Consider the following 121,896-nt stretch of genomic DNA (forward strand, 5'->3'; position numbering starts at 1 on the left):
AAGTTGAAGAGCTGATCAGCACTATCAATAATCAAGGAAGTGGAAATTAAGATAATAATGTAATAATTACTAGAAAATACTTTTAATAGATTGTATCTGGTTTGGCACTGGCAGAGACAAATGACCACTTATATGTTGTTGATAGAGAAAGGCACTGTGGCAAGATGTATCAAACTCAAAAGTGAGAATGATGGTGAACCATTTATTCTTTTTCTAGGAACATATGTTAGAAACAGGTACTTGTGTACACAGACAGATGAAAGAAAATTCACCAGAGTACAGTTTATTAATAGCAAAAATATGAACAAATTGCTCAGTCATGAGGGAATTATAAATAAAATTATATCATATTGCTACTATCGAAAACTCTGAGGTAATTAAAAAGAACAAGATAAATCATATGAAAAGAACTCCAAGACATATTTTAAATGAAGGGGAAAAAAATCAAGTGTTAATATATAGATAAGGAAATTGCATTGTTACGTCGCAGAAGGAAATAGAATTTGCTGCTGTGAGCTTAAAAGTAGGCTTGCCTGTTTTAATTCTATATACTTCTGGGTTTCAGAATAACTTACAAAGTGTTTCTGTATTACTCATGTAACTAAAAAGTAATACAAATATAAAATTCTTCATGGGTCCTATATTTCTCTCAAGGAGTTATGGGACTCAAGTATACATCAAAAATTGTGTGAATTTTTATACCTATTTTGTATTTATGTTTTAAAAAGTTTTAATTAAAAATTCTCCAAAAATATAATAAACCCCTCTATATAGGTAAGAACAGCACATTTGGAATCAAAAAATTTTGCACTTACTTTTTATATAAACTTCTATAAAAATACCTTAAAATCTGAACTTCAGGTTTCCCTATGCAAAATCCTATCTTTCCTGTTTGACTTCTCAGCTCCATAATCGTATCTACCTAACTCAACTTTTGGAGCTACTGCAAAATACAAAGGAATTCTATAAAATTCACTTTGCAAACAACACAGCATTTTGTATACTGATTGGGCAGGTGTACATACTTAGTTAAGCTAAGACCACTGGGGAAAAATATATAACAACCAACATTTTTTTGTTGTTGCTTTTAATGTAACTCACTATGCAGCTATACTAGAGTTCATAAACAAAACTCAAGATTCAGCTACTTATACTTAATCTTTCACCTCTAAAAATATTATCATCAAAAAATAGTTATAAACTGAAAATAAAGCCATCAGAATTATTTCAGAAGTCAATACTGAAGTTTCATTGCATGCCTATAATTGAAAAAGGTTTTGTAAGACTAAAAGAAGACCATTCAAATGTTTTTACTCTCAAAACACACAAGGTTGATTAGTAGCTTGTTGTAATTATTGTACGAATGTTCAGAGACAGGGTAATTAGAAGAAATAGAAACTGTATTTCTGTGTCATTTTAGAAAAATTCAATTAAAATCATTCCCAATACTGAACAAATGTTTAAATTTAAAACTGCTTAGGTTAAAAAAAATTTATGTCAAATAATTAAGATAGAGGACAGACAGAGATATGATAGATACATACATGCAACCAAAGAAATGCACTATAAAGATGGATGCTCATAATTACATTAAATTAAACCAAAAAAACCCAAATTTGTTTCTCCAACATTTACCCAGATTTTTTTTTACAGAAAATAACTTCACTAATAAGCAACTTAGTGGCTTGAAAGTTAACATGCACAAATACTTCTGATGGTAGAACATGAAATGTTTACTTTAGAAAGTGACAGTTAGCTCATGAAAGAGAAAGAGAAAAGGAAGACACAGTAAGAAAATGATTTAGATTGAAGGTTATAGCAGCTGTGCAAATAAAGAAAATGGTGCAATCAACAGTTCACATCCTCCTGATGGATCATTGAAAAAGCTCTATGTAAATAATTTTGACGTTCAAGCTCCTGTAGAAAATAATACAGTAAAAAAATGCAAGCAAGAAGCTATAAAGTATGAAGAATCTTGCAGTCACTTTTCCTCCAGCAGACACAGGCCACTGATCAGCTGATTTATGTATTGAAAAAAATAACTCTCAGGATTAATGATTTTTTTTAAATGACAAAGAACTACGACCTTTGGTGGAAAACTTAGTAAAGGTGGTATAGACAATATGTTCTGTTGGATCATGGGTAGTACGCAAATGACAACATGATGGCTCAGACTTTAGCCTGGATGCTAACTCAAGTCTCCAAATGGAGAAATTTCTCTCACCTCAAGATTTTTTAATAAAATAAAGTAACAAAAGTTAATGGCCTGCCAGATGTTCACCACAGGGAGTTTGCTTCACGGAAATTGAAGAAGGAACTTAATTTTGAATTTATGGGAACATTGCCCCGTTTTTCCTTGTTTGTCCCACATTGCTTTTCAGCTTTGTTGACCAATGCCAGAAGCGCCACAATGGGACTCTTTCAGAGCTATTCATCTGCATTAGAACAAGATGTGTTTGTCTTTCCCTTTAGTTTTTTTTTCCTTGCCAAGGTACAGCTAGAAGTAGTAATAACATTATCCTGAAACTGACAATTGCTCTGACAATTTGTGATCAGCTCAACAGAAAGTGAATCAAATGAATCAATCAAAGTATCTTAAAGCACAGTCAGTTACTCAAGCTATAGCATTCTGTGACACAAGGCACTTTATTTTTCAGCTTTTAGATTTAGAGCATTGTATGTGTATTGTTCACTTCTCAAGCATTTTTGAAAAGGAAATGAAATTGAAACGTTGTACTTGGGTGGTCTCCAAGAGTATGTAAAGATAATATTGGAGGAATCAACCTAAGTAGTCTTAGGTTGGGGCCCTATGTGTGGTTGCCATTGGAGAGAGTTGAAGTAAGAACAAGGAGGGGAAGGAAAGGAGGGGAGTTGAGAATGAAGGAATAAAAGTAATCGGCTATTCCTTCAATTATAGAACCATATTTATTAATTATTTAATGTGTGTTTTTGACATCTATCTATATGTAGAATTCTGCACAAAAGCTAGATTCAGTCTCTACTCTTTTCTTCAGCGGCTCCCAATCTTTGAAGTACAAATAGATGCCTTAAGAACTTGTTAGAATTGTGGACTCCCTGACCCCACCTATAGAGAACTTACATTTTAGAAGGTACTTAAGAAGTCGGAAGACTTCTTAAGATGGTGCATGAACTAATACTTGCAAAATGCTCCTTTAGAGTCTTATGAGAAAAATAATAAAATCTATAATTTTACCTAAAAAACCACTATGGGTGGCTCTTTTACCTGATATCAACAAAAAATAAACTAAATTTTTAAACTGAATATTATAATAAGTATATTATGACTAGCTCAAAGAGAAAATAGAAAATAAATACTTGTTGAATGTACAAGTGAAAGCATAAATGTGCAAACAGATTTACCCAACATGTGTTCTCTGGATACTCAAATTTTCTAACCTGGAATAAGAACCCGACTTAAAACTGATTATCCTTTGGGGCCCTGGGATGGTTCAGTCAGTTGAACGCCGGCTGTTGGTTTCAGCTGACAGTCCAGAGCCTGCTTGGGATTAGCTCTCATTCCCTCTCTCTCTGCGTCTTCTTCACTCACACTCTCTCTCTCTCTCTTTCTCTCTCAAAATGAATAAATAAACTTAAAAAAAACTAATTAGCCTTCCTCACAATGTACAATTTAAATCCAGTTGTTGTGTTACCTTAAAGCACAGTAAGCAAAAGAAATGCATCAGTGGATGGTATATACAAAGTGGCTTATGTGTCTCCATTGGAAGATATTAGTTTAATGCATTCACCCTTGTTCACTGGTGGTGAAAGCAACAAAATGCTCAGTATCCATCACTGAAATAATACAAAGAGAATGGAAAATATATAATTTACCTAATTTTTACTTCTTAAGGGCAGTTTTTCCCAAACTTCAATCATTTGTAGAATATCTTCATAATTCTGCCATATCCTTGTAAGACGTGTCAATGTATCATGAAAAGGAACATAGGGGTACCTGGGGGGCTCAGTCAGTTAAGCATCTGACTTAGGCTCAATTCAATATCTCATGGTTTGTGAGTTCAAGCCCCACATCAGGCTCTGCATTGACAGCTCAGAGCATGGAGCCTGCTTTGGATTCTATGTCTCCCTCTCTCTCTGCCCCTCCCTGGCTTGAGTTCTCTCTCTCTCTCTCTCTCTCTCTCTCTCTCTCTCTCTCTCTCTCTCTCTCCTTCTCTCTCTCTCTCCCAAAAATAAAATAAACATTAAAAAAAAGAAACAGAATGGAGATATTTGCTATAGATGCTACCTATTTTATTTCACACTTATTCCAGTTATCTCATGAAATCTCTGGTTTATCTTGCTACCTGTTATTTCCCTACCCCAAATTTAAATTTAAAATCTCAGGTATTAAAGTTAAAAAGTGTTTGGTTTACCTAAAATTAGCTTATGTTTTGGTAGTGGTTGATTCACTGCATTTTGAGATTCCATGCTCAGACAGTCCCAATCTAAGAAGTACGCAGTTCCTCAAATAATCTCACACTCACCTATGAATGAAGGACTAAATCTTTCCACGTACAGGAAATTCTCAAAATGTTTAAAATACTTAAACTTTAAAGAGCCAAGTATTTACTATCTCTTCCCAATGGTCTCTGACAAGGAGAATATGTTAAGTGGTGACATTAAATGACTTTGTTTCCAACAGGCCCTTCTTCTCCCCTACCCCGAAACACTTCCAAAATTAAGCCTGTGTTGAAGGAGAAAAACCCAGGCAATCCCTAGCACCACTCTCTATGTTATAGAGGGGAAAAAATTGAAAAGATATGATTCAATTTACCAAGGTAACTCAGACTACAATGAGATGGCCATTATTCCTAAATTATCAACATAATCATCTCCATCTATATGTTTGCCTAAGGAGAACTGTCCTTAGCGTGATGGGTCATATTTTCTAATTTGGTTAAGTCTACTTTGTATGTAATTTATTTTATTGTGTTAACTTTTACATAAGTTATTTTTATTTTATGCCTGATTTGGGGGCTTAGAAGAAAATAGATCATTGCTAAAGTGCCATTAACTATAAAAGAAGGTTATGTATGTTGCTATTTTTTATCACAGGGGAGAAATTCAAGGGTCAGAAAGAAAGGATTGCCCTCAACCTTCAAAACTTTCTGAAATTTATCTTTATACTGAAAATATACTTGCATCTATAGGCATTTGAGCATTTGAGAAAAGTTTAAAACAGCAGCATTTTTGCTCCAAATTCATTTATATTTAATTTCAAAATAATAAATTAGGTTCATTGAGAAAACTAAATAATATATTATCAGCACTTTGCCCATACGGTGGATTAGGAAATGAATGCCTAACTGACCATGATCTCTTTGAAACTTTTGCTATTTTTTATATTCACTCACAATGGAAATTTAATCTCATAAGTGATCTACCCCTTCTACTTGTCTTTCCAGAGGTAACAACTGTTCTGCTTTGTCCACAGTATACCATGAAATAGAGGGATAAAAATTACACATTACTTGTGTGATTAAAACTCAATATAAATAACTTTATCAAGTTAACAACGTATTTGGTTTTCAGCCAAGATGGAAATACACTAATAAAGTTTGTGATGAAGAGTATTTTAACTTTAGGTTTAGAATGATTTTACATTAACCTCTCTACTTAATGTATACTAACATCCATATCCACTCCCAGAACAAGTAGTCCAGAAGGCCACAGTTTCCTTGGAGGAACAAAAGCAAAAAAATTATTAAATCAAAAATATAATGTAGAGATGCATGGCGTAATGAAAGAAAGGGCACAAAGTAGACATGGCAGTGAAGAGAAAAATAACTGTCCAACATATGAGATGCCCTAGGAAGGTCACTATATTGAATACATATCTTTTCTTATGATTACCATATAATGCTAATAGCAAGTATAAATTCATACAAGCAACCATATGACAGGCTATACTAAGTATTTTACACACAATATTTTAGTTCATCTTTGTAAATGCACAATATAGTAATACTCTCATATTGTAAAAGCTAACATTTACAGAAATTAAGTAAATACCAGAGCCTCCCAGCTAGTTAGTAATGCAATCAGAACTTAAACTAGATTTGTCTGATTGTAACACTTGGAACTCTTGGCCACTAAGCTCACATCACTTTGTGAGCAAGTCCTCCAGAAACTGTGAGCAGAGTATAAAGCTGACTGTTCCAAACCTTATATCCCTTTGAAATTTTGAGCTTTATCACTTAAATTCCTGTGAATGCTGCCTGTACACAAAAACAACAATAGTAAATGTTTATGTTAATGCTAAAGCTTTGGAACCCGTCCCAAAAAATTAGAGTAATGTTTTCATACTTTCCATAGAGATAATGACATGTATCCTCTGGTTTTATGTACCACTATGATACCGCTGCAGTTTGAGACTGTCAGCTAAATGATGTATGAAAATTACAAAAATACATATTATTAAAGAAAATAAAAATTTAAAGACAAGAAACTTTAAAAAGAGGAAAACTTAGGTGAAATATATTTGAAATCATGAATGAAGTTAGTAAAGTGCCTTACCAATTATGGCATTACCAATCATGTTTTTGTTTTTCTTTTCTTTTTTTTATTTTTATTTTTGGGACAGAGAGAGAGACAGAGCATGAAAGGGGGAGGGGCAGAGAGAGAGGGAGACACAGAATCGGAAACAGGCTCCAGGCTCCGAGCCATCAGCCCAGAGCCTGACGCGGGGCTCGAACTGACGGACCGCGAGATCGTGACCTGGCTGAAGTCGGACGCTTAACCAACTGCGCCACCCAGGCGCCCCAATTTCTATAGAATAGTAATACATGAATAAAATTTTTAAATGGTACGCATGCATTTCCACACAGATTAGTCCCAATCCCCTTAAGCAAAAAAGTCTACTGGAATTATTACTCCCCCAGTTTTCTGAACCACTTCAATGAGTCTAGGGGATGCTGCAGGTATAAGGAATCTATTTAACCCCATCCTTTTAATATGTGGATAGAAGAGTAGAAATACATGTCTTTCAGGATCTTGGTAATTTTTGAACATGTGAAGCAGTTACACAAGCACCTGGCTGAAACTTGCTAAAAATGCAAAGGAGAACGTAAGCATGAGATACATCAACTTTCAAGTCAGTAAAGGGTGGTTTGAAAACTTTACAATGTAATGCACATTGCATAATATAAAAATTCTAAGAGAATCTGCCCTAGCACATTACACCACTTTAGCGGTAATTCTTGAACAACCAACAGCGATCTCAGAGAAAAGTCACCTATGTGTGTATATGTGTGTTTACATGTGTATGTGTGTTTGCTTAACTAGTGTTCTGGTTTTGGTGAGATAGATGTTTTTTTTGTTAATTTATTTTGAGAGAGAGAGGGAGAGAGAAAGTATGAGCAGGGGAGGAGCAGAGAGAGCAGGAGAGGGAAAGAGAATCTCAAGCAAGCTCTGCACTGTCAGCATGGAGCCTGAGGCGGAGGTCAAACCCACAAACTGAGTCGAAACCAAGAGTCGGACACCTAACCAACTGAGCCACCCAGGCGCCCCAATAGATGAATTTAAAACAGATTTCTAACTCAATGATCTAGTTTATTTTGGAAGTTGATTTTTTCCAGAATTTTTATTAAAGTTTAATTTTTAAAACCACATTAAATGAAATTTTTCTGTATTCTCTTGGTCTAGTCAACTATAGTTTTGCCACACGCTATGCTTCTTAGTAGTGTAATAACTATGGTTGGCAATGGATCACTGTACAAAAAATAAATGGCAGGATGACACAGCATGCTTAGTAGATGTGGAACACAGATTTGGACCCAAGATTTTTAGGATGTAATCAATTATATGATTCACAGCATCCAGGAGATAATAATAAACCACGGACAGTCAGGACATTCTTTCCCTTCCATACTTGATTTCTCATCCAGTCTCAAAGTGTCTGGAGTCATCACTGACATCTCCCTACTTCAGGTCACATATTTAATAATCAAGTCCTGTAGCTCCACTGTCATGGATCTCTCAGATCAATTTCTTCCTTTCTACTCTCATTGCCACCACCATATTTCAGACCTGCATTACCACAATCTGTTCTGTCACAATACAGGCTTCACGCTAATCAATCCTGAAAATGCCATCAGGTTAATCTTCATAAAACGTAATTCTGGACATGTCACTCACCTGTTCAGATAGTCACAACAGCTCCCCGATGCCTAGAGAGTAAAATCCATACTTCTTAGCTCAGAATTCAAAGGGCCTCCTGTATTAAGATTATTCGTGGATGTTTAGTTCCTTCTTAGGTGATAGGACCATTTTTTACTTTTGCGCGTATAAAGTAACAGGCACAGAAATTTACACATAGAAGCCTGTATTCATGCTTATAGGGTCTATCATGGCTCATATATCTACCTTTCTTAACTCCAACATTTCATTATCATAGGATTAAGTTTTCTTATTTTTTAATTTCCTCTGGACTATAATATTCATTACATCAGAAAGTTTCCAACCATAGCTTTTCAGAATTAAGTATCAGAGACAGTTTCTCAAAAGTAGCTATCACTATTTACTCTATATCGCTCATATGAGACATAGAAGAAAAGATATTCCTTTACTTACCTGTAGACCATAAAGCCTGTGGGATCAGAGATTGACTCTAATCTTGAGTCTTCTTCAATCCATCTTTACTTCTTTCTCCAGTTTCTCAGGAATCTTGTATAAATCTGACAAATGTGTTTGCTAATTTCTGAATGCCCTGTCACAGAACAATTAGGTAAAAGAAAAAAAAAGGGTCAAATGATGTTTTTAAAGGCCATGTTTGAACTAACTGTGTTCTTTTGCTCTGAGTTAGACTATAGGGCTGCATTAACAGTCCACTTATTCAGGAGTTGTTTATCAATGCTGCCTCTCTCTGCACAGAAAATGATTACAGGTGAATCTCCACATGGGTAATTTAGATGGGAGCTCACTTATCAGACCACTTCTGTTCAATTCAGAACTAAAAATACTTTTGGGGCTCCATAAATGTTAAATAGCACAAAGAATAGTAATAACTAACCTCTTGTTAGTACATATGTTCCTGAGTACACATTCTTAATTTTTTTTCCAATTATCATTCAAGAACATTTCAGTTCCCTTTATTCAAGACTGTTATTCAGGCTCTTCTGGAAATGTTTTATTCAGGTTGCACATCTCTCCTCCACAATTTTGATTTAGAATTCAGCTCTCTGATAATGAGCTGGAATTGGGGTCTGAAGGAGAAAAACACCATTTTCTTAAATAATGCTACAGGCATACGTTGTCTTAATCTGGAAAAAAAATGAAACCCTGAAATATTTTTCTGAACTGTTAAAATGCTTGAGTTTTGAAAACAGAGAAGAAAAGCAAATTACAATACAATTCAACTATGTTTTTTAAATATCCATGATCACATCTGCAACATTACAGCATAATGATATGAGTAACATCAAAAACTGGCCTGAGAGCATTTTAGTGGTGTTCTCCAGGCAAACGTGCAATCTGACTAGACATGCATTGTGGGTATAAGTAAAAAACAGAAAATACCTTCTTTTGTGGTGGTGACAGTTGCTGTTATTGTTGTTGCTGTTGATAATAAAGAAAAAGGCCTGCTCTCAGTAGGACAGCTGTGATCAACCCTTTCCCTGGGCTGTAGTATATTCTCTGGTTCATACCTGAGGACAGTTGGGGCAACCTCTTAAGCACTGTAATGAGATCTGAGCAAAGATGCTTTCACAATGAATCAGCCCTGTTTATCCCGAGCTCAGAGAATTGGGGCAACTCATCGTGAGACCTCCCTGTGTTTCACTGTAGAACAGGCTGTTTTGCTTTGACTCTTTCATAAACCCAAGTCTAACACATATCTACTTGGCCATTCTTGAAATAAAAACAGCTAGTCCTGGAGCATCTGATTACTGTAAGTTCAGAGAGATTTGAGGTTCCAGCTGAGGCAACAGGGAGCTCACAGCTGAATGACTGCTGGCTAATGGAGAAGTCAAAGGACACGGTGGGCACAGGAGCAAAGTCAAACGAGTGTCTCGGTGGGGAAATGTACCAACCCTACAATGACTTGCCCAGGAAATAAGGATACATCTGGAGCCACCTTCCTTTTAAATGACCACCATGACAAGAGCTGTTAAGTATTAAACAGGTGTGTGCTGTTCGTGATTGCATTTGGATCTCCCAACTTAGTGGTGTCAGTAGAACTAATGACTGAGACAGATAAAGTGGCATACTTCCTGCATGGATTAAGATTCTGTGTGAAAGCCAAAATAAAGTGCTGCACACCTGCCACATTTGAGGAAACATAGTCATAATTCCTAAGATGCTTATCTAAACTTTCTGGTCTTAAATTCTCAAATGGATCAGCTCAAAAAGATTTCAGATATTTGGAAGTTAGAGAAAATCACAAAAACTCTTCAGGCATATATCAGTTCCAAATCTCTCATGCAGGAGAGCTTCAAAATTACATTTGCTCTTACTCCTGCATTTGTGATCTGATAAGAGCACTGACATATATTAATTGCTGCAAAATGAAACAAAACAATGACCAAGAATGAATAAAGCATTGGTTTAAAAATATCCCTCATTCCAATGCTCAGTACTTGAATTTGTTACATTTGAGAATATATACATAAACTGTTATGTGGCTGGTGAAATAAAAACTTGCCAAATATTTTGAAATTTCCCTTTAGAATGTTAAGCTACCTTGTAAACATGATCTTTTCCACTTTTTCCTTCTATAAGCATATGACTGTATATCAGCTTTTTCTGACATCTTCTCAGTAATTCAAAAAAATCATCTATTCAAGATGTTTTGCTAGGCATTATACAGTATAAAATTATAAAAAAGACATTAGTCCATATCATCTAAAAATGTATTTTATGAATGAAAATTACATGTTTTGAAAACACAAATATAATATAAAAAGTGCTAAATGGCATAAGAGAGATACAAAATGATTGGAGGAGTGAAAAAATATTTAAATTAAAATTTCTATTTTGTTGGATGCCTGGGTGGCTCAGTCGGTTAAGTGTCCAACTTTGGCTCAGGTCATAATTTCACCATTCGTGGGTGCGAGCCCCCCGTGGGGCTCTGTGCTGACAGCTCAGAGCCTGGAGCCTGCTTCGAATTCTGTCTCCCTCTATCTCTTCCCCTCCCTCACTTACACTCTGTCTCTGTCTCTCTCTCTATGTCTCTCAAAAATAAAAAAAAAGTATATATATATACATATATATATATATATATATATATTTTAAAAATAAAAGATTTTATTAAGATACATCTTGGAGAAATAAAAGAATTTCAACAGAAATAAAAGTTAATTGCTTTTCAGAAAAAAGAGAATATTTTAAGCCACATTAAAATGGACATAATAGAATGAAGTCACCTTTGTGGATGGGTTAGGGGCTCAGATTGCCTGGAACAAAGGGTACATAAAGAGAAAGTAGTTGATTAAAATGCAAAGGACAATGGGAGTAAGATCACAGAAACCTTTAGCCATATTAATGAGTATGAAATGTGTTTCCATAAGCTGTGGAGAATTATTAACATGAACTTTTGACTAATTCATTTAATTATTTTATTTGGCAAGTAATACATAACAATGTGACATTAGAAAAAATAAATAATATTACATGATATCTCACCACGATTAACCTTTTAGTGTACACTGTTTTCAAATATTTGCAAACATGAGACCATACTAAGCATCATGTTAAGTTACCTGCTTTTTAAATTATATATGTATATATATTTAATGCATAATGAAAGTCTTTGCAGAACACATTTCTTTTCATGTCTTTCTTTTAAATAACTGCATAAAAGTGTATTTATTGAATGTATCCTAATTTATATAACCATTGCTATATTTTTATACATTTACATTGCTTTTTATAATCATTACAAACAAGTATAACAAAAATAAATATTTATTGAGTACCTACCATGTGCCAAACAATATTCCAGATAAGTTTCATAAAACGGAATAAAATAGGGGCGCCTGGGTGGCTTAGTCAGTTAAGCGTCTGACTTGGGCTCAGGTCATGATCTCACAGCTCTTGAGTTCAAGCCCCACGTTGGGCTCTGTGCTGACAGCTCGAAGCCTGGAGCCTGCTTCAGATTCTGTGTCTCCCTCTTTCTCTGCCCCTTCCCCACTTCTTCTCTGTCTCTCTCTCTCTTTCTCTCTGTCTCTCTCTCTCTCAAAAATAAACACCTAAAAGAACAAAAAACAGAATAAAATAGACTAACGTGCTCCCATGTAACATAACATTTTGTATTTACAATAACATCTCTGTACATGCATCTTTAGCATTAATTCACTTATATTTTTATAAATTTTTTAATGTTTATTTATTTTTGAGAGAGAGAGACAAAGTGCGAGTGGGGGAAGGGCAGAGAGAGAGAGGGAGACAGAATCTGAAGCAGGTTCCAGGCTCTGAGCTACCAACACAGAGCCTGATGTGGGGCTTGAACTTGTCAACTGCGAGATCATGACCTAAGCTGAAGTCGGACACTCAATTGACTGAGCCGCCCAGGCACCCCAATTCACTTGTATTTTTATAATAATAAATGCTGGATGCAAACTTTCAATGCCAATAGAATTGAATATTTTTAAGAATATCTATATTCTTAAATACAAGCCACAAGCTTGTATTTGAGTATATTTCTGCCTATACCACTGATAAAGTACAGTATTACCAAGATTTTTGTTCTTTGTCCAAAAGGATGCAAATTAAATATCATTTTTATAAGGTATCTTCTTATGTTGCTAGTGATTTTCAATATTTTCAGTTTTGCTGTTACTGGTTATTCTTCTGCATGTATGAAGTGTTTATTTAGCCCTTTAACATAAAAATTTTCATTTTTTTCATTTTTGTCCTCTTTGTGACATTTCATTATAAATTAAGAACTTTGCTAAGTATATATTTATAATATTTATTAATTATATATTTTTCAAATATTTCCTCAAATATATATATGTGACATATGAGAGAAAACTAAATATTTTTTTTTTAACTTTTTGTGATAAATTTTACTAGAGAGATTTATGATGACTTTGGCTTTTGGTGTTATGTTTTTAAATGACTTACTAATGTCAATACTTATACAATTTATCTATATTTTGCTCTAGCTCTGTAAAACACTTCTTACACATAAGTCATCAATGAATTTATGCTGTGTGATACAGGAGTCAAATTTGCTTTCCTGAGAGGTGAGCCTCCTATCTCCATACCATTGATCAACTAATCCATCATCTACCTCAATGATTTTTCACAAATAGTAAGTTCTCTATAAACGCATTCTTTCTCTAAGATATAGGGTGTAAAAACTTTAAAAATAGCTCATTAAGACCATTTTCCCCTTATACATTCCCAATACTTCAGTAAATCCTGTCTAGGATTAAAGCAGTAGCTACCAATTCCTTACTGATGTAAGAGAATTTTGAAGTTTCTGAAGCCACCTACTAATCTGTCCATAAAAGCTGATGATTCTAGGGGAGGCTGGATGGCTCAGGTCATGATGTCACGGTTTGTGGGTTCAAGCCCTGCATCGGGCTCTGTGCCAACAGCTCAGAGCCTGGAGCCTGCTTTGGATGCTGTCTCCCTCTCTCTCTGTCCCTCCCCCATTCACACTCTGTCTCCGTCTATCAAAAATGAATAAACGTTAAAAAAAAATTTTTTTTAAAGGCTGATGATTCCAAAAGCCATTATGTGGTCTTTTTTTATTTCTAAACATCTTCCTTTCTAATATCCATAAGTTATTTCATTTTCTAGTATGAATACATGGCCCAAATATTTTAATGAACTCTAACTAGAAAAAAGACACTGTAGCTGCTTATCAGTAAGATTTCTGGCTGTAGTTTAAAATTCATACTATCTGGGTAAACACTAGAACCTAACAAGCACCTCCATTTAGCCCTTAAGAAGAGGGGTCTAGTACAGCTAAGTCATGTTCTTGAAGGAGCCATTAACAATAGTACCCTCAGATCTCACATTAATGGAAAGTAAAAGAATTCCCAAATGAGGAATGAAACTATTAAAACCAGACTCCGGGAAAATGGAGGCACATTAATTGGTTAGCCATTTTCTTTTTTTGTAACATCCAAATGATAAGGTCTTCTTTTTCCCCTCCCCTCCCAAAAGTTTATGTATAAAGACTTTCAAGTTGTATTTAAAATGTAGCTGATATAGATAGGGGTGTCTGGGTGACTCAGTTAGTTGAGCATCCAACTTCAGCTTAGATCATGATTTCACAGTTCATGAGTTCAAGCCCCACATCCAGCTTGCTGCTGTCAGAGCCCCTGCTTGGTATCCTCTGTCCTGTATCTCTGTCTCTCTCTCTTTCTCTCTCTCTCAAAAATAAATAAAATAGGGGCGCCTGGGTGGCTCAGTCGGTTAAGCGGCCAACTTCGGCTCGGGTCATGATCTCGCGGTCCGTGAGTTCGAGCCCCACGTCGGGCTCTGTGCTGACGGCTCGGAGCCTGGAGCCTGTTTCAGATTCTGTGTCTCCTTCTCTCTGACCCTCCCCCGTTCATGCTCTGTCTCAAAAATAAATAAACGTTAAAAAAAAAAATTAAAAAAATAAATAAATAAAATAAAAATAAATAAAATGTAGCTGACTTAGGAAAAGCTCAAATGTCTGTGCTTAAAAGACTGAATCTAGTTCAGAAGCTAAATTGCTGCAAAGGAACATATCAGAGTTACCTGGGAACTTTCCAAACTAAATACACCCCATACACATGCACCTCGTATAATGAAGAACTTCCTATGCCTCCCATTTGCCATTAAAACCACTACAAAGTAAGCCATTGCTTCTTTTTTTTTTTTTAATATGAAATTTATTGTCAAATTGGTTTCCATACAACACCCAGTGCTCATCCCAACAGGTGCCCTCCTCAATACCCATCACCCACCCTCCCCTCCCCCCTCAACCCCCCATCAACCCTCAATTTATTCTCAGTTTTTAAGTTTTTTATGGTTTGGCTCCCTCCCTAACTTTTTTTTTTCCTTCCCCTCCCCCATGGTCTCCTGTTAAGTTTCTCAGGATCCACATAGGAGTGAAAACATATGGTATCTGTCTTTCTCTGCTTGATTTATTTATTTATTTATTTATTTATTTATTTTTTAATATATGAAATTTACTGTCAAATTGGTTTCCATACAACACCCAGTGCTCATCCCAAAAGGTGCCCTCCTCAATACCCATCACCCACCCTGCCCTCCCTCCCACCCCCCATCAACCCTCAGTTTGTTCTCAGTTTTTAACAGTCTCTTATGCTTTGGCTCTCTCCCACTCTAACCTCTTTTTTTTTTTTTTTCCCTTCCCCTCCCCCATGGGTTTCTGTTACGTTTCTCAGGATCCACATAAGAGTGAAACCATATGGTATCTGTCTTTCTCTGTATGGAGTAAGCCATTGCTTCTAATGGAAGTGGATCAAATTTCTGGGGTGTGCTGAGAATCATTTCCATATTAACTAAGAGACTAGGAAACACCTTTCCATTAACTAAGAGTGTATCATGCAATCATTCAATAAATATTTTTTTGAGCAACTACTGCCTGCTTAATACCTAGCAGGAATAAAATAGTGTGAAAAAAAATAGGCATATGATTAAATAAAACAGCAAGGTCAACATGGAAAGACCTATGATTGGTGTAAAACAGAGTATTATGGGACTATGCAGAAAGAATACCAATCCATTCTTGGCCAATCAGGGAAAGATGTCCAGTGGAATTGGTATCTATGTTAAAACCTAAATGATGAAATAGGTCAGGCAAAAAGCAGAAGAAAGTCTCTGAAGATGCAACAGACTACATTAATGTCCAGAAGTGAGAGATTACATCATGTTTGAAGACATAAAAAGATATCCAGAATGACCAGAGTGTAGAATTCAAGTCGAAGAAAGGGAGAGGAGATTGAGAGAGGTACAGAGAGAAATGAGGCTAGAGAAGCAATAGGGCGATCATGAAGCACCCACTAAGCCATGTAAATGTGTTTGAATTCTACCAAAAGAGCTCAGAAGAACAATGTGAATATTTTAAGCAGAAGAGCAGCCTAATCTTTTCCTTTGGGAAGAAAACACTGACTGCAAAGTGCAAAACATCTAAGAGGAGGGCAAGTCTAAGTCATGGAAACAAGTTAATATGCAAAGGTGTTTTCTGTTCACTTCTGAATAAAAGTTCAAATAAGTATTAAACCACCAGAACTCTCTGACTAACCATTGATTACTCTGTGAATTATCTAGTTAAAGCACAGCGTGTCTTAATTGTTATACTTAATAATGCACTGTTTATAATTTAAGTTGTTTACTATATGAGGTTTAACACTCAGAGAATTGATTAAATTGGGTAACTCCTCTCTTGGATGGAAGCAATAACCTTCAATGGAATGCTAACTACCTCTGAGAATTATGTTTAACTCAGACTTTCTTTGCCATAGGCAGAAGTAATTGATTTTAGGCTGGGTGAACTGGTTCTTAATACATATGCCCACAGGGAGAATGTCATTTTAATAAGATGCTTCTATAAGCCACATCCTACTTAAAACAGACGGTTTTCCCTTTGTCTTCATAAGCAGAAACTGAAGGAGTCCTGTTTGCCCTTAAGTTCATAGTGAACAACTGTGAAGTAATGTTAACACTGAGTCGGCAGTCTGCAAAGTCTCTCTTTGCCAACTCAGCTATCTATGTCTGGTTTGGTTTTTAGCTGAAGCTTTCCTAGGAAAATACATCTATGTGTAACATTCTTGAAAACCACTAATTAGTATACCTAAATCTGCTTGTATTGGCTCTGCCGCAGTTCTCTTGATTTCCCAATCTACTGTTTCGTCCTGCTCCCACCATGCCACAACTAAATAAACAACTGTATCTCAAGAGATCAAGGCGAAAAATGGAGAGTCTTCAAAAAATATGAAATCACTGATTCATAAAAGCGGTCAAATTTTGATGTTGATGCACAGATTTTACCTCCTGGAGTATAAGCACTAAGGGTTGTTCAGGGCTATTAACTGAGTTGTAGGGAAAACTGGTTGCATGTCTCCAATTCATGTTTACATATCATCTGTTACATTTTTTAATTTCAATAAATGTTTGCCAGCTCACATAATACATTATGTCATATATTATATACGACATTAAATTTATCTATACATACATCAATGTTCATATATTTAGACCTAAATTATCTATATAGCAATGTTAATACTATCAATCAAATTTACTGCCCATTGTTCTTACTATGTAGCATCTAGTTTACAAAATCTCACATGTAGCCTACTTTTAGGCATTTACAAAATAAAACATTTATTAAAAAAAAACAATTTCTTTAATCTTTTCAAATTATGGTTGGTATTATAGTTCTTTAACAATAATTTTCACAAACTATTAATCGCAAACTGCTGGTGGTAACCTGGCTTATTTTACATAATACACGAATGGACTTTTAAAAATATTTTATTAGTTATGCATTTATTCTAACATCAGTTGGAATAATAGAGCTAGAACACAAACACTATGGACAGTAAGGTGCTGCGCTATAAGGACTTGACTGCCAACCCCAAGGACACAACCATCCTGGACCTGGAATAGCCTGTCCTCATCATAATCTACAAGCCCACTGTCCCTATTACCTCCTGGAACACATGGAACTGCTCAGAAGCCAAGAGCTCACTGTCACCCATATCCACATCTCTCCACCATCCCCAGAGGTGTGGGTGGAGAGCCAGACCCCTAGAATCATCTCCCAGGCTTCAACCACAAGAATCACTGTGATCTCCCTACCCCAGACAGGCTTGGCCCATTTCCATCATCATCCTACTCAGATTCCAACACGTACAAGCAGCCACCCACCCACAAGCAGAGAAAATCCACGAAGGCAGCCCTCAGAGCAAGCCTTTCATTGAGGACCTCATCATCGAGTCATCCAAGCTCCTTGCAGCCCTGCCCCCAACTCCAATGCCCACCAAGACTGAACTGATTATTAGTCATGCCCTCTGTTGCTGTTCACTGTGGAGAATTAAAGAAACAGAGGCATCACAGAAAGAGGCAGAGGAAGATGATAACTCCAGAGAAGAGATGAAGGCTCCCAGGGATGAACAGAGACAGGAACTCAATAAAGTGACTTTAAAAAAAAAAATCAATGTTTATATTTAAGAAAGAGAGAGACAGATTGTGAGTGGGTGAAGGGCAGAGAGAAAGGGAGACACAGAATTCAAAGCAGGCTCCAGGCTCTGAGCTGTCAGCACAGACCCGAACACAGGGCTCGAACCCAAGAATCATGAGATCGTGACCTGAGCTGAAGTCTCATGCTTAACCGACTGAGCCACCCAGTGCCCCAGTAAGGTGACTTTCTAACTTGAGAAGATAATCTTGAAGGAAGAGATGAAAAAATCATCGCCTACATGAGGAAAACCCAGTCCCTACTCAACCAGACACCATTTGAATCCTCACTGCACCCTGGGACTTCTAAGTGTTTTCTCCCTAACACGGCAAGGCCACCGTGAGCCAACTACAGCCCACAAACTTCAGCCCATGGAGAGTGAGACTGGAAGGCCAAGCCCACAAATCTGTCACTATGAAATGCTGATAGCAATTAATAAGAGGTGAATCAAGTTTCACCCTGTAGGTGTGGATCAGATGAAGTTTGAGAGGTGTCTGTCAAGAGAGAACTTATCAAAAAGTCCTCTCTCTTTTGATTGCCCCATCATGACTCACCATGGCTGACACTCACTAGTGCTGCTTCAAGTCTTTGGAGTTGGGGTCACTGACCCCAAGGCATCATCATCCCATGGTGAGCAGGGGAGTGATCATCTCTTAGGGGATCAGGGAGGTTGGGGCAAAGGAGGATTTGGCTCCACTGCCCAAGTGAAGGGGCAGCCAAGACCTCTGCAGCCCCTAGAGTTGTGAGACATTGACTTTCATCCCCATAACAACAAGTAGGGGTATTCTTTCTCATCCCTGGTATTCAGTGCACAAGGTAAACCCAGTCTGGACTCCAGCAGACACAAAGTTGATGTTTGTGCCCTCTCTCTGCCTGCACCCCATAAGAAGATTCCCAGAAGAGACTGAGAAAAAATAAACATGGTGCTTCGTGGTCAGACCTCTCAGGTGTGTTGAGTAATGGGTGGATAGAACCCTCAGCCCTGGTAGGAGGAGGGTGAGTGTGGGAAGCAGCCAGGCAGACAAGTGCCCGAGTACTTCTCACCTCACCTTTTACAGCTTGCCCTGTGCCTGGGCCTCCTGCTTCTCTGACTCTAGCTGGAGCAGGCTCCAGCTCAGGGAGAGCTCTAGCAGGGAGGCTGTCCTGCCCTCTAGTTCACCCTTTTACCTGCCACCCCCAAGCATCAAAGCCCCTTGCTCCAGTGCTATAACTTTCTTAGAAGCCTTGACTTATCTTGGAGATGTCACTTATACAAAACCCCAGCCTCTAGGGCCTGTGCCTCTAGGCACAGTCAACTAGAACTCTACATTCTAACACCAGCCCAGGTCCTGGAAAGAACCCAGGATTTCAGAGTCCTTTGGACAGGATCAAGAGAACAGCTACAAGCACATGTCTCAGTATCTTGGCTACCACGTCCCACTCATACCCATGCATCCTCCAGCATACTCTCTAAAGAATACAGTTTGGGGGAGCACTGACCCCTGCTCTCCTCACCTAACTCTCTGCCCTACCTAAATCACACTATCATTTTTTCTTCTCCACAAATATATATGTGTATATAATTTTACATTATTCTACATATATATACATACATATTCTACACACACACACACACACACACACACACACACACACACACACAGTAAAACCTTGGTTTGCAAGCATAATTCATTCTGGAAACATGCTTGTAATCCAAAGCACTCATATATCAAAGTGAATTTCAACAACCATTGGCTCAAATGTGATCATGTGACATTCGGCATTACATGCTCCTCACATTGCAAGACATCACTCATTTATCAATTTAAAATTTATTAGAAACGTTTGCTAGTCTTGCGGAACACTGGCAGAGCAAATTACTTGCAGTCCAAGGTTTTACTGTTGTTGTTGTTGTTGTTGTTGTTGTTGTTGCTGTTGTTTTCCATAGATATAGGTATATCTGGGTCTGGGTTTTGTTCCTGCCCAGACCCTGACATCCTGTTTCACCATGTGTATGATAATGCTGGGAAGGGGGACTGTGCTTGGAATTAAAGGTTGCAGTGGGTCCCATCCCACCCCAAAAATACATATATATACTACGTGAGCATTTTATTATTGTCAAAAGTTAAGTAAAACAACACTCAGTGTATAAAAAGTGGATTTGAAATGTGTGCATGTGTGTGTGTGTGTGTGTGTGTGTGTGTGTGTGTAGACAGAGAGTGAGAGAGAGAGAGAATCCAATTACAAATGATACCCAGATAAGGAAAAATTATGAAGGTAGTTTTTTTTTCCTGCCTTCAGACTTGAACTAAAACATCAACTCTTCCTAGGTCTTGACTCTGCTGGTCTTTGGACTAGAACTACACCACCAGCTATCCCAGGTTTCTAGCTTGCTGAATCACCCTAGGACTTGCCAGTCTCTTAGGACTTGCCGGCCTCCATAATCATGTGGGCCCATTCCTCGCTTCCTTATAATAAATCATTTGATAGCTAGATAGTGATAGAGACATATAGATATAGATACAGATGAAGATATACAAACTAAATGTTGGGAAAATTTTTTATTGTACTGATGTCATTACATGCATACCCACACACACATTCTGTTTCTCTGCAGTACACTGAGTAATATACGGTATCATCAGAAGATTGAACATGTCCATCCTAACATGAGGACCAGGAGATCAGCTCATGTTTCATATGGTATCCCAGTAATGGAAACAACGTGAAAAGAACAGTTATCTCCCAGAATGACATGATGACTTTGATAACACCTGCACATATTTATAAAATGCATTCTTGAAAAAAAATTATTATTTTGGGATGGCCAAAAGTGAAGTCCATCTCATTAATTTGCAATTGTATTTTATATTTTCTCCTCACCAATGACTTACTTCCATGTGCTTCTAATCGTGGAAGTGCACTTTAATAGAGCTATAGAATATAGTGTTAAAGAGATGACACATTTACCATTGTGCAGTAACAGAAAATCAATGGCCACTAGTCATAGAGGCTTTTTCAATTTCTATCACACATGGTATGCAGCTCTTGCTTCGGTGGATAATCCAATTGTAAACAGTGACTCACTGTTAACAACTCTAGGAAATAGGATTAGCAATTTCTAATTTCAAAGTAAACCTATTTCATTTTTGTCCTGCAAATAAAAACAATGTTTTCAGAGATTAAGCTTTTCAGCTTTTAGAGCTCCCCAGAAACAAAAATGCTGGAAACGAAATTTTATTGTACTAATGCCATTAATGGAAACCAATGAGTATATGTTCCTAATAGCTTTTTAACAGTATGGTACTCCTCCTCCTCCTCCTACTACTAGATTGAATTTCAATGAGGGGAAACTTAAAACTTGAATGGAAAGAAAACTTAATTGTACCTCTGGAAACTAAAAATTTTAGACGTATCCCCTATCATTGTAATCAGGAGAAGAACTGAAAGTCCATATATGATTACAAAAATTTGTTTCCACATCAAAAGTTTCGTTGGTTTTGAAACACAGTTAAATTGGATCAATGATCTTGTAATTTCTGTGAAATATTTATGGTACCATTCTAAAGCCTATTTTTCCTACTTTATCTGTGAATTCCTTTAGTAAAACATTGCTTTTATAGAAAACTATACCTCCAGAGTTACAGACTCTTCTCAACTCTTAGTCCAAAGAACAGAAGATGTCTTTTGTCCTGCTTTTAGAACACAAAAGTGTCACTGTGTTAAGCCATTGGGTCTCTGTCCATAATACTCCTGTCTGGCTTTTTTAAAAATGCCTATGTTTGAACCCAATATACAGAGATTTCTCTAATTGGTCCAGACTAGAAACTGCTAATCTATGTTTTTTAAGCTCTCCAGATATTTATAGTATACAGCCATAGTGGGAAACATTGGCCTAGATTAAACAATGAAGGTTTACTCAGAAAGAAGCCCGAGGCTATGTAACTGGGATTTAGAACCACAATATTTATTGTTCAAGTTTGTAGCAAGAAAACTGTACTGAATCCAAAGGGCAAATAAGATCAATCAAAAGACAGAATAAAGTTAGTGGACAGGAAAGTCAATATTGCAAACTGAAGGAGTTTTGTGGAACAGTTTTTATGACTAGTGACCATTGGCAGAAAGCAGATTCAGGAGTTAACTTGAATAAGCCATTCCAGGCTGAAAAAACTAAGAATAAATATCTCCCTAGCTCCTTCTGTGGGAAACTTGACTATGTGTCCAGACAAGAAATTATATTATCTGGACATGGGAAGTTACCTTTTTTTTTTTTCCCATTGAACTCATTAATAGTCAACAAACTTGTTCACATCATTCTGATATGAGTACATAATATCTAACATGAAATTAGAGAAAGTTTGTGTCATTTATAAGTTTATGGCACAGAGCAGATAAGAATCAGAGCCCCAGGTCCATGACTGGCCAGTCCCACTCACCTTTAAAATCCCACTCACCTTAAAAATTTGTAAAGTACTGGGCGCCTGGGTGGCGCAGTCGGTTAAGCGTCCGACTTCAGCCAGGTCACGATCTCACGGTCCGTGAGTTCGAGCCCCGCGTCAGGCTCTGGGCTGATGGCTCGGAGCCTGGAGCCTGTTTCCGATTCTGTGTCTCCCTCTCTCTCTGCCCCTCCCCCGTTCATGCTCTGTCTCTCTCTGTCCCAAAAATAAATAAAAAACGTTGAAAAAAAAAAAAAATTTGTAAAGTACTTTTATGAACTCATTGGATTTGGAAGCCACTAGAATTAATTCATGTATTAATCATTTATTTTGTATTAGCTATATCTTATAGGCACCATGCAAGATGTTAGGCAGTCAGGAAAAGATATAGCCCCTGTCCTCAAAGATCTTACATTCTTATAAACTAAATAGAAAGTCATCCAACTATCAAAACTACTATAAAATTAGTGATATGCTAGCAGGTAAGAACAAGGTGTGAGAAGGGCAGCACAAAAGAATTCAATAGGTATGGTTAGGAGTGGACTGCTAAGGCCTATCAAAATGCTTTTGAGAGATTATATTTCTAGTGATTCCTGAAGCAAAGAAAGGAAGCATTAAGTGACTATAGTGCAAAGCCACAGAAAATTCAAAGATCATGCATTAAGGAATGGTCCAAAAAGGGGCTGCATGTAAAGAGTGACATAGGAAAGATAGAATAAGACATGGGTTTTTCTTAATACCCAAGACTGTTTAAATTATATCTTAAGAGTAATAAAGAACATTTGAAGATTTCACACAAGAGTGTGAACAATCAGATATTTAAGAATTAAAAGAAGCTAAATGAGAGACAGAAACATTAGTTATAAGACTATTGAAATAATACAGTTGATACTTAGCTAAACAAAGCTACGATGGCTAAGATAGAGTCTGAATATAGAGCGGACAAAGTTCATTGAAGAGGCAGTTAGAAATTGATGAGGTTTAGTGAAACAGTAGGAATGAGGAAAGCTGGAATAATATAAAATCACTCCCAACCAATTTTTAGCTTATGAAATCAAGTGAAACTGAAGTGCCATTTATTAAAGGGGATAAAATGAAACAATTGATTTAGGACAGAGAAATTATAAGTTCAGTCCTACACAGTTGAATTTGAGGTGCCACTGGGCAGTTAACGGGAGCAATCTTAGAACAGTTGGAGATATGCTATGATGCATAAGAGCAAGTTTGTGTTTGAGTCAGGTATTGTGAGTCATCAATTCGTATCTCCTTGTTATAGCCCTGGGTCTTCTCAGGAACATGATTCCAAGCTTTGCCTTCCTGATGCAGAAGAGACCACAGAACCAGTTGACGGTAATAATGAGGTGATGGAAAAGGTGGTAAAATCTGCACCTTTGTCACCCAGTATATTTTTTGAGAAGGCAGTGGGCTTCAGATGAAGCCATGGAAAACAAAGAAATAGAGAGTACAGTGAGGATACAGGTCCAAAAAGTAAGATAAGAAACAGAATTCAAAAACTAAAAAAAAAAAAAAAAAAAAAAGAGGCCAAGAGAGAAATGCAATTTAATGTGAAGAAAATGAAATAGTCAACTATACTATCAAATACTACTCAGAAATTAATTATATACGAACCATAGGGGTACCTTGGTTGCCCAGTCAGTTAAGAATTTGATTCGATTTCAGCTCAGGTCATGATCTCAAGGTTCAACAGTTCGAGCCTTGCATTGGGTTCTGCACTGACAGTGTGGAGCCTGCTTGGGATTCCTCTCTTTCTCCTTCTCTTTCTGCCACTCCCCTGCTCTCTAAATACATAAATACATAAACTTAAAAAACAGAACCATAAATTACTCAATCTTACAATTAGAGGTTTGGGGCAATATTGGCAAAAGCAGTTTCAGTAATTTCCAAGGATGGGATTCTAAACACAGTGAGTTACATGTACATGGCATGAACAGGAGGTGAGAGATAGTCTTTGAATAAACTTGACTGTTAATGGACAGAATTGTATGGTGTGATGCCTAGTAAAATATATAAGATTGAAGTGAGTTCTGGGTTTATTAACAGTTTTAGGTTGGAGAGATGGAAATTTGTTGAAAGGAGTGGCATAGAAGTCTTCCAGTTATGAGATTCAGCCATGATATTTGATTGACTGAAGTCCCTAAGGAAATGGGAATGATGGGATCCATAGCAAAGTATGAGGGATTTTTTTTTAACAGAAAGAATGACCGCTTCCTGTGAGAAGAGAAGGAAAAGGCAGAGTGGATACAGTTAGGTTGAGAAATGAGAAAAATCCTCCTAATTTAGTCTGTTTTCTCTATGAATTCTAACGCACAGTCAACTTCTGTGAGTCAAAGGATAGGAGTAGGGAATCTGAGAAGAGTTATGGGAGTCTAGAATAATAATGCATACAAGAGAGACTGATGAAAAGCTTAAAGGATTTCGAGGAAGATTTAAGTACCTGCCTGAAGCTAGAAACTATAAATCTGTTCTCTCCCTTCCTTCCATAGTTATATGATTCCCTTTAGCAGTGGCCGTTTGCCTGAACGTAGTCAGAGATAATCCAGGTTGACGACTAGGCTTCAAAGTACAGGTATTGAGAAAGACACGGAAACAAAGCTGTTGAGGTTATTGGAGAGAGGGAGATGAAAACGTGGTTCACAGTTTCAAGATTAAATGCAGAAGAAAACGAAGCTAAGATAGAGAACCAGAACATCGAAAAATCAAGGATCGAACAGTTTCTTTGAAGTTAATGTACAGGTAGAGTGAAAAAAAGGAGTTGAAATTTGGAAAAGAATAGTCAGTAAGTAGACAGTTGCAGCTTACTATCGCATAATACAGCAATTATTTTATTTTGTACCATTATCTTCCACAATCATCCCTGGCACACAATAAATGTTTGTAGAATTAAACTTATTCTGAGATTGATAGAAAAAATATTTCCTTAATTGAGAGATAAACCACATAGTACTCTACACTATAAAATACTTCTCTCACACAGGCAGAGCATAAAGGTCTTATATTCAGGCTAGTAAACCACTCAAAAGCAATACCGAGCACTAAGCTTCCAATTTCAACCTAAAATTCAGAGGATCTGATTCAAATACCATGTTTTGGCCAGTATGATTTAATTTTAAAACTAGATGAGTCATCCTGTCCATGAGGTATTTTAAGCATAGATTGCATTGCATGAAGAGACACCCTACCTAAAGCCTAAAACTGAGGAAACATAGCAAATTATACACAATCTTTGTGGTTGACTTTTTTCCCCACAGAAAAGTAGATTAGTTACCAGAATTTGACTTCACTCAGCTGAAGAAATTGATCCTAGAGATGCATATGTTGACAATCACTTGTAATAATATCACTTTTCTCATTTTCGAGGAAAAAAAGTCCTTAGAGATCACTTAATTCAAGTACTTCATTGTGCAGCATGAAGACGAAGTCCTAAAAAAGGTTAAACAATGTTTCCAAGGTCATACAGAAATTAGGCGGCTGCACTGTAACAGGACCAAACTCTTCCACGGCAGTGAAAATCACTGGAATATTTAAGAAGCTCTCTAGCTTATTTATATAAGTATGTATATCAGGGAAATTGAGTGAAACGGGCATGATTTCAATAGAAGCGATTGCTTTCCATCTACCTCTTACGAGAGCACTGTGGGCTAAAATCTTGCTCATGCATTCTCTTTTTTTTGTTGCAAATGAGCAATAGAAAGGTTCAAATAGGTGATAACCACCCCCACCACACACACACACACACACACACACACACACACACACAGAGGAACAGACAAGACTAATAGAGAGGAAGAAGATCTATGAAAACATAATTCACAAACTGAAGTTTCTCTCCCCAGGTAATTAGAAATAGGCTATATTTGCCTATCTTTTTTTTTGTAATCCCTGATGTGTTTGACTAAAATGATAATTAGCTATATTTTCCACTTTGGTTGAGACATATTGTATATCATGTATAGTGTGGTTCTGGTCTCAAGAGGGAAATGGATCATCAGGAGAGTATTTTTCAAAGTCTCCTCTCTGTAAAGATTTACTGAGTTGTCTCTAATGTACACTGACAGCTTCTGCATTAAAATTAGAGGAAAGTAGACATCGATATTGTCAAGCTAAAAAAAAAAAAAAAAAACCTCTCCCCTTTCATTTTCATTCTACTAAAATAAATCAGGTCCATATCTTTTAATATTTTATTAGAATTGTTCATTTCTGAAGGTCAAGAGCAAAATGACTTTTCAAAGTTTAAAAAAGATTTAAAAAAGGTGGCAGTTAATTGATAGTCTCCAGACACCAACAACAGTCTGGACCAGAAGCTGAAAATCTGTATTAATTTCCTTGCTCAAAGTTACTAGTGTTACTTAACAACGTAACTGAACTTTGGTGCGCCCTATATGAATTTGTTTAAAGTAGCAGAAACCCATCCTAGATAACTTAAATAAAAAGAAAGTGATTAGAAGAATATCAGGGCATTACCAAGTAGGTGGAATTGTGGACACCCAGGTTTCAAATCAGAGCAAGAACCCAGACGAGAACTACTTTTCCGGAAGGAAAAGAAAACAACAACAACAACAACAAAACTGATGGAATGAGTTCTAGCTATTTATTTTGCCTTGTTTGATTCTACTCAAGATTTATAACCCTAAAACAGAGACTCTATTTGCCTAAACTTGGGGTTCACAGGTACACCCTTGATTACACAGGAGTATTGAGATGGGGAGGACCTGCCGGCTTCAGTAAGCCAATATGGCTAACTCCCCATGCTACATACAATGGGAGAGAGAGTTTTTCAAAAGAAAATCAGGGTATTGCTAAGAAATGGAAATTCATGCTGGGCAGTCAGCATTTTAAAGAATATCCACTTCAAGCCAAAAATCTTAGTGTTGATTTTGAAGGAAATAATAATAGTAATAATAATAACAGCTACACTTAATGCAAATATTCCTGTTAACATATATTACAATGTATATGCTATACAAAGTCCCCAAAATCAAAGCAGCAGAGGGTACACTGGAAATCTGGGACACGTGCCCTTCTCAAGTGATAGTGTTTATAAAAATCTTTTGCTTACCAGCAGCAGTCTGAATTCCTGAAGTGGCCAATAATTTATTTTTCCTTTCTAGAGCCACAGATCAGGCTTCACATTTATAGGTCTGGTAAGTCACTATAAGTCTAACATGGAGGTAGCAGTTAGTCCAGCCCAAAGGAAAAGAAGGAGAATCACTTCAGAAGTGACTTAATCTATGCTTCAAACTAGCATATCCATCCTGAAAATCATTCCTGACTACATGAGCACCTGAGAGATATTTGCATTGGAGAGTTCTGATCTGACAACCGCAGACATTAACCCTTAATAACATGTAATGCTGCAGTAATTTCACCTATTTGCAATTCATAAGCACGATCTGTTTGGAGCAAAAATAAACTACCAAAAGCAGATTCAAATGGTTTCAGTTTAAGGTGATGACTAATAAAATAACGCTTAACGGTGGGCAGAACTCTAAATCCCACCTCAGTGGTTCTGACAACTTTTCTATTTCCTGAATTAATAATTAATATAAGAACCTCTTCTATAATACGAACGTTTTCTTTTATGTGTATCATGTGCTGCTCGAGAAATACATTCTTAGATGAGATAGTGAAAATCAATGAACAAGTTGGAATAATTCCAAAAATTTTGAAATAATTTCATGAACCAAAATGGTATTTTAGCACAATTTTAAAGGATGTTACATAGAGTTATAAGACATATGTCTTAGAAGGTAATCGAGAAACATTTTAGTCTAAATGCTTTATTTTGTGAAATTTCCAATGCCCTAATAGCACATGCTGCATAATTAAAATCAAAGACAAGTCACTCAATACAGAACACAGGATTGAGTATGGAAAAATATCCAACATGCTCCTGAATATAAGCAATATATGGTTCAAAAAAATGATATGAAAGCTGATACATTGTCTACCTCTGACATTTACCTTTGTGGTCAGAAAAAAAAACTGTCATAACTCATGCCTTTTTTCCAGAGTCACTAATTTTCAAATTTCTAATGGAAAATATACTACTGTGTATTGCGTCTCAAATAACTTATTGACAGTCTTCTTCTTCCTTCTTCAGTATTACCAAAGGCATTCATGGAGAGCAAACAAGCATCTCAGAACTGGAATATATCAAATAACTTCCCAAAGAAATATGGCAATACATTCTCACAAATTGGGAGTGCAGAGAGGAAGAGAGGTTTTCATAAAATATTATCTTAAAAATAGAGCAAATCTATTTATATAGAGCAAATCATATGTTTAATGTATTTTGTGAGCAAAACATGCACACACAGAGGATCAGACTTTTAGAATTAGATAAAACTGTACAGATAAATTAGACTGCTGTTTCATAATTGCAGTAAGGTTATTTTGATAGGGTGATATTAATTTTTAAGGGCATATTATTTATGCATCAACATAAGTATAATTAGAACTCCAAATGCCATATTTCCCTGATAGTTGCATTAAGAAGAAGCTAAAGGTTTGTTGTTTGGTTAGGGTTTGGTTTTGGTTCTTTTTTTTTTTTTTCAAAAGGCTATTTTAGAATGTTAACAATTTTGAGATATAGGTAAAGGTAAATGTGTATTCACTATACAACTCTCAGAATTTTTCTATGTACTAGAAGACTGTTATAATATTAGTTATTTCACGCTTCTGGGCACTTTGCATACAATTGAGCTTCTCTATCTTCTCTACCTATCTGATTCCAATCATCTTTAAGCTCAAATATCATTTTCTCAGTCAGGTGACCTGTCCACACAGAGTTAGAGACCCACCCAACTGCAAGTGCACTATATGCTGTCCCCAGAAAATGATATTTGTTGTATTCTTTAACACCTAATTTGTTGTCAACGCCATCTCTTACACTTCCAAGGGACATGCAGACATGCAATAAAATCACATGGAGAAAAATTTTAAGGTACTAATATAATTCTGCACTCAGACTTGGTGAGGAATAAGCAACCGCATTTTTTTTTTAAAGTTCTCAGTTGAGTCTAATGTTCATCTATTGTCAAGAGTAACTGCACTCGCCTGTAAACTCTTCAATGTTAAAGAGCTTTTATTACTCATTTACTTACAGCTTATTGATTCAAGTACAGCACATGGTGGGCACAGAGCCCATATCTCAACGTTTAGGGATTCATATAATATAGTAGTAAATAGCAAATCAGTAATGATGATGCAGATAGCAATATGTGGAGAAGTATAGATTGAGCTGGAAGCAAGCCTGCATAGACCTGATCTTTAAACGAAGCTTAGCTGAAAAGACAAGAAGAGTAGGAGGATCATTAGTTCTAGCAGCACAAACTGCTTCTTGTATTTAGGCATAAATCTGTAATATTAAAGAAAAAATATTTCCTGCCATGGGAATCAGAGCTCCTGGTTAAGTGGTCCCTGTAAGAGTGAAAGCATCTATGCTCCGGTCTCTGGCCACCACTCAGCCCACTGTGAATGCAGAGGACCTCCTGAAAGTGAAGAAATTCTCAGAGGACTTTGGACAGGAGAGTTAAAAATTTCTTCACTCGGTGATGGTGAAGGTGGGAGGAATTGATTGGGGTAAAAAAAATCCATGGCACCCCCCATGTCAGCAGCCAGACAGGGCCCCGGGGCTCATCTTCACATCACTCTGGCGTCCCCTCTGCTGTCTGGCCACCAGCCAGGGAGTGGGAAGGAAGGGCCTCCGGGGCCGCAGAGACAGAAGCACATTCGGCACTGGGTGGAATACTGGTTCTTCCTACTTCTTCCTACTGGTTCTCCTCCTCTTCTGGACGCTCATCAATTCCTTGTCCTGCCCCTCCATGTTTTGTTTTGTTTTTTGAACCCTTCTTTGTTCCCCTAAATTAATGCTGCTTGGATTTTTGTCTTCTTTATAAAAAAGTTAAAATCTCCCAGAAGCGTCAAGGAGTAGGAGCAGCCCACACTGTGGGCTTGGTGCAGACCGTCAGAATGGCTTGCCAGCTCCCTCTGCCCTTTCCTTCTAACCTAAGTTTTACTCCTTGTGCACACAATGGCGAATGCCCTGGGTCTGTGCACACAATGGCGAATGCCCTGGGCCGCCAGCCCAAGCCCTGCCTGTAAAGGCTGAGAGTAAAGCCAAGCCATTCCCAACCCCTACGTCAGCATCCTGGGCCCTGTGTCCTCCCTGCAGGAGGAGAGGATGGTTTTTGTGAGCACAAAGCTATGTAGATCAGAATGAGTGAGGGCAGTCAGGTAGGGTTTCACTGCTGCCTTCTCTTCCCTCTGAATGTGAGAACGAACCCAGCCACTGCCCCTGGCACCCCGCCCTGGAAATGGGCTAATAAATCCTTTTCCCCCTTGAAAAAAAAAAAAAAAAGAGTGAAAGCTTCTAACACTCCAAAAAACTGTAAACTTTCTATTAATAAAGAACTTAGTTGCATTCAGATATTTTCAGGAGGTTATGAGAATATGTTCATGCAATTTTATTACAGGTCATTTTTTTTTTCTTTCCTAAATATAATCTATTGTCAGGTTAGCTAACATACAGTGTGCACAGTGCGCTCTTGGCTTCAGGAGTAGATTCCCGTGATTCATCGTGTACATACAATACCCAGTGCTCATCCCAACAAGTGCCCTCCTCAGTGTCCATCACCCCCTCCTCCCTCCCATCAACCCTCAGTTTGTTCTCATCATCAGGGAAATATAAATCAGGTCATTTTTTTTAATGAAGTCCCATGTCTCTTTCTTCAGTAAAACCATATAATTCTGTCTTTAAAATAGTTTCCATTTTGAGTTGCCATGCTCCAAGTGAGCATTCTGAATACTATAAAGAGATGCCTTATTTCACATAATTTCACATAATTCAGATAAATATATCAGGCATGCAGGAAGCACTTGGTTTACTGAGGAATGAGTCACTATCTGCGCTAAAATATAAGTGTCCTTGTATCAAGGAAAGGCCATTCCTGATGAATGAAGCATGACTGAGGGCCTCACCATCACCGCCTCCTGCAGAACTTTTCCCTCCCTTTCAACCCCCATTATGCATACATAAAACTATTGTTTCTCTCCTAATATTCCCTTCTTTTTCTGGGTAAGTAATTGTGAGATTTTTATTAGATAATAAAATCCTAAGTGTTCTGAGTTAATTTCAATATATAATACTAATAACATTAATTCATTGGTGAAAAATTAGCACTGTAAACGCATTGATATTGTTATAATATCTCTGTATCCTCAGTTTCTCAAACAATATCTGGTGGACAACAGGCACGTGACAAACATTTGTTAAGTAAATCAATGAATTAGTGATACTACACCCACTCTTTCATACAGTACATAGAGTGAGGTAAAGCAAATGTAAGTTAGTGTTCCTGTGTTATAAAATACATTTCTTTTTACACTCAAAAACCTAGACTTAAGAAAATCCAGAGTAGCATATCTTCAGGCTCAAAAATTTACAGTCAACCACAGTGCTAAGATTTGGGACTATTAGTCGACACTCTTCCTCTCCTTGTAAAGCCTGAATTCAAGAGCTTTTGAAAATCACCCAGAGTAGATTGAAAGAGGATGCAGAGGGGTGTGAAGTTTCTATCCAGTCAGCCATAATAAAGAAAATCACAATACCATCCAGAAAGGGAAATAGTACATTTTAGCAGGTAGAAGAAAATGCATTCTCTTCTACTATTGATAGGTGTATAAAATTTGGGATCCAGTTTCCTATCATCAAAGACCCAGAAACCTGAAAATGTGTTTCCAAATTATTCATAACATAAAAAAAAACCTAGTGATGGATATCATAGAACCTCAAATCTGGTGCTTTTTAAATTTTTTGCCAGGTACAAAATCATTAGCAGAGAAATATACCGTGACTAGCATGTCATACAGAGATCTCCATGCCTTTAATGTTGCTATTAATAACTAGGGAAATTCAGAGCTTCTTACTTATTCTCTCATTGTTTGCACCTGATGTCAACTTAGTCAGAATGATTTGTTTAAAATATGTAATTCAGAAGGCATCTCAAGAAGTAATGTGGAATGTATAAACCTGGCCTGCCTAATTTCAAGTGAAATACAAGAGAGAAATGCATATTAATGTAAAATGACTATAAATCAAAAGCTATTTCATTTTCTAGGGCAGTATAAAAGCCAAACCTGTTTGAAACCATAATTCAGCTGTCATAATCTCTTAGATATACCACTGACCTTCCTTGGAAGTTTCTGTCACATAGAAGTGAATGGATCAGGAGGAGCAACATTAAATCACATGGCATTACGGAGAGCCAGGCACTTGAAAGTAATTTAGCTCACTTGAGCAAGTCCTTTAACCACAAGTCACACTTTCCTAGATAGAGATTCCTTTTGCTGTACATGCACATACACTGACATAAAACACATTCACTGTGTAGACTATACAAAGAGATTCATTGTGTATTCCATGTCTGTGCTTACGGATTTTTTTTCCATCAATATTGAACTTGGGTGCTCCTGTGTTTTCAAGAAACAGCTAAAAGATTTTGTGTTGTAACTCCTGAAGCCACTTGTCTGATTAACTTAAGGATGTAGATTTTATCTGGGTATTTTACATTTATTATTAATAAACAGCCAGTATCTAACATGATTACTTGGCTGCCTACCTCTCCAAAATGAATCATTCTATTAAAACTGTGACTTTCAACGTTAAGCCTGAGGTAGGAAACGGGTTTGAATTTAGAATCATGCTATTCACCAATGCCAAGGATTGTTGTTAGGGATTTTAAAAAAACTTTTGGGGAGGAGTGTTTAAGAAAAATCTGCCTTTGGAACTTATGGGGGCTTTTAAACTGGAAGAAAATGGATGATGTTTATTTGACTCCATGTGCAATTGTTACTAGATTTTCATTGGAGTGCTGCTGTTTTTTCCATGGACAATGATTATTTTACCATTACCTCTTCCCCCAAAGATAGAAGATTAACAAGATTATTCTTGTTAATTTAAAAGCTTTTTAACAATTTCAGAATTTCTTTTTTTTTAATGATTATATAATTTTGAGAGAGAGAAAAAGAGACAGAGCATGAATGAAGGAGGTTACAGAGAGAGATAGAGAGGGAGACACAGAATCCGAAGTAGGCTCCAGGCTCTGGGCTATCAGCACAGAGCCTGACACAGGGCTCGAACTCACAAACAATGAGATCATAACTTGAGCTGAAGTTGGATGCTGAACTGACTGAGCCACCCAGGTGCCCCCACAATTTCAGAAGTTCTTGTGATTGTGGATGAAAGAGGGTAAGGTGTGGAATACAGACAGACCTCTGCTCAGAGCTTCAAGCAACTATCTCAGAACTGTACTACAAACGGGTTGATCCATGTTTCACCCTCAAACCTTTCACTTAATGAATATCTGATGATCTCCAAGAGTTTGTTGTTTTGTTTTGTTTCATTTTTTGTCTTTTTTTGAGATAAGGAGAAAACTATTCATTTCACAGTTGAGGAATAATTGATTCCCAAAGGCTTGCTCTATCCACAAGGAAAAAAACACTTTAAGAATCATTTCTGTTATCTAATATAAAGACTAAGAATATAAAGTCCTTGGTTCCATTTAAAACTCTACTGATAAACTTTTGGGTAAATTACTCTGTACCTAAAATTTGTATTTAAAGACTTCCAAACTAGGGCATTAAAAGCTAAAAATGAATATCCTGCATATAGCAAACACTGAGCTTTAAAAAAATGTATTAAAGTATGATTTCAAATTACTTGTGTAATTAATAAATGATCAGTAAATACTTGTTTAGCTGCATTTTTGTGGATTCGGGAGGCTTTGAAATATAATGAATAGTATTTTTAAAAAATAATGCATAGTCCCTGACTTCACAAATTTTACAATTTATATGGCAAAGCCAAGTTTTCAGTGGTTTCATTCTTATTTCCAGAATCATTTATAGATTGACTGCAAACAATTTTATAACAACCTATAGCCAGCCATCCCTTATACTTGGTGAACACAAACTTAACACAAGGGGCTGGATGACTTCTAAGGAATCTCAGCATAACTTGGCATAATTTCTTGAGAAAGATGATATTAGGCAGATAGTTCCCTTTTTCACATCTCTATCCCTCAAACTCTTTTAAGCTCTTACATAGAAACTGTATTGGTTAACTAAAAGCTATAAGAAAACTATTACTCTAATTGTAATATAAAACCTGGAAATATTTCTTATCACTAAAGTCAGTCAATGTACCCCCCAACTCATGAATCTATCTTGAGTCTCCTGAGACCACTGTGGTGTACCTTATTGCCAGGAATGAAAATAACACACTAGTGATGCCTGGCCCCCATCAGTTCCTCAGCCACATTACATTTCCAGCTATGTTTATAAGCATCAACACTTTTTCATCTGAGGACTCCTTTCATATTTACTGTAAAAACAAAGCATATATACATATATATATGTATATATGTGTATAAAATCATTCCCAAAGCAACTACTACAAAGAGACACCATTAAATTCTACCTTCTGGAACTCATTCATGAAATTTGGCTCTGTATCTGACTAGTGGGTAGAATTTTGAATTCCCTATTATTACAATCGGTGGCAAAGTAGAAACTAACTCCACCTAAAAAGAGGGGGGGGGAAGCAAATATCTGTCTGATGTCTTAAACTTTTTCTCCTGAGAAAAATCATTTAGGTGTGGGTCATTTAAAAAATGTAAAAAGGAATAATTAGAAAGAAAATGGGAGGTGTTAGGAAAATACTTAGGTGAATATAACATTTTCCAAGAGCATTTTTTTTCCCAAGAGCATTTATATAAGACTGGAAGGAGTGCCAGATAAGTAGCCTTTGTTTTTGGCAACTTCTTCATTATCAATCACCAAATCTTATAAAGTCCCTATGTATCTAAGTAACCTAAGCCATGAGATAGAACATGATACATAAGATATAATAGGAAATATAAGAATTTATACATCTCAATGAAGGGATTATATTCCCTGTGAAGAAGAGACTGATAGAGTGTGGGAAAGGTGCCTTCACAGAGGAGTCTTATGGTCTTGATGAAGAAAGGAAATTTCTATCAGGTTTAACAGTAGCTGCAAAGAAGAATGCTACTTGATTGGATATTCTCTTTAACCAAAAGCTGAACCACAGGACAGACATCTCATTCACTCTCATTATTTCAAAGGCCATCTATATTTTGAGGTTCAAAGTTCTATTTTTACACCAATTCATCATCTGAGCTTCATAAAATATCTAATAAGGTCTACTAGACATCCCCAAAAGAATATCAAAAGGCGACTCACACACAGAGGCTCTAAAGACTGAACGTTATTTATTTTACTATTGACCCATTCTTACTCATTTAGGCAGTCAATCAGTCACCCAACCATTTATCCAATATTTATTCAGTAGCCACGATGTGTTTGGCATTGTTCTAGAAGTCAGGGATACAACAGAGAACAAAACTCTCACAAATACTTTCTCGCAAGGAGTTTACATGGTAGTGGCAATGTAAAAAGTCAGAAAAAATAAAATATAACACGTATTTTTAAGTTCTAAAAACAAATAGAGCAGGAAATGGGAGGGATTTGTAGATAAGGGAGCTGCCTCATAGAATGTGATCCTCCTTCTGTGTTTTATTATCTCAGAGAATCTCACTAACACACACTCAACTGCCAATCCAAAGACAAAGGTTGATTCGTGAAGTTAGTAATTATGCTATGTCCATAATAACCCTCCAATTCATTCAATTATTTTCTTCCCAGTGCTATCACATGAGGTCAACCTGACATTGTCTCTTACCAAAATAATTACAACAGATCTCTATAAGGTCTCCCTAGCTGTTGTACAGCTACAATCCATTTTTCAAATCGTAGCCAGAGAGCTATTACTAACGTATAATCTTTACAGCCGCTTGGTTTCCACATTGATAAAATCCAAAAGAGCTTTTCCCGTCTTGCCCCTTCTCCATCACCATCCCTTTCTATTTCACATTGTACTCTCAAGCCATGGATTGAATTACTGAATCCTTTGACTCCTTCATACTTTTCACTTGTTTCTACATGTGCCATTTCCTTTCTCTGGAAAGGAATATTTCTTTCTCTCCCTTCCTTGGCCTCTCCCTCCCTCTTTTATTTTCAACCAGATAGATTCAACTAACTTCTCAGTTTAGACATCACCTTTTGCAGGAAGTTACCACTGAGACCCCCCTGGAACCAATTCTTAGGACCTCCCATAGCACACTGTGCATATACATATCAGAAACCTTACAACATTATATTGAAAACCAATCACTTATGTGGCAGTATGACACTGTGATGGTAACTTGTATTTTCTTCTCCCCCTCTTCTGTTCAAATAGGGAATTGGTGCTGTAAATGTTGCCTTATGGAGAGGTGCATCAGAAAAAATAGTCCATAAATCTTTCTGCTTCCAAAGGATGGAGAGGATTTTTAGACATAGGCAAAATGACGAGGTTTACAACATGAAAGAAAGCCAATTTCCTTGCTTTTCGAAAGAATGTATGAGAACAGCAGTCTGTGGGTCCAGGAGCAATGGGAACCTGGGCTTAACTCCCAGAGCTGAGACCAGTGGGGAGAATGACTGTGTGGTGCATCAGTGCAGATGGACCCAACAGCAGTTTATAAGAAAAAATGTCCCAGCCTCCAAAGTCACATGTGAGAAGTAGATTGCCATTAGACATGAAGCAGCTGTGTGAACCAGGGTGGGTAATACAGTGATATTCTGGAGCACTGGGGACTGATTCCATACCTTTGCAGCATGTGAGAGTTCATGTTCTTGGCATAATCGAGGGGGAGAGATCTTCAAAAAAATGAAGGTAAGTATAGGAGACATGCCTAGCTCCCAGTCAATATCTATCTGCTCCTCCACCTTATTAAGAACCACCAATTTTCTTCAGAGTATCAATATACTTAATAGTAACAACAACAACAACAACAAAAAACAAACAAACTGTGATTTCCAGCCTTCCTCATAACTAAGAGTGGTAAATAAGATGTAAGCCTAAGGCCTTACAGGAACATCCTGGAAAGCGCTAGAAAATGTGCCAACTTAGTTGACATACATACTTTGCCCTTGGCTATTCCTCAAATTCATGCCTTTAAGTTAAATCATGACATTGAAGACTGCCTTTGTCACTGTATTATCCCCAACTAAGTGCATATCGCATAGTAATCATTTAGTAACTATCATTCAAAGAGCTAAGACAAAGAAAAGTGTTACTTTCTGTAGATGTAAATGATCATTACATTTGAGCTCTGGATTTCCCAAAGCACCCAAAATAAAAAGGTAGCATTTAGGTCACATGTTCCTAAAGAGCGAGGACCTACTTATTATCTATATTAGGTACATTGGGTACACAGAGCCTGATGTCATTTTTTAAATTACCTCTAAAGCATTAAAAAACAATAAGTGAAAATTTTGAAAAAGTATTCTGAATCATCTTTTATTCTAATAGCATGGGGACTTTCCCTTAGCTCTCAGTGTAATGAGCCCCTAAAATTGTCTGCCCATGCCAGTATAAACCAGGACAGGTTAGTTTATGCAAGAGTAGTAACCAGCCTTTAAGTCTCACGGTTTTATCACTGAAAAAAAAAAAAAAAAAAAAAAAAAAAAAAAAAACACCTTTTTCCTAGTTCATGCCAGGTCTACAGCCAGCCCAGGTGGTCTTCCAGAGCTGCTCTTCCTCCTAAGGTTGGCTCAGTATCCCATGCTGCTTTAATCTTTGGCACATTCATGTCAACACATGCCTCCGTGGTCACAATGGCAGGAAAACAGAGTTCTGAAAAATATCGTATCGACCATCAAATGTTCTGACAGACAGTGGCACATAGATATCGCTGCTACCACAATGCATTCTAGAACTAGTCACATAGGTCTGCTTAGTCATAGGGATGTGAAGAAAGATACTCCTCCCATGTTTCCAAAAGAGAAATGAACATTAATGATCATGCCAAATCTCCACCATACATAAGCAGTTTTTAGAAGAAACATTCTCATATCCCTAAAGACAAAGGTCCTGAAACATTTTGGATTTAAAATCTCTCTATACTTTAAAAACATATGGAGGGTGCTAAGGGGTTTTGTGGATGTTTATTTTATCTACAAGTATTTATCATATCTGAAATTAAAGCTAAGAAATTTAAAAAATATTTACTAATTTATTTTAGGAGAATAGTAACATATCCATCATACACTAACATAAATAATATTTTTAGTAAAAATAACTGGATTTCTAAATGAAATAAAAAAATAGAGGAGTGGCACTCTATTATATTTTTTGGAAATCTCTTTAGTATCTCTGCTAAATAGAAGACATCTATATTCAAAAATCTGCATTCAATCTGTTGTGATATCACACTTTATGTAGCCTCTGGAAAAATTTTATTGTGTATCCATGGGAGAATAAAACTGGTAAAGGCAAATAACACCTTAGTATTACTATGAAGATAGTTTTGACTTCACAGAACAGTGAAAGGGTCTCACAACACCGCTAGACACTTTAAGAAATGCTGTCTTAAGATGGCTAATGTCATTGCTCAATGGCATTGCAAACTATACAAAGGTAAAATGCTTGCTGCCTCTAATGTCTTCTATTTTGCTTTACTTTTGCTCTGAAAACTTTTATTGGGTCAACTCATTGTGCTCTGATTGAAAAGTATTCAGTGCCTCAATCAGGGGATAAACTTGCCTGCTGGTTTTCCCAGAAACGATCTGTGAAGGATGTCTCCATTATCTTAAATAATAGTACTGTTTTCTTCTTCTGGTGTGCCTTTTCAACTTTCTCAGTGAATCCATCTGTCATTTTCTGATCAGCAGCTGAATAGGCACATTTGCTTTCACGTCCTCTTAAATCCACTTTCTCTATCCGTCAGGACCCTAAATCTTATAGTATGAGGGTCGTTATCCTTAGCACACTCTTTCCTTCTACCTGTGGAGCTTATTATCTTACTCTTTCTTGAAGAGCCCTTTGGTTGAAATCCCTTTATCAATAGGACTCATGGATTGTCTAAAATGGTACAAAGATACTCTTTTCCATTTGCCTTCTAATTAAAATATTCAAATAAACAGTCACTGAATAGCTACCACATATAAATGACTGCTAGTACATATAGAAGATTTCTGAATTTATTCAAATAAAAAAACTATAGATTCTTAATAGTGATTTAAAAGTTACCAAAACAAACAATATGTTGGAGTAGAAAATAAGACATAAAATATTAGAGGACAAAAATATAAATGTTTTGTGTCCCTTCCCCTCTTTTGAATCTCAGTTTGCATATCTGTAAAACAGGACTAAGAGAGAAGTTTCAGAGGTCTGAGAATTGTTTGTTAAGTCAGTCAGGCCTGACAGTATATACCCCCGCCTTATTCTCCCTCGGCTTGCAGAAAGCTGAAGGGTTGTGGGTGTCCTGGGGCCAATTACTTGGTGCTAGAGGGACAAAGTGGGACGCCCCCTCAGATACAGGTTTCTGACCCAGGACTTCAGTGTCACCTCTCCTTTCCATCAACCCCCATAGAACATTCTTGGAACCCCTGGGACAGTGCTGGGAGGGCACACACAGAAACCCACCAAGAGTGGGGATCCTGGCTCAGGTATAGGGAGGGTATCGGGAGATGGCATTCTTCTATCCGGAGTGAAACTCAAGAGGCTAGAGATGCAGGGCCACCCCCTTTCACACTCTCTGCTGGTGGTTGTTCTCTGCCATTTTGCCCCTGCTCAGAGATCCCCTGGCCTCTTTGTCTCTGCACCCATCTTTGTCATTGTCTTTGGGGCCCAACCCCCTGATGTCATGTCTGATGTCAGCAGGGAGTCAGTAGCAGGCCTGCATCTTGGGCCACTGAGCTGCACTAAGGGAGATGTTCTTGGCGTGGAGTCTATGCTGTCTTGAAGTGAATAACACTGTAGGTCAGGATGCTACCCTGCAAATGCCCACACTGCCAGGAAGCCCTCCAAGTAGATGATGTCCTACAAGTTGAAGTGCCTCAGTGTTCAGCAACTTCCCCTCCCACAGTAGGAGCTACATATCTGGAGATCTGAACTCAAATCCCAATCTGCCACTCCTGGGCCTGTGGTCTTGCACAAGCCCCTTAACTCTCTAAGCCACAGAACATGCTATAATACTCGGCATATAGTAAGTGCTCAACACATGTTACTTCAGTTTTATTAGTATTATTATTACTATTTTTATATTTCCACTTATTAACTGTATGACCTTCATCAAATAACTGTTCTAAGCCCCATTTTCCTCAGAATGAAGATAATTGCACCTGTTCTCCCAGTAAAGATGTGAGAATTAAACAGCAAGGCAATCCATAATGGTTAGCTCCTTTTACTTCCATTCCTACTTAGCAGCCATGTGGCTTCCACATGTTACCTTGCCTTTCTGGGCCTCAGTTTCCTCATCTGCAAAATTGGGAAATAGTATCTACTTTCTTGGGGAGCCTGGTTGGCTCAGTTGGTTAAGTGTCTGACTTTGGTCCAGGTCATGATCTGCACTTTGTGGGTTTGAACCCTACATCAGGCTCTGTGCTGACATCTAAGAGCTCAGAGCCTAGAGCCTGCTTCAGATTCTATGTCTGCCTCTCTCTTTCTGCCCCTCCCCTGCTTGCATTCTGTCTGCCTCCCTAAAATAAATAAATATTTTTTAAAAATAGTATCTACTTTCCTAGAACTGTGAGCATTCAGTGAGATTATTTTTGACATATAGAACCTATCGAACATGTTACCTTATTAGTATTATTATTCCTGTTGGTATTATAAGCCCTCCTTACCAGCTGTGTGACCCTGAACAAGTTCCTTAGGCTCTCTGAGTCTCAGCTTCCTCATAGGGTAAGATGGGAAAAATCAATCCTTCTACTAGTTTTGCTGTGAAGAAGAAGCATCTACATCAGTACTTTGTTCTCACCAGCTCTGTTTCCAGGCTCCGTGATGCAGGCAAGTCCCTTCCCCTCTACTTACCTCAGTCTTCTCAACTGCCCTGTGAATCTAGCAATCTCCACCTTATCCAAAGTTGTGGGATAAGGAGGAAATACTCCCACAAGCCTGATTAGGAATGGCATGGATGATGTTGGGGCCTTGGTAACTCCTGGGGCTCACCAGGGAGGAGGAATTTGCATCTGTCTGTGTAGAGCTTCAGAAGGCTTGCACAATAATCCTGGACTGGCTGCCCCACCCAGAAATCCTGCAGCAGCAACACAAACTGCTTCATAGGGCAGGGGCAGGGGCAGAGTGGCAGCAGCTTACTCTGCAACTGTGGGGACATCAATCCCAGAGAGCAACCCACACTCAATCTCGCCTAAAAGACTCAGAACTCACTGGAAGGAAATATATGACCCAGTTCTCCTCTAAAAACCCTTCTATGGCCTACTGAGGGAACATCCAGAGCTCTTGGACCACATGGAAGGATAGGATGGGAACTGAAGCAGCTGGACTTTAAATCATGCTCCTTCATTGATCAGCTCTATGAAGGAACAGGTTTTTGTCTTGGCTTTACTATCAATTAATTATTCCTTTAGACTTAATTCACCTCAACTAAAACAAGAATATGTTACCTTTTACACTCATTGACCTCTATCATTCTATGATACAAGTGAGGGTTTGATTAAGCCACCTATGTATTAGCAAATCTCTTGATGTATGTTCTTTTTCATCATTTGTATTACATACCCTATGGAAATACTACAAATATTAATGTTTATTTCACTGTCAATTATCACCTGAAATTCAGAACAAATTCTAGACCAACATGATTACATGGGTCCCTGAGAGAAAGAGCAAAGTGACCAAGGCATCCAACAAAACAAGAACAAAAACAACAACAACAAAAGCTAATTACTTTTACTCCTTGCAAGTGGTAGAATTTGTTGGTTAGAAACTTCCTCTGGAACTTTCTGATGTAATCTGAAATCAGCCCCCATACATGGAGGATAGAGAGAGACTGATGAGGCAGATGACTCCAGATTGGTAGATGGCAGGTTTAATAGTCAAGGGAACAGACATAAGAGGCTTGTCTTGGGCAGCCTCAAAACAGGTAGATTACACTCACCAGCCAACTCTTAGAAGTTTATATAGAGGCCCTAACTGGGTTTAGTCTCATACTCAGTCAAGATAGCCTCAACACATTCCTATATCAAATCTAAATATCCTTAGAGTAGCTTCTGGGAACACAGAAAGCAAACAGAACACACATTCCAAGGACAGGGGAGGGGGTGGGGAGCCTCCAATTGCTCAGATCCAGTTCATGGGTCAACCGCCAGTTATATCTTCTTGATGACCTCCTCCAACAGAAGTAAATTGAATAGTTACATTGTTAGTAAAATGTTTAAAATATTAATAACCACATAAGATATGATTGATACCTGAGAATCTAAGGTTCTCTCATTACTCTCTCCAAATACCATGAGAGAGAGTTGCACATGACGGAGGAAAAGCTTGAATTTTGAAATGCATGAATGTTGAGTCTCTTATCTCAAATTCTGAGTTTCATCCAAACTAGTTCTATTACTGAATTATTAAAAAAATTCAGTTGAAGGGAAGGAAAAATTTTGACAATGGAAACCTTAAAATCTAAGATTCAGCTTGCATCCCTAGTTTTACTACCAAAGAGTCTAAGAGAACCCCTTTAGCATTAGAGGTAAGGAAAACAAACATGAAAGAAACTAATCAAATAATTCAGTAGATCATGGTCTTTGGAATCAGAGACACAAATTTGACTCACACTTCTGTCACTCATAAGTCAAGTTATTATATAGACAATAACTACTCATGTTATTCAACCCTGCTAAGCATCAGTATCCTCAACTGCTTGGAATTGTCCTCATCTGTATGAGTGAAACGACAAAGTGCTTGTACCTAGCATACTGTAGGAATCCAAAGTAATTGCTGGACAACATCTTTCTCTTGACCAAATTATAAGATTGATAGGGATTTGAGGTCTAAATTACATGAATAGGAAATTTAAAAATACCCAAACTTTCTGGAACATATACTTTGGCATATTCATTTTCAGGTGATTCACTGTAATCACTATAGAGCAACCTGTATCATTCAAATAAGGAGACTTTTTTTTAAGTTGATTTATTTTGAGGGTGGGGGGTGGTGGCAGAGAGAGGAGGAGAGAGAATCCCAAGATGTGCTGACAGCGCAAAGCCTGATGCTGGGCTTGATCTCCCTGTGAGATCATGACCTGAGCCAAAATCAAGAGTTAAATTCTTGGGGCACCTGGGTGGCTCAGTCGGTTAAGCATCTGACTTCGGCTAAGGTCATGATCTCGCTGTCCAGGAGTTCAAGCCCTGTATCGGGCTCTGTGCTGACAACTCAGAGCCTGGAGCCTGTTTCAGATTCTGTCTCCCTCTCTCTCTCTGCCCCTACCCTGCTCATGCTCTGTCTCTGAGAAATGAATAAACCTTTAAAAAAATTAAAAAGAGTTAGATGCTTAACTAAGCCCATCAGCTGCCCCAAATAAAGGGGCATCTAAGAAGAGAATCAAAGCCCTGACTTGCACTTTGCTTACTGAACTGGTTTGACATAAAGGAAAGGGGACCTTGAAACACTTTTTTTTTTTTTGAGAGAGAGAGAGAGAGTGTGCACGCAGAAGGCAGAGGGAGAGAGACTCCTCACCCACCACCAAGCCTGATGCAGAGCTTCATCTCATGACTCTAAGATCATGACCTGAGCCAAAATCAGGAGTAGGATACTTAACCAGTCGAGCTTCCCAGGTGCCCTGAAACACTCTTTTATTATAGTATTAATCACAAGATTTAGAAATATGATTCCTAAAGGATACAGTTAATATAAACTGAATATAATTTTTAATCAGCTTTACAAATTAAGTTCTTGAGAAAAAAAGTCATAGCTAAATGCCTGCAATATTAATACCAATAGTGGTAGTAGTAGTAGTAGTAGTAATAAGAAGAAGAAGAAGAATTTGCCTATCATGTCATTTACTATTTCAACAAAATAGTACTTTTCTATCTTAATTTCATGTTGGAGAAGCAAAGTGTACTGCTAATAACAACACAAGACTGGGTTAGGCATGCAAATTAGAATCCAGTGCCTTTTGAGTCCTTTTGAAAGGTAAAATGAATAAAGACTGACAGCTTTTATCAAAATGATTGAAAATGATTTATGAAGGATTGAAGAAAAAAAGTACAATGATCTGCTTAATACAATGGCTCATATGGTCAGAGAGGGTAAGCGTGGATAAGGCAGATGTGACCAGAACGCATGTCTTTAACTGGGTTGCCAAAATGCATAAGGTGTATTTTTACATTAGAAACAACCTCATATATGAATGGAAAATAAATCCAGAGGAATGAACTCAGTATGTAGTTCAAGAAATAAATCTAACCTTTCAAATATGTGAAAACTTGAAGAAATCTGCACATGAAGAATGATAGGAAGTTCTCAAATAAAAAATAAAATAGATTTGAATATTCCCCCATTCCTAAGTAAATGGAATAATCAATAAATCTTTACCAACCACCCGATAACAAACACACAGTTACAATAAAAATCCCCACTGTGATAATTCCCCTGAGTAAATATTTGTGTAATCAAAACTCTAACATATTTCTAAGTCTACATTTATAGATATAGAAATTATTCTGGTAATATCTCTATCCAGTATGCTATATAATTTATACGCTATTTTCAAGCTGTCACATACTTATCTCTAGGCACTTCCATATTTACATTTATGGGAGTAGAAATTGTTTTGTTAATATCTGTATCTGGTAAATATACTATGTCATTTTCCAGTCTTACATATATCCTACAAATGAGGCAATGCCCAGGAAAGCTTTACTGAACATATTACATTTTGCCCATGAAGGTGGCCCATCCCCCCCCCCCCAAAAAAAAGTCATTTGGGGCGTGGTGACAAGGTGTGATTGTGTTCGTTGTTTGACTTAAATCAAATCATTTCTGACACAGTTCAAATCCTTTAGGAACCTATCTATGGCCAATTCAAACAAATAAACACTTGAATAAGAAAAGTAGAATGAAGTCCTGCTGTCATACATTTCACTTAATAGTTGTTTTCCTGATGTATCCGAGAGGAGTATTTGAAAGGACAGTATGTATTTTCCTGTGATGTCAAAATGTCAATTCAAAATCCATCTGTTTTAGCAGAAAAATAATACTTTGTCATAAATGCGAGCTAACAGCCAGTCCTCTACCTGGAACCCAGAGGAGATTGAGAAAATCCTCTATTGTCCTAGCACAATGTTAGTTATTATTTATAAGGCCTTATAGAAAAAAACAGTTGCCTGACATTCATATAGTTTTCTTAGGAGAAATGTTCCCTTTCCTCAGCAGTGTTTAAAACACACCCAGGCAGCCAGGGATATGGTTATTTACCTTGATACTGAATTATTTTTCTAAAGCTTGTCATTTTAAAGAAGAGATGCTAAATATTGATAAGGTTTGGTTAGTTCCACAGCTTCGACACCAAGAAGCCTAGCGAAAACCAGGGATAAAATAAAATGTTTCTCCCACTGTGCTGTAAATACATTTCATTCAAACCTGGTGTGAATGCCGTTCAAGTCTCAAGTCCTTAGAATTTTAAGACTGAGAGCATATCAAAGCTAAGATTGCCAAATTAGTACCAATTTAGTGCAATTTAAAATTGTGTGATTTTGTATAAGAGAATACAAGCTGAGACTCTTATTTGTCTAGTGACATGTATGGTTGTCTCAGTGGTCTTTACTGCTTCACTATTGATGGTATAGCAAACATCTTTCCAAAATATCATGTAGCTTTCTGTCTAACATGGGGAAAAAATACCTATAGAGGCCAATTGTTGGTTTGATGGGAGTTCATCTTTCAAAAAACAACCCACAAAATTTAAGAAGTTAGCCAAGGAGACCAACTTGCTGTTGATAAATAAAAGTGTGATATTCTAGCCATAACACCTTATATGAGATGCAAAACAGGTATAACCTATGATTCTTTTAAGAGCGTGTTTTGCCAATAAGCATAAACATAATATACACAAAAAAGGATGGGACAGTAGAAGGTGGGGTAATGATTTCTTAAACTAGATGATATTCTTAAATTTATTTTGAGTATCTTGAAGGATTGGAGAAAATTTTGCTCCCATTCTCTTCCCAAGTTACAATAAAACACCTTTGGTTATAGTTCAGCATATCTGGAAAATTCAGACTCATCACTCTTTACATCTTCATGTAAAATGAGAGTATTGGATCATACCATTCACTCATTCACTTGCTCACTCCTTGAGTATTAATGAGTTCCATGCCAGGCCTGTGCTATATACTGGGATGTCAGCAAAAGATAGGCATGGTCTCTGAACCACTCGAGTCCACATCCTGTAAGGGAAGTCCTATGTTATCCATGACAAAACAAAAACCTATTTCAGTTACGATAACTTCTATAAAGGAGCAACACAAAGTGATATGGAAGCCATTAACAAAGAAACGACCTGTGGTTGGAGGGGGGAAATCTTCTAAGCAGAGAGAATTATATCTGAAAAGGCCTGAAGTGGGAAAGTTCAGGTCAAGTTTAAAAAGCCAAAAAGAATGTGTGGTTGGAACAAGGAGAGTGATGGGGCCAACAGAACAAGATGGGGCTATGGAGCTGGCAAGGAGCAAGATCTCATGGGTCTCTCAGGCTTCATAAAGGATGTGGGGCTTTATGCAGAAAACAAGGAAAAGTGTTCAAAGACTGTGTAAGAAGAGAGATGACATGACTTGATTATCCCTGAAGCTGATTTCTACTCTGAATTTCAATGGGAATATATTTGTTTCTACTAATTAAAATTGAAATAAGTAGGGCTGGCATTATTATTATCATTGTGTTACTATAGATGTTATGAATTGACATAGGCACAGAACTCAAGCTAATAAATTGTAACTTAATTATTATATTGTTAAACTTAATTTAACTCATTTAGCCTTGATTCCTCAATTCCCAGTGATTAGATGATAACTCAGTCTTTGCAATTCAAGTTAAGCAGAATCACTTCTACTCTAAACTTTGATCTCTGTTACTACCACTCAGCCAAGTGCAGTCATTCCTTAGGATTCTTTCTCCACTCCCATCCATTCTGACTTTCCTTTCTTCATTTTCTTGAGGTAATCTAAGTTCTCAAAGGACATTTGTATTGTTGGGCATCTGGCCCAGTACTCTTCACTGTGTTGTGTATAAGTCATTCCATCTAGTCTCCTTCATAAGATGATTATTTTCTTTTTTTTTTAATATTTTTTCAATGTTTATTTATTTTTGAGAGACAGAGAGAGACAGAGCATGAGCAGGGGAGGGGCAGAGAGAGAGGGAGACACAGAATCTGAAGCAGGCTCCAGGCTCTGAGCCGTCAGCACAGAGCCAGACGCGGGGCTCGAACTCATGGACTGTGAGATCATGACCTGACCTGAAGTCGGACACTTAACCAACTGAGCCACCCAGGTGCCCCAGATGCTGATTATTTTCTACTGATGGTCTCCATCCTACCTTTTCAATTCCCTCCCCAAACCTAATGAAGTACAATCTGCATTTTAACAAAATAGGTCCCCGTGCTGTGTCTATACAAAGTTTGAGAAACCCCAGGTCTAAAGTATTTTTCTGTTATTTTCAAAAAAAAAAAGAAAAAGAATGGAACATTTTATTAAAGATGAAGATGTAACCAATGTAGCAATTAAGAGCTCCTTTCTGAAAATAAAAGGTAACTTTACGGTTATTTGCATAGCATTCAAGGCTGATGTATGTAGTTACCTAACAAGGTACACTAATGTTGCTAATGAGCCAAGCACAATATATGAGTGAGTCCAAACTGTCCATTCTTAATCTATTCTTTCCATGCTGACATGAATTATATCAAGTCCACTGGCAAAACAGACTTTAGAGTTTCACTTGGTAGATTACTCATTAGTACTCACTCTATCTATTCTAAGCTATCTTGCCGTAGCCCGAAATAAATTTGGGATCTTTACATATTTTTCTGAGGGAATTCCCCCAACGTTTCGTGTGTGTGTGTGTGTGTGTGTGTGTGTGTGTGTGTGCATGTGCGCGGTGTGTGAGCGGTGTAGTTGCAAAGCTAACTAAAAACTGAATAGTGTCAACTGATACGAAAACAACATCAAATAAATGTTGTTTTCAAGTTTTTTTATTATTTAAAGTTTATTTACTTATTTTGAGGGGCTGCAGTGAGAGGGGAAGAGAAAGAGAATCCCAAGCAGGCTCTGCACTGACAGGGCAGAGCCTGATGTGAGGCTTGAACTCACAAACTGCAAGATCATGACCCGAGCTGAAATAAAGAGCTGGACACTTAACCAACTAAGACACTCAGGTGTCCCTTGTTTTCAAGTCTTTTAAAAATTTCATTAGAACAGCTCGCACATTAAATAAAGTCATATTGCTGAATATGTCATATTTGAACATAGTCATAGTTTCAGTTGCTCCAACAAAATTCTGAAACCATGTGTGGCATGTTTTTCAGTAGTCATTATAAAATCTTACTGTGATCATTTCTCATCATGAATACTCCCTTATGCACCAATGTAAGACCATGTCTCCATTACTAAAGTGAAATTTGGAGTTAAGCAATTATTCAGTAATTTCTAGTGCCAGGTAAGGCCTTGGCCCTCCTGGATGCTTACAAATGTTTATTGATGAAAACTGTATTATAAAGCCACCCCTATTTGCTATGAATTACCTACATTGCCTTTTTAGAATTGTGAGTGTTCTCTAAATAACTCCATGCTCCACTTGTATTCTTCAACCTTGGCATGTATGTCTATCTTGAATAAGTTCTTCCAAAATGCCCTGGACACCTTTTGGGATGAGCACTGGGTGTTGTATGGAAACCAATTTGACAGTAAATTTCATATATTAAAAATAAATAAATAAATAAATTAAATAAATAAATAAATAAATAAATAAAATGGTGAATTTAAAAAAAAAGGCTAAATAATCAACTTAATAATTTGATACAAATAAAAAAGTGGTCTTGTTACATAAAAAAAAAAAAATGCCCTGGAATACCAAATTTTGAAGACTTAGCCATTCCTCTTTCAGCCTTCTAATTTCGCCTATTGAAATGATAGAATATTGATGAATTGTGAAGACTGAACCCCAAAATTCACTCTAAATTATTCTCAGGCAGAAGGAATGACTCATTCCAGACCATCTGTAATCTCTTTGCTCTTCTGGCCCACAGCACATAATGGTGAGGCAGCTGGTTGGGCTGGAAATAAAATAGATGGCACTTCTACCACCATCACCACCCCTTTCATGAAGTTTACTGATCTAGAAAGAATTACAGCAACAATAATCTACTGGCTATTTATGGTTTAGTGTGTTTCAAGTCGTGTGCTAGGTACTTTTCATTTGTTATCTCACTTAATCTTAAAAACATCCTATGAGGCAGGTGCTATTATCATCACTATTCACCTTTTACAAGTGAAGAAACTAGGTGTTAAAGCCAAATAGCTAGTAAGCATTATAAATAGGATTCAAGTCCAAGTTGTCCTGTTCCAAAGACCTCCTCTCCTGTAAGATTTTCATTACCATGATGTTCACCTAATATAGTTGCCTGACTTAAGCCATCCCATCCAAAGGAGAATACCACTGTTCAGGTGAATATAATTAACTTTTATATTCTTAAAATAGAAACCTACAAACACATATATACTCACAAATACAGGCTTGAAATAGAGCTGTTTCTGGGTCATAAGTGAACACATGAAGTGACACACACCTGGTACAAACCTATAAAATGTAAATGAAATGACCATCACTATGCTATTTCTACTAATACCCAGTCTCACAGACATCAACACAAATAGCCAAATGTACATAAGAATGAGAATTTGTATTTTCTAAATACAGCATACATGTGCATTCCAATTTGCACATATAAATGAACCTACATATATGGACCTCCACTGGCAAGAAGCACAAAGGACCACTTTTACTTAAGAAAATCCTGAGAACCTACTGAATTCAGAAGTCCACTTCAGGAATTTGTTCATTTCATGTGCATGGACATCATTACAGGCTGAAAGCTTATTAAGTATAATCAAGAAGGTCCTTTTGGAATTATCTTCCTTAGCCTACTTCCAAGGGAAATCATTTGTAGGTTTCTTCAGGGCAATGGTTATCAACCAAGTGCTCAGGCTCATTTTCAAATGTTCCAAACCAAATTTACTGTAATAATGATAACTGCTCTTTCAGTATCCTGATCTTTTTAACTGTTATACATCTTTTCATCTATTTCCATTTCCCTTAGGTAGAGTGCAGACTAAGAAATCATCAGACCCATTTTTCAATACTATACATCATCAGAAACAATTTTGATAATCATATTATTAGTGTGCATAACCCCATCCTTCAGAACTCTACTAAAAGAGTCACCTAAATGTCCTGCTCTTGTTCAGATACTCTATTTATATCTACAAATGTCAAAAATTCTAAATGAAGTGTATGAGCCTTGATTGATAAAGAGATATGGTTCTCTTTCCTAGCCAAGTAAAAAATAGTTAATAAAATCCTAGCACCTGCCTAAAATTGATTTTTAAATTCTTCAAAATTGTTCTTTAGTTAATTCAGGTGACACACATTTCTATCCCAGTTCAGGAATAGTTTTTTAATGCATGATTATTTGGGAGAGAATATTAGATTTATTACTTTTGCTAATGAACACTTAGATAAAAGAGGTATTCTCAAGATAAGTATTCTCATGACATGAACTCTGATTACCATATATTAATTTTCATTTCAAGTCTGAATTATATAAAGAGTGAACCCAGTGGCTTTTACATATAGAAAATGGGACCTCTCCAAAGTACACTCTGCTATAATTCTCAAGTGTCCCCTGTCACATTTGTAATGTTGCATATAAGTAGTACCAGAATTCATCATCATGAATGCACTTCCAAAAGTTTAAAGAAGCAGTGGATAAACCTTAAAGACACAGAGTTTAACCTCACACTTTAAAATAATGTGTTAGCCCTGTTTCAGAGGGACTGAGGGGACTGACTTCAAGAATGGCCAGTGAATTGGTTGAGATGCCCCTTCCCCTATGCTCTACACCCAAGAGAGTCCCTTACTTATGTGCTCCTTTTTCACAGCAGCATTTATCACGGAGTCACTAAGAAAATGCAACTCCTTAGTAACAGCAAGGTGCATCTGCATCTCCAATATTTGAGACAATGCCGCAACTTTTCAGGACCAAACAGTGCCACCAGGGCCACGGAACTCACATTCCCTGCAGGATATGCCCTTATCCTGGGGAATCTTAGGCTGATGAATATATCATGAAACCAATGTAACTAGAATTTTAAGAAAACAATGACTTTATCTTCTCCCTGGAATTGAGCAAGGGAAAAAATTAATGGCCTCATGAAATCTAAGAACTAGAAGTGACTTATGAGGCCAGTATCACCCGGATACCCAAACCAGATAAAAACACCACAAAAAAGGAGAAGTACAGGTCAATATCTCTCATGAATATAAAAAATCCTCAACAAAATATCAGCAAACTGAATGCAACAATATATTTTTTAAAAAATCATACACCACAATCAAGTGGAATTTACAGGATGCAAGGGCAGTTTAACATTCACAAAACAATCAACATGATACATCACATCAATAAAAGAAAGGATAAAAACCACATAATCATTTCAATAGATGTAGAAAAAAAGCATTTGACAAAGTATAGCATCCATTCATGATAAAAACCCTCCGTAAAGTAGGTGTAGAGGGAACATACCTCAACATAATAAAAGCCTTATATCAATATATAAGCCATAGCCAACATTATACTGAATGGTGAAAAACTGAGAACTTTTACCCTAAGGTCAGGAACAAGACAAGGATGTCCACTCTCACCACTTTTATTCAACATAGTACAAGAATTCCTAGCCACAGCATTTAGACAACATAAGTAAATAAAAGGCATTCAAATTAGTAAGGAAGAAGTAAAACTTTCACTACTTGCAGATGATATGATACTATAAATAGAAAACCCTGAGGACTCCACCAAAAAACTAGTACACTGATAAATGAATTCAGTAAAGTCATAGGATAAAAAAATCAATGTATAAAAATCTGTGGCATTCCTATACACTAATAATGAAGCAGCAGAAAGTGAAAGTAAGAAAACGATCCCATTTACAATTGCACCAAAGAGAATAAAATATCTAGGAATAAACTTAACCAAAGAAGTGAAAGACCTGCATTCTGAAAACTACAAAACACTGATGAATAAAATTCAAGACGGCACAAAGAAATGGAAAGATATTCCATGCTCGTGGATTGGAAGAATATTGTTAAAATGTCTATACTATCCAAAGCAATCTACACATTTAATGCAATTCCTGTCAAAATACTGCCAGCATTTTTCACAGAAGTAGAACAAACAATCCTAAAATTTGTATGAAACTACAAAAGACCCAAAATAGTCAAAGCAATCTTGAAAAAGAAAAACAAAACCGGAGGTATCACAATTCCACAATTCAAGTTATATTACAAGGTGGTAGTAATTAAAACAATATGGTAATGGCATAAAAATAAACAGATAGATCAATGGAATAGAAGAGAAAACCCAGAAATAAAACCACAATTATATGGTCAATTAATCTTTAATAAAGGAGAAATGAATACACAATACAAAAAAGTCTCTTCGACAAATAGTGTTGAAAAACAGGACAGCCAAATGCAAATGAATGAAACTGGACCACTTTCTTTTACCATACACAAAAAATAAACTCAAAATGGATTAAAGACCTGAATGTGAGACCTGAAACCATAAAAATCCTAGAAGAGAGCACAGGTAGTCATCTCTGATGTCGGCTCTAGCAACAGTTTGCTAGATATGTCTCCTGAGGCAAGAGAAATAAAAGCAAAAATAGAATATTTTGACAACATCAAAATAAAAAGCTTTTGCACAGTGAAGGGAACCATCAACAGAACTAAAAGGCAACCATGTAATGGGAGAAGACATTTGAAAATGACATATCTGATAAAGGGTTAGTATCCAAAATATACAAAGAACTGATACAACTTAAAACCCAAAAAACAAATAATCCATTTAAAAATGGCAGAACACATGAACAGACATTTCTCCAAAGAAGACATACAGATGGCCAACAGATACATGCAAAGATGCTCAACATCACTCATCATGAGGGAAATGCAAATCAAAACTACAATACCAGGTATTTACCCAAAAAATGCAAAAATGCTAATTCAAAGAGACACATGCATCCCTACGTTTATTGCAGCATTATTCACAATAGCCAAACTATGGAAGCAGTTCAAGTATCCATCCACAGATAAGTGGATAAAGAAGAGTAGTGTATACATATATACATATATATATATATATATATATATAATATATATATATATATAATGGAATATTATTCAGCCATAAAAAAGAATAAAATCTTGCCATTTGCAACAACATGGAAAGAGCTAGAGAGTATAATGCTGTTAAGTCAGAGAAAGACAAATATGATATGATTTCACTCACATGTGAAATTTAAGAAACAAAACAAATGAGCAAAGGAAAAAGACAGAGAGAGAGAGAGACAATCCAAGAAACAGATGCTTAACTATAGAGAACAAACTGATGGTTACCAGAGGGGAGTTGGGTGGGAGGATGGGAGAAATAGGAGATGAGAATTAAAGAGTACACTTACCATGATAAAAAATAAAATACTAAAAAAAAAAGCGTTTTGAACCGTCTCTTGAACCATCATATATTGTGATATGTCAGGATATTTTAGTGTCCTAGTAGACATAGGAAATATCAATTTATGGTACAACATTTGCTAAAACAGAAAAAGGGATCATCTACATGATTAATTACCCTGTTTATACTTCCAATATTTTTTATTATGTGTATTTATTAAAAGCATTTCTTCAAATAGCTACTTGTTTTAGTGAAAAATAAACTTAGCATTAAACATTTTAACTCTTCAATTGTAACAAAGCATGCAATCAGAAAAATTCACGAAGTCTAGAGCACAGTGAATTACCACAAAGGAAACATACCAATGTAAGCAATACTTAATTAAGAAAGAGTATCCTACAAGTTCCTCACTTCATGTTCCCTCCCAGTAACTACCTCCTCCCTTCTCTCCAAAGGTAATTAGTTTTAAAATATGTCTATAAATGCTTTATAATCCTACCTTCAAAAGATAGATCCCAATTCTCCTCCTCTTGATGTGAACTAAAGTAAATGACTTGATTCTAACAAATGGAATAGACTTGAATTGGCAGTGTGTGCTTTGGGAAATAGATTATAGAAGGCATCATGCTTCCTCCTTACAAGGACTCTTAAATCACTCACTCAGGAGGAAGCCAACTGCCATGTCATTTGAACACTTAAACAGTGCAACAGAGAGTCCCATATGGGGAAGAATGAAGGGACTGTTAGTAAAGTCAATAAGAAACAAAGGTATCTTAACAAATGCATGTGACTGAGCCATTTTTTAAGTTTATTTATTTTGATAGAGAGACAGATATATAGATAGTGCGAGCAGGGGTGGGGCAGAAAGAAAGGAAGAGAGAGAATCCCAAGCAGGCTCCACACACTCAGCACAGAGCATGAAGTGGGGCTCGATCTCATGAACCATGAGATCATGACCTGAGCCGAGATCAAGAGTCTGACGCTTAGCCTACTGAGACACCCAGATGCCCCATGAGTGAGCCATTCTGGGGTGTGTAGACCAGTCAAGTATTCAGATTACCAAAACTCTGGCATTTAGACTGACACTTCATGAGATTTCTTAAGCCAAAACCACCCAAACTGCTCCAGAATTCTTGACTCACATCCAGTATGAGATAATAAATGTTTATTATTGTTTTAAGGCTCTAAGTTTTAAGGTATTTTGTTTTGCAGCAATACAAAAAATTAACCACTCTCTTTACTACTAATACCATAGTTTAGCTTAGCATGTTTTTAATCTTCTAGTAGTAGAATCATTATTATTTATTATTCTGTATTCAGTTTATTTCACTCAACATTATGTTTGTTAAATTCATTCATATTGTCATGTGTAGCTATGATTCATTTCTTTTCATTGTTGTATAATGTTCCAATGTATGAATGTACCACAATTTCTTTATCCTTTCTAGTAATGATGTTTGGTCTGTATTTAATTTTTTACTTCTATAAGTAATATTTCTATAAACATTATTGAACATGTCTTTTGCTGTATAAGCAAGCATATTTTTATTAAATGCATACCTAAAACTAAAATGCCAGGTCATACAATTTGCAAATAGTCAAATTTAGTCCTCTGTAACAATATATTTCCAAAGTGGTTGGAGAAATTTACACTTCCATTAACTGTAAATGAGAATTTCTATTGATATATATCCTTGACAACAATTGGTATAATCAGGGATAACATTTCATTACTTTTTCTAACTTAAAACTGATCTAGGGGCGCCTGGGTGGCGCAGTCGGTTAAGCGTCCGACTTCAGCCAGGTCACGATCTCGCGGTCCGTGAGTTCGAGCCCCGCGTCAGGCTCTGGGCTGATGGCTCGGAGCCTGGAGCCTGTTTCCGATTCTGTGTCTCCCTCTCTCTCTGCCCCTCCCCCATTCATGCTCTGTCTCTCTCTGTCCCAAAAATAAATAAAAAACGTTGAAAAAAAAATTAAAACTGATCTAATAAAGACATAGGCAGACTGTAAGGAGATATCTGCAACTCAGATATCTGACAAAGGAATTGTATCATGAGCATATAAAGAATTCCTTTAGATCAGTGTAGGAATATAAATGAAAATAACTCAATTTTTTAAATGGGCAAAAGACTTAAAAAGGCATTTTTAAAAAGAGCGTATCAAATAACCAGAGACAATATGGAAAAATGCTCAACATCAATAATATCAGGAGGGGAATGCAAATTCAAATCACAATGATACACCTACCTATAAATACACAGCCACCAGATATGCTAAAATTCAAAAGACTGATAAGACCACACTTTGGCAAGAATGTGGAAACACTAGAATTCTTACACATTGTCAGTGAGTGTGAGGTGGTACAACTTTGAAAAATTGCTTATCAATCTATTTGAAGGTAAAACACATACTTACCTTAGGTATTCTATACCTATATGTTTACAATATAGAAATAAAAACATGTCCATGAGAAATATATATTCATATTATCTTTCATTGCAGATTTATTTATAATTGTCCAAAACTTAAAAAAAAATAATTCCAAATTTACATTGCAAGAGAGATGATAAATAAATTGTGGCTTATTTATTTAGTGAAATATTACTCAACCATCAAAATGGCCATATGACAAATATTAAGAATCTACTATGTGTTACATATTGGGATATAAATATAAAAAGCAGTTTCAACAAGTTTGCATATTTCATCTTGAACGATTTAGAACTTCAGAAATATTTTATTTCCATTCTTCCAAAGCCACACTACTCTAACCTCTTAAATGAGAAACAAAAATAATACAAATTCATCAAACAGAAAACAATAGTTTATGTCTTTTAATAAATTTGGAGGGTTGCCTGGGTGGCTCAATCGGTTAAACGTCTAGCTTCAGCTTAGGTCATGATCTCGTGGTCCATGGATTCAAGCCCTGCATCCAGCTCCATGCTGACAGCTCGGAGCCTGGAGCCTGCTTCAGATTCTGTGTCTCCCTCTCTCTCTGCACCACTCCCACTCATGCTCTGTCTCTCCCTCCCTTTTTCTCCCTCTCTCAAAAATAAATAAATATTAAAAAAAACATCTGTCATCATTCCAAAGAGTAAGTGTTCCCAAAACAAGAAGAGAAATATTACATAAACCTTTTTTTTAAATAATGTATTTATTTGTTTACATAATAATTTAATCTTTCTGGATTTAAAGAAATAATGTCATGTTTTAAACACACTTTGGAATCTATGTAATTAACGGTGTCCATGCAAGTTTTTATTCTAATGACAGGTTGAAAGGATCCCCAAATCTGGACTTTGCCTACAGTTATCATTTCTGATATTTTAATAAATAGGACCCAATAAGGTACTAGTAAATTATAACATAAAAAATACATGGTATATAATAAAGTCTTCTTATGATGCTTTCCCACACATATATTCCTGTTTCAAAGGCACAAGACAAGTCCAACAGACTCCAGTCATGTTTAACATCTTAGCAAACAGGAAAGGCAAAACAGCTTAAGTCCAAAATGCATTAGCCCACTACTTCTTACATAAAAACACAGATATCCAGAAAAAAATAATAAATTAGCATGACTGTGAACTCTAGGACTTCAAGACACATGATTTGGGCAGACTCTATCTCTCCTCTGTAAATATTACTTCACCAAAACAAGAACAAGGATCCATATTTAACAGAACAGATAATTAATTAATCATTACAAGTAATCTCCTTAATACATAATTTCTTGTTTTCATCTACTCACTAATGGTTCCTATGCACCAGTAAAACTGCTAAAGGCAAGCCCTTCACACACACACACACACACACACACACACACACACACACACACGAAAAGAAAAGACAAGACAAGCAAGAAGGAATGAATAGCAGAACCCAGAATGGGTAACAATCCTTTTAGTTAAATACTCACAGTAAATGAGCTTATTACTTTTGAGGAACTGCCAGAAAGATAGAAGACTGGAACAGAAATTACAAGTGAGGAAACAATGAAGGCAGTAAGATATCAAAGGGGCAGATTATGAAGGATTTTTTTGGAATTTATTCTCAGTGTGATGGGAGGCCATTAGTGTTTCTGACAAAATTTGACTAATGCTTTTAAAATATAACTCTGTTTATAGTGAGTAGAGTAGAAGAAAGAAGTGGGAGTTGGAGCCTCAAGTTAAGTAGGATGTTATTATAGAAATGAGGTGCTGGTAGCTTTATGAGAGGAAGAGTAGTGGAGGGAGGAGAAGACAGGAGACATAATGAATATTGAGCCAAACAAATTTGAAGTGGGAGGAAAGCAAGCACTCAGGGATGACTTCAAAATGTTTATGCCCAGCAACTGGGTGAAATTTTACTGGTAGGAAAGAGTAGAAGTGAAAACAGTGGACAGGGAATGGAAATCAAGAGTGTGATTTAAGACATGCTACGTTGTAAGGGCCTATTAGACATCCAAGTAGAGGTGTTGCGTACACAAACTCAACAAACTGCACAAAAAAAAAAAATGGAGCTAAGAGGAATGTCCCAAACTGGAAATTACACACACACACACACACACACACACACACACACACACATATATATATACGTATACACACACACATATACATACATATGTATATATACATCCAGAGAGAGAAAGAAGGGGAGGGAACTGGTCTAATTGGTGATTATACATTATGTAAAATAACATATATAATAGAGTCACTGCTGTCTGATTAAATTCAAAGACCCAGGACAATGGAGGATCGACTAGAAATTGAGTATAGCGTCCAGATTCCTTTTAGTGAATCATATCTCCTCCATTTGGGGCCAGGCATTTGGGGTAGTATTGAACCCTAACTGAAATTCCTTGGCTTAAGCAAATCAGAAAGAAATTCCATATGCTTGGCTAAACACTGATTTCAGGTTTGGGTCAAGTCTAATTTGGGCTGTGAGAAAATATGAGCTTCTAGGAAAACGTTTTTCCTGATCTCCCATGAAAGCTATCAGAAAAGAGGTGGTCTTTAGAGGAAATCCTAAGTTAAGATGAAGCTGTCCTTGTAGAAGGTAAAGTACACAAATGGAAAGAAACTAACTACTTGGGGCACTCTCTGATCAACTATCAGTTGAAGCCAGCCTATCTCTGAACTTCTAATTTAAGAAAACCAATAAGCATCTTAACTCAGGCAAATGTTTTGGCTGTTTCTATTGATTTTAATAAGCATCTGAGACCAAAAATGGAAGTAAAGGTAAATAGGAAGCACTGAAGGGATCTAAAGAAAAAATTCTTTAGTCTGAGAAGTACAAAAGAAAAATGAACCAGAGAAATTTATTTGTTCACTCCCTAAAAGGAGCTTTTACAGCGATTTTCTTGCAAAATCTACAAATATTACCAGATTTAGAGTAAGATTGAACCGTCAGAGATTTGGTCCTCTCAGGTGGTTAAGATACCTGCCAAAAAGGACCTTACACCTCTCTGTTTTACAAACTGAAATTGACACCAGAGAAAGCTGGATGCTGGATCAATGTTACATTACCCTACTGCTATCAGGTACCACACTGTTAGAAAGAGAATACTCTTGCTCCTGAAAATTTGCGTCCTCAAGGCACTCTGAAAAGAGTCATCAAGGAACCCTGATGCTTCTGAGAACCCTATAGCCCACTTGAGGGAAGATTTGTCACCACAGTGTTCTTAAATCTCAATGGATAAGATCGGGATTTTATGGTGCATGTGTGGGGTGGGGGCGGTGCTTAGGGCATTGTACTCAGCTGTTACTTTGAAGAGATCAATAACAATACCATTTAAAGTATTTTTAAAATCCAGTTTCACCCAAAACATAACAACCGACATCTATTGCCTGAATTTTCAAGAAATACTCTGAACAAAATGAAACCACTTCAATTAGCATGGCATTAATTCTGCTTTGCAGGAACAGGGAAGGGGATGCAGGGCTCTTTTCCCCTTGGTTCTCTATGCTATTCACCTGGACTTGGCCTGAGTGCTTGGCAGATGCAAGGGGAGTAATTGAGGATTATGTTTATCCTTTCTGTTGACATCTGGAAAAAACCCCAGGCAAAAGTCAGCAGCCGTTAATTCAAATAAGTATAGTTCCTTTGACAATGCAATTGAACATCTTTCTTTTTTAAAGATGTAAAGCCTCTTTCTAATCCATCATGTTTTTACCACATCTAAGCTTTGCCACATAACTTACATGTTGGGAAGCTGTTCAAATAACAATGTAAGTACTTCCTGCATTTCTAATAAAGATGTAGTCATAAAAGAATAATATGTTTCAACAGCCCAATTTTGGTAGCTTCATACATACCAGAAACACCTGCCAACTACCTCTACAGACACCTTGCTTCCTAACATTGTATAGTTTAAATATTCATATGAATTATTCATGAAGTATTCCTAATTGATATTTGTTATTCAGATGAACTGCAAAGCTATGGATCTTCCCATCCTTAAATAGCATGTAGTCTGGCTTATATGAGATTAGAAACAAATTTAAATATTTTATTTATTTATTCATTCATTCATTCATTTATTGTTATTTAGTTTGTTAGTTTTGGCAAGCAATGTTCACTTATGTTTGTGACTGGCAACTTACAATTTCTGTCTCCTAAAAAGGTGAAAAAGATGCTAGCCACCAAGACTGTCATAACATATTCAAAGTGCTTTTGACAAAGTTCTTGTATCTCAGCTGCCGGCTGTGTCAAAGAGCAGAGTATTCCGAAGAGAGAGAGAATATAAAATATAGATGAAATAATTACCACAGTAGCTACTTAATTGCATTTGAGTAGTTACACTCTGCTAGGACTATTCAAAACACTATTTTAAGTCATTATTCCTTTGTCTTAAGTGTTTATACTCCAGTCATTTTTAATGAAAATATCCTGTTTTTAATCTTCTAATGGGAGGGGTAGTCAAACACAAACCGCTTCTATGGTACCGACAGCATTTGCAAAACTTGCTCATATGCCTTCATTGCAATGTTTTAATGTAGGGCAAATGGCTGCAAGCTCTCAGCATGCTTGAGAAATCTCTGGTGACATAATTAAACATGCCATGACCAAGATTTCTTGAGAAACTCCAGACTGGTAAACCCAGTCCCACCAAAAAATATTAACTAGAGCACCATCACTAAATCCCAAATAACAACTGAGAAAAGCTATCCACGGCTCCCAGGAGCTTCACAGCTCAGTGTAAATGTTCACTCATCGTATATTACATACATGTATATATATTTTAAGTCATCTTGAAATGTTCCTAACTAGATATGCTGGCAAGTAACTTAATCAACCAGTTTTCTCTTCATTGTCATTTTGGCACAGGTGGTGTCTTTCTGTTTTAAAGTAGATTTTTTAAAAGGCGTCAACACCCAGTAGTCTATCAGTGGTACTCTATCGTACCACATCAAAGACATTTTTTCCATAAACAGAGAGGAAAATGCCTTGGAGGTTAAAAAAAAAAAAAAAAAAAAGAGCACCATCCTAGAATCATGGTTTGACACTGATTCTGTTAAATGTATAAAATTGCCGAAGTTTAGAGTTAGGAGTCCTCGGATACCTAAAGGGGTCCTCATTAACCTGAATGATGAGACAGACACAGTAACAACCGATGTCATTTACCTATTTGCCATGTTCTCATCATTACTGAAGGCACTGCATCCTGAGGTGGAATAAAGGAAAACAAAATAAATCTGAATTTCAAGTGAAGAAAAATAATAAAACCTTATGATAGTAAGGCTTCAGTCATAAAGTTCACATGAACAAAACTAAATGCCTGATATTAATTTAAAAGCAAATTCATATTAGAAAAAGAAGAGTAAATTTTAGGGTACACATTGTAGTAATGAAAGTTATTTCTTCAGAAGAGTTATTATGAAAAAATGTACCTGAAAGACTTTGATCCTGAAGCACTATGGAGAATTTGGCAAATTAGCTTCACTTATTGTGTCTTATTCCTTCAAAAATGTTGATGTTATGTTTTATGTTATATTTAAAATATCATGATATCTATTTTTAAAACAAAATGATATATCTTTGTTTTCTCTATTCCATGAAGGTTATTATTTTCCTAAAGGATTTGAACAACATAGCTACAGGTTTTGATTTAGATTTGACACATTTAGAGGATGTTATATTTAATTCCTAGAGGGAAGTGCCAAGTGATGAACAGGACTAGAAAGCTGAAACCTTAAACTCTGGTGCTGGCAAGGCCTAGACTGATAATGCATTTTCCTTTAGAAGTTTCCTCTGTCTCAAGTAAAATCCAAATAACGATTTTGATTTTAATTCACTGTTTTTTTTAATGGGAAAATACTCTTAAGGGCTAAGTATATTACACATACACATGCGCACAAATGTGGCAAATAATGAGTCTATATTTAGAACTACTTTCCAAATCACCCATTCCCAATCACAAAAAAATATTTTGAAATGGCTTAAATTCAACATATAAAAAATACAACATATAAAAAACCAGATGCAGTAATTTTTAACAATTTAACTCTGAAATCAGACTGCTTAAATGCAAATCCCATCTCTGGGATTTTTTATTATTATATGGTGACCTTGGACAAATTACTTAACTTTTCTGCACTTTCATTTCCATATATGAAAATAATCTATCTCCCTCATAATTTGTTTTGATGACAACAATTGTTATAATGTATGTGAAAATACTAGAACAATTCCCAGCTTGTATGAAAAACTAGGTAGAAATTTTAGCATGATTATCATTGCACTAATGTAAACAGAACAACGTAGTTTATACCACTAGAATAAAAACTTAAGCAATCAGGCAATCAAAATGAAAAATGAAAATTTAAACAGCAAAAAAAGTAAGATTTTATGCTTGTCTTTACCTAAAAAAAAAACAGAATGTAAACTTCTGTTTATTATTTTCATTATTCTAATATCTTCTATAAATGCCCTTAAGTCCATCAAATTATACCATTTCATGCTTTCCCTACTGTTTTACTTCAATCAAGCTCCCTCCTTCTGAAAAATTTAAAACAAAATCAAGTGCTAAGAAGCTTAGTCATTATTATCTAAATGGTTTTTTTGTTAATGTTGATGTATTTATTCTGAGAGAGAGACAGAGAGCATGAGCGAAGGAGGGGCTCTGTGCTGACAGGTCAGAGCCTGGAACCTGCTTCAGATTCTCTGCCTCCCTCTTTCTGCCCTTCCCCTCTTTGTGCCTCTGTCTCTCTCTTTCTCTCTCTCGAAAATAAACATTAAAAAAAAATCTAACCCCAGAAAAAGCACATTTGGGCATTTGAAACTTTACTTCAACAGAGTGTCTTTCAGAGTTTTGCCTTATATTCTAATGACAGTGTTACACATGTGCTTACTGGTTTATTAGGACTTCTCTGGGAAGCCCTTCTCAGTGTGCTTATGAATTCTGTTTGATTATTATTATTTTGGACCAGAGCCTACATCTGCAAGGATGGAAAGATAAGACCAACTTTTTTTTTCCTAAACAAGGTTAAAAAAACTTTTTTAAAGAGATTTCTCCGGCATCTTAGCGTTTAGTTTAAATTCAAATTAGATTTTTATGTTAACATATATATTGGAATTAGAATGTTTAGTTATTTGTCTGGATAACTTTAAAAATAAGAAATTTATTGGGGCGCCTGGGTGGCTTGGTCGGTTAAGCGTCCAACTTCGGCTCAGGTCATGATCTCACGGTCCATGAGTTCGAGCCCCGCGTCGGGCTCTGTGCTGACAGCTCAGAGCCTGGAGCCTGTTTCAGATTCTGTGTCTCCCTCTCTCTCTGTCCCTCCCCTGTTCATGCTCTGTCTCTCTCTGTCTCAAAAATAAATAAATGTTAAAAAAAAATTTTTTTTTAAAATAAGAAATTTATTGACCCATTTCTTAAATACTTCCTTAGTTATAAATATTGTGTCTATTTTTTTCTTTTGGAATAAATATGTTTACCACATCTAAATAGAGAACAGCTGTTTATTTTTCCTAATTTTTTAAATTTATATTCATCACCATGTCTATTTTCACTAATTACTTAGTACCAAGAAAATATACACCCATATCTTTCTACTCCCAGTTAATTTGCTCCAAAGGAATGTATCATGTGTTGAAGGTCCACCTGGTGATGAGGGGACCAAATTTCCCTAAAAAACTCAATGCCTGATGTACAACGATATGACCTCTACAATATAAACTATCAAGGGATACCAAACGCAAATACACTGAAATCATAAGCAGAAGCCTGACTTTATTGGCAAAACATTCTTTTTAATTATACTAGCTATCTCCTACTTTATGATAAAATTCAGTGTCAACATCATCTTCCAATCCAAATTCATAATAATAAATACCCCAAAACTTGGATTAATATCGTGCCTTTCATTTGAGTAGCTCAGAAAACTTTTACATTTACAACTCTTTCCTCTCTTTATAAATTTTAATCTGGAGAAATTATGTTCCTCAATGACAATGCAGGAAATAGGTTACTCTTAACAAACTTAAGAGGTGTTAAGGTAGAGGTGCCTGGGTGGCTCAGTCAGTTAAGCAATCTGGCTCTTGATTTCAGCTCAGGTCATGACCTCACAGTTCATGGAATCGAGCCCCACACTGCTGTCAGCACAGAGACTGCTTGGAATTCTCTCTCTCTCTGTCTCTCTCTTTCTCCCTCTGCCCCTATTCTGCTCATGAGCTCTCTCTCTCTCTTAAAATTCATACATAAACATTAAACAAACCTAAATGTATATTATATCCTTTATTGTGTTTGTCATAGTTTTTAATCTATTTACCTTAAACTAGTCAGATATAAAAAAACTTGTTACAAAAATATATATTTCCATGATACCATGGAAATAAAAGCATCTTCCCACATAAAAAGTTGGACAAGAATGTTCATAGCAGCATTATTCATAATAGTAAAAAAAACTAGAAACTACCCAAACACTGACAACTGAAGAATGAATAAACAAAATGCGTCATATCGATATAAAAAGGAATGATGTACTGATACATGCTTAAAAAATGGGTGAACACTGAAAATATTTTGCTAGGTGAAAGAAGCTGGTAACAAAAGGCCATTTATCATAAGATTCTATTTATATGAAATGTCCAAAATAAGCAAATCAATAGATAATAGTGGTGGCCCAGGGATGGCCTTGAAATGAAGGTTACTGGTAAATGGGGATCATTGTTAATAGGTATGGTGTTTCTTTTTGTAAAATGTTCTAAAACTGAATGTGGGGATGGTCGCCTAAATCTGTGACTATACTAAAATTATCAAATTATATCATTTAAATTGGTGAATTGTACAATGTATGGATTATTTCTTAACAAAACTGTTTTTAAGATGTAACAGCGAACTTTAGCAGTACTTCTGCTATATTTTCCGCCTGTCCTCCCTCCTTTTGGAGGCCATTCTTTCAATATGAAGCTTTCTAAACAAATATTTGCAGTTAGTGATCCTCTTGCCCTCTCTCCCTTAGGGATGACTCAAAGGGATGAAGGGACTTGCTCATGATTACACAGCTAGGTGGCAATAACCAGAACAAAAATATTCCCTCCCCTCATCAGGCTTTAGCCAATACCAGGAAGGTTTCTTGTTTGCTTCTTATGAAACGGATTTGTACCTACTGTAAGTACCTCTGACAATACTTTTGTTATGATGATCTTCTCTTTAAAATATGTATTACTTATGTTTTAAATACTTTGTCTCAAGATAGAAAGTAACTATCTTCCTCCTTGGTCCTTTTCTTTTAGAATGGAATAGTCTCACTCTCTATGTGGTAGTTAAGTCCTACACGTTCCAAACCTGACCATTTAAAAAAAAAATTAGACAACTTTTAAAATTTTAATATCTTTAAAACAACTGAAGGATGACTAGAAATTATTTAATGAACATATGTAACATTTTTTATTTCCTTCTTGGCTTACATAGGAGTAGTCCTTCTGATCACTGGTGCTTAAAAACATGTTTCCAGGTATCGATTTGAAAGTAATAATTCATGTCATTTTGAGTAAAGCGATGGTTGGTATGGTATGGTGTTTGGTATTTAGATCATTGAAAACAATTCCTCCAAGGTCATCCTCTTGACTTCATAATCAAAATTCCAAAACATAATACTTATATGGGAATTCATAGATCCCTCATTGGTGATATCCTGATGAATTGCCCATTGAAAGATGGGACCTGTTCTCTGCCCCTAAGAAACTCTAAGTTTTCACTTTCCTCTTTAATTCTTCTGGGAAGACCTCTCTCTGTGTCTATTCCATCTCTTTGTTTTAATCATCTTATTTCCCTTCCACCCATTTCCTGAACAATCTCCCTTGGCAGACTTGCTCTCCATGTGAATAATCATGTTAGCTTTTACTTAGAGAGTGTCACAATTTTGTCTCTGAAGTATTGAGGACTAACTGTATCCCACATTTAGAAATAAAATAACTGAGCCATAAGATCATTATCAAAGTTATCATGATTAGTTAACATCAAGTATAAACATAGAACCCAGTTCTTATTTGTGGACCTCCAAATTTCATTGATTAATATACACTTAAAAAAACAGGCTCAGATTTCATGAAATCAGACAGAAACACTGAAAAGCACCTGAAGAGACAACTACAGTCTTTGAAATCTATTATAATATCATATACTATGAACAATATGTTTTCTGTTAAGCCTACCCATAATTAGGGTGCACATATTTTTTGTTGAATTTTATTGTCAAATTGGTTTCCATACAACACCCAGTGCTCATCCCACAAGGTGCCCTCCTCAATACCCATCACCCACCCTCCCCTCCCTCCCACCCCCATCAACCCTCAGTTTGTTCTCAGTTTTTAACAGTCTCTTATGCTTTGGTTCTCTCCCACTCTAACCTCTTTTTTTTTTTTCTTCCCCTCCCCCATGGGTTTCTGTTAAGTTTCTCAGGATCCACATAAGAGTGAAATCATATGGTATTTGTCTTTCTCTGTATGGCTTATTTCACTTAGCATCACACTCTCCAGTTCCATCCACGTTGCTACAAAAGGCCATATTTCATTCTTTCTCATTGCCACGTAGTATTCCATTGTGTATATAAACCACAATTTCTTTATCCATTCATCAGTTGATGGACATTTAGGCTCTTTCCATAATTTGGCTATTGTTGAGAGTGCTGCTATAAACATTGGGGTACAAGTAGGGTGCACATATTTTAAATATTTATTGAAGGCTGTCCACTAACCGAGGTATATTTTGCAAAATCATCTCAGGTAGAAGACATGTCTTCTTCCTCTGACACAGTAGTATGTTATCTATAATGGCGCCTAGCATTTTTCTGCCTCATATTCAGATCCACATCTGAATCTCCTTTTTCCAACAAATGATAATAAGAATTCATTTTCACCCAGTAAATCTCAGTATTTGTTGCAGGAGGATATGTTCCTAGCCTCTTTATAGCCTATGGAGTTGTTGCAGAGCTGTGAAGTAGGTTTCAAAGTTGTCATTAGTTTTGGAGCTATGAGCACTTGAGTTATTTTCCCTCTTAACTAAACTGTATAAGAATAATTGTTATTGTCAGAATTAGGGGAGAAACACTCCCTGCAGTCTTTAGATGAAACCCAATTACTACAGAGGGTATATTTTAAAAATGCATAAATTACCACATGCTACCGTTTTTCAATGCTTTCCATATCAAACTTGTCCTTTGGAGACCACATTGAACAAAATGGATCCATGCATTTCTCTTGAATGACAGACAGCAAGCATCACAAGTGAAAGGTGAACAAACTGTTTGATAGGAGCTCCACTAATTTAAATGAAATCTAGATCCCTGAAAAACTCAGAAATCCATGAGAAAAAATAACTTTGTCAACATAATACTAGCCTTTCCTTAAAGACATATTTTTGCTTTAAGAACTCCATAGACATTTCATACCAAATAGTTCCATTGAAAATGTGTGAGATGAGACTATATAAGGGCCTGACTACCAGCATAGAAAGAGCAAATACATATTTCAAGCAAATAAATTAACAAAGCTCATTTCTCATAATTTTTAATTTTCTTAATTTTTTCACAGAAATACATTTAAAGATATTTAAGTGAAGGATTATTAGCTATTATTAGCTGTTCTAATTCTTACAAACATTTGGCTAAAGTACAGCAAGGATGTATTACATTGATTAATAGAATGACCTCTGATATCAAACCTACATTTTAATTCATGCCCTCCTACCTATCAGTTGTGAGACAGCAGGCAAGGTGGGCAACCTTTCCCTGTTATAGTTTTCTCATGTGAAAAACAGAATAATTAATTGTACCCACCTAATATGGTTATGTGACTTAAAGGAGATAGAGCTTCTAAAGGGTTTAGTAAAATACTGGTACACACTTAAAAGTGCTAGATATCTTTATTATAGAAATATCATACAAGAACATAGATAACTAAAGTTTTTAGGTTTTCCTTATTTCAATTTCCTTTTGAAGTTTCTTTTTTTTTCCTTTTGAAGTTTCAAAACAAAAATATATTATTTACAAAAGTAATCTCAAGAACCCTTAGTAATTTAGAAAATAAGCTCATTGTAAAAACACATTTAAGTTTTCATTTTTAGGAAACATGACTCAAATAAGATCAAAAGTTTTAATGTTATCATAGGAAAGGGGGCTACTTCCATAACCTTGGGCAAAGAACAATTTCCTATATCAAAGGACATTATCTTCATCTATTTTACTCTATTAAATAGGTTGGTGGAGGGAGGCAGAAGTAAGGGGTCCTTAAGAAAGGAAAGGGACACTCTCCCAGCTAGCCAGATTAACATATGAAATCCTTGTAGTTGGTTTGGTCACCAAAGTGAAGCTATATTGTCCATCCATCTGAACTAACTTTGGATGTACTCATAGAACTTGTATTTTAACCAGCAGAAGATTCAGAGGGTTATCAACCACTGGAAGGCAGGCAATTGCTTTGCCAAGTTGTCAAAATAAAGTTGAAAAATAAAACTCTAGTCTTCTGGAGTTGAAGGTAGAAGGGAAAATGGAGACTGCCAAGAATCTAACCCTTCAGGGAAACTATGAGGTCCAAAGCAGAAATGCAGGCATGGAGGAAACACAGAATTTGGGTAAAAACTGGGTCTTGGAAGGCGCACCTGGGTGGCTCAGTTGGTTAAACGTCTGACTCTTGGTTTCAGCTCAGGTCTTGAGGTCATGATTTCATGAGTTTGAGCCCCGCATCAGCTCTGTGCTGTCGGCATGGAGCCTGCTTGGGATTCTCTTTCTCTCTCTCTCTCTCTCTCTCTCTGCCCCTTCCCCACTCACACTGTCTCTGTCTCTCTCAAAATAAATAAATAAACTTTAAAAGAATTAAAAAAAAAATGCATCTTGGAATAATATCCTATAAGGTCATTCGACAATAAGTCTCAAAAATTGGACCTTCTTAAATTCCTCCTGCCTAAACTAAGGAATAGTTTGAAGATAGCAACCAAGCTACTCCTAGAGGCAGGAAGCTAAATGGCTCCAATTTGAGAAGACAGACTTCAATGTCTGATGACTCTCATCCTAGAAGGGAGAGTCTTTCATAGAATACTGAGCAATGGAAAGGATACTAGCAGCATCTAGTGGCCTACCTATGTAAGTGCCCCCATACTAGGTCCTAGGGTTGAAAAAGTGAGATCCTAAATAAACATGGTGAACTCCTGATGGACTTTAATGGACTTCTCATTTCTGGGAGAATAACAGTGGAAATAAGGGAAACTGTCTGGACTACCATGTTCAAAGCATTGTGGGGGGAACGTAAAGAAGCGTAAGATAGCTTAGTTTAAATGTATTCTTCCTGCACCATTCCCAGTTAAACCAAAATCAGTAAAATACCACTGAATATATAGACCTTTTCATATTTTTGATCAATCAACATATAGAGCATTAAAGTAATTAAGAATTAGTTTCAAGAGAACACATGACATATTTCCTGCCCACAAGGTAGATAAGGTTATAGAGACTGCTTAGACTCTACTTCGACATCTATATCTGGAATTTTTAACCATCTTCTTGCAGGAGACTTCTATATTGTAACATTAAATGGAAAGACAATTTTCTACTACTTGCTATTTATCGACCTGTCTAAATCATTTACCCTATGTCTGATCAAAATATAGTTTATTCTAAATATATCTGAGGAGCTGTTGAAATAAATCATTTGGAAGAATTATCTATTGAGGAGACAACTCTATTTACAATTTTGCCAAATATCTGTGCATTATAGGCCATCAGTGTATTTTTTTAAAGGAATGCACATTTAACAAAATTGTCAAAATCATCTTAAAGAGATGGAAGCAGCTTTCTAGAAAAATAAGTGTCTGGTAACCAAAAAAAAAAAAAAATCAATTAACTAAGCTCCTCTTTAAAGGTAGAAAAGAAATGGACATTGCCTGAATTCTCATTCATGTGACTGCTTTTCAAATATTAAGGAGTTAGCTAAATCTTGCCTGTAACTGCTATATTACAATTTAGCTTTGATAACTAAAGATCATCCCTTTTTTGAATGCAGCACAGTTTCAAGTTTCTCTTTAAAGCCTTTTAAAAGGCAGTTCTTTTTATTCACAGCTCACTTCTCTTCTTTTTCTAATTAGTAGCTTGAATGCAATTTTCCTTTTTTTTTTTTTTTTTTTTTAAATTGAGCAGGCTGTGTAGCTAAATGGTGTTTTTAACATCCCTGCACTGGGGACAGATTCAAAACGAAGGCAGAAGACAATAGAGATTGACTACATACTTCATGGACACAAATCAAGGGAAATGCTGGTAATTACAGGAATTCGGCAACACTTTGTCTCTTGGCATCTGTACTTGGAAAAACAATGAAATAATCATGGGCAAATATGATGTGAAATGTGTTTATGGAGCAGCATGTTTTATTAACACTGAGCACTGCAGAGAGATAAGCACCACTTGCTAATTTTAAAATTTCTATGAACTGTGGCAATTAAGCCTAATAATTATTTAAAGACTATAATAAAGATGAGTCCATTTTGTACTGCATTTTAAAGAAAAAAATAAGTACAGTGCTAAAGTTCAGTTTAAATGATGTACCACCTGTACAATATTGTACTTTTCCTACCTCATATGATTTGAAACTGGAAACATCTCTTGACACATTAGTCACAAACTTAAGGATTTCCTCAGTTCACATTTTGCCTCTTTGCTAATTTGGGGGGTTTTGTTGTTGTCGTGAAAACTATTTGTTGGCTGTCTTTTGTGCTTTAGAGGTTAAATTTATAGAGTGTTGCTGAAAACCATGGTGGCCATCAAGAAAGAGTAGGTCTACTTGAACAAAGCACTGAATATATTAACTGTTTCTTCCAGAATAGTCATTTTTCCCACTACAGATTCTTTCTAAATAACAACAAAAAAAGCTGCTGATTGTTTTTAGTCCTTTGCTGGAAAACTAGGGAGGCTTGTTAGATCCTTAGGCAGAATGCAACTTCTCCCACTGAATTAGCTCAGTGATAACAGATTCAGACTGGGTATCAAACCATTGGAACTTGCATTGACTACTGAAAACAGAAACACTGAATTATTGGTCATTAATACAGATTTATGTTATGGAAAAATCTATTATATTTTAGCTTGATTTCCTACCAGGGAGACAAGACATTTCTATTAATTAGTATATCCTCTATTTTCTCTCCTCCATACTCTTGTGCTATCTTTTGCAATTCATTGTCATTTCCTGAGTAATTTTATTTTTTCCCTGAGTAATTTTAAGAGATAAACTTGCATATTTTACTTTGTAGCATGAGAATAAAACACAATGAATAGCTAGTCTCTGAGTATAAACCAGGGAACACCAAGCTTCATTCATCTCTGTTCTTTCCTAACAGAGCAAGTTTATTATGGCACTTACACTGAAAAAATATTCATTGTATTTGGTACAGAAAAGAGATGTTGCCAATATTTATTTCTGAGCCAGAGTTCTGTCAGCAGGAATGGAGTATGATTGCCTCCCCCGCCATAACAAAAAATTCGGATGGGTTGATTTGCAACACTCAGTACATTGCTTGTGTTCTTCCTGCATCCTCAGCAAGATTATTCCAAAACATTGGTACACATTCCACACTTGCAAAGAGGCAATTTCTCATTAGAACTGTAACTTGATAGAGAACCATATTACAAAGGATTATGAAAAAGTAGATTGTGCCAGTAGCATATTTTCAGTGCCTCTCTTTTTTTATTTGCATCCACATAGTTGAAGAGGAACAGAGCTGGCCTTGAGCAAAAAGAAGTTGGAAATCTAAGCCAGCTTCCTTCTGAGGTCTCTAATCCTCCTGAGTTGTGAATTCCCACCCCCCCAGCTTCCAAGACCTTACCCCACTCCACCCCCCACACACAGACACATGTACCTCAAACTTCCTCTCCTGTTTGTTTCAGGTCAAAGACTTAAAGCAACTTTGACTTTCAGAACAAATGATTTTAAGTCAAAGAGCTGACTTTCCATGAGATATCTGCATTTTCTGAATTTTTGTTTGTGAGATAGAAAAACTATCCCCACTTAGAAAGAAAGATAAAAGGTATTGTTCAAGGGCAAAAGGTAAGGCTGGGGGTAGAACAAGATAGATTTTATGGAAGAAAGTCAGTCAAATGTTTTTGTTTTGCCAAAATTGTGCCAGCCACCTCTCATAACCAGTTCCGAAGGCAAGCTTGATTCAGTGCATCACAGGAATGGAAGGAAAATGTATATAGAAATAATCAACCTGAGAAGGTCCCACACTTATTCTCAGGGTCCACAACCCTGATGCAGCCCTTTCCATCTAAAAAAGAAAAGAAAAAGAAGTAAGGAATGGGGTCAGGGAGGGAAGAAGGGAGACAGGGAGGGAGAGAGGCAGGAAGGGGAAAAGACATTTCGTACTAGGGATAATTGGGCGTAAGGAAGCAATATGCAAGCATTATCTGTTACTTCTGATCCCAAGGGACCAGAACTCCCCACATCTTACTCAGAACATGGGTTCTAAAGTCTGTTTATATGGCAAAAATCATGTAGAATCAACCATCAACAATTTTGCTTGATAATATCTTTTCAGTAAGTTCAGCACTGCCCCAGGGTCGTTTTTCCTTCAGACTTAGAAGCAGACCACTGTCTCTTAGTTAAGTACTAGAGGAAGTATGGGAGGTATGTTGTGTGAACAATAAATATTTTCTTGGCTCCTTCTCAGTGTTGTGACATGCCTGCGCTGTGAGAGGCATGCAGCCACAGGACCTGACAGAAGTGGAATCTCATCTCACGTCATGCTGTGCTCAACACCACTGGCAGATGGAGTGGCCGGCACAATCATTTGGATTTAGAGCCATGCAGTCCGGAAGCTGCCCCGCTAAGAACTGGGTTATCAGCACCAAACTAGCACGATTGAACTATTACCCCAACAGGAGTATCCATAGGTTCTTGACCCAGAGACTTGACTTTAAGTTGATTCTAAACCTCAGTCCTCTAAAACTGTTACTTCTGGGAAAGGAGCCCCTGGTTATAACCCTTAAAGAATCTCTGAGATGAAAAGCAGGGAATAAAAGAGACTGGTAGGAAGAGATGAGCGTGAAGAAAGCATTGGCGTTGGGTTTTAGCTAATGCATTGAAGACAAATGCATGGGGGCCTGGGGTATGGCGATGGTCAAATGTAGGACTTTTCTTTTAAAATGTGTTCGTTCACATCTCCGTGTGGAATATATGTAATTAAACAGCAGGTGGTATTAGGAGGAACTGTGAATATTACCACAGTTTTGAGACACTGGTGAAATGATAAAAAAAGAAACCACAAATTTGATTCCAGCGTGAAGAGAAATAGTAGTTATAGAAATTCACATAAATTTCATAGTGTTGTGATTTTTTGCTGTGCAGAATAAAAAGTATTATACTTATTACAAATTACACTACATTACTGTTACTTCGCTTAACTTCATGCGTTCTTGCATACTTAATATGTGCTATTCTGCGTGCTCTGCTCACTATTGTTTTTAGTCCAAATAATTTGAAATGTAATTTGTTTTGCTTTCCATGAAAAAATATTATTTGAGAAGAATGTAGATTTATATTTCAGCATTTCTCAAAGTATTATATGAATGCCTTACCAAATAACTACAAGAAGCCTCTTTAAATAGTAAGTACTGGGGCGCCTGGGTGGCTCAGTCGGTTGAGTGTCTGACCTCGGCTCAGGTCATGATCTCACTGCTCTGACTTCGGCTCAGGTCATGATCTCACAGCTCGTGAGTTTGAGCCCCGCGTGGAGCTCTGTGCTGACAGCTCAGACAGAGCCTGGAGCCTGCTTCTGATTCTGTGTCTCCCTCTCTCTCTGCCCCTAACCACTCGCATTCTGTCTCTTTAAATGTTTAAATAAAAACATTTTAAAAAATTTAAAATAAATAAATAGTAAGTACTTATGCCAAACTGAATTTTCTTTTTATAAGAAAATAGAAACATATGCACATATATTCATTATGGTTCAGAGATTGCCATTTTATAGCATGTAATGTAACAAATTAGTGTAGATATCATTTGGAGTACTACTACCATACCCTCCAATTGCCATTAGCTTATGATGGAGGTTTCACATTTACACTGTTGTTCAATGCAGATATTCCAGAAAGCTGTTTTCCTCTATGTAGTGATTCAGGGACCCAGGACCTATCTATCTGGTAGGACTTCTATCCCCTCAGCCTGCCTAGTCCTCTGCACCCTGCTGATAAAACATGAAAGAAGATGGAAAGGGCATATCTGTTTTCTAAAGGGCCTGCCTCAGAAGTGACACACATTACTTCCACCACTATTCCACTGCATTTTGCTGTACTACTAACAACTAAGGATTTGCTGCCATCATCATTTCTCCCAGGTCTCTTAGTTTTACAAGTTATTCTTTTGTCCCATTTCCAATCAGGAAATTAAGAAAATAAGCAATGAGGTTGGAGCAGAAGAGTGAGTAAAAGGCAAATGGAGGTCACTTCTTAAATCCAGGAATTAAATTACTGGAGATCTAACATCAGTACAATTGTGAAACAGAGGGTAAGTTAGGAGCCACTCGTCTTAATTCCATTGGCATCTCTGCCCTTGTTGGGTGAACTGAGAAAAATAATTCTACTCTCTGGGCCTGTGTTTTTGCAGTTATAAAATAAGGGAGTTACACTAAGGAAAACCTCATAAAGCCATAATCTGAGATTAAATTACCACATAATTAATTAATATAATTAATAACCTACACAGCTTTTCCACAGGTACATGTATGGCTTTATTTATTATTCTTAAACTATTAAAAGAATCAAAGACTTCATTAGCAGCAGTACTAAGGCCACCACACCTGTTATTACTACAATTAGAATTAAGCTGACCCTTTATTGAGTGCTTACTACATTCCATACATTCTGCTAAATGAAATGAATTTATATATCAAGCTCAACCAGCCAGACATTGCACAAATGAAGACAAAACCTACGCCAACTCTCCTCAAAACTCCTCATGGCTGTATTACACTAGATTCACTGACCACTGTAGGGAACCCCTGGACGAGATGAACTATCGGTAGGCAGTTCTATCGCATCTGTGTACTGTGAACTCAGACCAAAGAGTGAAAAATTGCTCTAACCCATGATCCCACCAAGCGCCCTTTTCCAGTTTGAATATTCTGTGTCTCTGATTCCATATTTGAAAAGTGAAGTTTATGTAGCTTACCCATAGCTCCCTCAAATGCCTTAAGTATCCATTAAGTCACTGCTCCAAAGCAATAAAAAACCCAACTTCTGAGAATTAACTATATGAACATAAGGTAATGAAGCCAACTCAATTATCCATGGTAAAAGATGACAAGGCAAAGCAAGACTAAATTGAATATGCAGGTGTCCCAAAACCATATTTTTGCCATTCACCTAAGCTCTTAACTAGCGCTAATAAGCTGCAGAAGAGATAGATTTGAATTTTATCACTTTCTCTCTCCACCCCCTACTTTGGACTGGTTCAAGTCCTAACGGGCAGTCAACCACCCTTTAAAAGGCAGGAAAAGCAAAGGCTGGACTTTGCAATCAATAGAGTGGATAATTACCCCCTGAGTAATTGAGAGTTAACGGTCTTATATTAACTTCACCCCATTACTCCTAGAATATGAACAAGCCAGAGCAAGTTGGACATGAATACGAGAGAGCAGATGAAAAAAAGAAGGGTGGCAAAAGAACTGGGATATTTGCCTTGGGGTTATCATATGATGTGAACTGTAATGACACAAAGCCAGATAACAACGGCAGCCTAGCAGAGTGACTCCAAACATGACAAGATGGTCCACAAGAGCTGTAAGAGAGTTGTTTCCCCTTAGCACCAAATTATTTTTCTCTTTTCTTCCTACAACAAAAGACTCACTCTAGGCTTTGGCTGTGTTCCCAAAAGATTGGGTAATTAAGCAGGTAAGATTTCCAAGGAGAAATAAATATTTTTCAGTTACTAGACACTGTCATTGGGCTTTGATTCAAATGTGCATAATTTTTGAACAGGAAACATAATGAAAGGAATGTTTCACAAATTAATATAAAGCCCAAAGGCATACCTGGCACTCTCTTACATGAAATCATTGTCTTTCATAAGCCAGGAATGTCGACCAAGTATCTTTCTTGGAAAACGCTTTCTCCTTGTAATATTAGCACTGGTTTTACAGAAGGAAAGCTCAACTTCAAGAAAACTGCTCATAAAATACGACCTGAGCCTGTTTTTCTAGGTTTGATGGCATTTTAAATTAGAAGGACATTGGTTTCAGCATTATCAGGAAAAACAGTGCCTCTCCCTCAGAAGTTGAAAAGCTAAAGAGAAGGGTTAAATGACCTGCATAATTTTACAGAGTGACTAATTCAAATTAGAGGTTTGGATATAGAGCACTGGGCTCTAGGCCCAGAACCCCAAACTACTATTTTCTAAAAATAATGTGAAACTCTGAAAGGTAAAATGGCTTAAGAAGCTGAAGAAATTTCCCCAAAGTATAATTTCAACCGTGTAAGTGGGAAATAGTCAAGCACAGGTTGAATGACAATTTTAGAGTGTTGAAAAATGCCCGAGTCATCACTGGGGAGATGGAACAACTTGTCTCCCTTATAGTGATGAGAGGTTTAGGATAATCGTTCCACACTCTGTCTGTTCTTCCAACAGCAACGAGTAAGATAATGGTTTAACAATGTGATGGAGAATATCCTTAACTAAATCACATTTTCTATGAACGTGACCTTGGAAATTTAAAGTATTATGCTAAAATATATTTATGAATCTCATTTTATGCAAAACATAAAATAACACAAATATCGAAAAATTAAACATATCAAGAATTGCCTAATTTCTAAAACGATGGTGACTGAAATTTAAATTACAAATTCCTTTGAATTGGTAAATATTCCTATTATCTGAGCAACACATTTTGTGTGCTTAAACACTTCTATGAATGATTTGTCTGCATATCATACCATTATTTTAATGTTCACCCTCAATGTAATATAAAGTTTTTTATAGTCTTTTTATTTTTCAAGCGATTAAGTCACATTATTCGCTTTCAAGCGAAAGTCACCATTTTTCAAGCCATAATGGTGCTTGGTGGTAGGGGAAAAAATCTGGAAATCAATAATTTGGTGGTAAAATTTAGAGGCAATCAAATGTTAAGATAAAGACTGTGCCTGTTATCAACTCATTGTCTGTTGGCTCCAAATACATTTTTCATTGCCTGCACAATAAAAAAAAAAAAAAATAGAAGAACACTTAAAGTGTTTTTTTTTTCCTTTCCTTGCTGGAATGATGTTAAGCTTTGTCAAGAGGGTGCTAGAAGGGCATTGCATGAGAAAAGCGTTTTCCTGGCTGGTTGAGGTGTGCTTCTGGACAGGCTCCCACACTGCAGGCGGCTTCTTTTAGTACCAAGCACCAGCACCCAGAGCATAGCAGTTTCCAAAGCACCTGGCTCAGGCAGTCTCATAGTTGAAGACCTTCTGGAGAGCCACCTCATGGTGAAGAGATTTCCCTAGCACTCTCACAGGTGGGTTTCTGGCAAGCTCTAGAGGGCAGATTGCTAGCAAGTTCTAGCAGTGCAACAGTGCAATGATTTTTCTGCCTTCTAGTCAGCCTCAGCTCTGCCATCTCCTTCAAAGGCTGCCTCTCAGTCATAGAGAGGCAACTCCTCCTTGTGTGCTGTGTTTCAGCCCTAAGTGTTGGTGCCACTCTGTCTCTAGTAATACTAGAATCTTTAGAATCCGAGCTACCAAATCCTACTAACTACAATCTATACTGAGTAATTCTTTAACACAACTTTCCTTGTTCAAATCATTTCACAGGTTCTGTCTTCTGAATGGACACTGACTGATACAAACTAAGACTGAGTGACTCTCATTCTCCATAACGTTACTATCAGAGAGATTACTGTGAATATTTTAGAGAAAATAAAAAGAATATTTGAAATATGCTAGTAACTTGAATATTTATGCATTCAAAGGAGGCAGCCACTGTTTACATTTATTCTTCTAAGAAAATTTTCTTGAAATATGATAACTTTGAATTATGCTTAATTTGGGGGAACTCATCCCTTATATGTGGCTGTCTTACGTACAAACACATAAGCTCTCTAAAATGTTGTCAATGTTTTATGCCAGCCAATAGTTCACTAAATGTTGAGTCTGCAATTTATGTGTAAATATAATTCTTTGTAACTGCAAATATGAAACCACACACTGACCACAATTACAGAATGTTTAAAAATATTTTGAAACTGAAATGAGGTATGACTTTGTTCTCCAAGCGACATTCTTTTATGCATTTTCTACCAGTACTTGCATCATGCTGATCCTGTCTGCTCAGTCAAGTATCTTTTCCTTTACACTGAAAAGCAGTCACAGGGGGAATAAACTCCTAGGCAGAATGGATCAGTATCCAGCTTGAAAACCATTGTGAATATTTATAGAGCATTTGAGCATTATTAGCTGAATCTTTTCCTCAAAGCACTGTTTTTTTAATATGTGACCAGAATGATAACTGAGAAAAGAAAATTCTGTGTGTGTACGTGGTATGTGTGTATATGCGCACATATGATCAAGTGCTCACATTTGTGTAACTTTCCCACTGACATTTTTCCTGTGGCATTTTTATCATCCTCCTCAAACCCAATTCTGTCTCAGCATCTTTCCTTTTACGTATCTTGCAAAGTCTATGACCAGACCTTCTTTCTCTTGAAACAATGAAAAACAGAAGCAAAGTTCACTTTATCAAAGCAATGCAGGCTCATTCAACAGAAATCAAGATATAAAAGTCTATAACTAATACCCATAATTCTTCTAACTTATCCAGAGTCAACTTCTGTTACCACCTTGTATACACATACATATGTATGGACATTCACATATACAAGTCATGTTCTTCAGGATATTTTTCTAAATATGCAATATATGTATTGATTGTTTTCTAACAGATTTTTTCAACTAGTACACTTATATAATATATTACATTTCAGTACTACAACATTTTAATATTGAAAGAGCACAAGGTAAAATTAAATGACTAATAAGAAGAATATGAAACAACAAAGAATAAGAAAAGTCTGAAAAAACCCTGGAAGTAGGAATATTTATTTTCTAACAAAGCATTGTGTTGACCAAACAAATTGATTTTGTCTAAGTCCCCTTTAATGGGAGAAAAATAGCATTGTTTATAATAATTAGAATTATTGAAATGCAACCAAGAATGCATGAAGTATGTTTGGAGATATCAGAAATAGCAGTCAGGTCAAAGGTTTAAGGTTCAAAGCACTGAGATCTACAGTAGGAAACATCAAAGCAGATAGGTCCAGTTGACTCTCACTGAATTTTATATCTTACTTCAATGCCAGAAAAGAAAGAGTGATAAAGCTCTCTCAAAGTCAGTTAAGAAACATCACTTTCCTTCATTCACAGAGTGGTCATAATGAACTTTACCAAAAAAGTAACTTAGTGAATTATAAGTTTGTCATAGGATCAATACATATTTTCTGAGGTTGTATGTGTGTGTATGTCTAACTTTTAGGAAAAAGGCACTGTCTCAAATATCTCAAGTAAAGGCTGTTCCTTATTATACAATCTTATCTCAGAAAAGTACCTTAACTAATGTGTAAATTCCAGGATAGATTTTTTTTCTCTTCTGCCAAGAAAACTAAAAGGATCAGATTTGTGTCAGCATTATCTAGCAATGAGATGACATTCTACATTATTCCAACCTCACAGAATAAAGAATTTCTTAGTTTGTAATGGTTTATTTTTGATGTTGAACAAGTCACTTCTAGACATATGTTACTCAATTTAATAAATGTTCTTAAAACATTATGTTGCCATCAATAAATAGAACCCTCTATCAAAATTAAATTATTGACTTAAGAGCAATAAATCAACTTTATACTAAAGAAAAAAAAATTTACCTTACTAAAACTTTAGCCAGAAATAAAAAACACAACACTTTTCATATCTTTCACTCACAAGAAATTTCCAATATGATTCCAAAAGGATTTCAATATAAAAGAATTTTCATTCTATCTTTTAGTACTAATGTATTGCTACTGGTTGTATTTCCAATCTAAGAAGATGACCTAAAGAATCACATATGGGGAAGTTCAGTTCTTTAAAGATGAAGCTAGAAAAGTTCCCAGATGATAGTAAGTTATTCTGAGGTTTAGAATGATCAAGTAGACAAAGAAGAACCAATAATTAAACTTATTCCCCATGGATAGACTGTTCCCCTAGGCATGTATATATACATATGGTTACTACTGCCTGGCTACTTTAGAAGGCATGAGGCCATTACAAGTAATCTTACAATATCCTGACATTTATACTTGGCAATTTCAAATGCCCTACCAAAATATATGTATCATGATTTAGGAAATCTTCAGAGTCAATAGAAAAATGGAGTTTTACTTTGGCAATTGAATACCTACTACTGTATATACATTCAACATGCACAAATAAGATCTCTACTCTTTAGGAATTAAAATGTAATCCAGAGGAGAAGACATAAATATGAAAATTACAAAAGAGACAGCATTCACAAAGTAAAATCCCTAACCATGTATATTTACTCAACTATGGTTTCAACTCTAGCCATTAATGTATTCTTGAATTGTCAGATCCAAAATTCTTCATATTCAATGAACTTCCTCAGTAACCAAGTACAATGTTTTGCTGGTTTAGGCAGAAAAAGTTCATCAGTAATTTCAGACTGTTTTCCTACTGTAACCAAAATGTTGACTGTTATAAAACCCAAACCTTAGATATTATAATATCTCCTTCATCTACCTTACAAACTATTGTTGAGATTAAATTATTAAACAAGATGAACACTACAGATCATCACACACTCAATTATAAATAACTGAAATTGTGAATCCTGTGAACAAATGTGGGAACTTACACAAGAGGTTAAATATCTGATGTATAAACTCAAGAGAACAGCTTCAGTAAATACTTACAGAGTATATTCAGTAAATACTTACAGAGTAATATTACAGAGTAATACTTACAGAGTACTTACATATACAGAGTATACAGAGTAAGTCCTTATAGAGGACTTACAAGTCTTCCAGAGCTATTTTAAATGGTGGGAGATAGATTACTTCATTTTTATACTTCACAAAGACACAAAAAAATCATAGAGTCACAATGATTCTCAAGTCTCACTGATATTAAAAATAGAGCTAATTGAGGGTTAAATATTAATCGTTATTCATCTATTTCTCTAGTATGTAGTCAAATCTTTTTTCAACATAAACAAAAGTAGACTACATACCATATTGGCTCTAAAAGTTGAAGACAATAGTTTATAAGCACCCTTAAAATGTGCTTTGTAATTAGGAAAAGTTGGATTCCAAACTTTCCAAAGTTTGGGAAATTTCTATTTGGTTCTTAAATGTCCTGTGAGTTTACCTTCACTGCTTCTCAAAGAAAAGCACCAGACTTTTCCCACTTCACAAGCCTGACTTCCCCATGATACATTTTGAATTGAACCATGGTTGACAGTTTTATTACAAATATGTTGCACTTGTAATTGTTACACCAAAGGAAATGATTGAAAAAATTTGCAAAGTTATAAAATTGGACTTCGGTTCTGCGGAGAATGAAGAAATAAATGTTAGTTTTAAAAAATAATATCCTCAGAGATGTATATATCAAGACAAAAGGATTCAAATTTGATTTATTATTCACTTTGGGCATAGCACTTTCTGATCCGGAAAAAAAAAAAGACTGTCTGAAATTATTCCACTTTACATAAGTGGTGACAAATCACTACTTATAGATTTCTTTCCAAAAGCCTCACTGTCCATGGCATAAAAATTGCTCGAAAGGGTTCCGTGTGTTGCTATTTTAACATCTCCCACCACACTATACAAATGCCAGTCTGACCAGTCTGCCTTTAGGGCTTTCAGAAGCAGCTTTCTTTAAAGGTTACAGGGGATGTTATGTCTTCTAAGAATGTCAGCTCTCTTGACAGTTCTCCATGATATCAACATGGTTGATACTAAAATTTAGGTAAACGGATGTAATTTAAAAGGGGATTCTATTCATGAGTCCATTTTTATGTTTGCTAATTATTTCACACATCAGTTTTATTTTTAACAAAAGACATCCTGTTATATTTTCATAGCTTTTAGCTTTAATTATTTCATTTTTACTTTTAATTAGTAAACCCATACCTTTAGACCTTTTCAGACCTCTAGACCCTTAGACGCTGGAGGGGAGGTGTTTTCTTTTAGAAACAGTACTCCGTTCCACCTAGGGAAATCAACTTTGTCACACTCTTCATTAAAAATCCTCATGTACAAAAGGATAAAACTATAAAATGTCTATAATACACTTACAGGCAGAATGGATTTGAGCTTATAACATTTAAAAATTATTTTGGTGTTATTTCAACTTTAAAAAGCTAAAAAATATATCATAGACTTTAGTGTCTTCTTCCACAACTCAAAAATTAACTCACTTAAGAAAAATACGTGTGACAAACGTCTAGATCATCAGCTGAGCTAATTACTACATCTTTCTGAATTAAAAGAAAAGTTGCATATAAATTCAGTTTGCACAAAAACAGAATTCTAATGCAAATATTCACCATTCTATTCTATGAAAGGTTTACTTTCAATACCTGAGTAACAGCTCACAGACTAAGCTAATTAATGTTCTAAATTTCATCAAATATGCATTAATATGCTCTCCCTCCTGACTTCCTCAATTTGGAGATTATTACAAATTAGTTATTTTTTTTTCCTATTAGGAAAACAAACTGAATTGTTACTACCTTGAACATTTTGAGTAAGAACTGGATGGCAGTTTGGTAATGCATTTGACAATGATTTAATGTGAACCAACAGTATACCTTACGAACTCAAAATGTAACCTGCAAAGATGCAGAGAAAATACATCATGTAAAAGTTGACAATGTTGCTAAAAATAAGTATCTAGCAGAAGTAGTATTAACATCACAAAAAAAATCAAATGATCCTATACCAAAGTTTACTTCAGGCAAAACTGAAGGCAAAATAATAAAATATCAAGGTTTCAAAGATTTATAAACCAAATTGAAATAAAAGCATAACTTAAGCTTATTAATTCTATCACATGAGCTCTGTGTCAAATTACACTTATGGTTCATAAGAATCGGGAAATAAAGTTGGATTGCTCCTGTCCAACACTACTGTAGGGTAGTAGCCTCACTGGATCCCTGCACTTCCCCCCAAAAAACACATCCTGGGCTTACCACTGTGCCTCATGCTGAGCAATTCTTAAAGCATTTTTGAACCATTTCAAGAATGAATTTCCAAGACCTGTAGTCATTCATCTCTGCTATTGGGCAAAGTTTAAGAACCAACATGGATTCTGAGTTGCTGTTTACATAATGGTCTATGTTAATATAGGACTGTTGTTAGACTACATTCCTAATAGCTATGACCTTCCATCCTTAAGTTTGTGCAGACAGCTCTGCTAACCTCCTTCAGACTGAGGTGTGATAACCATGGCATACTGCCATCTCACATGCTACCATCACTGTATGTTTACCATCAATACATAATGTTGTCTGAATTGTACATTTCTTTGTAATTTTTGTAATGTTTATTTATTTTTGAGAGAGAGAGAAAGACAGAGCATGAGTGGAGGGAGTGGCAGACAGAGAAGGAGACACAGAATCTGAAGCAGGCTCCAGGCTCTAAGTGGTCAACACAGAACCTGAGGTGGGGCTTGAACCCACAAACCGTGAGATCATGACCTGAGCCAAAGTCAGACACTTAACCAACTAAGACACCTACATTGAACATTTCTAATCAAGGATCTGTTTTATCTTCCACTACTGAGTGCCAGGATTCCATCTGAGTTTGACACTCGTCTTACTGGAGGTGTGCAGCTGGAAGCCGTATAGTGACCCTTTCCCACCCTCAGATCCCCACCTCTGCCTATCTGTGACCAAGCTCCAAATCATGTTGCTATTTCTATGGGTTCACCAAACTTGTAGCAATTTCATTAAGGGTTCATTAAAGTAGGTGTTCAGATTTTAATGTTAAAGGTAGCCTATTTCCCTGTTGCAAGTATAAGCCATCCCAACATACTCTACGTTCTAAAAGAAAAAGACAGAAGGAGTGAGGGAGAGAAATAATGAAGGAAGGAAGGAAGGAAGGAAGGAAGGAAGGAAAGGAAGGAAAGGAGGTAGGGACGGAAGTGGAGAGGAAGATGAAGGAAAGTTCTGCTTTTCACTAACTGGTTGATTATGGGGAAAAAACTTAACCAGCCTGGGTGTCATTTTTTTTTAGTTGTAATGTATAAATCACTGTTTTGTACAATTTTAATTTTTGCAACCATAAATTTAATTAAGTCTGAGGTCAAAGTCCAAAATACTAAACAAAGGCTTGGCTCTTCAGTCCTCTGCTCTCTAACCCCAAAAGAACATAGTACCAATATCCCTGGAATAAGATAATAATTATATTTAATGACAGCTTACCACATGTGAGACATTCTACTAGGATAGTCACATATACTATCATTTTTCTAGCAAACAAGCTAGGAGTATGGACAGGGAACAGTATGGCGTGTTGGTTTAAGGCTTGGATGCAAAGTCTGTCTGTAGGGGTTGAAATGTCAAGGCTAACACTTGTTTATATCATTTGGACAAGTTACTTAATTTATCTGTGCCTCAGTTTCTTTATCTGTAAGACAGAAATAATATTACTTTCTTTATGGGCTTAATGATGTAGGCTTTAAATAAGATAAAGTATTCAAGCACATAATAAGCTCTTAAGGCACATCAACCATTCTCACTATCTTCAATTTATCTATTAGGAAAGTGGGGCTCAGAGAATTTAAGTAATAATCTAAATTATACAGCAATCAAAAGAAATAGCTAAAAATCAGTCCTATCTACAGCCCCTAAGTCACACTCCTATGTGCTACATTATGCAAAGGTCAAGGGCAGGCTGCCCCCAAATATGCCACTTTGGCATATTGTTTTAGATAAAAGTTAATTAAGAAACAGCCTGTGCAAGAAGGTCACTGAGACCCTTCTCTGTCCTCATGGAAGCAGGAAATAAATTTCTCAAGTGAAAAGTACCCTCTCTGTGCCAGGAGGCAAAGAGGCATCCTCATCATCAAAGAGAAGAAATTTGGAGCCAAGAATGCTGCATACAAAACCCTTACTACTTTTTACTAATACACTACCTCAGCCCAATTCTGTTTAGAATTCCTTACTAAGTGAATCTTCCAAAGGTAAATTTTCTTTGCCCTGTCAATTCCTCACAGATTTATTGCCTCCTGGTCTTAAAAGTATTAAAACTACCCTCCTTGGTCATTTCTTTTTTTTTTTTTTTTTATAAAGCTTATTTATTTATTTATTTTAAGAGAGAGATAGCTACAATGAGCAGGGGAGGGGCAGAGAGAGAGGGAGAGAGAGAATCCCAAGCAGGCTCTGTGCTGTCAGCACAGAGCCCGACATGGGGCTTGATCTCATGAGCCTCTCACTAACCATGAGATCATGACCTGAGCTACAATCCAGAGTAGGACACTTAACCGATTGACGACCCAGGCACCCTTGTCTTGGTCATTTCTTTAGGACTCAATTTCATTATTGAGCCTCCAAATGCACAAAATAAAACTGTTTTTTACTCTTGTTAATCTTTCGCATGTTAATTCAATTCTTTTTCCGTCTGGAAGAACCTTGGACTGAGGAAAATTTCTTCCTCTCCTTCAACTAAATGATTTCTTAGATCCTAACCTGGAGAATATTTGTGATCCTGTGATATAAGCATCAAAAGTTAAGTCATCACACTGCTGGTTCTTAATAACTTTAAAATACAAAATGTAACTTCTTTGGTAGTCCTACTAACATTTTTTAAATCGTTGTTATGTACATATGAAAATAAAAACCTGTTTTTAAAGTTTATTTATTTGTTTTTTTTGGGGGGAGGGAGGGAGGGAGCAGAGAAAGGACAGAAAGAATCCCAAGCAGCTCCACACTGTCCACTCAAACTCATGAACCATGAAATCATGACCTGAGTCAAAGTCAAGAGTCGGATGCTTAACTCACTGAGCCACCCAGGTGCCCCCACAATAAAAACCTTTTAAAAGTAAAACTATACTACCCTATTGTTGTGCAACTTGTTTATTTGTGTCTTAAGCACCTTTTCATGTCAGAACTTACAGAACTACTTCTTTTCTTTTTTCTTAACTGATTCATATTCTTAAATCATATCATGCCCCATAATAATTTTTAATTATTCTTGGTCATTAGATTTTCTTCCAGATTTGGGGTGGGCTTGTTTTGTTTTGTCTGTTACTAAAATCATCCTGAAATAAATACTCATTTACAAAAATCCTTGTGCACTGGCACAACTATAGTTATAAAAATTTCTAACATTGACTTCTGTTAAGTTTCTCATGATCCACATAAGAGTGAAAACATATGGTATCTGTCTTTCTCTGTATGATTTATTTCACTTACCATAACACTCTCCAGTTCCATCCGTGTTGCTACAAAAGGCCATATTTCATTCTTTCTCATGGCCAAGCAGTATTCCATTGTATATATAAACCACAACTTTTTTATCCATTCATCAGTTGATGGACATTTAGGCTCTTTCTATAATTTGGCTATTGTTGAAAGTGCTGCTATAAATATTGGGGTACCCCTATGCATTAGCACTCCTATCCCTTGGGGAAATTCCTAACAGAAGACCATGGGGGAGGGGAAGGAGAAAAAAAAAAGTTACAGACAGAGAGGGAAGGAGGCAAACCATAAGAGACTCTTAAAAACTGAGAATAAACTGGGGCGCCTGGGTGGCGCAGTCGGTTAAGCGTCCGACTTCAGCCAGGTCACGATCTCGCGGTCCGTGAGTTCGAGCCCCGCGTCAGGCTCTGGGCTGATGGCTCGGAGCCTGGAGCCTGTTTCCGATTCTGTGTCTCCCTCTCTCTCTGCCCCTCCCCCGTTCATGCTCTGTCTCTGTCTGTCCCAAAAATAAATAAAAAACGTTGAAAAAAAAAAAAAAAAAAAACTGAGAATAAACTGAGGGTTGATGGGGGTGGGAGAGAGGGGAAAGTGGGTGATGGGCACTGAGGAGGACACCTGTTGGGATGAGCACTGGGTGTTGTATGGAAACCAATTTGACAATAAATTTCGTATTAAATAAATAAATAAATAAATAAATAAAACAAAAGAATTTCTAACATTGATATCATGACATCACTATGTAAAAAGATGTGTGCATTTTATATTGTGTTAGAAACTGCCAAATTGCCCTTCATAAAGTTATACCAATTCACATGTTCACCAACAGTGCATGAGTATCTATTCCCTGTCTTTCTTGATGCATTTTTTTTAAAAAAAACAACATAATTTAAGAAAATTCTAACCAGGGGCACCTGGGTGGCTCAGTCTGTTAAGAATCCAACTCTTGATTTCAGCTCAGGTCATGATTTCATGGGTTTGTGAGTCTGAGACCCATATCAGGCTCTGTGCAGACAGTGCAGAGATTGCTTGGGATTCTCTCTCTCCCCCTTTCCCTCTGTTCCCCCCTACCCGCTTATGCATGCTCTTTCTCTCTCAAAATAAATAAATAAACTTTAAAAAATTTTTTAAAAAGACAGTTCAAACCATATCTACAGGTACATTATACTGATTGGTTTCTTATTATTTATTTGTACTGTACATTTAAACAGATATGAGGTAGCTTATAATATTAACATACATATAAATGAGACTGTTCAACTTAAAATATAAATATTTATCCACACCAATAAAAAGAAGGCCAAATGTATCAGAAAGTTTGGAAGGATTTAATACTGAATGCCTGGAACTATTCTAGACAACAGCAACATGATAGAGAATAAAACAGACAAGTCCCTCTTTTGCTTATATTTTCATAGAATAAATACAAATAAATACATTAAAATATAAAATAGGATTTCAGCTAGTAAGTAAGGCTATCAATAAATAAAACAGTATAACAGTGGGTAGGTTTACTTTAACACAGATCAATTTTAAACAGAGAGATCAGAGGACTACACTTCTATACCATAAGATGATTCTAGTGAAAGCAATCAGGTTTTTAATTACCAACTGGAAGAAAAACTATTCCATTCCCAAATGGAGAGATGAGCTGCTTGGCAGACCCATGTCTTTGGTAAAAGGGGAAACAGGCAGAGGGATGTAGTTGGCTTACGGTAAATCAATCATTACATGTAAAAAAAATGTTCACACCTCCAGATGATGTTTGTCCTGTCATTTTCCACAATTGATGAGAATCACTGATGCCTAATCATTTACCATATGCTGTGAGGAAACAGAGGGAATTAAATCTCATATCCAACAAAGGTCAATAGAAAGTCAAAAGAGTAGAAAACAACCAGATATACTTTACTTCCATAACTGGCTAATACAAAGAATTCCCCCATCTTTCAATGAAATTGTTTTCCGGCTTCTCAGAAGACCTCCACGTTTTCATTCCAAAGTAAAGATATGAAAGTTAAGTATGATTTCCTGAAAGTCAGTGATGAGTCAAGACAACCAGGGTATTTATGAGTCTCTTATACTGTCATACTTGAAACTGTAGAATGTTAAGCAGACTATTCATTCACTAGAGAAATACTCCCAGTCATCCCAGGTTTGTTTACAACAACAGACAAAGAAGAGACATCGCTCATAGATCAGCATGTCATAAAACAGAGACAGCTCACTGCCAAGGGCAAATTTAGAACTCTGAATGAAGAAAGACTCTGTGCCCACAGAGCACCCAGACACAGAAATTCAAGTGACATGATAAGGGTGTCAAAGTTATAACTGCCATCTATAGTACAAGAAAGCTTATAAAAAGAAATTTAATTCCACTGTTGTAATTAGAAATTAATGGAAAAATCTCAGCAAAACCTTCAGAGTGAACTACAGCTCAGGGGGATCCACCTGAAATAGTTTACCAAATTAATGATCAATTGTCACAGGACCTATGAAAGCAACAACAGACAAGATTTTTAAATTATGTATGTACAATTCCGTGATGATAAATTTAAAAATGTCAATGAGACATACACCTTTCTGGGAAAACAGTTACAAAATCTAGCTCAAATAGAAGTAGAAAACCTAAAAAAAACTAAAGGCCATAGGGGGGAAAAATGGAATTATGAAAAAAATTACAAAATGTCTCAAAAGAAAGTTTAATCAGTAACTTCTTTCATGTTCCCAAGGAAAAGATAATTGGTATATACATCATTAAAGAAAGAAGCTAGGAAAAAGCGACTTTGGATGGAAGACTCTTAAGAGAGTTTACTGATGGTCTGATAAAACTCCCTCATCAGAATCAGTGTGAAGGAATGCCTTTCCTTAAAACTTTGTTGCCAGCAATATTGCCTTTTTCCTGGTCCCTTCTTGATTCCTTTCTAATCAGAATGGACATTAACGGAAGGAGTGGTGGGAGGAGAAGTTTTTGATGTTATGTTTCTTCAGAGACTTGGGCCTTGCTCTTTGATGTTCCAGGATGTATACTAACAGTATCAAGTCCCTGATTCTAACTTTGAAGAGCCTTATTTACCTAAATGTTACCTGTGGGAAGAATTTGGGAAATAACTTTCTAAAGCAATTAGTTTGGTACAACTCAAAGAACAAAGGAACAACAGCAAAGACATTATGCAAATGTGTGGCTTTTCAAAACTATACTGCCTGGAAAAAAGCATGGTCAGATGCCTCACAGAGAGTGGCTTAAAAAGTCTGAACGTGTCCTGCTATTCTATATTCACTTACATTCTGTGTTAATATTAAACTTCACTTTGATTAATATTATACATTTGACCCATAAAACTAACCTTAAAGGAAATTCACTTATGAATACAGATATGAATATTTCTAAATGAGATACAAGCATATTGAATTCAACAGTACATCTACCATGACCAAGTCTGTTTTAATTCAGGAATCCAAATCATAGGAAATATTTTTTAACAGCAATATGTTCAAATAAGAGAACACTTTTCATAACCTCAATAGACTCCACAAAGATACATGATAATATTCAGTACTAAATTTTGAGACATATTTTAAGAAATGAACAAGTCACCACTATATCTCTTAAAGTCAGACCAAAATCATTTTAGTGATCAAAATACTGAATTTCCTAACATTATTTAACATTTTTCTAAATGTTCTAACAAATACACAAAGATGTGAAACAGGAAGAAAAATATAGCAGTTAGAAAGGAGGAAAAGAATATTCTCATTGGTATAATTCTGTATTGAGAAAACTCCAAATAATCTACCATAATATTTTATAGTTAATAATGGCATTAAGTAGTGTAGCCTCTTATAAGAAAAAATAATAAAAGCAAATAATTTAAATTAGCTTCTATGAAATATAATAAAAAATTCCTTTCAGATAGCAAGCAAAATTTAGGTAGGATCTTCATGAAAGACCTATAAAATTTTAAGATTTGAGTAATTCATAAACCATTTCATTATTATAAATCAGAAAATTGATATATTTAGGAGAACACATTCTTTTAAACTCATATAGAGATTTAATGCTATTGCCTATAAGATTTAGATGGACTGTTTTCTTTTTTTATTTTTTTTTAAAATTTTTTTTTCAACGTTTTTTATTTATTTTTGGGACAGAGAGAGACAGAGCATGAACGGGGGAGGTGCAGAGAGAGGGAGACACAGAATCGGAAACAGGCTCCAGGCTCCGAGCCATCAGCCCAGAGCCCGACGCGGGGCTCGAACTCACAGACCGCGAGATCGTGACCTGGCTGAAGTCGGACGCTTAACCGACTGCGCCACCCAGGCGCCCCTAGATGGACTGTTTTCGAAGTTAGCATAGTGATTCTCAAGCTTACATATAGGAATTAACATGGTCAATAGTTAATATATCTTTGACAAAGAAAAATAATGGAGAAAAATTTGTTATGCTAAACATAAAAGTGAATTAAAAATCTACAATAATAAGATAGTGTTATAGTGGCAAGAAAATTTACAGACATAAAGAAAACCACAGATACCCTGAAATAGACCTCCATATACAAAAGAATTTAATATGTGATATAAAGGATCATGGATACCAATAACAAAGGAGTAAATTATTCAATAGATGATATGAAATAATTATGTTTTTAAGAAGTCAGATTTATACTTCCTAGCATACTTCAATACAAATCTCAGATGATTCTAATTAAAGAAAAAAAGTGTATCAAAAAAATAAAGATATTATTATAGAACTGATTCAGAAATAGCAAGAACTTAAAAAATAGTAAATAGCTCAGAAAAGTGTTACAGCAAATTCTCGGCGCCCAGGAAGAGACAAGCAACACACACTCGAGGAATCAGAAGACACTGTTTATTGGCGGAGCAGCGAGCCTTGGCACTGGCCTTATTTAATGCCTGGATAGCTTCTGGGTACTTGGAAACTTTCTATTGGCCGCATGGTGGCGGGGCGGGGGAATATTGGTTGTGCTGCGCAGGCATTTGGCTGATGCAAGAGGCAAGCAAGATTATAGAAGCCAAAGGCATGCAACGGAGGTATCTGGCCTTGGACATCTGGCTGGCCGTTTTTTATATATGCTTTTGCTGGCTTTGCTTCTCAAAGGAATAGAAATATATTTATGTGTATGTGTCTTTAACAGCATGTGTGTCAAAAATTGAAAATGAATTAGAAAGCAAAATAAAATTTGGAAAAATGTGTCACACATAGTAACTTTTATGTGATTTAGAAACATCAAACTAATATCATTCCAACAGGGCTTTTCATGTATAGGGAGAAGAGCAAAAGGGACACCTGGGTGGCTTGGTCAGTTAACCGTCCTACTTCAGTTCAGGTCATGATCTCATGGTTTGTGGGTTCAAGCGCTATATTGGGCTCTCTGCTCTGTCTCCCTCTCTCTGCCCCTCACCCCCCTCTCTCTCAAAAATAAATACACATTAAAAACCAAAAAGGAAGAAGAGCAAAAACACAAGTCGGTTTTCTGCCATTATGCTTAGAAGCATAAGAAACAGCCCAGAAACCAGAAATTCATGTTCATTAGGCTCAACTGTCTGACTCCTGATGTGGCCAGTTTCATATTTACCTACCTTCCATATGCGAATCTTTTTTCAGAAAAACACCTAAAGAGGCAACAAATAACCAAAATGAAGGGAATTTAAAAATGCAAATGGAAGAATTACTATTTTTGTTAATGATATTAATTATTTTTGGTTATTCTGCTTCCAGATTAAGAAAAGCAAAACAATGTGGTGACTCATCAGAGAGAGAGAGAGAGAGAGACAGAGAGAGAGACAGAGAGAGAGGTGATAGACTTTGAATTCCCAGTGCAATTAATGAAAAATACATTAAGAGGAAGGAAAAATAATTCTTCCTCTACCCTTCTAGATTCTTGGCTGACACCCCTCTGTATTACAAGAGAGATTAACATGAGAAAAACAAACAGAAGTTTAATATCATATGTATCTCCTATATATATATCAGAAATACGCAGGAAAACTGAGTAACTCCCCAAAATGGCCAAAGCTACCACCTTACATACCCTTTCCAGCTAAAGACAAAAGAAGATGTGTGTGGGAGGGAAACCAATTGTGGGAGGTTATCAGGCAAAGCAGAGTAAATAAAGGTCAGGTTGTTTGCAGATTTAAGCCAGTTGCCTGCTCCACTGATGACGGTAGATTTAGTCATCCTCCTCCTTCTGATACAGAGAGAGAGACACCCTTACAAATGGAGATTTAAATGTCTCTTACAAAAGGTTAACTTCTACTCGGTTTTCAGAGCTTCTACCCTGTGTCTGCTGTTTCTTAAAAATAACCCTCTCACGATAATCCTTATGCCAAAGAAACATTTTGGAGTGGCAAATTCTGCTCCCTTTCCATATTAAGGATAGATGACTAACAGCAAGAGACCATTTAATGCTACATATAATTTTTAGGAGTTGAGTTTCCCAAATTCTATTCCCACCTCCCACGATGTCATCTCTCAGGTCATATAAGCACTACCTCCAAGTAAGACACATTCCTTACCATCCTTTTCTCTCCTTTCTTTCACCAATGTATCATCCCCTGCCTCTTGTTCACTCAAGTCCTTGCTCATAACTGGCTGTCTTACATAATAAACTAAATTCCCCCAAAGCGCAAATAGACACAATAGGGCCATGTACCCTATTTTAGAGGATAAAACATGACTGTGCCTTTACTACCTGTATAGGCTGAAAATGTGGTCACCAAAAACAATTTCAATGAATAAACATCCTTTTAAACATATGTGTGTAGATGTGTGTGTGCGTGGACAGTTGCATTTTTGTTTTGCACAGAAGCACAACGTGCAAAATAATTCTCTTTGGGGATAATGCATGCCACAGTCATGGGCAACTTTAAATTTCTGTGGTTAAATGAAATTTCAAAAATTCTGTCCAAGTTTGATGTAAAGGGCTTACTGATCTAGGTCCTTTGAGAAGTAAAACTTTTCAAAAATACAAAGCAGGAAATTGTGATCACTAAGCAGAGTTACCACTGTGATGTTCCCTGTGTATGGCTTATTCAGAGCCCTACAAAAAAGAACACAAGGTAAGCTGGGGGCTTCTGAAGCTCCAGCCCCATGCTTCTTCAAGGCTGCAATCCTGTGAGCTATTCTTGCAATGGCGTTTGATGTAAAATAGTGAAAACATCAGATTATCCTAAGAATACCGGTTTAAAAGGAGGAATTTCTGGGATTGCTTTTTTTCTGCTGTGACCCAGAAAGACCCACCAATCCATGGGCAAGCAAATTGCGAGTGTGACAGGACCAGCACAAATTGCTCAGTTATAATGAAGGACCTGGAGCCACCTGTTCCACAGCAGGGATAAATCACAGTCCCTGTTTCTATAAGGGACTGCTAGGGAAGGGAAACTGAATATGGAGAAGATTCTAGAGCCAATTTGCTATTCCAGTACTCTTGGGTTCCTTTTTTTTACTAAAGAACAGGGGAAGAATTCTTTTCTACCACTAATTACTCATAACTACCCATAAAAAAAATGTGTCCATAAATACCATTTTTGAAATATAGATGTTCTGATGAAAGGTCTGGCCTACATTAGCTCAATTAATTTACACATGTGTTCTCTCCTAGCGCTGTGGGCAACATAACGTCTTCATCATCACCCCTGAAAGTTTTCCAATTTAATCTCACTCAATTACAATCACTGCCTTGGGTTATTCATTCTAATGTAGTTTGCATTCTGTCCACAATGCTCCCAGTCACCTGGTCTCCACTCACCCATAATATGCTGGTTTCATTACTCCAACAGCCATCTCCTGGACTTTTCTTTAATAGTCACAGCAAACAAACTGAAAACTCAGTATTGCTTTCTGTCCGCCCTTGGGATGTGACCGCTGAATGCTGCTTCACATCTCTGGGAGGCAACCAAGCTGCTTGAACTGATTTTTCTAGTCAGCCCTTTGCCCCATGTGGTCTATTTTGATTCTATCAGCTTATGCCGAGGACGGAGGATACATGCCCTTGAGTGAACACCCAATGCCAATTTGAGTCCATTTTCTTCCCTTGTTTTAGCCAAGCATGGCTCCTGTCTCAGACTCTCATTGCCTTTCCTTCTGCCACCACAGCTGGTTGCTGTCCTATAGTTTTATCTCCCCCAGTGACTAAAGTACAGGATTGATTTCTGCACTGGGAGGAAAGAATTTAATTGGTGAATAACAGTCACTTTTATTCCCTTGCATTCAGCGAATTTACAAGCTATCTCAGTATTTCAAAAAATAGGGCCTTCAGGCAGGAGTAGCATTGGAATCTGAGCATCAGCCATCTATCTACCTCAAGCACTCAGAGCCCAGTGAAGTTCAGTTGTTACTTAGAAAACCTTAATAGGCACCATGGGACCCTAACACAATCTCTCTTTCACACACAGAAGCAGTCTGCCAACTTTCTAAAGAACAAAGACCTAGTACAGCAGCTCAGCTCTCCACTTTCCTTTCAAGCTCTGTTCCTGTTCATCTAATTTTTGTGTATCCCAAATTAAATTACTTAAGGCATATTCCCCACTAAAATTACAACTAAACTAATGCTATAGAAAAGAGAAATATTTGTCGGTCTTTCTCAGAAATTTAGGAATTGAATTAAGTATCAATACTTCTTTTTAAAAGAATATATTGGGGCCCATTGTATCCCAAGATTCAAATAGCAAGCGCAGCCCCTACACTAAGGGGAACAGAGGGAGCCCCTAAAGGCTGTGCCTTCCTGCATGAAAATCCACAAGTTATCACCAGGTCATTCGATATGTTGGCTTAGCCACAGGGCCACCTCAGTTCTGTGCTAGAGAACCAAACAATATCAAACTGCCCTGCATGCTGGTATTGAAAAAAGCCAGCTGTGAATACTAACATACAAAAATAAATACAATGTCATAGGACATGGATCCACTGAACGAAGTAACAGAAGGATTTATTTTGTTCCTTTGATATAAGACAGAGAAAACTCACACTGAAAATCACATAGGAGAGAAGGTGAGTAGTATGAATGTGACATAAACTGAATGGGAATCTTGGAACCTGTGAATGGGAATCAAGGATGAATTAATATCTTTATAAACCTAACGGTCTCATTCCTACCCCTCACTTCCACTCTCACCCCCATTCGTATGTAATTTACAAATAATACTAAATTATACATTTGGTATAAAAATTATCCAGAGATGGATTTCCCCCCATAATGACAACTTATATTACTTCTTGAAATTTCAGTTAATAAATTTTCTCTAATATGTTCTTCTGCTGGTGTGCTAGGCATCTGCTAAAAATGCCAACAGGCTATTTGTTATTTCCACATCAACAGAAATAATAATTAAGAGTATGTGAAGATAAGAACGAAGTCACGCAAAGGTGGTAATTTTTATTGTGGTGGCACTCACGTTGTTGTTGTTGCTGTTGTTGTTGTTGTTGCTGTTGTTGTTGTTGTTTTGAGATGTTGTTAAGGATGAAACAGTAAGATAAAATTTTTGGAAGACACTAAGGCTACTCTTAAAAGACAGAAAAGAGACTTTTATAAATAACTAAGAATTAATCAACTATGAACGGTTAAGGACAGCCCCCCCCCCAAGAATGTGCACTTTGGCATGTAGATTATTTTGAGCTGAAGGCACTTGAGACCCTGCAGGCTCAAGAGAAACTTTTGTCCCTCACTTAACCACACACAAGAATCTAAATTGAGGATCTTTCTCAGAATTAGGGTTTTTAGCAGAGATAAACTTTATCTGGGTGACCCATCTATACAACAGGGCAAACATCTAATTACCAAATACTGCTCTTCTTATTGCCTAGTTGAGTGCATTCCTCTTAAATCCCAGACCCCTACCCCATCTCCTTAATTCAGAATGACATATACACCTCATTTTGCCTGTCATTGGAATTTCCATGTTTATGTAGATTCCCCATATGTACACCTATTAAATTCTATTTTCTCCTGTTTAGTTGCCTCATGTTCATGTGATTCTTAGTCCAGTTAGAAGGACCTTTGAGGGGACAGGAATTATTGCTTCTCAACAACTGTAATTTAGAACTGTGCTATATGAGCCAGGCGACATGTTACAGGAAAACAGAAACTAGATTCTTGCTTTATTTTGGGGAAGGAGGAAAGGTATTAGGGAAAGCTTGGGAAAAAGAAAGCATTTGAACCATGTCTTTGGTGTTGAGTGGTTTTTTTGACAACTGACTGGTTAGAGTAGGAGGACAGGGCCAGGATTAAATTCTAGTAGGATTAGTAAAGCAGAAAATGGAGAAAGCAGGCAGCATACAGGCTGTATCTGTTTGCTATCAATGTTATTAAGACAACTACTGAATTCTTTTTTTCTGATTTTCTTATAACATAAACTTCTGATCAATAATTTATTCTTCAAAAAGGACCTTTTCACTATAGATTAGCCAGTAGAAGATAAAGTTACATTTTTCTAATGAAGATGACAAAACCGAACCAAAAACAAACAAACAAAACCATTAATAGCATTGAGCCACTTCAAATATCCTGAGACAAGTTTAAGCCTTTATCAACTTACAATGGAACTTCCTTTTAAAATTTTGCCAGAGTGGGGCACCTGGGTGGTTCAGTTGGTTGAACTCCAGACTTTGGCTCAGGTCATGATCTCACAGTTCATGGGTTTGAGCCCCATGTTGGGCTCTGTGCTGACAGTTCAGAGCCCGGAGTCTGCTTCCCTCTCTCTGCTCCTTTCCTGCTCATACTCGCTCTATCTCTCTCTCAAAAATAAAGAAACATTAAAAAAAATTTTAAATAAAATACAATTTTGCCAGAGTACAAATAATTGTATCTGTTAAGCAGAAGACACAACAAGAACTAACATTCTAAATTTTATGACATAATTCTGACCAACAGAAATGACAGAATAGTAGAAAAAGAGCAGACTTGTTATGAAGATATAGTTTGGGGCCTGCCAATTAAAAATATGTACTTATGGGCAAAGGTTCTACATCTCTGTTTTACCATATGTACAATGAAATAAAAATGATCTATGTAGGGGAGGAAAAATAATTTTTCCTCTACCCTTCAAGTTTCTTCACTGAGATGCCCCCCCCCAATAATATAAGATACATTAACAGGAGAAAAACAAATAGAAGTTTAGTAACACATGTACCTCCAGTATACATGAGAGATACCCTGGAAAACTGAGTAACTACCCAAAATGGCCCAAGTTACCACCTTAAATTCCATCTCCAGCTAAAGACAAAAGAAGATGTTGGGGTGGTAGGGGCCAGTTATGGGAGATTATCAAGAAAAGCACAGTAAACAAGGGTAAGGTTGCTATGGAGATTTAAGTCCTTGCCTTCTTCATTAATAGCAGTTGCTAGAGATTTGGAGTCATCCTTCACTTCCTGGTACAGAGAGGGATTTCCCCTATATGTATAAACGTCTCTTACGAAAGGGTAACTTCTACTGTTTTCAGTTTTTCCTGTCTGCTGTTCCCTAAAAATAATCAGCCTAAAATAACTCACGTGCCAAAAAGAAATATTTTGAGGTAGATTCTGCACACCTTCATCTACTTTTCAACGGTGTGCATTGGGCAACTTCTGGTTCAAAGTACATATCTCATATATTGTTGGCATTATTATTATTGAATATATAAAGTCACTAAGCCACCTAAAGTTCATAATAAACACCTAAAGTTAGTCCAGACTTCAGAAAAACAATTCAAACCATTCAGAGAAAAGATGCATATGTCTTTACAGCCATACATTCTGAACAGAAATAAACATTTAGAGAAATAGAATACAGCAAAAAATAAATAAATAAATAAATAAATTCTAAGTTTACAATCTTGACTCAATTTGGTCCATATGCCCATGCTATTTTCTTTTGCTGAATTTTCCTTTTTACTTATTCAAATTATATTATTTAACAAATCAGGCAGGAATTGCTTCCGTATGGCTAATCTAATCTTTGCTTTCTTCCCACATGGAACTGTTATTTTCCTTTATTCATTTTTGCATTGTCTCTCTTTCCTCTTTTTTTTTTCTTTTCCTGTTTTATTATTAGAAACCAGTGGTTTGCTGAAACATTGGAGAAAGCACAGAATGCTGGTAACTAATACTGCACCCTGCTCCTGAAAGATACCCACTTACAGATGTCACTGAGCCACACAAACATGGATAAGGGTAAGAAAAGTGCATCACAAATACCTCATTTGAGTTTCTCCACTCCAAGTAAAGCTAACACTAAGACCTATATGTCATGAAGCTACATCAGCAGCAGTTTCAACTCCCTGAGGACAAGGACCAAAATATCCATTATTGAAGTAAGAAGTCTATTTCCATTTTGTACTTCAGCTCTCTATTTCTGTATAAAAAATACATTAAGAATCATGCAAGTATATACTCTGCTTTTCATTCAGATAATTTTGCATGAATTATCTCAGGGCAAAAATATAAGTTAAATCCAAATGCATAAAAACAACTGCAGTGAATAATAAAATGGCACTTAAAGTATAGACTTAAGCTGTCAACATATCCCTCAGTAGTTTACTTTACTATCAACCTAGTAAAGCATATATAAAAAAAAGTGGTACACTATTTTGCCCTTAAAGGTTAGATTATGACATATACTAAAAGCATGACTGTTCTCGAAGCATAAAGTTGCATGCCAACGTATGTATTCTCTGCCTTCAGTTCTATAAAATGTATATTTAGAGTGGTTATCAGAAATACCAACTGATTGCAATATTCGTAACAATAAAAGAATCATTTTCTAAAATAAGGCCCACATCATGGAAACACTAATTTCAGTATTTCCTAAAATTAATGTGGGAGGAAGGGTGTGTCTGTGTGTGTATCTTTAAAGGGTATTACCGCGAAAGAGAAAATGTATATACCAAAGTAACAATAAGAAAATGTCTGTATTCAAAAAGAGGTAAAGGTAAAGTAAAAAGCCTCTGTTCTTAGAAAATCATTGACCCCCTTACCCTCCTCACATATGCTCCGATTAGCTCAATAGCAATCTTTATCTAATCTAAAGTCTTCAACCTTGAAAAAGCACTCATCTCTATGCAAAGCAATTAGGGAAAAAGTGTTCCCTGCACAAAGTAGTTTCTCAATAATGATGCTTTGGCTATCCAGAACAACATGGATAGGAGACAGGCATTAATGAGTCAGGTCTGCTGGAAATAGCACACATTTTAGAAATCAAAGGTTTTGCTAGAAAGGGCATAATTCCATCTCTGAAGGTCACAGAGTCCTTCACATTCACTTCATTTCTGGATATTGTATGCTGAAATTACAATCATCCTCCTAAGCCTGGTTAGCATCTGCTGAAACAGGTCAGCAAAAGGAATCCAACTTTAACACAACTGAAATTCTAATTATTTGTACATGGTCATTATTTCTGGGGAAATTATTGCAGGGGCACATATCTGTCTAAATATGTCCATTGAATTTTTATTTTCTGCTCTTTTGCTCTCAAGCATATTGCTGTTGCTGGAACAACTTACCAAGAAAAACTAAAAAAAATTCTAAATCCTTCAAAAAAAAAATAGTAAAGCCGGAATACTAGTCTGAAATAGACCTACACTCCCAAACCAAGCATTTGTACTACAATTTATGTTAAATTTTATAACCTTATACTATAGTTTAAGTTGAAAGTTCAAGACATGCACTGTAGTTTCTTCCAAAAATGGCCACGATAAGATTTCTGGTCCCATATGCTTTTCCAGAACTTTGCCACTCTCTCACCAAGAGGTGTGGTCTATTTCCCCTCCCTTTGAAATTGAGCAGGACTCTGCCACTGCCTTGACAAAGAGAATATAGGAAGAGGTGTTGTGTGACTTCTGAGAGTAGGTTAAAAAAAAAAAAAAAGAAGGCAATTCAGCCTTTGCTGGTGTCCCTCTCTTTCTCTGGGTATGAGCCTTGGGAGCCTTCTGCCAATTTGTAAGAAGTCCTGCTACCCTAAAGCCACCAAGTTGGCAAGATCACATAGAGTGACAAGAGACAGAGATGCCCAGAGAAACCTTCAAATAATTCCAGTCTCTAGTCTTCGAATCTTCCAGCTGGGTCCTACACATTATGGAGCAGAGACAAACCAGCCCACCATGCATTGAAAATATTTTTGACCCACAGAATCGCTGAAAATGATAAATGATGTTTTGTGTTACTAAAGTTTTAGGAAGTTTTATTATACCATTATAATAATTAGAACACTTCCATAAAAGAAATAAAGAGCAGGGGTGCCTGGATGACTCAGTTAGCATCCCACTCCACTCAGGTCATGATCTCGTGGTTCGTGGGCTTGAGCCCGTGTCAGGCTTCATGCTAACAGCTCAGAGTCTACAGCCTGCTTTGGATTCTGTGTCTCCCCCTCTCTCTGCCCCTCCCTCACTTGCTCTCTCCCTCTCTCAAAAACAAATAAACATTTAAAAAATTTAATAAGAAAATGTATTAATTATTGAAAAAGAAATATAGAGCAAACTTGGGGCAAATGTTCCATTTACTGCACTGTCTCTTGCCTTCATTTTTACTGCCTTTGAAGAATAGTGTAAACTTTCCAAATCAGTATTCAATTCCTTAATGAAATGGAACTGCATGTCCTATCAAATATACAAATATGAATGATATAATGCCCATTAAATACTTTGAACTATCAGTAAGATCAAAGTATATGTAAAATCTTCCCAAAGGAGACCGAAAGATCTGCCATTTGCCCACATTTTCTGGGACAACACCCATCACACCTCTTCCCATACATATACACACTACCTTTAATATGGCCAACAGATAAAACAAAAGACAAGATAGATACATGTCTCTCTTATTCTTCATTCTTACATCCAAATGTAGGAGCCAAAGGTAGGCTGCCTCTAAATGGGCCACTTTGACATATTGATTATTTCAAATAAAAGTTACTTAAGAGACAGTCTAGGCAAGAAAGACACTCAGGCCCTTCTCTGTACCCCTGGAAACAGGAAATAAAACTCTCATGTGAAAGGTACCCTCCCTGAAGCAAGAAATAAAGAGACATCTTTATCATCAGAGATGGGAAATTTAGAGCTGAGAAAGCTGTATAAACAACCTTTATTTACTTCTTACCAATTTATGCCACAACCCAAATTCTGTTTAAAATTCCTTACTAATTGGAGCTGCCAAAGTTAAGTTTTCTTTGTTTTGTCAAGTCCTCACAGATGTATTGTCTCTTTGTCTAAAAAGTACAAAACTTCCAGCCTTGGTCATTTCTTTAGGATTCAATTTCATTATTGAGCCCCTGTGCACATGTAATAAAACTTTGGTTCTCTGTTAATCTCTCCCTCCGGAAGATGCTGAGGGTAAAGAAAAAGCTTTCCCTGCCTTCACAACATTCCAGCTTCTTGTCCCTGAGAGTAAAGTCCAAGCAAGAGAAATTAGTAACTTGAGGGGACTGTCAGAAGAAATTGATAACCTTCAATGACAAATCTCTAAACAGAGAGAAGTAATAGTTTAATGAAAGATTTGCTCATTACCTAACTTCCAATTAAAAAATGAAGGTTGACACCAAAGTTTTGCAATTCTTACATATTTGCAATCATCATCATAGTGACAGATTTTTTTTTTCAACGTTTTTTTTTTATTTTTTTTTTATTTTTGGGACAGAGAGAGACAGAGCATGAACGGGGGAGGGGCAGAGAGGGAGACACAGAATCGGAAACAGGCTCCAGGCTCCGAGCCATCAGCCCAGAGCCTGACGCGGGGCTCGAACTCACGGACCGCGAGATCGTGACCTGGCTGAAGTCGGACGCTTAACCGACTGCGCCACCCAGGCGCCCCGTGACAGATTTTTTTTTAAGGATGTATTAAGCACAGACACTTCCTCAAAGAATTTCAGGGAATAAGAAAAATGATAGTCTTAATTTCTCTGAAACTAATGTTTTATTAATCTTGCAAGTCTGAAAAACTGTTCATCTGAAAACAATCTCATTTATAATAGCATTAAAAAAGAACAAAATACTTAGGAATAAATTTGACCAAGGAGGTAAAAGATCTATCCACTGAATGGGGCGCCTGGGTGGTGCAGTCGGTTAAGCGTCTGACTTCAGCCAGGTCACAATCTCGCAGTCTGTGAGTTCGAGCCCCGCGTCGGGCTCTGGGCTGATGGCTCGGAGCCTGGAGCCTGTTTCCGATTCTGTGTCTCCCTCTCTCTCTGCCCCTCCCCCGTTCATGCTCTGTCTCTCTCTGTCCCAAAAATAAATAAAAAACGTTGAAAAAAAAATTTTTAAAAAGATCTATCCACTGAAAATTATAAGATCAGTGAAAGAAGTTGAAGAAGAAGCAAATAAATAGAAAGATATGCTATGCTCTAAATTAGAAAAATTCATGTTGTTAAAATGTACACACTATATAAAGTGATCTACAGATTTAATTCAATTCCTATCAAAATTCTAAAGTCATTTTTCACAGAAATAAAAAAAAAATCCTAAAATTTGTAAGAATCACAAAAGACCCTGAAGAGCCAAAGCAATCTTGAGAAGAGCAAAGCTGTAGGCATCACACTTCCTGACTTCAAACAATATTACAAACTACCGTAATCAAAACAGTATGGTAGCAGCATAGGGGTACACACATAGACCAACAGAACAGAATCAGAACCTAGAAATAAATCCACACATAAATGGTTAATTAATTTATGACAAATGAGCTAAGAATATTCAGTAGGGAAAGGATAGTCTTTTTAATAAATGGTGTTAGAAAAACTGGATTGCCACATGCAAAAGAGTAAAACTGGACTGCTATCTTACATGATACATAAAAATCAATTCAAAATGGATTACAGACTTGAATGCAAGACCTAAAAGTGTAAAACTCCTATAAGGAATCATAGAGATAAGTTTCTCAGACATTGGTCTGGCAATGATTTTTTTGTGTTTGACATCAAAAGCAAAAGCAACCAAACCAAAAATAAACAAGTAAGACTATATAAATCTTAAAGGCTTCTGCTCACCAAAGGAAACCATCAACAAAATGAACAGGCAACTTATGGAATGGGAAATGGACAAAATATACACAAACCACACATTCAGTAAGAGGTTAGTACCCAAAATATATAAGGAACCCATACAACTGAACAGCAAAAAAGCAAATAACCAAATTAATAAATGGACAGAGGACCTGAATAGATTATATCTTCCAAAGAAGACATACAAATAGCCAATAGCTGCTCAACATCACTAATTAGGGAAACACAAATCAAAATCACCATGAGGTTATCCTAAACCACTATGTTAGGATTGGTATGAAAAAGATGAGAGAGAACAAATGTTGCCAAGGATGTGGAGAAAAGGAATACCTGATACACTGTTGGTGGGACTATAAACAGGTATAGTCACTATAAAAAATATGATGGAGGTTCCTCAAAAAATTAAAAACAGAATTACCCGATGATCCAGCAATCCCACTTCTGATATATATCCAAAGAGAACAAAACTCTTATCTTGAAGAGCTATCTGTATTCCCATGTACACTGCAGTATTTTTCACAACAGTCAAGGTGTGGAAACCATCTAAGTGTTCGTCAATGGATGAGTCAATCAAGAAAAAATATATATATATGTGATAAAAATGTGATATATATATATTTTTTGTGAAAATATATATAATCAAACAGTATGGTAGCAGCATAGGGGTACACACATAGACCAATAGAACAGAATCAGAACCTAGAAATAAATCCACACATACATGGTTAATTAATTTATGACAAATGAGCCAAGAATATTCAGTAGGGAAAGGATAGTCTTTTTAATAAATGGTGTTAGAAAAACTGGATTGCCACATGCAAAAGAGTGAAACTGGACATTTTTGTGAAATCACACACACATATATATATTATATATGTATGTCATATATATATATATATATATATATATATATATATATATATACATATACATATACATATACACAAAGATACATATAATGGGATATTATTTAGCCTTAAAAAGAAAGAAATCATGTTATTTGTGGCAATATTGATGAAAATGGAGAGCATTATGCTAAGTGAAATAAGGCAAACAAAGAAAGATGAATACTGCATGGTATCACTCATAAGTGGAATTTTTAAACAAAAGGTCAAATTCATAGAAACAAAGTGGAAAAGTAATTGCTAGGGGCTGGAGGAGGTTGGTAGAAGGGTACAAACTTTCAATTATAAGATGTATAAGGTTTGAGTATCTAATGTGTGACTATAGTTGATAATATTATATTGTATAATTGAAATTTGCTAAGAGAGTAGAACCTAAATATTCTCACACACACAAACTCACACAGACTCTCCCTATGGCACATCAACAAGTCCCCAGAACATGTGCTGAGGCATCCCCAGGGCCAGCGGTACCAGAGAGCTCTGCGTGAATATGAAGAGTGTCAGAAGCAGGGTGTGGAGTGTGTGTCTGCCTGCCTCCTTCACAAAAGGAGACCGAGGGAAGACCAGACGGACAGCTCCAGGCCACCTCGCCTGAGAGAAGCCTTCTGGGAACCTGCATCCAGCAATGACAATGCAACTGTGAGTGACAGTGATGACAGCATGACAGACCTCTAACCACCGGAATTGTTCACCAGAAAGGACCTGGGAGGGACTGAGCATAGCGACAGCACCAATGACTTTCTGACAGAAGAGGAGGACAAGAAGCCATGACACCCAACAGAGAAAGGCCCTGGGGACAGAGAAGAGATGGAAATGGACTGGGAACTGGCCCTCAAGCATGGGAAGAGATAGTTGGGTTCACTGAAAAAGTTCAAAAGTCATCACCATACACCTAAGAGCTTCAGCTCTTTTAAACAGTCATGTTAATAAACGGCTGCTGGAGAAAAACAAAAATTAAATAAATAAATAAATAAATAAATAAATAAATAAATAAATAAATAAAATAATTGTTATAATGTATATGTATATCAAGTCACCACATTGTACATATTGAATATCTTACTACTTTTCAATTATAAATCAAAAACTGAGAAGTTATTTAAATAAAAACAATAAACTATCTTATGGTTATTCTGCAAACATTATAGAGCGACTAAAATGTGCAGTGGGAAATTCTAGGTATTTTGGGGTATGAGGAATCTTTCAGAGAAGTATAGTACAGGAGATAAGGTCTTCCCATAAATAACATAGAAAATGATGAAATAAAGAAAAACAGATAGGGTTTTTCAGATATTAGAGAGATTGCTTCCCTATGTAGGAGAACAGTCATGAAAGGTCTCATCAATGGATAGCAAACTGAATATTTGGGGAAGAAAATTCCGTGAAGAAAAATTAACATGTATAAAAGCTCAGAATTTGGAAAACATCATTGAGATCAAGAGTGGATAAAATGGAAATGGGATTGGAAAGGTAAAATAGGATTAATATTAGGGGGAAATATTAAGGTGGGAGATTGGAGTCTTTGAATGATAGGAAAAGTCTGAATTGATTATTTAAGAAATAGAAAACAATTGAAGATTTCTGAACAAGGGAATGACATAATATGGGTTGTACTTCAAGAACAGTGATGCTTTTTGCTTATATGGCACTTTATCATTAAAAAGCATCCCAATGTATTTTACCTCATGTTTGTATCACAAACCTCTATGAGGCATGTAGAGAAGAGATTATTATCAAATAATCCACCCCAAGTCATAGTGTTATTTGGTGGCATAAGCCAGACTCAGAGCCAAGCTGTTACTAAGGTACAGCAGCAGGCTCTCTACTAAAATGCAAAGTGAGCTAGTTGGTGGTGTATGAAGACGAACTGACAAGTCAGGGAGGCTGTGAAATAATCCCTGTGAAAGATGATCAAAGTGGGGACAAGATGAGACTTGTCTCCGTGATACAGGAAGCAAAATTATCCAGGTAGAAGAATTTAAACGGCATTCTTCACTGGAAAGCAGCAATTGTAAAACCGTTGAATTTTGTTTCATATGTACTGCCTTCAGTAAATCATCCTATGACTCTCCAGTTTATAAAAAGAGACTTTATGAAGCTCTTAGTAACTAAATTACCAGCATAGAAAATTAAATGGAAAATATACACATTCCTTCCTACAAAATAAAATCTTAACAAATTCTTATTTCAGGAAGTTTATTTTAACGCTGGATTATGAAAATATCATGCTCTGACACTTACAGTGGAATGATATCAAAGCACAGTATTACAAAGGTTTTAAAACATTCAAAACATTCTAACAAGAGTAAAATTCTCCTTTGTATTCACTTCAATCACCATAAGGAAAATCACCACAAAGTAAAAGGATAAAGTGCTTCTTTTTCTTTCTCCTAAACCTTAAAACAATTCAAAAAAGTTCCATCAACAGTTTGGACTTATACATACAGATCTAATTAAAAAGCCTAGAAGTGCAGGCCAAGCTAAGTCTTAAGCATTTGAAATTGCTAAAAATCGATACGAAATTAACATGGTAAACTATGGTTAGTCTTGAAGATCTTTGCAAATTTACAAAATGCTTCCAAATCATGGCAGCTCATCTCAAATGTTCCAAGGAAGCAAGACAGTTTTGCCATATTTCTATTTTCCCATGAATGGTAATGATAATTATTCCCCCTTCCTCCTGAGTGGCTTGTGCTGTGCCTTATTACAAAGGGGGAAAACAATGATTTATAAACATTGGGCCAAAGAGAAACAGGGCCAAATGGATATACCTGAGCACCAAGAGTCCCCAGGGCAGAATAAATGTCCAGGATTTCCACAGAGTATGGGCAGAGTTTCAAGAGCTATTTGAACAGAAAATGAACTAAAACAATTAAAATGTTGATGCATTTTAACTGACACAAAATCACCTTCTCTCCTTCTTAACAACTCTGCCAAAGCTATCTTCACAAGCAAATGTCAGGAGGCACAGTTCACAGTTAAGTCGACAATCAAACAAGAACAGCTGCATGTGTCTGGCACATTGGAGACTCCGAGAGCATTTACTAAACAGACAACCGAGGAGCCACATTTGGTAAGTAAGGACAGTACCCACATTGAAGTTCATGAGAAGATATTCTACCAAAGTCCAAGAGAAAGGGGAAAGAATGTTTACTCCCAGGAATGAAAGCATTCACACTGGCACGCGTGTGAGCCTCATCCTGTGACACTCAGAGCTCTTAGTGCATTCATTTTCAATCTCTCCCAGATGCAACTTTATAGGTCAGAAATACCTAATGCTGGATATGCTAAGTGGGCCCTTCTGTCTGTAACAAGACCACCAAATGTACTGAAGGAAGTGCCTCAAATAATGAGGGAGAGAAGTGCCATCAGTGTTTCTCCCTTTATTGTAATACTATCACAGTCACTTTATCACTCAGATACCATTTTTTAAAAAGAACTCATTGAACACCGCAGAAAATACTCTTCTGCCTACTGAAAAGTATGCTGATTGGAACTCAATTGGCTTAATCTTTTTAGTGTTTTGATCTTAAGGGTTTTTATTCATCTCAGGCTTTTCTATCAAGAAAGATATTCTTGTATGATCCCTGTTCATCAACTAATTGGCTTGACTTGAAAGTCACTACATCTCTGTGTAAGTTCTTCTATTTGCAAGATGTTAAAAGGATTATAAAATCTATAATGTAAACTGCTAAAAAAAATTTTAAACTTCATTGTTAAGACTGTGGTTCATATACATTTTATTTTTTTAATTCCTATTAATTTTCAATACATCCATCATATTCTTTCCCGAGTATATATCAAATATCAACGAAAGCTTCATGTGTTCAGAGTCAAGAAAGGATTGCAACTTTCCTCCTGAATTCCCTGTCTAGGATGTTGGTTATTTTCACTTATACTTTGACCTTGATAAACTGTCTCAGCACACTAATAATAAACATAATCTCTTCAAAGAGGCATAAATCAGCTGATCAACATGCCAACTACAGTGAATAACAAGGGATAAATGAGCCTGTTGAAAAAATACCCAGAATGATGCCACTAGTGATAAGGAATTGGAGTAAGTGTATTAAAATGAGATGACCACTGTAGGGGGGAACGTGGCTGGCTCAGTCAGGTGGAGCAAGCTCTTGATCTTAGAGTCGTGAGTTCAAACCCTATGTTGGGTGTAAAGATTAAATACAAAATTCTTAAAAACAAATAAAAAATAAAATAAAATGACCACTATAGTGTTTATATCTCATAGCTCTCCCATGTTGATAGGGCGCAGATATCTGTCAATATCAATATCACACGCCCCAGTGTTTTGCTGGAGGGTTTCCATACAATAAGTTAAGGTACAACTTCAGCCCAAACTCTCCCCAACCATACTTCTTCTCTTTCCCTTCACCTATTTTCACAGGTAGAATGCTGATGGTAGCTGGCCTCAGAAGCAGTTCCCGAGTATAAATATCAAATATTACACAGAAGGAATCCCTGTTTGATGTGATGTAGGTACGTCAGATCTGATGACTTCCCTGATGAAAACACTAGCAGATTCCACAGTTAGTTTTCACAATAAAATCCTGGCTCCTTCCAATGGCCCTGAGTGGTTTGACTCGGGCCACACCAGCCTTCCTCCTGTACCCCTAGTGGCCATTTATAACTTTGAAATAAAAATAATAGCTACCTCAAAGGATGCTTTAAACATTAATGGAAGTTCATATTCATAAAGGACTGGGAAGTATGTCTGATACATACTAAGTGTTTTGCTGATTGTTCCTCCCTCTAGGTTTGTGTATTTTCTGTCTGCTTTATTAGGAATGTAATTATGCTAGCTCTCAGCTAAACTGGCCACTCCTCAGAGCAGCCTTCCCAAACGTCTCATCCAAAGAAGCAAAACCACTCACCTTGACAGGTTACCCTTTCCCTCAATGCCTTCATTGCTTTCTGTCATTATCTCCTTCTTATATTTCTTCCTTTCATTCTGTCATTTCTTATTATGACACAAGCTCCATGAGGGCAGAGACTCTGCTTCCTTTTGAATCTCTCGTTCTTGACATAGAACTTGAACATATATTGGGTATTTGTCTAAATATGTGTTTAGTTAATTAGTTAATGGGATCATGAGATCTGGATCCCAATTTCATTATTTGGAAAGTCTCCTAATTCCTCAGAGTTTCAATTATCTCATTTATAATTAAAGATAATTACTACTTCTCTACCTGTGCTTCAGTTGGAAATGCAAATTGGCTAATCTACATGAAAGTGCTATAGAAACTGTAAATATTACTCAAATATTAGTTGTTACTTTAAAGAAACAAGCTAAAACAGTAGAATAAGTATTAGATCACAAGTCAAAAGCCTAAATGCAACTTCCTTCCAGTCTTTATTCTGAGACTCTGAGTAAACGTACTTCCCTGAGCATCTGATTCTTCATTAAAGAAGGATGGTAATTTGGTTTTATGAGAATTACATGACTCATCTAGACAATCATAAAAGTCGTGTGAATATGTATAAAAGGTTACTTACAAAATAGTGGAATCATACCAAGACAGCCTTCCCATTCCCCTCACCTTGATTATACTTTAGACAAGCATCTCTTTGACTATAAACCCTGATTTCCCTTTCTTAGGGCATTTTTTTTAGAAAACTTGCAATTGTAAATTCTTTCTCTGAGAGAAATCTTCTCTGAGCTTCTTGTAACCCAAAGATATTTTCCTCTAAGACTTGGGAACCACCCACTTGAGAAGTAATCATCAACAAAGATACTACTCCTAACTCTGAGTTCCATAGGAAGGTAGGAGCTAATTTTGATGAGCAACAATTAGCAAACACACATTGTCTAATCACATTGACCAGTGTCCTCAGGTATGTTTCCATGAATTCACTCCAGTGCTTAAAAACTCTTCTACATTTTATTTCAACAGAATTGAGTTCACTGTCACCTTTATTCCAATAACCTCAATTCCTATTACAATAGAATAAAGACTTCCTTGACAGTTTAAACTGTCTGGTGAAATTTTTCTTTAAACAAATTATAGGAGTGTAAACAATGGCTCCTTTGGATTAGATTGAGTTTATCACAAACTCCACCAAAACAATCTGGATCAGACTGAGTCGTGACCATCTCTCTCAAACTTTTCTATCCTCAGGAGTATATTTTTAGAGCAGTTTTAGGTTCACAGTAAAATGGAGAGAAATATATAGAGATTTCTCAAATAATGTCCTGCCCCCACACATGCATAGCATCCCCTGTTATCAACATCCTCTACCAGGGTGATACATTTGTTACAACTGATGAACCTACATGGATACATCATAATCACCCAAAGTCCATAGTTTATCTTAGGATTCACTCTTGGTGTTGTACATTCTATAGACTTGGGCAAATGTATAATGACATGTATACAGCATTTTAGAATCATACAGAGTATTGTCACTGCCCTAAAAATTCACTGTGCTCTGCCTATTGATTCCTCCTTCCTCCACTCCCTGCCCTAACCCCTGGCAACTTGGGTTTTCCTGTTTCCACAGTTTTGCCTTTTCCAGAATGTCATATAATTGGAATCATACAGTGTGTAGCCTTTTCAGATTGGCTCCTTTTACTTAGTAATATGCATTTATGCTTCTCTGTGTCTTTTCATGACTTGATAGTTCACTTCTTCTTAGTGTTAAATAATATTCTATTGTGTAAGATATACCAGTTTATTTATCCATTTGCCTAATGAAGGACTTGTGGTTGCTTCCATGTTTTGGCAATTCATGTGCACGTTTTTGTATGGACATAAATTTTAACTCCTTAGGGAAAACACCAAGAGGTGAAATTGCTAATCACATGATAAGTGTATGATTAGTGGACTGGAAACTGTCAGAGGCCCCTGAGTGGCTCAGTCGGGTAAGCATCTGACTCTTGATTTCGGCTCAGGTCACGATCTCATGGTTCATGAGATCGAGCCCCACATTGGGTTATGCTCTGAGAGTGCAGGGCCTGCTTGGGCTCCTCTCTCTTCCTCTCTCTCTGTCCCTCCCTCATTTTCTCTGTCTCCCAAAATAAATAACTAAACTTTAAAAAAACAGAAAGAAACTGTCAAACTGTATTCCAAAATGGCTGTACCATTTTGCATTCCCATCAGCAATAAATGAGAGTCTTTGTTGCTCCCTCTTCTTGCCAGCATTTGGTGGTGTTAGTGTCCTGAATTTTGGGCATTCTCACTGTAAACTGATAATTCACTGTTGTTTTAATTTGTATTTTTCTGATGACATACAATGTGAAGCATCTTTTCACATGCTTATCTGTCATATTTGGTCATCCTTCAATCTTTTCTCATCTTCTCATTTCTATGTCAAATACATCTAAAAGACCATCACCTCCAAGTTTCTCCTTAAAATTTATGTTCACATGCAAACAATTTGATGACAGTGATTGTTCAGTTTGATTGTAAAATCTTTGTAACACTTGTCATTGTTGTCATTCAACATAACTCATTTCAGTGCCTCAGTCTCTACTCCTGTGAAACGAGTAAGCTGGATCAAACAATTCCTTTCTAGTCGTGTTATTTGGGGAATCGAAAATGTTTTTCAGAGGCTTTCTCAATATCTTGATACTGCATCTATAATCCCTTTGGATGCTTAAGGGAAGATACAGGGATGATAAGCCCTCTATCCAGAACATGCAATGTAACTGCCCTGCATAATTTTTTAAGGTTTGAAATGTATGGATTTTTACAATTTTCTTCCCATAATCACTACTATCCTGAAACTATATTTACTAGCAATCTACTTAAACCTCTCTCGGATAAATTCAGCTCTGAATGACACATGGTGAAACCAATTTTAAATACTGGATGTCAAAATTAAATCGACACTTATTTAGCAGGAAATTATGACACTGCTTTAAATTTCCAAAGATTTCTGTTGCTCTTTTTAGAAGTTATCAGTCCCATGAAAAATATCACATTGCTGTCCTGGATTTGTTCTGAATTTAGACTTACTCATCTCATACCTTGCCTGTGGGTCTCCCCAGTTCCTGAACTTCTCTGCTCAGAGTATCCCTAAGTTTAGAACCATTAAAGCATCTGCTTTTAGGAGATACATTCGGAATTTCCAGACAGAAATACCCATGAAAATCAAACCAAAGGTGAGTATCAGAGTAAATCAGATTTATATTTGACTCAGTGACTGATTTTCATTTGATCAACTGCCTGATTTCTTTATCATCGTTTTGCAGGTGAGTCACCATTAAATGTCATGGTTGCTTTATGTCAAAACAAAGTGAAAATCTGTTACTATCAATCTGTGAACATAAATTCAAATATAGTAAAAACTTCCTTGAGAACCTATGATAAAATCTTAGCTTTTCAAAGAACTAATCAGTACAAACAGAACACAAAGAATGCCCTCCATGTTTCATTTGATTTTCCATTTTACAACCATTTGATAGTGACTGTCTTTTTGATATCATAAACAGTTAGCAGACGAGTATAGAAGAAACAGTTATTCCTTAGATATAAATATTATGGGTTAAGCTCACTGCAAATCAATGTAATACAAGAATCTTAAAGAAACAAACTACAAAGAGCTCCAAAAGAAGCAGACACTTGATATTGAACCATATAATATAAAGTAACATTTAAATGGTTTCAAATGACTTATTCCTTTTTAAAAAATAATTCTAAGTAATCTTTTAGATTTCCAGGATATATTCCCCCAAAAAAATCTTAATAATTACTTACACTTATCCATTAGTAATCAGAAAAAAGAAAACATATCTAGCATTTACTGAACATATACATTGCTCATTTATTCTTCAAAACGTCCTTACAAGGGAAGAACTGCTACTTTCATTTTATAGATGAGAAAACTAAGGCTTGGAGTGCCTAAATAGAACTTATCCAAGGACATAAAATAGAAATGTTAGAGCCACATTTGAAATTAGTTCCGTTTAACTCGAAACCTATCCTTTTTTCTTTATACTACACTGCCTCTGGCATTAAAAGAATGTTCTACTATCAGGAGAATAGAGGCAATGTTAAAAAGAAAACATCCAATCTTGGTGATACATGTGATCTGTCCTTCAGTTTCAGCAAAATGGGAGGACTGAAGTGAAGCCTAGGTTTGATTTAGAGGCTTTGCTATATTGTTTCATTAGACAGGGGAACTACCAAGCAGTACGTTTTATATGGTTTCTATGAAAAAGGATTTGGGGACTTGATAATGGAGGTAATTGTGCTTAAAAACATTTTGAAATAGATTAAAGAGATAACAGTGAGAAATCAAACATCTCCGTGCAAATATAATGGCAGCCCATGTTCCTGGCACAGATTTTTCTTAGGAGTTTGCAAAGACATAACTACAATTCAGGGCCAGAGATAACTCTTTAGTTACAGATGCCATAGAGAAATTTGTTTCTGTAGCCACATTTATGAAACCCAATTGCCACTTTGTCCATACCCCTGGAACAAAGACCTTCTATAATATTTGGTTGTTTTTCCTAAAGCAATGTTCTAAATTTATTGCTCGCAAACTCAATGACCTTAAAAAGAAACTCTCAGTGCTGCCTGAAATTAGTGAACATTGGAATTAGATGTTGTTACTTTAAAACTCATCTTGTATTTCCAGACTCATTGCCTATGACTCTCTCATGTGGACTCTTGTCTAGCAAATGGAGGTTAATAACTATCCTAAACCCAATCCATCCTTGAATTTGTTCATGCTGCTCTCCCTACCTGAAAGAGTCATTTCCCAGTGTAATACTACCACCAGTACTGCCTAAAGAATCCCTAGATTATCACTATTACTTGCAAATAATAGAAAATCCAAATGGGGTGCCTGGGTGGCTCAGTCAGTTGAGTGTCCCACTCTTGATTTTGACTCAGGTCATAATCCCAGGGTTGTGAGATGGAGCCTGGTATCGGGCTCCACACTGAGCATGGAGCCTACTTAAGATTCATTCTCTCTCTCTCTCTCTCTCTCTCTCTCTCTCTCTCTCTCTCTCTCTTCTCTCTCTCTCCCTCTGCCCCTCTCCCCCACTTGTGTGCCCTATGTCTAAACTTAAATATATATAATATTTACTTGTCTTAAAAAATTTAAAAAGAAAAACCATGAGTTAAATAATAAAGATCTTAAAAATACCTAAATTATACAAATGCAGAGGAACTCAGTTGCATGTTTTGGTTAATTTTCTGTCACAACAGTTTTCAAAGAACGAGTGTTTTCCTTCTTTCATTTGTATTGTCACCAGTCTGCTGGGATTCATTACATAGCTAACAGTCAAGACCACAGCTGCTGGAATTAGACTACTTAAGTTCAAACTCTCCGCTTTATAACCTTCAGAATACATATATAAGTTCTCTGAGCTTTAGTTTTTTCATCTATAACATAGAGATAAAAATAATTTCTAGGATTTAATGACTTAGTACATGTAAAGTGAGGATTTAATATTCTAAGAGGAAAAACTAAAAACCTTAAAACAGCACGGGGCACATAGTATTTAGCAACATTTTCTATATGTTTGTGTTCATGGGAAAACGTAGTGTCTGTCTGTCTCTCTCCTTTCTCTTATAATTAGAGACTAAAGATCTCCTAGAAGCTACCAAGTAGCCATATCTTACAGGTCATGTCTATGCCTAGCTACAAGGAAAGCTGGGAGAGGGAGCTTCTGGTCTGTTGTGGAGTCAGGGCTCTAGCATCAAGGACATAGAGAAAAGTCATTGCAGGGAAAGGAGTGACTGTTGTATATTCAACCAAAGATGGCTGTCAAAATCACTCGTTAGCCCTCAAAAAATCACTAGTTGTTCAAAGGTCTATCTAAAACGCTCCTCCTTTTATGAGGCCCTTCCTGATTTCCAAACCAGGAATCATTTTTTTTTTCCTTTTTCAAGACCTCTAAATAGTTATGCAAAGTGTCAAAATCAATCATGTATTATACTTTAAAAATATTTAAGAGAATTTAAGGCTGAATGAAACTATATAACCTAGTTCGATCAACTTTGTGATGATCAAATTACATCTGTAACATACAAATCAATTAAAATAACCAAAAAGAGTTAACCATTTAAATGTTTATCCTCCATCAGGTATGATAATAAGTGATTTATTGAAGTATTTTATTTACTCTGCACAACACTCTTACAACATTGGAGTTGCAAATAGACTTGCTTTACAACATATTCCCAGTAAACCTCCTCTCTCTTGACCCCTTAACAAATATAGCTATTTTGCTACCCAATTTAATTCTCACAATGAAATCGAAACTATAAGCATACACACACAATTAAAAAGATTTATTATGGAGAAAATGCCTTAAGAAAGCTGAAACTAATAATTCTCTAACTCCCCATTTTTCACTGGGGATTGATAGCCATTTTGAAAGAAAAATGGTTGAATGCTCAGATATTTGTTTACAGATTTGCTTTTTATTCTTTCATTTAGTACTATTTAGAGTTTGCCAAATTTTAGTATAGAAGAGGTACCGTGAAGCTCTGTATATACAAAACAGTGGTTGCAGTATTTCGTAAGTGATAGGACATTTTCAAGCATAACATTGATTATATGGAATTACCATTTTACCCTTTATTTTAGAAAGTAACTCAAGTATAACATGTGAATCCATTGTACTACTACCATTTTACAGATCAGAAAATAGTTTCAAAGAGAAAACATTAGTTACCCAAGGACATAGAGCTAGTAATTAGTTTAAGTGTGTAATTATAACCCCTATTTGGTCTGACCCAGGGTCAAAGTGGCTAATAACTACAGTTCCTGCTTATTGACCTCCACCTACAGTGTTAATACCTTCAATGCAGAAATTATCTCTTGGTGTTGCCCTAAGTACATGGCCTAGTGTTTTATGAACAGAAGATACTTAAGGTATATTTGTTGTAATGAGAACTCTGAAAATTAATCACAAAAAAATTCTGATAGTGGTCTTTGCCTTTCAAATGCTCCAAGTCTTGGAGGAGAAACAGGAACCAAAGTTGACTAGAGTTAGCAATAAGAGAGACATTCTACCCTAATACTGGCAGTATAAAAAATAGAGGCTTTACCTATGCCTCTTTTCTTTTTGAGAGAGAGAGAGAGAGAGAGAGAGCAAGAAGGTGAGGGGCAGAGAGATAGGGAGAGAGAGACAATCCCAGGCAGACTCCACACTCTTATTGCAAAGCCCATGCAGCACACCATCCCACAAACCCTGAGATCATGACCTGAGCCAAAATCAAGAGTTGGATGCTTAACTGACTGAGTCACCCACCCTCCCCTGTGTATTTTTAATTTTTTTAATGTTTGTTTATTTTTAAAAGAGAGAGAGCACACACATGCACGCCGTGGGGGGTGGGGAGGAGCAGGGGGGAGGGATCCGAAGAGGGCTCTGCGCTGACAGCAAATAGGTGTCTTCTCATAAAACTAAAACCTAACTTATGACCTACTCTCACCCTCTTTGGCATTCTATATCATGTTTAACACTTAATCCACAACTCTGAGTATGAAAAGCAAACTACATTCATTCTGTTTATTTGAATCAACTTAAATCTAACTCTAAGCCTTCATCTCTCCAGTTGATAAATCTAATCTTAATTATTATTTCCAAGGCTCTACTCACACTCTCAACAATAGTCATGACAAAACTCGTGCAGCACCAAAGTTAAGATGTGTCCCTCTGGTCATTAGGCATCTGGCTTTCCCTATTACTGCTGAGATTCCTATGCTTTGGCCTATGTGGTCTCTTCAGGGCTATGGTATCTAGAATCCAAATCCCTAGGAATGTTTAATTTTATGTGTCAACTTAGCTAGGCCATGGTACACAGATATTTGATCAAACACATCTGGATGCATTTTTTTAAATTTATTTTAACGTTTATTTATTTTTGAGACAGAGAGAGAGCATGAACAGAGGAGGGGCAGAGAGAGAGGGAGACACAGAATCTGAAATGGGCACCAGGCTCTGAGCTGTCAGCACAGAGCCCGACGTGGGGCTCGAACTCACAGACGGTGAGATCATGACCTGAGCCTAAGTCGGAAGCTTAACCGACTGAGCCACCCAGGCGCCCCTGGATGCATTTTTTTAAGGAGATTAACATTTAAATTGGTAGACTTTGAGTAAAGCACTTACCCTCTATAACGCAAGTGGGCTTCATCCAATTAGTTGAAGACCTTACGACAATGACTGACCTCCCTTGAGAAGAGGCAATTCTACCTCTTCTTATATGCAGTTTAGCTGCAACATCAACTCTTCCCTGCATTTCCAACCTGTCAGCCTGCTTACCTGCAGATTTCAAACTTGCCATCCTCCACAACTGTGTAAACCAATTCCTTAAAATAAATCAACCTCTGTCCCTCTCTTTCTTTCTCTCTACTTCTTTCTCTCTCATACACACACACACATATACACATATATGTATGTATCTTCTGTTTCTATGGAGAGCCCTGACTACTGTAACACACTAGGTGTATCACATGTCAAACTATTCTGGAAGTGATCTTTAATATTGAACGATAACATGGACCTTCCTCTCCTTCCAATTTCCCAGAATACTCAGCCATCAACTGATCAAATTACCAAGGTGATAAGACTCCATTATTCATGTTCTTGTTCCCATGGAGACCTTTTGAAATAGTTAACCACTTTTAATGTTTCCCTTCCTTTATTAACTTAACATGCACTTTTAATTAATTCAATTTAAGGAGACATAGGCAGACAGACATCATCATCATCTTGCCCAGATTAGTACAAGAATAACTTTACTAATTTCTTTGCTTTAACTTTTCCATTCTCCATTAAGTAGCCAACATGATCTTTTAAAAACATAAGGCAACTCATGTTATTCCTCTGCTCACAATATTCCTATGGATTTTCTCCATTTATGGTAAAATTTAAACTTATTGTCATCATGGCTAATTGGGCCGCAGCTGATCTGACCTCTGCTACCTCTTCAAATTTGTCTCATACACTACCCCCTGCACAACAGCCACAATGCTCACATTTCTGTAGCTCAAACAATCTAAGCTTTATAAGAAAATGGCATTTTAGGTCTTTGGTAATTGCTATTAAAAAGGCTTGGGATGCTTTTCCCCAATATATTCTCTTACTGGCTCTACATGTCCATAGGGGCAGAGTGAAACAGTTCCCTCCTCAGATAGAACATCATTGCCTGCCTAGTGAAGCCGAACCACCCATACCACCCCTCACTATCTTCTCACAATGGTTTATTTTCTTCACGACACTTTTTTATTTTCTAAAATTATCTTGTTTATTTGTTTACTTGTATGTTATCTGTGTCTCCTACTAGAATTTAAGTTACATGAGAGTGAAAACTGTCTGCCTTGTTGATGCTAAATTTCTAGGGTCTGGCATAAAAATCATTTAATAAGTACTTACTGAATGAAGAAATCCAAACAAGGCACTATCCTCTTTCAGCAACAAATATTCTTGAGGCAGCCAAATAGTAGTCACCTATTAGAAATGGAATCCAATTTTTTGTGTGTGTTTTATTCATTTTTTTTTTTGAGAGAGAGAGAGACAGAATGTGAGCAGAGGATGGACAAAGAGAAGGGGAGACATAGAATCCAAAGCAGGCTCCAACCTCCAAGCTGAGCTGTCAGCACAGAGCCCAACGTGGGGCTCAAACTCACAGGCCAAGAGGTCATGACCTGAGCTGAAGTCAGATGCTCAACCAACTGAGCTAGCCAGGCACCCCAGGAACGGGATACAATTTAAAGACTTGTCCTCAGGAATAAAGCAAAAGATGAATTTCCAGGGCAACACTAATCAAGAGAGCAAAAGTGCATTATATTCTCAGCCTGAAAACAAGATCAGCTGAGAAGTACGGGGCAGGACTGAGCCACCAAGAAAATGGTAAAGTCTGGCCAAAAACAGGCAGCTGCTGAAGCAGAGATGAGAGAAATTCATCAAATAGATCAGGGTTCAGCAAACAGTTTCTATAAGGACCCAGATAATAAATATTTTAGACTTTATAGGCCATAAGGTCTCTGTCACAATTAATCAACTGTTTCCATACAAAAGAACATATAGGTAATATATATACAAATGAATGTGACTGTGTACCAATAAAAAGTTAATTATGGACACTGAAATTTGAATTTACTGAAACTTTTAATTGTTTTATTTAGAGATAATTATAGATTAACTCGAGTTGTAAACAATACCACAGAGAGGTCCCACACACCCTAAACCCTATTTTCCCAATGGTAACATCTGACAAAACTATAGCATATTGATAATAATATAATCAATGTACAGAATATCTACAGCACCACAAAGAACCCTCATGTTGTACTTTTATAGCTACACACATTTCTGTCCCTCAATCCTCATTCCTAATTCCTAGCAACCATTAATCTATTCTCCATCCTATAATTTTGTGATTTCAAGAATCCCATAATACAACTCTTTTTATAGAGCATAATTTTCTGGGGAATCATCCAAATTGTTGCATGTATCACATTTGTACTCTTTACTTCTCAGTAGTATATCATGGTATGGATATAATTCTATAGTTGTTCTTTCTTTCTAATTGCTTTTGGTTTTGTTATCTAGGTACTCCTAGCTTCCTAAGTTAAGAAATGTTCTCCCTCTTCTATTTTCTGAAAAAGATTGTGTAGAAATGGCATTAATTTTTTAAACTTTTGGTAGAATTCTCCAGTGAAATTATCTGGGCTTAGATATTTTCTTTCAGAAATTTTTACATTACAAATTTGTTTCCTTAATATTCATAGGAATATTAAAATATCCCATTTCATATTGGATAAGTTGTGGAAACTTATACTTTTTGAGGAAATCAGAAATCATCTAAGTTGTCAAATTGATGTATATATAATTGTAGTGGTCCCTCATTATCTTCTTGATATTTAAAGTCTCTATAGTGATAGGACCTATTTCATTCCTGGTAGTGGTAATGTTTTGTCTTTTCCTTCTTTTGTCAGTAGTGCTAGAGGTCTGTCAATTTTATTGATCTTTACTAACAGCCAGTTTTGGTTTCATTGATATTCTCCATTGTTTTTTCTGTTTTCAATTTTCTTAATTTATGCTCTTTATTGTTTCTTTTTCTTCTTTTGGTTTTAATTTGGTCTTCTTATTATAGGCTCTTTACATGGGATCTTAGATTACTGATTTGAGACTTTTCTGCTTATTTAAGCAGTGTTCTAAATGTCCTTTTCAAATCTGCTTTGTGTCCCACAAATTTGCTTTAATATTCACTTAATTATTTCTTTTTTACTTTCTCTTGAGACTTTCTCCTTGACCCATAAATTATATAGAAGTATGTTGTTTAGAACTGTGTGTATTTCCAAGTGGTTTGGAGACTTTCCTGTTATCTTCCTGTTATTTGTGTCTAGTTTAATTATATAGTGGTAAAAGAACAAATTCTTTCTGATTTCAATCCTTCTAAATTTTTTGAGATTTGTTTTACACTCAGAAAAAGTGGTCTATCTTGGTATATGTTCTGTGGACATTTAAAAAGAACGTGTATTCTTCTGGTTGGTATAATGATCTACAAATGTTGATCATATCTTATTGGTTGATAGCAGTGTTATTATTTTATTCTTCCCAATTTTCTGTTTATTTTCTCTGTCAGTTGCTGATATAAGAGTTGTAATAAGTTAAATGGTGACCTCAGAAAATATCTCTTCACTCAGAAGGAGTGAGTGTGACCTATTTGAAAAGAGGGTTCTTTACAGATGTAATTAAGTTAACAATCTTGGGATGAGATCATCCTGAATATAGGGTGGGCCTTAAATTCAATGACAGGGGTCCTTATTAGAGAAAGGGACAGATAGATTTCAGACACAGAGATACACACACTAGAAGATCATGAGAAAATGGAAACAGAAATTGAATTTATGTGTCTATAAGCTAAGGAATGCCAAGAATTTCTG

The 121,896-nt window shown here is 36.4% G+C and overlaps 2 pseudogenes; both read left to right on the forward strand.

Annotated features, from left to right (window-relative positions):
* The first annotated feature begins 17,499 nt into the window (after positions 1-17,499).
* On the forward strand, positions 17,500-30,684 carry LOC131516850 (dematin-like; annotated as a pseudogene).
* A 6,295-nt stretch (positions 30,685-36,979) lies between these two features.
* On the forward strand, positions 36,980-105,954 carry LOC131516921 (surfeit locus protein 2-like; annotated as a pseudogene).
* Positions 105,955-121,896: the final 15,942 nt, after the last annotated feature.

The sequence above is a fragment of the Neofelis nebulosa genome, chromosome 1, assembly GCF_028018385.1.
Source record: "Neofelis nebulosa isolate mNeoNeb1 chromosome 1, mNeoNeb1.pri, whole genome shotgun sequence".
Taxonomy (NCBI): Eukaryota; Metazoa; Chordata; class Mammalia; order Carnivora; family Felidae; genus Neofelis; species Neofelis nebulosa.